General features: G+C 43.8%; 2 protein-coding genes across 10 annotated transcripts; one reads left to right on the top strand and one right to left on the bottom strand.

Moving 5' to 3' along the window:
• Positions 1 to 47,917: 47,917 nt before the first annotated feature.
• LOC118938098 (taste receptor type 2 member 1-like) lies at positions 47,918 to 48,904 on the top strand. Its single transcript, XM_036939775.1, has one exon. It carries the CDS (start codon positions 47,918 to 47,920, stop codon positions 48,902 to 48,904), a length of 987 nt encoding a protein of 328 aa, XP_036795670.1.
• Positions 48,905 to 50,195: 1,291 nt separating this feature from the next.
• Positions 50,196 to 120,249, bottom strand: LOC110512085 (E3 ubiquitin-protein ligase rnf213-alpha-like). 9 transcript variants are annotated; one of them, XM_036941799.1, is made up of 67 exons: positions 120,017 to 120,248; positions 118,725 to 118,846; positions 111,377 to 111,537; positions 110,309 to 111,082; positions 108,928 to 109,121; positions 107,075 to 107,245; positions 106,679 to 106,881; positions 106,186 to 106,475; positions 105,331 to 105,590; positions 104,833 to 105,042; positions 103,085 to 103,277; positions 101,842 to 101,897; positions 101,569 to 101,746; positions 100,728 to 100,895; positions 100,517 to 100,615; positions 100,305 to 100,427; positions 99,148 to 99,331; positions 97,158 to 97,331; positions 96,734 to 96,886; positions 95,938 to 96,557; positions 95,289 to 95,448; positions 94,840 to 95,057; positions 94,584 to 94,721; positions 94,177 to 94,341; positions 92,721 to 94,005; positions 92,414 to 92,595; positions 92,122 to 92,277; positions 88,403 to 92,020; positions 88,043 to 88,167; positions 87,827 to 87,940; positions 87,611 to 87,735; positions 87,344 to 87,466; positions 87,152 to 87,216; positions 86,401 to 86,554; positions 85,922 to 86,063; positions 85,521 to 85,712; positions 85,092 to 85,222; positions 84,356 to 84,513; positions 83,930 to 84,142; positions 83,150 to 83,337; positions 82,751 to 82,871; positions 80,197 to 80,297; positions 79,685 to 79,867; positions 78,758 to 78,927; positions 78,570 to 78,672; positions 78,345 to 78,459; positions 75,644 to 75,851; positions 74,924 to 75,120; positions 74,500 to 74,622; positions 73,656 to 73,766; positions 71,544 to 71,786; positions 70,897 to 70,972; positions 70,752 to 70,786; positions 70,533 to 70,633; positions 70,093 to 70,249; positions 68,845 to 69,019; positions 68,497 to 68,591; positions 67,889 to 68,140; positions 67,314 to 67,446; positions 66,910 to 66,993; positions 66,561 to 66,741; positions 65,712 to 65,913; positions 64,492 to 64,569; positions 64,121 to 64,318; positions 61,471 to 61,560; positions 60,992 to 61,170; positions 50,196 to 51,762 (listed from the first exon to the last, which is right to left on the bottom strand). In XM_036941799.1, the coding sequence occupies exons 2-67, from the start codon at positions 118,825 to 118,827 to the stop codon at positions 51,609 to 51,611; spliced, it is 15,831 nt and encodes a 5,276-aa protein (XP_036797694.1). In that variant the 5' UTR covers positions 118,828 to 118,846; positions 120,017 to 120,248; the 3' UTR covers positions 50,196 to 51,608. The 9 variants fall into 9 exon arrangements, with proteins under 9 accessions (XP_036797694.1, XP_036797693.1, XP_036797699.1 ...); XM_036941798.1 differs by having other exon boundaries at positions 118,725 to 118,865; XM_036941804.1 differs by having other exon boundaries at positions 119,904 to 120,023.
• Positions 120,250 to 121,896: the final 1,647 nt, after the last annotated feature.

The following is a 121,896-nucleotide window of genomic DNA, read 5'->3' on the forward strand; positions in this document are numbered from 1 at the left end:
GGTGCCTCACTACCTCTCTCGGTGCCTCACTACCTCTCTCGGTGCCTCACTACCTCTCTCGGTGCCTCACTACCTCTCTCGGTGCCTCACTACCTCTCTCGATGCCTCTCTCAGTGCCTCACTACCTCTCTCAGTGCCTCTCTCAGTGCCTCACTACCTCTCTCGGTGCCTCACTACCTCTCTTGGTGCCTCACTACCTCTCTCGGTGCCTCACTACCACTCTCGGTGCCTCACTACCTCTCTCGGTGCCTCTCTACCTCTCTCAGTGCCTCACTACCTCTCCCAGTGCCTCTCTCAGTGCCTCACTACCTCTCTCGGTGCCTCACTACCTCTCTTGGTGCCTCACTACCTCTCTCGGTGCCTCACTACCTCTCTCGGTGCCTCACTACCACTCTCGGTGCCTCACTACCTCTCTCGGTGCCTCTCTACCTCTCTCGGTGCCTCACTACCTCTCTCGGTGCCTCTCTCAGTGCCTCACTACCTCTCTCGGTGCCTCACTACCTCTCTCGGTGCCTCACTACCTCTCTCAGTGCCTCACTACCTCTCTCGGTACCTCACTACCTCTCTCAGTGCCTCTCTACCTCTCTCAGTGCCTCACAGCATCACCGCTTCTATGCTTACCTCAACGACTGCATCGCTGCGTCTCTGCCTGCCTCCTTCCGTGTCTCTCTCTCTCTACAGTACTTCCCTGTCTGCCTTACTGTCATGGAGGTGGGAGTGTTGAGGTAGAGCAGACAGAGGACTGGATCTAGATGTAATAACACGATACAGGGTCAGGGGATCAGGATGGACTCAGGAGGGGAACATATACATGTTTTGTGATAGCAGATAAGATCATTTCTGTGCAGTGAGAATATAATGCTAATAATAGAATGTAATAGAATATAACAGACAAGTGATGTCTGCTGGACAGAGATATGTTGTATCTAAACCCATTAAAACCTCACAGGGTGAATTGTTTTGTTACAGAGAGCAGATTGTTAATTTTCCCTGGTTATATTCCGTGGCTTGGGAGACCAGCAGAAACCACTTCTGTTTCAGCACCTTATAAAAATATTACTCTGAGTCGTCGGCCTTGAAACAGAGTGTTCCAAACTTTTCCCCTTCGCAAACAAAATACAATCCTGATGAATGTGCAATGGGGGGAGAATCAGAGGAAGAATGTTGGCCCCAACAATTATATCCAGTGACTGTGGGGTTCTTTCACAAAACAAGACAGAGCGAGAGAGGCGGCGGCTTCTCAAACGTTGTAAAATGTAACACCCCCTGACACAGCAACCCTGCGCTGCTCGGATGCTTCTTATTGTTATTTGGGAAATGCTAGACATATTTCTGCAGCTTCTCCTCTTACCATAACAAGGCCAATTCAATATGGTGCTATTATTGCCGTGTGGAGTGCAGGGCGGCAAGGGCCAGAGCTGTCTGCCGGTTGCAGACGGTCTGGTATTGAAATTCAGGTGTTCATAATGAAACTGGTGTGAAGTGGGGGTTAAGGTTTCATAGCCAGGGCTGGCCAGGGTTTATGCAGCAAGCCCCTCCACCTGGCCTGTTTTGTAATTACACAACCACCGTAGACAGCAGCGAGCAGAGGGCTAAATGGGAGAAAGTCCTTGATCTGAAGGATATCATTTGTTTTTGATATACTGTTTATGGTTGTGTTACCCTCCTCAGTCTTATCAGTGTTCTACCGCGCGCAGGGCAGGGCAGGCCAGGCCAGGGCAGGGCAGGCCAGGGCAGGGCAGGCCAGGGCAGGGCAGGGCAGGGCAGGGCAGGGCAGGCCAGGGCAGGGCAGGCCAGGGCAGGGCAGGCCAGGGCAGGGCAGGCCAGGGCAGGCCAGGGCAGGGCAGGGCAGGGCAGGCCAGGGCAGGGCAGGGCAGGGCAGGCCAGGCCAGGGCAGGGCAGGGCAGGGCAGGGCAGGGCAGGCCAGGCCAGGGCAGGGCAGGGCAGGCCAGGGCAGGCCAGGGCAGGGCAGGGCAGGGCAGGCCAGGGCAGGGCAGGCCAGGGCAGGGCAGGGCAGGGCAGGGCAGGCCAGGGCAGGGCAGGGCAGGCCAGGGCAGGGCAGGGCAGGCCAGGGCAGGGCAGGGCAGGCCAGGCCAGGGCAGGGCAGGGCAGGGCAGGCCAGGCCAGGGCAGGGCAGGGCAGGCCAGGCCAGGGCAGGGCAGGCCAGGCCAGGGCAGGGCAGGCCAGGCCAGGGCAGGGCAGGGCAGGCCAGGCCAGGGCAGGGCAGGGCAGGCCAGGGCAGGCCAGGGCAGGGCAGGGCAGGGCAGGCCAGGGCAGGGCAGGCCAGGGCAGGGCAGGGCAGGGCAGGGCAGGCCAGGGCAGGGCAGGCCAGGGCAGGGCAGGGCAGGGCAGGCCAGGGCAGGGCAGGGCAGGGCAGGGCAGGGCAGGGCAGGCCAGGCCAGGGCAGGGCAGGCCAGGCCAGGGCAGGGCAGGCCAGGCCAGGCCAGGGCAGGGCAGGGCAGGGCAGGCCAGGCCAGGGCAGGGCAGGGCAGCATTGTGTGTTGACAAATGGTTATGGAGTAAGAAATAATTCAACAATATGTCAAATGTAATATTTGAACATTGATTTTGATCCCTTCATGGCCTAGGAGTTAGTTCAGAGGTACATGTCCTGTTGACAATAACTTGATGAGACAACAGAGCACAATACATCAGAACGTATTTGTAATGCAGGCCTTTGTAACGACAATCATGACTTCCCAATCATTTTTACTTTTCGAGAGAACAATGGCAAAGAAAAGACAATCTACAAAGCAATATTAATTAAAGCAATCAATGCAAGGCTGGAATTGTTTTTTTTTTTCCCATGAATAATGTACTCACTCTGAAACGCTGTGCCTCCCATAATCCATTATGGTATGTTCCCACTTAACTAGTAAATGCATTTTCTCATCCTACATCTAATAGAACAACATGGCAACGCGGCTCTTCATTTCTTCATTGTGCTTAGAGGGCAGCCCAAGTGTTGAGCGCTAAGGAGAAGTGCATAACCTTAAGCTAATATAATTCACAGATGTGGTGTATTGGCTTTTGGTGTGGTTTTAGTGCTCAGAGGCTAGAACATAATGCATGCTGGGAGAACTGAGAATCTTGACACCGCAACTAAAAGCAACCTCTCCCCTTACCGTCTCCTTACCTCACCCCACCCTGACCTAGATACATTTCTGATGATGTCGTAATTAAAATTCTCATTTGATAATAATGTAATAACAGAAGCACCCTGGAGGGCGTTTTTAAAGAAAACATTTATCCAGACTGCCAGTAAAGCGTGTGTAATTCCCCATAGAGAATACAGTAGCTTATGTCGGTGTGTTTTTGGGGGGCTCCGGACCTTTTCAGGGGACGGATTTCATACGGTAATCATTCACATTTTCACTCCCCATTGGCAGGGCTGGCGTCGACCACCCAGTGGATGATATTGGATCCCTAAGGACATTGGTATTCGAAGGGTTAAGTTGGAAGCACTTCCCAGATCACTGAACTCAGTCCTGAAGTAGGCTATGGGTTGGTGTTTGTAAGGTTGAATTATATATATTTTTTTACAGGCCGTTCTTTTGAAGATTTAGAAGTGGTATTTTGTTTTCATTGTCGAGGGGTGAGCTAACGGCAGCTCCACTAGCTTCAGGTAGGAGATGGCTCTGGTTAATGGGCATATAACCCTCTAATATATATATGAAAGTGGAGCAATGTCGAAGGCAGGCTGATGACCAAGCTTGTAACCAACTTAAGTCATTTCTTATTTGCCCTGGAACACAAAAAGCAGCAGATGACATGTACATGACACTACTTAAAGGGATAGTTAACCCAAATGACAAAATGACACATTGGTTTCCTTACCATGTACACCACATATGTCAGAGTCAAGGCCCGCGGGCCACATCCGGCCCGCAAGAAGGTTTTTTACGGCCCCTGGGATGATCTTGATTTATTATTAGAACCGGCCCGCAGCAAGCCGGCAGCCCGCAGATCTTTTACACGCACCAATACTACATTTCCCACAATGCAAAGGTGACGCACCGAGCAGTAGGCTGCTTCATTTCAATATTTATTGGCACAGCAGTCGTCAGCATCACAGTAAAATTAACTTTCAGATACCCATCAAAAATGGCAAAACGGAAGGTGGATACTGAGAACCGGGGGTTTCAAACAAGGTGGGAGTCGGAGTATATGTTCACGAAGGTAGCTGGAAAACCTGTGTGTCTTCTGTGTGGAGAAAGTGTGGCGGTACTGAAAGAGTATAATCTGAGACGACATTATGAAACGAAACACGCGGACACACACGCGGACGCAACTGTCAAGGCCAGTTTTATTTTGGCAGAAGAGATCGCTAAATCAGCCCGGCCATTTACGGAGGGGGATTTCATCAAAAACTGCATGATTAAAGTTTGTGACGAAGTTTGCCCAGAAAAAAGGCAACTCTTTTTAAATGTGAGTCTGAGCAGAAACACCATTGCCGAGAGAGTAGACCAGTTGTCCATCAATCTAAAAGAGCAGCTTGTGAAAAAGGGAAAAGATTTTATTGCATATTCCTTGGCTGTGGATGAGAGCACCGACATTTCTGACATTGCCCAGTTGTCAATTTTCATCCGCGGAGTGGACTCCAACCTAAGCGTGACAGAGGAGTTTTTGGCTTTACGTCCTATGCATGGCACAACTACGGGGCATGATTTGTATGAAGAGGTGTCAAGATGTGTAAATGAGATGGAGCTGCCTTGGGAAAAACTCGTGGGTTTGACAAACGACGGAGCACCTGCGATGTGTGGACACAGGAGCGGACTGGTGGCGAAGATACGGGAAAAGATGCAAGAGGAAAACGCGACAGGTGAGCTGACAGCTTATCATTGTATCATACACCAGGAAGCGTTGTGCGGTAAAGCCTTGAAAATGGAGCATGTAATGAGCATCATCACGCGCACAGTTAACTTTATCAGAGCCAAAGGTTTGAATCACCGCCAGTTCAAGGCATTTCTGACGGAGTTAGAAACGGAGCATGGTGATTTGCCTTATCACACAGAGGTGCGATGGCTAAGCCAGGGAAAGGTGCTTCAAAGATGTTTCGAGCTTCGTGAGGAGATTTGTCTGTTCTTGGACAGCAAAGGGAAAGACACAACACAACTCCGAGACGAAATGTTTCTGTGTGAAATGGCTTTTCTGTGTGACATTACGAGTCATCTGAATGCAATAAACTTGCAGCTGCAGGGTCGGGATCGTGTCATCTCTGATATGTACAGTACAGTGAAGGCATTTAAAACCAAACTGACTCTGTGGGAGACGCAGATGCGGAAAGAAAATTTGAGCCACTTTCCCAGCTGCCAGACCATGAAAGAGAAGCTCTCTACCAGTGCGTTCCCGAGCACACAGTTGGCTGATAAAATAGGTATGCTTGCCGCTGACTTTCGACGCCGATTTGCTGACTTTGAAGCACAAAAAAGCAGGTTGGAACTGCTCGGTAACCCATTTGCTGTTGACGTGGAAAGCTCACCACCAAACCTCCAAATGGAGTTGATTGACCTCCAATGCAATGATGCACTGAGGGCAAAATATGCGGCAGTGGGTGCTGCGGAGTTCGCCCGTTTCCTCCCCGGCACAATGCCCCAGCTGCGCATCCAGGCTGCTCAAACGTTGTCTATGTTTGGCAGCACATACCTGTGTGAACAACTGTTTTCTTTGATGAACCTGAACAAAACATCACACAGAAGTCGACTTACTGCTGAACACCTCCACTCAATTCTGAGGATTTCTTCAGCTCAGAGCCTTACCCCGAACATTGATGAACTTGTGGAAAAGATGGGACACCACCAAGTATCACCCTCAACCTCAAACAAGTGAACATTACTGTGCAATCACATATTTAGAGTTTTTACTCAGTTCAAGTTTAAAAGTTAAAATTTAATATTTGTTTTCACTGCATGTTACTTCTCCTTAAACAAAGTGTTGTTTTTGATTAATAGATTTTTGCACTTTATTTTTTTGTATTTCAATCCAATTATATTTTAAAAATATTTCAGTTGAGTGGATGATAGAAAATTGCTATTATTGTTTTTTCTTTGAAGTAAATTTAGCCCACTTTTGCTAAAATAGAAAATATAGTCTACTGATGGTGCCTTGAATACCGGTTTCTTTCATTTAATGTTCATGTTATGGGGATATTTATATAAAGGAAATTTGTCTTTTGTGTCTGTTGAAAATTAAAGATTACTGACAGAGCCATAAGAAAATATTGCTTTATTTATCTGATCATATTGTAATATATTTGTTAGGTTTTCAGTAGGTTCAATTAGGTTCACTAGACTATATGCGTCATTTAAAAATTTTTCAATGAACATTCGAACAGTCCGGCCCTCGTCTTGTAGCTGATTTTTTTATTTGGCCCTCCGTCCATTTGACTTTGACACCCCTGATGTACACAGTCTATGGACAAGATATGGCAGCAATCCGTGCTCTGGTTTAGTTTCCCTGGCACTGGTTCCACACGCTAACGTTTTAGCATTTGTAGCACAAATCTCATTCAAGCCGTGGAACGGATAATAGCTTTTTCACGTATGTTCAAATCATCTACAGTATAAGAGACTTTGTTGAACTTCACAATCAATTTCAGATACTTTTGGATGATTTGGACATGATGCGCGAAAATGTAATGCCAATATCGGTCCCATGACTTGAAGGGGATTTGTGCCACTAATGCTAAAATGTTAGCATGTGGGAAAAGTAGTAGGGAAACTAAACCAAAGCATGAATTACTGTAATACGTTGTCCATAGACTGCTTACAGGGTAAGGACATTTGGGGTCACTATCACTTTAACGTCCATATGTTGACCAATCCTTATTTTTGGGTGGGGGTACTGTCAGCTGAGTGAGCTTTGCTGTTAAAGCTGTTTTTGGAGCTGTTAAATCTCTATTCACAAACAATGTAAATGGGATGGGTTGTCATTGTCCTTGGCTTCTGTCTGTTTTCTCAGAGCGTGTGATGCTTGTGATGATCGGCTGATGTGACCCCAATAAACCAAGCCAAACCCATCTCATCAGACAAAGCTGAAGGACACTACTCTGATTGTTTTGTTCAGAGAAGGCTAATAGTGCCATCTAGTGGTCCCAACTCACCCTGCAGTTAGTTCACAGGGACAACAGTCTTCCTTTTGATATAGAAAAAATCATGTCATCATGGGAGGTTTGTGAGTAATGTGATTTCATGAGATTTACAAAGTACCTATGCATGGATGTAAAAATGACTGCCACACACTCATTGAGGGTTGTTCTTTTTCCATGAAAGAAGAGCTGGTGATGGTGGGCAGCTCAATGTTCTGTCCTGGCTATAAGGCAAGATAGAGACAGAGTCCCTTCACCCACGCCAGCTGTATCTCAATGATGCCAGTCCATTTTTTTACCAAAGCATCAATCTATACTCCGTTGTCACACAGAACCGCTCCATCAATATCATTAGGTGCCCCCCGATTCCGTGTTGCATTTTCAGCCCTCATTTATTCTCATCAAGGGGACGAAGACAATGAAGCGCAGGGCATCCATTTTGTTTCCTTTGTTTGCAAATTGTTTCAGGCCTTTTGTGAGGATCCGTGCGGCCGCTCTGCTCTAAAGACCACAGAAGTGGAAGGGAGAGGGATTGAGCTTGTTCACTGAGCCTTGGTCATCAAGGCCTGAGCGCTGTAGATCACGCCTCACACACCATTGTGGGGGTGTTTGTTCCATGTGCTCCCTCAGCGGGGCTCGCTAATGAACATGGGGGTCGGGGGCGGTGGCGAGGGTGGCGGGGAAAGATGTCGACCGAACTCACTGACAGGTTTGGCACACTGACAAGAACTGAACGGGGCAAGGCTGCATGCCTTTGCATCGGGCATCATGGACATCCTGCACTGTCTCTCTGTCATTCCACAAGTCATATAGAAAACCTTACAGCTGAATATTCATAACGGCGACTTTGTGAATAGTAGGCAGACTATAGACGGCCTGGCATGGACTATAAGACTATAGACCCCCTGGCATGGACTATAAGACTATAGACCCCCTGGCATGGACTATAAGACTATAGACGGCCTGGCATGGACTGTAAGACTATAGACGGCCTGGCATGGACTATAAGACTATAGACGGCCTGGCATGGACTATAAGACTATAGACCCCCTGGCATGGACTATAAGACTATAGACACCCTGGCATGGACTATAAAGACTATAGACACCCTGGCATGGACTATAAGACTATAGACGGCCTGGCATGGACTATATGACTATAGACCCCCTGGCATGGACTATAAGACTATAGACGGCCTGGCATGGACTATAAGACTATAGACCCCCTGGCATGGACTATAAGACTATAGACCCCCTGGCATGGACTATAAGACTATAGACGGCCTGGCATGGACTATAAGACTATAGACCCGCTGGCATGGACTATAAGACTATAGACCCCCTGGCATGGACTATAAGACTATAGACGGCCTGGCATGGACTATATGACTATAGACCCCCTGGCATGGACTATAAGACTATAGACGGCCTGGCATGGACTATAAGACTATAGACCCCCTGGCATGGACTATAAGACTATAGACCCCCTGGCATGGACTATAAGACTATAGACCCCCTGGCATGGACTATAAGACTATAGACGGCCTGGCATGGACTATATGACTATAGACCCCCTGGCATGGACTATAAGACTATAGACACCCTGGCATGGACTATAAGACTATAGACACCCTGGCATGGACTATATAGACGGCCTGGCATGGACTATATGACTATAGACCCCCTGGCATGGACTATAAGACTATAGACACCCTGGCATGGACTATAAGACTATAGACGGCCTGGCATGGACTATATGACTGTAGACCCCCTGGCATGGACTATAAGACTATAGACGGCCTGGCATGGACTATAAGACTATAGACCCCCTGGCATGGACTATAAGACTATAGACCCCCTGGCATGGACTATAAGACTATAGACGGCCTGGCATGGACTATAAGACCATAGACCCCCTGGCATGGACTATAAGACTATAGACGGCCTGGCATGGACTATAAGACTATAGACCCCCTGGCATGGACTATAAGACTATAGACCCCCTGGCATGGACTATAAGACTATAGACGGCCTGGCATGGACTATAAGACTATAGACCCCCTGGCATGGACTATAAGACTATAGACCCCCTGGCATGGACTATAAGACTATAGACGGCCTGGCATGGACTATATGACTATAGACCCCCTGGCATGGACTATAAGACTATAGACGGCCTGGCATGGACTATAAGACTATAGACCCCCTGGCATGGACTATAAGACTATAGACCCCCTGGCATGGACTATAAGACTATAGACCCCCTGGCATGGACTATAAGACTATAGACGGCCTGGCATGGACTATATGACTATAGACCCCCTGGCATGGACTATAAGACTATAGACCCCCTGGCATGGACTATAAGACTATAGACGGCCTGGCATGGAGTATAAGACTATAGACCCCCTGGCATGGACTATAAGACTATAGACACCCTGGCATGGACTATAAGACTATAGACGGCCTGGCATGGACTATATGACTATAGACCCCCTGGCATGGACTATAAGACTATAGACGGCCTGGCATGGACTATATGACTATAGACCCCCTGGCATGGACTATATGACTATAGACCCCCTGGCATGGACTATAAGACTATAGACGGCCTGGCATGGACTATAAGACTATAGACCCCCTGGCATGGACTATAAGACTATAGACCCCCTGGCATGGACTATAAGACTATAGACCCCCTGGCATGGACTATAAGACTATAGACCCCCTGGCATGGACTATAAGACTATAGACGGCCTGGCATGGACTATATGACTATAGACCCCCTGGCATGGACTATAAGACTATAGACCCCCTGGCATGGACTATAAGACTATAGACGGCCTGGCATGGACTATAAGACTATAGACCCCCTGGCATGGACTATAAGACTATAGACACCCTGGCATGGACTATAAGACTATAGACGGCCTGGCATGGACTATATGACTATAGACCCCCTGGCATGGACTATAAGACTATAGACGGCCTGGCATGGACTATATGACTATAGACCCCCTGGCATGGACTATATGACTATAGACCCCCTGGCATGGACTATAAGACTATAGACGGCCTGGCATGGACTATATGACTATAGACCCCCTGGCATGGACTATAAGACTATAGACCCCCTGGCATGGACTATAAGACTATAGACGGCCTGGCATGGACTATATGACTATAGACCCACTGGCATGGACTATAAGACTATAGACCCCCTGGCATGGACTATAAGACTATAGACGGCCTGGCATGGACTATAAGACTATAGACCCCCTGGCATGGACTATATGACTATAGACCCCCTGGCATGGACTATAAGACTATAGACCCCCTGGCATGGACTATAAGACTATAGACCCCCTGGCATGGACTATAAGACTATAGACGGCCTGGCATGGACTATAAGACTATAGACCCCCTGGCATGGACTATAAGACTATAGACCCCCTGGCATGGACTATAAGACTATAGACGGCCTGGCATGGACTATAAGACTATAGACCCCCTGGCATGGACTATAAGACTATAGACGGCCTGGCATGGACTATAAGACTATAGACCCCCTGGCATGGACTATAAGACTATAGACCCCCTGGCATGGACTATAAGACTATAGACGGCCTGGCATGGACTATAAGACTATAGACCCCCTGGCATGGACTATAAGACTATAGACCCCCTGGCATGGACTATAAGACTATAGACCCCCTGGCATGGACTATAAGACTATAGACGGCCTGGCATGGACTATAAGACTATAGACCCCCTGGCATGGACTATAAGACTATAGACCCCCTGGCATGGACTATAAGACTATAGACGGCCTGGCATGGACTATAAGACTATAGAGCCCCTGGCATGGACTATAAGACTATAGACGGCCTGGCATGGACTATAAGACTATAGACGGCCTGGCATGGACTATAATTTTATTTATTTTTTATTTTACCTTTATTTTACTAGGCAAGTCAGTTAAGAACAAATTCTTATTTTCAATGACGGCCTAGGAACAGTGGGTTAACTGCCTGTTCAGGGGCAGAACGACAGATTTGTACCTTGTCAGCTCGGGGATTTGAACTTGCAACCTTTCGGTTACTAGTCCAACACTCTAACCACTAGGCTACGCTGCCGCCCCAAGACTATAGACCCCCTGGCATGGACTATAAGACTATAGACGGCCTGGCATGGACTATAAGACTATAGACCCCCTGGCATGGACTATAAGACTATAGACACCCTGGCATGGACTATAAGACTATAGACGGCCTGGCATGGACTATATGACTATAGACCCCCTGGCATGGACTATAAGACTATAGACACCCTGGCATGGACTATAAAGACTATAGACCCCCTGGCATGGACTATAAGACTATAGACCCCCTGGCATGGACTATAAGACTATAGACGGCCTGGCATGGACTATATGACTATAGACCCCCTGGCATGGACTATAAGACTATAGACCCACTGGCATGGACTATAAGACTATAGACGGCCTGGCATGGACTATAAGACTATAGACCCCCTGGCATGGACTATATGACTATAGACCCCCTGGCATGGACTATAAGACTATAGACCCCCTGGCATGGACTATAAGACTATAGACCCCCTGGCATGGACTATAAGACTATAGACCCCCTGGCATGGACTATAAGACTATAGACGACCTGGCATGGACTATAAGACTATAGACAGCCTGGCATGGACTATAAGACTATAGAACGTCTGGCATGGAAAGTCCTGACCCTATTTTTAATTGCCATGATATAGACAAACCTCTATAGTGATGTTAACCCCCACTGTTACAATGATATAAACAGCCAAACCTCTATAGTGATGTTAACCCCCACTGTTACAATGATATAAACAGCCAAAACTCTATAGTGATGTTAACCCCCACTGTTACAATGATATAAACAGCCAAACCTCTATAGTGATGTTAACCCCCACTGTTACAATGATATAAACAGCCAAACCTCTATAGTGATGTTAACCCCCACTGTTACAATGATATAAACAGCCAAACCTCTATAGTGATGTTAACCACCACTGTTACAATGATATAAACAGCCAAACCTCTATAGTGATGTTAACCACCACTGTTACAATGATATAAACAGCCAAACCTCTATAGTGATGTTAACCCCCACTGTTACAATGATATAAAAAGCCAAACCTCTATAGTGATGTTAACCCCCACTGTTACAATGATATAAACAGCCAAACATCTATAGTGATGTTAACCCCTACTGTTACAATGATATAAACAGCCAAACCTCTATAGTGATGTTAACCCCCCACTGTTACAATTATATAAACATCCAAAACTCTATAGTGATGTTAACCCCCACTGTTACAATGATATAAACAGCCAAACCTCTATAGTGATGTTAACCCCCACTGTTACAATGATATAAACAGCCAAACCTCTATAGTGATGTTAACCCCCACTGTTACAATGATATAAACAGCCAAACCTCTATAGTGATGTTAACCACCACTGTTACAATGATATAAACAGCCAAACCTCTATAGTGATGTTAACCCCCACTGTTACAATGATATAAACAGCCAAACCTCTATAGTGATGTTAACCCCCACTGTTACAATGATATAAACAGCCAAACCTCTATAGTGATGTTAACCCCCACTGTTACAATGATATAAACAGCCAAACCTCTATAGTGATGTTAACCCCCACTGTTACAATGATATAAACAGCCAAACCTCTATAGTGATGTTAACCCCCACTGTTACAATGATATAAACAGCCAAACCTCTATAGTGATGTTAACCCCCACTGTTACAATGATATAAACAGCCAAACCTCTATAGTGATGTTAACCCCCACTGTTACAATGATATAAACAGCCAAACCTCTATAGTGATGTTAACCCCCACTGTTACAATGATTTACACAGCAAAACCTCTTTAGTGACGTTTATCTCCCACTGTGTTAAATTCAACACCTTAAAGTGAAACCATCTGAAAAAGTAAAACATGTACACTTAACCCAACCAAGACTGTGGGTGTTGAAAATGTACACTTAACCCAACCAAGACCGTGGGTGTTGAAAATGTACACTTAACCCAACCAAGACTGTGGGTGTTGAAAATGTACACTTAACCCAACCAAGACTGTGGGTGTTGAAAATGTACACTTAACCCAACCAAGACTGTGGGTGTTGAAAATGTACACTTAACCCAACCAAGACCGTGGGTGTTGAAAATGTACACTTAACCCAACCAAGACTGTGGGTGTTGAAAATGTACACTTAACCCAACCAAGACCGTGGGTGTTGAAAATGTACACTTAACCCAACCAAGACTGTGGGTGTTGAAAATGTACACTTAACCCAACCAAGACCGTGGGTGTTGAAAATGTACACTTAACCCAACCAAGACTGTGGGTGTTGAAAATGTACACTTAACCCAACCAAGACTGTGGGTGTTGAAAATGCACACTTAACCCAACCAAGACTGTGGGTGTTGAAAATGTACACTTAACCCAACCAAGACCGTGGGTGTTGAAAATGTACACTTAACCCAACCAAGACTGTGGGTGTTGAAAATGTACACTTAACCCAACCAAGACCGTGGGTGTTGAAAATGTACACTTAACCCAACCAAGACTGTGGGTGTTGAAAATGTACACTTAACCCAACCAAGACCGTGGGTGTTGAAAATGTACACTTAACCCAACCAAGACTGTGGGTGTTGAAAATGTACACTTAACCCAACCAAGACCGTGGGTGTTGAAAATGTACACTTAACCCAACCAAGACTGTGGGTGTTGAAAATGTACACTTAACCCAACCAAGACTGTGGGTGTTGAAAATGTACACTTAACCCAACCAAGACTGTGGGTGTTGAAAATGTACACTTAACCCAACCAAGACTGTGGGTGTTGAAAATGTACACTTAACCCAACCAAGACCGTGGGTGTTGAAAATGTACACTTAACCCAACCAAGACTGTGGGTGTTGAAAATGTACACTTAACCCAACCAAGACTGTGGGTGTTGAAAATGTACACTTAACCCAACCAAGACCGTGGGTGTTGAAAATGTACACTTAACCCAACCAAGACTGTGGGTGTTGAAAATGTACACTTAACCCAACCAAGACCGTGGGTGTTGAAAATGTACACTTAACCCAACCAAGACTGTGGGTGTTGAAAATGTACACTTAACCCAACCAAGACCGTGGGTGTTGAAAATGTACACTTAACCCAACCAAGACTGTGGGTGTTGAAAATGTACACTTAACCCAACCAAGACTGTGGGTGTTGAAAATGTACACTTAACCCAACCAAGACTGTGGGTGTTGAAAATGTACACTTAACCCAACCAAGACTGTGGGTGTTGAAAATGTACACTTAACTCAATCAAGACTGTGGGTGTTGAAAATGTACACTTAACCCAACCAAGACTGTGGGTGTTGAAAATGTACACTTAACCCAACCAAGACCGTGGGTGTTGAAAATGTACACTTAACCCAACCAAGACTGTGGGTGTTGAAAATGTACACTTAACCCAACCAAGACCGTGGGTGTTGAAAATGTACACTTAACCCAACCAAGACTGTGGGTGTTGAAAATGTACACTTAACCCAACCAAGACCGTGGGTGTTGAAAATGTACACTTAACCCAACCAAGACTGTGGGTGTTGAAAATGTACACTTAACCCAACCAAGACTGTGGGTGTTGAAAATGTACACTTAACCCAACCAAGACTGTGGGTGTTGAAAATGTACACTTAACCCAACCAAGACCGTGGGTGTTGAAAATGTACACTTAACCCAACCAAGACTGTGGGTGTTGAAAATGTACACTTAACCCAGCCAAGACTGTGGGTGTTGAAAATGTACACTTAACCCAACCAAGACCGTGGGTGTTGAAAATGTACACTTAACCCAACCAAGACCGTGGGTGTTGAAAATGTACACTTAACCCAACCAAGACCGTGGGTGTTGAAAATGTACACTTAACCCAACCAAGACCGTGGGTGTTGAAAATGTACACTTAACCCAACCAAGACTGTGGGTGTTGAAAATGTACACTTAACCCAACCAAGACCGTGGGTGTTGAAAATGTACACTTAACCCAACCAAGACTGTGGGTGTTGAAAATGTACACTTAACCCAACCAAGACTGTGGGTGTTGAAAATGTAACACTTTTTAAAAGTGTCAATCATTTAATCAAGAACACTGTAACATATGTTTAAAGTGTAAGGCTCCCAGGGGGTGTTCGGGGGTAAAAATTATGTTTGAGTATCATTATCCAATTGATTTATGCTTGATACACACAGGAAACTGTTGAGCGTGAAAAACCCAGCAGTGTTGCAGTTCTTGACACACTCCAACTTCTGAATGGCACACATACTGTACACAATCCACGTCTTAATTGTCTCAAGACATAAAAATCGGTCTTTAACCTATCTAATACCCATCATTGACACTGATTGAAGTGGATTTAACAAGTGACATCAATAAGAGATCATAGCTTTCACCTGGATTCACCTGATCAGTCGATGCCATGGAAAGATGTTTTGTACAATCTCTTATTGATGTCACTTGATTCAAATTGCTCCTCTTAAGCATACATTTCCCATATGCCTAAAGTCAAAACACAGGCAACATACTCTCTATTTATTTATTTTGAACACCGTCACACATTTTTACAAGTAAATACATTATATCTAGTCATGTTAATTTACATCATATTTGTTGAAGTAAAATATCTGTGCTCATAGGTCGAACTGAAGAATTTTAAATATGGAAAACAGAAATGGGCATGTAGACATGGTCAAATGTACCACAACCTGTTTGCATCTCAGACAGATGGTAAACAAAGGGAACAAACAGAAACCACAAAATGGAAGAAAGAAACTCATACCCTATGACTCATCTTGAGTGCAAGAGAAGGCAGTTTATCTAAGAGTATGAGTTTGGGATTTTTCATTGGTGTTTCCTATGGTCCTGCCTTCACTGTGTAATTACTTGTTCTTGTCATGTAGGGGGCTCCCTTGAAAAATATACCTTCTTCTCAATGGGACTCCCCGCCTAAATAAAAGGTTAAATCAAATCAAATATTATTCCTTAATGGTCCAATGCAGCCGTTTTTTAAATCTCAATATCAAATCATTTCTGGCTAATAATGAAGTACCTTACCGTGATGGTTTTCAAATAAAATGATCAAAAAGAAAAAACTTCTCAATCAACAATTTTACTAAATTAAATTAATGCTAAATTAAACTGTGATAGTGGAACTGGCCCCTTCCCTCAAAATTCAGTTTAGCTCGACATGCCCTATGTTACAAAAATATAAACGCTGAAGGGATAGTTCAAAAAACTTGGTTTCCTTCCCTTGTATTAATGAACAAGATAAGACCGCAATCCACACTTTGCTTACCTGGCAACTGTCTGTAAATGCTGTTTAGCATTTTAGTCCAAAAACCAATGCCAGTCCATAGCAGAGATAGTTACGTGTTTTGAGTCCAAATCTTCCCAAGAGTCTAAAATGTAGTGTGTGTAGTTGACTAAAGTTACTTTAAGATAAGATGATTTGGACATAAACTGTGAAAAATGCTAATATCCAGGACTTGTATTGGTTGTTGGACTGAAGGCCAGGTAAAAACAAACACATACAAGGTAAATAAGTTACAGAATGGATTACTGTCTTACCTTAACCATAGACTGCTTACAGGGTGGAGAAACCATTGTGCAATTGTGTAATTTGGTTGAACTATCCCTTTAATGTATTTTAATGGCTATGTTTCATATTTTGTTAACTTAGTATAATTCCTCATGGCTTCAATGATTTTACAGCCTGATCGGCTTTGAGCCAAATATCAGCTGCCCTCTGTCGGAAAATAACCTGACCGATGCCCAGGTTTAAAGTGGTGCCGAACATGTAGAGAGAGATTACTGTGTACAAGGTTTTATCGTCAAAGTATGTTGAGGAAAGAACGTTGCTAAAGTAATGAATGAAAATCCACACTGCTGTAAAGAAGAAGAGAATTCCCTGCAGGATACCGGCGATGGTGACCCTCATCTGACTGTGCAGTCGGGGAGAGGAGAAGGGGCTGCCGATCTCTTTCATGCTCTTCATGTGTCTGTGCAGGTAGCACACCGTGGCACAGCTTGACCCCAACATCACACAGAGGCAAAAAAAGACGTAGATCATTTCCAAAAACAGACTTGCAGTCGATGTGTCAAGCAGGACATCTTTTAGAAAGGCAGCATCATCTTTTGGAGTGGCATAAGTTGATGTGAAACCTGTGCTATTAGTAGGCCCCTCTCCTGAGGAATAGAATTCTCCTGTAGCCCTCACAGCAAATTGAAACACAAATAATATCCTGTCTCCAAATAGGCCCCAGTAGATTATTCTTTTGATGTTCCTCTTCACCCAGGTGAAGAGAGCTCGCTGGGCAGGGACGATCTGGGTGTAGTAGAAGAAATTCAGCCATACAGATGTTGACATGCTGGTTGATGCCATGTACACCATTGTTAGATAAGCAGCATAGAAACACTCCGAACTGGCAGAGACCATCCACAAGCATTGTGCTGCAATGAGAGAGACCAGGTAAACAGTGGTACAGAATACCATAGATCCCAGCAGTAACTTCATGGGCTGTTTGAGTCCCTCTCTGCCATGCGGTGGACAGAGCATGCAGAAAGCAAAAAATATGTTTGCAAAGATGTTTAGTATGGTGAGTGGTCCGTTGACTATTTTCACAGACAAGTCGTCCATCGTTATACGTGTCATTTTTGAAGAGGTTTAAGTGTGCAGGGATTTCTTATCTTCTCTCAGCGTCTGGTGTTCAAATGCTGTACACCCCGTCCCAGCCAGTTGTCTGACACACCAGGAAAACAATCTCAAACATAGCACAACCTATTTACATTGCACATACCCATATGTAAATGATTACGGTGTACATCAACCCAAAAGGAAAACATTGGGTGACACTTTCAAATATGCAATAAATGCCTTATAAGTGCATTTATAATGCCTTATAATGCACATTCTGTATAGCACCTTATACAGTGCCTTGCGAAAGTATTCGGCCCCCTTGAACTTTGCGACCTTTTGCCACATTTCAGGCTTCAATCATAAAGATATAAAACTGTATTTTTTTGTGAAGAATCAACAACAAGTGGGACACAATCATGAAGTGGAACGACATTTATTGGATATTTCAAACTTTTTTAACAAATCAAAAACTGAAAAATTGGGCGTGCAAAATTATTCAGCCCCTTTACTTTCAGTGCAGCAAACTCTCTCCAGAAGTTCAGTGAGGATCTCTGAACGATCCAATGTTGACCTAAATGACTAATGATGATAAATACAATCCACCTGTGTGTAATCAAGTCTCCGTATAAATGCACCTGCACTGTGATAGTCTCAGAGGTCCGCTAAAAGCGCAGAGAGCATCATGAAGAACAAGGAACACACCAGGCAGGTCCGAGATACTGTTGTGAAGAAGTTTAAAGCCGGATTTGGATACAAAAAGATTTCCCAAGCTTTAAACATCCCAAGGAGCACTGTGCAAGCGATAATATTGAAATGGAAGGAGTATCAGACCACTGCAAATCTACCAAGACCTGGCCGTCCCTCTAAACTTTCAGCTCATACAAGGAGAAGACTGATCAGAGATGCAGCCAAGAGGCCCATGATCACTCTGGATGAACTGCAGAGATCTACAGCTGAGGTGGGAGACTCTGTCCATAGGACAACAATCAGTCGTATATTGCACAAATATGGCCTTTATGGAAGAGTGGCAAGAAGAAAGCTATTTCTTAAAAACCAGAAAAAGTGTCGTTTAAAGTTTGCCACAAGCCACCTGGGAGACACACCAAACATGTGGAAGAAGGTGCTCTGGTCAGATGAAACCAAAATTGAACTTTTTGGCAACAATGCAAAACGTTATGTTTGGCGTAAAAGCAACACATCTGAACACACCATCCCCACTGTCAAACATGGTGGTGGCAGCATCATGGTTTGGGCCTGCTTTTCTTCAGCAGGGACAGGGAAGATGGTTCAAATTGATGGGAATATGGATGGAGCCAAATACAGGACCATTCTGGAAGAAAACCTGATGGAGTCTGCAAAAGACCTGAGACTGGGACGGAGATTTGTCTTCCAACAAGACAATGATCCAAAACATAAAGCAAAATCTACAATGGAATGGTTCAAAAATAAACATATCCAGGTGTTAGAATGGCCAAGTCAAAGTCCAGACCTGAATCCAATCGAGAATCTGTGGAAAGAACTGAAAACTGCTGTTCACAAATGCTCTCCATCCAACCTCACTGAGCTCGAGCTGTTTTGCAAGGAGGAATGGGAAAAAATTTCAGTCTCTCGATGTGCAAAACTGATAGAGACATACCCCAAGTGACTTACAGCTGTAATCGCAGCAAAAGGTGGCGCTACAAAGTATTAACTTAAGAGGGCTGAATAATTTTGCACGCCCAATTTTTCAGTTTTTGATTTGTTAAAAAAGTTTGAAATATCCAATAAATGTCATTCCACTTCATGATTGTGTCCCACTTGTTGGTGATTTTTCACAAAAAAAATACAGTTTTATATCTTTATGTTTGAAGCCTGAAATGTGGCAAAAGGTCGCAAAGTTCAAGGGGGCCGAATACTTTTGCAAGGCACTGTAAATACATTGTCTAGTCACATTTATAAAAAATTGCACACAAGAAAAAGTGCAAAACAATATGATGAAGGTTTAAAAGATAGAATTTACATTACTTTTGTTGAAGTAAAATATCTGTGCTCATAGGTCTAACTGAAGAATTTTAAATATGGAAAACAGAAATTAGCATGTAGACATGGTCAAATGTACCACAACCTGTTTGCATCTCAGACAGATGGTAAAAAAAGGGAACAAACAGAAACCACAAAATGGAAGAAAGAAACTCATACCCTATGACTCATCTTGAGTGCAAGAGAAGGCAGTTTATCTAAGAGTATGAGTTTTGGATTTTTCACCAAATACTTATTTTCCACCATAATTTGCAAATAAATTCATAAAAAATCTTACAATGTGATTTTCTGGATTTTTTTCCTCATTTTTTCTGTCATAGTTGAAGTGTACCTATGATGAAAATTACAGGCCTCTCTCATCTTTTTAAGTGGGAGAACTTGCACAATTGGTGGCTGACTAAATACTTTTTTGCCCCACTGTAAATAATTGAGGTATATATCAACCCAAAAGGAAAACATTGGGTGACACTTTCTATGACGCAATGATATACAGTAGATGCCTTATAAGTGCATTTACTATTCCTTAAAATACATGTATTATTCCTTATATACACTTATACTGTGCCTTATAATAACATAAATGCTCATAAGTAGTTACATAATTCTTATAATACATTGCTCTAATGCATTATATTCCCGGAGAACATAATGCTTTATAACCTTCCTGATCAGAAAATGATCTGTCACAGGCCTCAAATATAATATTTGACATTTTAGTATTGTGCACATTCTAGGCAGAGATGGTAGAGGGACTCAAAACTCATAAATACATATTCTGTCTATGTAGAGTAAGATGATGGCAAATATCTTCAACTGGTAGGCATACACCACCTGAATATTGATATTCTTTAGGTTTTTCTTGAAGGTTGGGTGATTTTGAGAAATTAATTCTTATAACAAGAACATTTTCAAACACCCAGCACTTGGAAAACATAGATCAGGGGTGGCCAACCCCTTGCAATGTCCGTACTGTGAGACGCATAAGACAGCACTACAGGGAGACAGGACGGACAGCTGATCGTCCTCGCAGTGGCAGACCACGTGTAACAACCTGCACAGGATCGGTACATCCGAACATCACACCTGCGGGACAGGTACAGGGTGGCAACAGCAACTGCCCGAGTTACACCAGGAACGCACAATCCCTCCATCAGTGCTCAGACTGTCGGCAATAGGCTGAGAGAGGCTGGACTGAGGGCTTGTAGGCCTGTTGTAAAGCAGGTCCTCACCAGACATCACCGGCAACAATGTCGCCTACAGTCACAAAATCTTGTATAGTGAGTATTATAAGGCACTATAGCTGTATACACTTATAAGGCATTGTATGTGTACACATCAAAGTGTTACTGAACATTACATAACATTCCTGCATGTGTAAAATTAAGTAATATGCTGTGGTTGGTGGCAGAGGGACTACATCAACATTTCTGAAAGGCTCTTGAAATCTCAGGTTGATTGCTTTTACGAGGCATCTATCTTCTAAAACGGAAATAGTATGTATGCCAGTATGAAAATGGGTTCAAATGTTCCATAACCTGTTTGCATATCAAAAACAGATGGAAATACCAACCAGCTTCCAATTGCTGGCGTGCCTCTGAAGCTTAGCAGGGTTGGGCCAGGTCAATCCAGGGGGGTATTCATTATGTAGTAAAAAGGCTTCTTAAACAGAAGCAAACGTAATGAAACCAAGCGAGACCTACCTGAATTTGTCCAGTAGAAACTTTTGTTTTGCTCGGTTTGCTTCCATTTGGATCTTAAGCGATAAACTCTTTCCGTAATGAATTTACCCCAGGTAAAATACTTCTGGAAGTGGTGTTATAGGGCCAGTAGGGGGCACTATTCGAAAATTCCAATGCCCCAGGGCGGTGAATGGGAACCACTGCCCTGGGCTCGGTTTCCCAAAAGCATCTTCAGACTAAGTTCATCTTAGAACAATAGAATCCTATGGTGCTAACGATGAACTTAGCCTTGTGGGAACAACATCCTGTTCATAGAAGATGTTGTTCCCACTGTGACGATTAAAATGTATCCAAACAAAAAACTTTGGATAGAGCACAGCATTCACGTAAAACTGAAAGACATTTAACCATGGCAAGGTCACTGGGAACATGGACGTGTACAAACAGAACAGCTATGTAAGGCAATCAAACAAGCAAAACGACAGAACAGGGACAAAGTGGAGTCGCAATTCAACAGCTCAGACATGAGGCTTATGTAGCAGCGACAATCTTGGATTATAAAGGAAAAGCTGGCCATGCCACCGATGCCTTGCTCCCGGACAAGCTAAACACCTTCTTCGCTAGCTTCAAGGAAAACACAATGCCGCCAATGCAGGCCACCGCCACTCACGATGATTGTGAGCTCTCGTTCTCCGTGGCCGACGTGAGTAAGACATTCAAGCGTGTTAACCCTCGCACGGCTGACAGCTCAGAGCATGCACAGACCAGCTGGCTAGAGTGTTTAATGACATACTCAATCTCTCCCTATACCTCTTGCTTCAATATGTCCACCATTGATTCTGTACCCAAGAAAGCAAAGGTAACAGAACTAAATTACTTCTGTCATCATGAAGTGCTTTGAGAGGCTAGTTAAGGATCACCTCCACCTTACCCAACACCCTAGACCCACAACAATTTGCATACAGCCCGAAAACAGATCCACAGATGACCCAATCGCCTTCGCACTGTACACTGCCCTTTCACATCTGGACAAGAGGAAAACCTATGTAAGAACGCTGTTCATCGACTACAGCTCAGCCTTCAACCCCATAGTGCCCTCCAAGCTCATCACTAAGCTTGGGGCCCTGGGTTTGAGCCCTGCCCTATGCAACTGGATCCTGTACCTCCTTCCGGGCCGACTCCAGGTGGTGAAGGTAGGCAACAACACCGCAAGGGTGTGTGCTCAGCCCCCTCCTGTACTCCCTGTTCACCCATGACTTTGTGGCCATGCACATCTCCAACTCAATCATGAAGTTTGCAGATGACACATTAGTGGTAGACCTGATTGCCAAGAACAACGAGAGCCCACATGGAGGAGGTGAGGGCCCTAGTGGAGTGGTGCCAGGAAAATAACCTCTCCCTCAACGTCAACAAAAAAGCAGAAACAGCAGAGATAGCACACCCCCATCCACATTGACAGGGGCGCAGTGGAGAGGGTGAAAAGCTACAAGTTCCTTGGCATGTATATCACTGACAACCTGAAATGATCCATCCACACAGACAGTGTGCTGCCTCCTCAACCTCATGAAGCTGAATAAATGTGTCTTGGCCCCTAAGACTGTCACAAACCTCTACAAATGCTCCATACAAACTTCTACAAATGCACCATTGAGAGCATCCTGTCGGGCTGTATCACCGCCTGGTGTGGTAATTGCACCATCTGCAACCGCAGGGCTCTCCAGAGGGTTGTGCGATCAACCCAACACACCAGAGGCACACTGTCTGCCCTCCAGGACATCTACAGCACCCAGTGTCAAGGACCTCATCCACCCGAGCCATGGCCTGTTCACCCCACTACCATCTAGAGGGCGGAAACAGTACAGGTGCATCAAAGTTGGGACCGAGAGACTGAGAAACATCTTCTAACATCTTCCAGGCCATCAGACTGTTAAATAGTCAACACTAGCCAGCCTCCGCCCAGTACCCTGCCCTGAACTTACTCACTATTACTAGCCGACTACCACTCGGTACTCTACCCTGCACCTTAACGACTGCTTCCCTATGTAGATAGTCACTTTAATAATGTTTACATACAGTTTTACCCACTTCATATGTATACACTGTATTCTAACCAAGGCTCATCCTACATAATTACTGCTGTACACACCTTTTCTGTTCGTATACTGTCCATACTGTCTATACACACCATCATATACATATCATGTACAGTATATATAACAAATTAAGTACACCTTCATAATGTTGAGTTTAAATATTGTCCCTCAGAACAGCCTCAATTCTTTGGGGCATGGAATCTACAAGGTGTCGAAAGCGTTCCACAGGGATGCTGGCCCAAGTTGACTCCAAGGCTTCCCACAGCTGCATTGTTAGGTGTTGTTAGGCCCAAGACAAAGTCTATGTGACAACTGGAGATCAACTTTTAATATTGAAACAATGTTGCAAATGTCAGAGAGACAGACAAGGTTTATACAAATCTCCACTGTTGAAAACTAAATGTTAGTCTAAAAGAAATGTGAGATAATGTCTAGATGCTTTTCATAGTGGAGATCAAGTTGATAAACTGCTTGGCTGGGCTGATGAGAGGGTGGATTGCACAGTCATATGGAACAGAGTAAATAGGTGGCATAGATTTAGCCGGTGGTAACTTGTGGAATAGACAACAGTGGTAATGAGGTTTTAACCAATCAGCATCCAGGATTAGACCCATCCGTTGTATAATTCTTGATTCACACTGAAAACCCACCAGCATTGCAGTTCTTGACAAAAAACAGTGTGCCTGGCACCTACTACCATACCCTGTTCAAAGGCACTTAAATATTTAGTCTTGCCCATTCACCTTGAATGGCACACATACACAATCTATGTCTCAATTCTCTCAAGGCTTAAAAATCCTTCTTTAACCTGTCTCCTCCCCTTCATCTATACTGATTGAAGTGGATTTAACAAGTGACATCAATAAGGGATCCAAACTTTCACCTGGATTCTCCTGGTCAGCAGGTGTTCTTAATGTTTTGTCCACTCTGTATATATTTATATTCTCGACTGACTCGTTCTGATATTTCTTCATTTCTTTCTTTACATTTTTGGGGAATTTGTGTGTATTGTTAGTTGTTAGTTCTAGCTCCAACTGCACGGTTGGAGCTAGAAACATAATATTTTTGCTGCGCTTCCAATAACATCTACAAAATTTGTGTACGTGACAAAGCATTTATGAATTGTTGTTATAGTCCAGGTTAAGTTGAATCCATCTCTACCACTAATGGTAGGATAAATTATGCTAATGATCCAGGTGACTTATGCAATAGTCACTTTTTGTGTTGACGTTACACCTCAATCATTTGCATATATCTGCAATGTAAATAGGTTACGCTACATTTGAGTTTGTTTTCACCGTGTCTCAGACACTGTGTCTCAGTATTTGAACACCAGACACTGACAGAGAAGATAGGCTACCCCTGCAAACAAAAACCATTTCAAAAATTACACGTATCATGATGGACAACTTGTCATTCACAATAGTCAACGGACCGCTCACCTTTCTCAACATCTTTGCAAACATATTTTTCATCTTCTGCATGCTCTGTCCACCGCACGGCAGAGAGGGACTCAAACAGCCCATGAAGTTACTGCTGGGATCTATGGTATTCTGTACCACTGTCTACCTGGTCTCTCTCATTGCAGCACAATGCTTGTGGATGGTCTCTGCCAGTTCTGAGATTTACTCTGCTTCTTATCTAATAATGATGTACATGGCAGCAACCAGCATGTCAACATCTGTATGGCTGAATTTCTTCTACTACACCCAGATCGTCCCTGCCCAGCAAGCTCTCTTCACCCGGGTGAAGAGGAACATCAAAAGCATCATCTACTGGGGCCTATTTGGCGACAGGGTGTTTGTTATGTTTCAATTTGCTGTGAGGGCTGCAGGAGAATTTTATTCCTCAGGAAAAGGACCTACAAATAGCACAGGTTTCACATCAACGAATGGCACTGCTAATGTCTCTCCCAAAAAGGTGCCGATAAATAACACAACCACATTAGCCAACCCCACTGATGCTGCCTCTCTAACAGTCCTGCTTCACACACTGACAGCAAGTCAGTCGTTGAAAATTATCTATGTGCTTTTTGGCCTCTGTGTGATGGTGGGGTCAAGCTGTGCCACAGTGTGCTACCTGCACAGACACATGAAGAGCATGAAAGAGATAGGCAGCCCCTTCTCCTCTCCCCGACTGCACAGTCAGATGAGGGTCACCATCGCCGGTATCCTGCAGGGAATTCTCTTCCTCTTTACCGCACTGTGGATTTTCATTCATTACTCAAGCAAGGTTTTTTCCTCTACATCCTTTGACGATAATATCTTGTACACAGTAATCTCTCTCTACAAGTTCGGCACCACTTTAAACCTGGGCATCGGTCAGGCTGTTTTCAGACAGAGGGCAGCTGATGTTTGTCTCAAAGCCAAACAGGCACTGAAGCTGTGACCTGAGATGATGCTACAATAAGTAAATATAAGTGCTTTAGTAATACGAAATGAATGTTTGTCATTTTATTAACATTTGACATTTCATGCTAAACTCAATTGTGAGATACAGGACCAGTTTAACCATCTCAGGTTCTCTGGCAGGAATGTGAATGCTTGTTATGCCATTTTAGAACTGGATATTGATTTAATGTGGCCTTGTGAAACCAGCCCATAATGTTTCATCGAATTTGTTGGTATTCAAAGTAAAGGTCGCAACTCCTAGTGGAGTCAGGGTTGTGAGGGAAATACAGTGGGGTCCCCACCTACAAATAAAATAACAAACAAGAATTTAGATTATTGTATGGGACAATATGAAAATCATTTGAAAAATAACATCTTGCATAACCAATCCCAAAATAGCCTACTCAAAGTACTGCAAGATGTTTTGTTACAGTTAACTTTTGAAATCGGTAGCTAGCCAAATGAGAATGTTTAGTTAGCATGTCATAGCTGAATGCAGAGTTTCAACACACTCATTTCCCACAATGACTTTAATCAGAAAAGGACTTCCATTCCATTTACTATTTTTGTTGTAGTTCTCAGGACATTTAAGCAAACGATCCCAATTCTAGTACAGTAGCAGCACAGCTTCTAAACCAGAGGTCCAACATCGCCAGACCTGACAGGAATGTTTGTCACTTTATTTAGTTGATTAAATTGACAGTGTATTTTGTGTTATTTATATTGTTGTTTTTTGGGAGGGGGGGGGGGATTAATCGTAAAAGTTCTAATATTTATTGGTTCTCTTCATTTTTTATAAGAAATTAAATGGAATGAATTTAATATTGGTTGATGTAAAATTGAACATTTACAGATTTTTTAAAGTGGGGTTCCTACTTAACAAGTTTGAATGACACTGATCTAATGTACGTATAACCAGAGTAAACTGCCTTCTCCTGTTCATAATGAGGCTTATGGATTTAGTTCTAATTTCCTTTTTTGTGTTTCCCATTTCTTCCTTTTCCATTATATTCTACTTATTTTTACATTTTTGTTGTAATGTTGAGGTCAACCTGCAAGTAAGGATTTCATTGTACCTTGTACACACCATGTATCCTGTGCATATAACAAATAATCTTTGATTTTAGATTTGACTTCAACTATCATAATCTAATAAATATCATTTATATTTGTCCAAATGTGTGACTGCTTTGTGTGCTAAATAAAGAAATAGAACAGTTTGTTGCCTGCATTTAGACTTTGGGCTGATGGAGACCACCTGGTCAGTAAATCAATGATGCTTGTTTTATCTTCTTTTCACTTATGTGTTACACATCACAAACAGATACATTTGATTATGACTCTCATATGGGACAGTCACTTTAAATGTTCATTTGCTACACCCACAGTCCTGAACCGAACGCTGTTCTTTGATCAAATGACTGTCATTTTTAACAGTCTTCAGTGGCGGCAAGAAAGACCATAAATTGTCAACAAAGAAAGATTTGCTGAGAAGCAAACAATTTATTTTGTTTCAACATAATAATCACTGCATGTCACGCTCTTCAGCAATGAAATGAAACACAGAAACAACGTTTGGTCCAACTTTAAGTTCAACAAGAGGAACTTAAAGTACAAAATACAATGAGCATGGTTTATTCTGTAAGGCAGTGATTCTGTAAGGGGAAACTGTCATGCCATTTCTGACTAGATGATTGAACATGAGTCCGTTATGAAAGGACAAAACATATCACTTGAGGCAAAGCCATGTAAATAGATATCTACGGTGGCCCTAACGGACAAAGTGAATTATAAAACCTAATTTTCCATTGGGGACACCGTAGATATTCATAACAAGGTAGCTTCAGAAATGTGCAAATTCATTTCCCTCATTAGAAAACATCACCTATGATAAATCTTTATTTTCTTGAATGTTGTTTGGTTGAGATAAAAATGGCAGACCCCAGACATCACCGACAACGACGAAACAGCCTATAGGGAGGAGGTCAGAGACCTGTGTCTCCATAGCCAACGTCTCCTCTTGGGACAATGGGTACTCGTGACTCTTGGGAAGCGCAGCGTTTACCTGGAGATCTATCGCACAATCCCCTCCCGGTCGATGAGGTGGTCATTTAGTCACTTTCTTTTTACTGAAAGCAATTGCCAAATCGGCATACTCGGGGGGAATGCACACCGTGGAACCCTGGTCTGGACTCTCCACGGACGTGGCACCGATGGAAACTCCCAGACACCTTCCAGAACACTCCTCTGACCACCCCTGGAGAACCCCCTGTCTCCACGAAATCTTAGGATTGTGCCGGGCCAGCCAGAGAATCCCTAGCCCCACTGGAAACGCAGGCGAATCAATACTATAGAGACTGATATGCTCCCTATGATTCCCCCGCGTCACCATGTCCAGTGGGACCGTGGTCTCCCTGACCATCCCTGACCCTAATGGCCGGCTATCTAGGGAGTGCACGGGAAAGGGAGAATCTATCGGCATGAACGGAACACCTAACTTAAGGGCAAGTCCGCGATCCATAAAGTTCCCAGCTGCACCAGAATCGACTAGCGCCCTATGCTGGGAAGAGGGGAAAAATTTAAGGAAAAAAATCAAGACAAACATGTGACCAGCAGGGGGTTCTTGGTGAGTTTGGTGCTGAGTTTAGTGCATTTACTATTCCTTAAAATACATATAATACAATTATTCCTTATATGCACTTATACTGTGCCTTATAATAAAATAAATGCTCATAAGTATTTACATAATTCTTATAATACATTGCTCTAATGCATTATATTCCCGGAGAACATAATGCTTTATAACCTTCCTGATCAGAAAATGATCTGTCACAGGCCTCAAATATAATATTTGACATTTTAGTATTGTGCACATTCTAGGCAGAGATGGTAGAGGGACTCAAAACTCATAAATACATATTCTGTCTATGTAGAGTAAGATGATTGCAAAGATCTTCAACTGGCAGGCATACACCACCTGAATACTGATATTCTTTAGGTTTTTCTTCCAGCCCTATTTTAAAAAGAGATAGTTCACCAAAATTACAAAAACAACATGTTTGTCCTTACCTTGAAAGCAGTCTGTGGGCAAGGAGACCGCAATCTATTATTTGGTTTCCCACTCCCATTTACCATTAATATTAAACTCCCTTTTTCAGGACCCTGTCTTTCAAAGATATTTCGTAAAAATCCAAATAACTTCACAGATCTTCATTGTAAAGGGTTTAAACACTGTTTCCCATGCTTGTTCAATGAACCTTAAACAATGAATGAACATGCACCTGTGGAATGGTCGTTAAGACACTAACAGCTGACAGACGGTAGGCAATTAAGGTCACAGTTATGAAAACGTAGGACACTAAAGAGGCCTTTCTACAGACTCTGAAAAACACCAAAAGAAAGATGCCCAGTGTCCCTGCTCATCTGCGTTAACGTGCCTTAGGCATGCTGCAAGGAGGCATGAGGACTGAAGAGTGAGACACCTAGGACAGTGCTACAGGGAGACAGGACGGACAGCTGATCGTCCTCGCAGTGGCAGACCACGTGTAACAACACCTGCACAGGATCGGTACATACGAACATCACACCTGCGGGTCAGGTACAGGGTGGCAACAACAACTGCCTGAGTTACACCAGGAACGCACAATCCCTCCATCAGTGCTCAGACTGTTGGCAATAGGCTGAGCGAGGTTGGACTGAGGGCTTGTAGGCCTGTTGTAAAGCAGGTCCTCACCAGACGTCATCGGCAACAACATCGCCTACGGTCACAAACCCACCGTCGCTGGACCAGACAGGACTGGCAAAAAGTGCTCTTCACTGACGAGTCGCGGTTTTGTCTCACCAGGGATGATGGTCGGATTCGCGTTTATCGTCAAAGGAATGAGCGTTACACCGAGGCCTGTACTCTGGAGTGGGATCGATTTGGAGGTGGAGGGTCCTTCATGGTCTGGGGCGGTGTGTCACAGCATCATCGGACTGAGCTTGTTGTCATTACAGGCAATCTCAGCACTGTGCGTTACAGGGATGACATCCTCCTCCCTCATGTGGTACCCTTCCTGCAGGCTCATCCTGACATGACCCTCCAGCGTGACAATGCCACCAGCCATACTGCTCGTTCTGTGCGTGATTTCCTGCAAGACAGGACTGTCAGTGTTCTGCCATGGCCAACAAAGAGCCCGGATCTCAATCCCATTGAGCACGTCTGGGACCTGTGGCCACACCAGATTCTGACTGTTACTTTTGATTTTGATCCCCCTTTGTCCAAGGACACATTATTCAATTTCTGTGGAACTTGTTCTCATGTCTGTGGAACTTGTTCAGTTTATGTATCAGTTGTTGAATCTTGTTATGCAAATACTGACAGGACGATTTTTTGTTGTTGTTGCTGAGGTTAGTATTTCCTATGCAGAGCCTTGATGTAGTTCAAACACTCCCTGGCACATGTCGCATACAGCTTTCTACCTTAGACCAGAGTTCAAGCCCTGATTCTAACCTTTCTCCCATCTGCCTTTCTCCCCATTTCATTACTGTCTGAATAAAGTGTCAAACCACCTAAAAAAAATATGTAAACAAAAATATTTGCAATCTTCAAATTTCATCCCCCAAAAAGTAACAAAGTTATCACATTTTGAGTGTTAATTTAATATTCAAAGCATCCTGAATATGCCTGTCACGTTCTGACCTCTATTTCCTTTGTTTTTGTATTTATTTAGTATGGTCAGGGCGTGAGTTGGGTGGGCAGTCTATGTTTGTTTTTCTATGTTTTGGTCTAGTTCTATGTTCGGCCTGATATGGTTCTCAATCAGAGGCAGGTGTTCGTCATTGTCTCTGATTGGGAACCATATTTAGGTAGCCTGGGTTTCACTGTGTGTTTGTGGGTGATTGTTCCTGTTTTTGTGTTTGCACCAGACAGGGCTGTTTTGAGTTCTCACGTTTCTTGTTTTTTTCCGTTAGTTTGTTCATGTATAGTGTCGTCAATAAATACAATGAACAACCACCACGCTGCGCTTTGGTCCGCCTCTACTTCACAAGAAGAGAATCGTTACAATGCCTGACTTGTGGTTCATGTCAAAATATGTAGAACTGCAGGAAAATAGCTTTAAAACAGTGAAAGATTCATGGGGGAGGACACCCAGACCCATTGTCTAGGGAGTGTGCCAGGTGGCAATGAAATTCACATAGCAAATCTCACTCCAAGCTTTCTTCAAAAGTTGGCAGCACTGTAGTAAAATGCGATAATTTCAACAATGGATATAACAATGCACAACAACACACATGTAGCTACCCTGGTAACATTTTATTTCATAGTGTCAAGTACATGGAAAGTGCCTGTTTAGCAAGCTAGGTGGTCACATGCATCCATGACATTCCGTTCCACAAGTCTTTAGCCAATCTTCTAGCTAGCTCTGAGCTCTACCAAGTCTACAGCCAGTCTGCTAGCTACTGGAGCTCCCAACTCTATCAAGTCTGAAGCCAGTCTGCTAGCTAGCATCCAGCTCTATAAAGTCTGCAGCCAGTCTGCTAGCTAGCTCTGAGCACTATCAAGTCTGCAGCCAGTCTTCTAGCTACTGAAGCTCCCAACTCTATCAAGTCTGCAGCCAGTCTGCTAGCTAGCATCCAGCTCTATAAAGTCTGCAGCCAGTCTGCTAGCTAGGATGCTTTTGGGAAACCGAGCCCGGGGCAGTGGTTCCCAGTCACCACCCCAGGGCATTGGGACTTTCAAATAGTGCCCCCTACTGGCCCTACAACACCACTTCCATAAGCATTTTACCTGGGGTATATTCATTACGGAAACAGTTTATCACTTAAGAACCAAATGGAAGCAAACCGAGCAAAACCAAAGTTTCTATTGGTTAAATTCAGGTAGGTCCCACTCTATTTCATTATGTTTGCTTCTGTTCAAGAAACCTTTGCTTCTGTTTAAGAAACCTACTACAGAATGAATACACTGCTGGATTGACCTGGCCCAACCCTGCTTAGCTTCAGAGGCACGCCAGCAATTGGAAGCTGGTTGGTATTTCCATCTGTTTTTGATATGCAAACAGGTTATGGAACATTTGAACCCATTTTCATACTGGCATACAGACTATTTCCGTTTTAGAAGATAGATGCCTCCGTAAAAGCAATCAACCTGAAGAGCCTTTCAGAAATGTTGATGTAGTCCCAACCACAGCATATTACCTAATTTTACACATGTAGGAATGTTATGTAATGTTCAGTAACACTTTTATGCATACACATATAATGCCTTATAAGTGTATACAGCTATAGTGCCTTATAATACTCACTATACAAGATAATTGCTTGTATAGCATCCTTGACACATTGTAAAACATATAATGCATTACAGCCCTACTAATCAGAAAATGGTCTGTCACAGGTGGCATAATGCTTAAAAAGCACTATGCCATGACGACATTATAAAGTGTCTTATAGCATAGTTTCATAATTAATTATGAAGCTCTATGAAACACTTAATGTGTTTTCTTTACTTTAAATAAAGGGATTCAGTTAATTATAAAACACTATAATAGGTATTCATGGGTTGCTTGGTTGCATCGTTGACATTGTTATGAACTTTCTACAGAGGCTGCAGCCATATTTGTGTCCAACTGATGACTGATGCCCAGTCATTCTGAACGGTTGCCAGTGACTGTTTCATCTAAATTACACAGTGCTAAAGTAGGCAAATCATTTGTAGAAAACAACTTTGCCATCATTAGCCACTGTAAAGCACTTTTGGTGAAATCAAAAGTTAATTTGGAAAAACTCCTGGCAGACTATAGTGTAGTAAAGTAATGCTTCACTGAATCAGTTTGAAATGTTGCATACACACTGCTGCCATCTGGTTAACAAAATCTAAATTGCGTCTAAATTCCTATCTGATTATATGGGCTTTCTCTGCGTTTTTTGTTTGTATTATCTCCTGTGGCGGACTGCAATAGCATCGAATAGTCCCCACGATATGCAACTGTTCAGGGAAGTCAGGAACCAATACACGCAGTCAGTCAGGAAAGCAAAGGCCAGCTTCTTCAGGCAGAAATTTGCATCCTGTAGCTCTAACTCCAAAAAGTTCTGGGACACTGTAAAGTCCATGGAGAACCAGAGCACCTCGTCTCAGCTGCCCACTGCACTGAGGCTAGGTAACACAGTCACCACCGATAAATCCATGATTATCGAAAACTTCAACAAGCATTTCTCAACGGCTGGCCATGCCTTCCTCCTGGCTACTCCACCCTCGGCCAACAGCTCCGCCCCCCCAAGCTACTCGCCCAAGCCTCTCCAGGTTCTCCTTTACCCAAATCCAGATAGCAGATGTTCTGAAAGAGCTGCAAAACCTGGACCCGTACAAATCAGCTGGGCTTGACAATCTGGACACTTTATTTCTGAAACTATCCGCCGCCATTGTCGCAACCCCTATTACCAGCCTGTTCAACCTCTCTTTCATATCGTCTGAGATCCCCAAGGTTTAGAAAGCTGCCGCAGTCATCCCCATCTTCAAAGGGGGAGACACCCTGGACCCAAACTGTTACAGACCTATATCCATCCTGCCCTGCCTATCTAAGGTCTTCGAAAGCCCAGTCAACAAACAAGTCACTGACCATCTCGAATCCCACCGTACCTTCTCCGCTGTGCAATCTGGTTTCCGTGCCGGTCACGGGTGCACCTCAGCCACGCTCAAGGAACTAAACAATATCATAACCGCCATCGATAAAAGACAGTACTGTGCAGCCGTCTTCATCGACCTGGCCAAGGCTTTCGACTCTCTCAATCACCATATTCTTATCGGCAGACTCAGTAGCCTCGGTTTTTCTAATGACTGCCTTGCTACTTTGGTTAAGGATCACCTCCACCTTACCCGACACCCTAGACCCACTACAATTTGCATTCCGCCCGAACAGATCCACAGATGACCCAATCACCATCGCACTGTACACTGCCCTATCACATCTGGACAAGAGGAATACCTATGTAAGAATGCTGTTCATCGAGTACAGCTCAGCCTTCAACCCCATAGTGCCCTCCAAGCTCATGACTAAGCTCGGGGCCCTGGGTCTGAGCCCTGTAATGTGCAACTGGATCCTGTACCTCCTTCCCGGGCCGGAACAAGAACAACGAGAGCCCACATGGAGGAGGTGAGGGCCCTAGTGGAGTGGTGCCAGGAAAATAACCTCTCCCTCAACGTCAACAAAAAAGCAGAGACAGCAGAGAGAGCACACCCCCATCCACATTGACGGGGGCGCAGTGGAGAGGGTGAAAAGCTACAAGTTCCTTGGCAACCTGGCAACCTGAAATGATCCACCCACACAGTGCTGCCTCCTCAACCTCATGAAGCTGAATACATTTGGCTTAGCCCCTAAAACCGTCACAAACCTCTACAAATGCACCATACAAACTTCTACAAATGCACCATTGAGAGCATCCTGTCGGGCTGTATCACCACCTGGTACGGCAATTGCACCATCCGCAATTGCAGGGCTCTCCAGAGGGTTGTGCGATCAGCCCAACGTATCAACAGGTGCACACTGCCTGCCCTCCAGGACATCTACAGCACCCAGTCTCAAGGACCTCATCCACCCGAGCCACGGCCTGTTCACCCCACTACCATCTATAGGGCGGAAACAGTACAGGTGTATCAAAGTTGGGACCGAGAGACTGAGAAACATCTTCTATCTCCAGGTCATCAGACTGTTAAATAGTCAACACTAGACAGCCTCCGCCCAGTACACTGCCCTGAACTTACTCACTATTACTAGCCGACTACCACTCGGTACTCTACCCTGCACCTTAAAGACTGCTTCCCTATGTAGATAGTCACTTTAATAATGTTTACATACAGTTTTACCCACTTCATATGTATACACTGTATTCTAACCAAGGCTCATCCTACATAATTACTGCTGTACACACCTTTTCTGTTCGTATACTGTCCATACTGTCTATACACACCATCATATACATATTTTATCTTTATTTAACCAGGCAAGTCAGTTAAGAACAAATTCTTATTTACAATGACGGCCTAGGAACAGTGGGTTAACTGCCTGTTCAGGGGCAGAACGACAGATTTGTACCTTGTCAGCTCGGGGGTTTGAACTTGCAACCTTCCGGTTACTAGTCCAATGCTCTAACCACTAGGCTACCCTGCTATATAATGTATACACTGAGTGTGCAACACATTAAGAACACCTTCATAATATTGAGTGGAAATATTGTCCCTCAGAACAGCCTCAATTCTTTGGGGCATGGAATCTACAAGGTGTCGAAAGCGTTCCACAGGGATGCTGGCCCAAGTTGACTCCAAGGCTTCCCACAGCTGCATTGTTAGGTGTTGTTAGGCCCAAGACAAAGTCTATGTGACAACTGGAGATCAACTTTTAATATTGAAACAATGTTGCAAATGTCAGAGAGACAGACAAGGTTTATACAAATCTCCACTGTTGAAAACTAAATGTTAGTCTAAAAGAAATGTGAGATAATGTCTAGATGCTTTTCATAGTGGAGATCAAGTTGATAAACTGCTTGGCTGGGCTGATGAGAGGGTGGATTGCACAGTCATATGGAACAGAGTAAATAGGTGGCATAGATTTAGCCGGTGGTAACTTGTGGAATAGACAACAGTGGTAATGAGGTTTTAACCAATCAGCATCCAGGATTAGACCCATCCGTTGTATAATTCTTGATTCACACTGAAAACCCACCAGCATTGCAGTTCTTGACAAAAAACAGTGTGCCTGGCACCTACTACCATACCCTGTTCAAAGGCACTTAAATATTTAGTCTTGCCCATTCACCTTGAATGGCACACATACACAATCTATGTCTCAATTCTCTCAAGGCTTAAAAATCCTTCTTTAACCTGTCTCCTCCCCTTCATCTATACTGATTGAAGTGGATTTAACAAGTGACATCAATAAGGGATCCAAACTTTCACCTGGATTCTCCTGGTCAGCAGGTGTTCTTAATGTTTTGTCCACTCTGTATATATTTATATTCTCGACTGACTCGTTCTGATATTTCTTCATTTCTTTCTTTACATTTTTGGGGAATTTGTGTGTATTGTTAGTTGTTAGTTCTAGCTCCAACTGCACGGTTGGAGCTAGAAACATAATATTTTTGCTGCGCTTCCAATAACATCTACAAAATATGTGTACGTGACAAAGCATTTATGAATTGTTGTTATAGTCCAGGTTAAGTTGAATCCATCTCTACCACTAATGGTAGGATAAATTATGCTAATGATGCAGGTGACTTATGCAATAGTCACTTTTTGTGTTGACGTTACATCTCAATCATTTGCATATATCTGCAATGTAAACAGGTTACGCTACATTTGAGTTTGTTTTCCTGATGTCTCAGACACCAGACTGGGATTGGGTGTCCAGCATTTGAACACCGGACACTGAAAGAGAAGATAGGCTACCCCTGCAAAGAAAATCCTCTTCAAAAATGACACGTATCATGATGGACGACTTGTCATTCACAATAGTCAACGGACCGCTCACCTTTCTCAACATCTTTGCAAACATATTTTTCATCTTCTGCATGCTCTGTCCACCGCACGGCAGAGAGGGACTCAAACAGCCCATGAAGTTACTGCTGGGATCTATGATATTCTGTACCACTGTCTACCTGGTCTCTCTCATTGCAGCACAATGCTTGTGGATGGTCTCTGCCAGTTCTGAGTTTTACTCTGCTTCTTATCTAATAATGTTGTACATGGCATCAACCAGCATGTCAACATCTGTATGGCTGAATTTCTTCTACTACACCCAGATCGTCCCTGCCCAGCAAGCTCTCTTCACCTGGGTGAAGAGGAACATCAAAAGCATCATCTACTGGGGCCTATTTGGAGACGGGATGTTCATTATGTTTCAATTTGCTGTGAGGGCTGCAGGAGAATTTTATTCCTCAGGAAAAGGACCTTCTAATAGCACAGGTTTCACATCAACAAATGGCACTGCTAATGTCTCTCCCAAAAAGGTGCCGATAAATAACACAACCACATTAGCCAACCCCACTGATACTGCCTCTCTAACAGTCCTGCTTCACACACTGACAGCAAGTGAGTGTTTGAAAATTATCTACGTCTTTTTTTGCCTCTGTGTGATGTTGGGGTCAAGCTGTGCCACGGTGTGCTACCTGCACAGACACATGAAGAGCATGAAAGAGAGCGGCAGCCCCTTCTCCTCTCCCCGACTGCACAGTCAGATGAGGGTCACCATCGCCGGTATCCTGCAGGGAATTCTCTTCCTCTTTACCGCACTGTGGATTTTCATTCATTACTCAAGCAAGGTTCTTTCTTCTACATCCTTTGACGATAATATCTTGTACACAGTAATCTCTCTCTACAAGTTCGGCACCACTTTAAACCTGGGCATCGGTCAGGCTGTTTTCAGACAGAGGGCAGCTGATATTTGTCTCAAAGCCAAACAGGCACTGAAGCTGTGACCTGAGATGATGCTACAATAAGTAAATATAAGTGCTTTAGTAATACGAAATGAATGTTTGTCATTTTATTAACATTTGACATTTCATGCTAAACTCAATTGTGAGATACAGGACCAGTTGAACCATCTCAGGTTCTCTGGCAGGAATGTGAATGCTTGTTATGCCGTTTTAGAACTGGATATTGATTTAATGTGGCCTTGTGAAACCCGCCCATAATGTTTCATCAAATTTGTTGGTATTCAAAATAAAGGTCGCAACGCCTAGTGGAGTCAGGGTTGTGAGGGAAATACAGTGGGGTCCCCACCTACAAATAAAATAACAAACAAGAATTTAGATTATTGTATGGGACAATATGAAAATCATTTGAAAAATAACATCTTGCATAACCAATCCCAAAATAGCCTACTCAAAGTACTGCAAGATGTTTTGTTACAGTTAACTTTTGAAATCGGTAGCTAGCCAAATGAGAATGTTTAGTTAGCATGTCATAGCTGAATGCAGAGTTTCAACACACTCATTTCCCACAATGACTTTAATCAGAAAAGGACTTCCATTCCATTTACTATTTTTGTTGTAGTTCTCAGGACATTTAAGCAAACGATCCCAATTCTAGTACAGTAGCAGCACAGCTTCTAAACCAGAGGTCCAACATCGCCAGACCTGACAGGAATGTTTGTCACTTTATTTAGTTGATTATATTGACAGTGTATTTAGTGTTATTTATATTGTTGTTTTTTGGGAGGGGGGGGGGGATTAATCGTAAAAGTTCTAATATTTATTGGTTCTCTTCATTTTTTATAAGAAATTAAATGGAATGAATTTAATATTGGTTGATGTAAAATTGAACATTTACAGATTTTTTAAAGTGGGGTTCCTACTTAACAAGATTGAATGACACTGATCTAATGTACGTATAACCAGAGTAAACTGCCTTCTCCTGTTCATAATGAGGCTTATGGATTTAGTTCTAATTTCCTTTTTTGTGTTTCCCATTTCTTCCTTTTCCATTATATTCTACTTATTTTTACATTTTTGTTGTAATGTTGAGGTCAACCTGCAAGTAAGCATTTCATTGTACTGTCACGTTCTGACCTTTATTTCCTTTGTTTTGTCATTATTTAGTATGGTCAGGGCGTGAGTTGGGGTGGGCAGTCTATGTTTGTTTTTCTATGATTTGGGTATTTCTATGTTTCGGCCTAGAATGGTTCTCAATCAGAGGCAGGTGGCAATAGTTGTCTCTGATTGAGAATCATACTTAGGTAGCCTGGGTTTCACTGTGTGTTTGTGGGTGATTGTCCCTGTCTCTGTGTTTTGCACCAGACAGGGCTGTTTTTGGTTTTCCCACGTTTATTGTTTTGTAGTGTTCGTGTTTATCTTTGTTTATTAAACATGAATCAATATAACCACGCTGCTTTTTGGTCCGCCTCTACTTCACCACAGGAAAACCCTTACATGTACTGTGTACACACCATGTATCCTGTGCATATAACAAATAATCTTTGATTTTAGATTTGACTTCAACTATCATAATCTAATAAATATAATTTATATTTGTCCAAATGTGTGACTGCTCTGTGTGCTAAGTAAAGAAACAGAACAGAGTTTGTTGCCTGCATTTAGACTTTGGGCTGATGGAGACCACCTGGTCAGTAAAATAACGATGCTTGTTTTATCTTCTTTTCACTTATGTGTTACACATCACAAACAGATACATTTGATTATGACTCTCATATGGGACAGTCACTTTAAATGTTAATTTGCTACACCCACAGTCCTGAACCGAACGCTGTTCTTTGATCAAATGACTGTCATTTTTAACAGTCTTCAGTGGCGGCAAGAAAGACCATAAATTGTCAACAAAGAAAGATTTGCTGAGAAGCAAACAATTTATTTTGTTTCAACATAATAATCACTGCATGTCACGCTCTTCAGCAATGAAATGAAACACAGAAACAACGTTTGGTCCAACTTTAAGTTCAACAAGAGGAACTTAAAGTACAAAATACAATGAGCATGGTTTATTCTGTAAGGCAGTGATTCTGTAAGGGGAAACTGTCATGCCATTTCTGACTAGATGATTGAACATGAGTCCGTTATGAAAGGACAAAACATATCACTTGAGGCAAAGCCATGTAAATAGATATCTACGGTGGCCCTAACGGACAAAGTGAATTATAAAACCTAATTTTCCATTGGGGACACCGTAGATATTCATAACAAGGTAGCTTCAGAAATGTGCAAATTCATTTCCCTCATTAGAAAACATCACCTATGATAAATCTTTATTTTCTTGATTGCTGTTTGGTTGAGATAAAAATGGCAGACCCCAGACATCACCGACAACGACGAAACAGCCTATAGGGAGGAGGTCAGAGACCTGTGTCTCCATAGCCAACGTCTCCTCTTGGGACAATGGGTACACGTGACTCTTGGGAAGCGCAGCGTTTACCTGGAGATCTATCGTACAATCCCCTCCCGGTCGATGAGGTGGTAATTTAGTCGCTTTCTTTTTACTGAAAGCAATTGCCAAATCGGCATACTCGGGGGGAATGCACACTGTGGTACCCTGGTCTGGACCCTCCACCGACGTGGCACCGATGGAAACTCCCAGACACCTTCCAGAACACTCCTCTGACCACCCCTGGAGAACCCCCTGTCTCCACGAAATCTTAGGATTGTGCCGGGCCAGCCAGGGAATCCCTAGCCCCACTGGAAACGCAGGCGAATCAATAATATAGAGACTGATACGCTCCCTATGATTCCCCTGCGTCACCATGTCCAGTGGGACCGTGGTCTCCCTGACCATCCCTGACCCTAATGGCCGGCTATCTAGGGAGTGCACGGGAAAGGGAGAATCTATCGGCATGAACGGAACACCTAACTTAAGGGCAAGTCCGCGATCCATAAAGTTCCCAGCTGCACCAGAATCGACTAGCGCCCTATGCTGGGAAGAGGGGAAAAATTTAAGGAAAAAAATCAAGACAAACATGTGACCAACAGGGGGTTCTTGGTGAGTTTGGTGCTGAGTTTAGTGCATTTACTATTCCTTAAAATACATATAATACAATTATTCCTTATATGCACTTATACTGTGCCTTATAATAAAATAAATGCTCATAAGTATTTACATAATTCTTATAATACATTGCTATAATGCATTATATTCCCGGAGAACATAATGCTTTATAACCTTCCTGATCAGAAAATGATCTGTCACAGGCCTCAAATATAATATTTGACATTTTAGTATTGTGCACATTCTAGGCAGAGATGGTAGAGGGACTCAAAACTCATAAATACATATTCTGTCTATGTAGAGTAAGATGATTGCAAAGATCTTCAACTGGCAGGCATACACCACCTGAATACTGATATTCTTGAGGTTTTTCTTCCAGCCCTATTTTAAAAAGAGATAGTTCACCTAAATTACAAAAACAACATGTTTGTCCTTACCTTGAAAGCAGTCTGTCGGCAAGGAGACCGCAATCTATTATTTGGTTTCCCACTCCCATCTACCATTAATATTAAACTCCCTTTTTCAGGACCCTGTCTTTCAAAGATATTTCGTAAAAATCCAAATAACTTCACAGATCTTCATTGTAAAGGGTTTAAACACTGTTTCCCATGCTTGTTCAATGAACCTTAAACAATGAATGAACATGCACCTGTGGAATGGTCGTTAAGACACTAACAGCTGACAGACGGTAGGCAATTAAGGTCACAGTTATGAAAACGTAGGACACTAAAGAGGCCTTTCTACAGACTCTGAAAAACACCAAAAGAAAGATGCCCAGTGTCCATGCTCATCTGCGTTAACGTGCCTTAGGCATGCTGCAAGGAGGCATGAGGACTGAAGAGTGAGACACCTAGGACAGTGCTACAGGGAGACAGGACGGACAGCTGATCGTCCTCGCAGTGGCAGACCACGTGTAACAACACCTGCACAGGATCGGTACATCCGAACATCACAGTTACACCAGGAACGCACAATCCCTCCATCAGTGCTCAGACTGTTGGCAATAGGCTGAGCGAGGTTGGACTGAGGGCTTGTAGGCCTGTTGTAAAGCAAGTCCTCACCAGACGTCACCGGCAACAACATCGCCTACGGTCACAAACCCACCGTCGCTGGACCAGACAGGACTGGCAAAAAGTGCTCTTCACTGACGAGTCGCGGTTTTGTCTCACCAGGGATGATGGTCGGATTCGCGTTTATCGTCAAAGGAATGAGCGTTACACAGAGGCCTGTACTCTGGAGCGGGATCGATTTGGAGGTGGAGGGTCCTTCATGGTCTGGGGCGGTGTGTCACAGCATCATCGGACTGAGCTTGTTGTCATTGCAGGCAATCTCAGCACTGTGCGTTACAGGGATGACATCCTCCTCCCTCATGTGGTACCCTTCCTGCAGGCTCATCCTGACATGACCCTCCAGCGTGACAATGCCACCAGCCATACTGCTCGTTCTGTGCGTGATTTCCTGCAAGACAGGACTGTCAGTGTTCTGCCATGGCCAACAAAGAGCCCGGATCTCAATCCCATTGAGCACGTCTGGGACCTGTGGCCACACCAGATTCTGACTGTTACTTTTGATTTTGATCCCCCCCTTTGTCCAAGGACACATTATTCAATTTCTGTGGAACTTGTTTTCATGTCTGTGGAACTTGTTCAGTTTATGTATCAGTTGTTGAATCTTATTATGGTCATACAAATACTGACAGGACGATTTTTTGTTGTTGTTGCTGAGGTTAGTATTTCCTATGCAGAGCCTTGATGTAGTTCAAACACTCCCTGGCACATGTCGCATACAGCTTTCTACCTTAGACCAGAGTTCAAGCCCTGATTCTAACCTTTCTCCCATTTGCCTGTCTCCCCATTTCATTACTGTCTGAATAAAGTGTCAAACCACCTAAAAAAAATATGTAAACAAAAATATTTGCAATCTTCAAATTTCATCCCCCCAAAAAGTAACAAAGTTATCACATTTTGAGTGTTAATTTAATATTCAAAGCATCCTGAATATGCCTGACTTGTGGTTCATGTCAATATGTAGAACTGCAGGAAAATAGCTTTAAAACAGTGAAAGATTCATGGGGGAGGACACCCAGACCCATTGTCTAGGGAGTGTGCCAGGTGGCAATGAAATTCACATAGCAAATCTCACTCCAAGCTTTCTTCAAAAGTTGGCAGCACTGTAGTAAAATGCGATAATTTCAACAATGGATATAACAATGCACAACAACACACATGTAGCTACCCTGCTAACATTTCATAGGGTCAAGTACATGGAAAGTGCCTGTTTAGCAAGCTAGGTGGTCACATGCATCCATGACATTCCGTTCCACAAGTCTTTAGCCAATCTTCTAGCTAGCTCTGAGCTCTACCAAGTCTACAGCCAGTCTGCTAGCTACTGGAGCTCCCAACTCTATCAAGTCTGAAGCCAGTCTGCTAGCTAGCATCCAGCTCTATAAAGTCTGCAGCCAGTCTGCTAGCTAGCTCTGAGCACTATCAAGTCTGCAGCCAGTCTTCTAGCTACTGAAGCTCCCAACTCTATCAAGTCTGCAGCCAGTCTGCTAGCTAGCATCCAGCTCTATAAAGTCTGCAGCCAGTCTGCTAGCTAGGATGCTTTTGGGAAACCGAGCCCGGGGCAGTGGTTCCCAGTCACCACCCTGGGGCATTGGGACTTTCAAATAGTGCCCCCTACTGGCCCTACAACACCACTTCCATAAGCATTTTACCTGGGGTATATTCATTACGGAAACAGTTTATCACTTAAAAACCAAATGGAAGCAAACCGAGCAAAACCAAAGTTTCTATTGGTTAAATTCAGGTAGGTCCCACTCTATTTTATTATGTTTGCTTCTGTTTAAGAAACATTTGCTTCTGTTTAAGAAACCTACTACAGAATGAATACACTGCTGGATTGACCTGGCCCAACCCTGCTTAGCTTCAGAGGCACGCCAGCAATTGGAAGCTGGTTGGTATTTCCATCTGTTTTTGATATGCAAACAGGTTATGGAACATTTGAACCCATTTTCATACTGGCATACAGACTATTTCCGTTTTAGAAGATAGATGCCTCCGTAAAAGCAACCTGAAGAGACTTTCAGAAATGTTGATGTAGTCCCTCTGCCACCAACCACAGCATATTAGCTCATTTTACACATGCAGGAATGTTATGTAATGTTCAGTAACACTTTTATGCATACACATACAATGCCTTATAAGTGTATACAGCTATAGTGCCTTATAATACTCACTATACAAGATAATTGCTTGTATAGCATCCTTGAGCCATTGTAAAACATATAATGCATTACAGCCCTACTAATCAGAAAATGGTCTGTCACAGGTGGCATAATGCTTAAAAAGCACTATGCCATGACGGCATTATAAAGTGTCTTATAGCATAGTTTCAACATTTATTATGAAGCTCTATGAAACACTTAATGTGTTTTCTTTACTTTAAATAAAGGGATTCAGTTAATTATAAAACACTATAATAGGTATTCATGGGTTGCTTGGTTGCATCGTTGACATTGTTATGAACATTCTACAGAGGCTGCAGCCATATTTGTGTCCAACTGATGACTGATGCCCAGTCATTCTGAACGGTCGCTAGTGACTGTTTCATCTAAATTACATAGTGCTAAAGTAGGCAAATCATTTGTGGAAAACAACTTTGCCATCATTAGCCACTGTAAAGCACTTTTGGTGAAATCAATTTGGAAAAACGTCTCATTTGGAAAAACTCCTGGCAGACTATAGTGTAGTAAAGTAATGCTTCACTGAATCAGTTTGAAATGTTGCATACACACTGCTGCCATCTGGTTAACAAAATCTAAATTGCGTCTAAATTCCTGTCTGATTATATGGCCTTTCTCTGCGTTTTTTGGTTTGCATTATCTTTTTCCAGATCTAATGTGTTATATTCTCCTACATTAATTTCATTTTTCCACAAACGTCAAAGTGGTTCCTTTCAAATGGTATCAAGAATAATGCATATCCTTGCTTCAGGTCCTGAGCCTCAGGCAGTTAGATTTGGATATGTCATTTTAGGCCCCAATGGTAAGATCCTTAAGAGGTTTTAAGGCAAAGTTCATCTTAGAACCATAGGATCCTATGGTGCTAACGATGAACTTACCCTTGTGGGAATAACATCGCCTTCATAGAAGATGTTATTCCCACTGTGACAATTAAAACTTTGGATAGAGCGCAGCATTCATATAAAACTGAAATACATTTAACCATGGCAAGGTCACTGGGAACATGGACGTGTACAAACAGACCAGCTATGCCCTCCGTAAGGCAATCAAACAAGCAAAACGACAGAACAGGGACAAAGTGGAGTCGCAATTCAACAGCTCAGACATGAGGCATATGTGGCAGCGACAATCATGGATTCTAAAGGGAAAGCTGGCCATGCCATCGACGCCTTGCTCCCGGACAAGCTAAACACCTTCTTCGCCTGCTTCAAGGAAAACACAATGCCGCCAATGCAGGTCACCGCCACTCACGATGACTGTGAGCTCTCCTTCTCCGTGGCCGACGTGAGTAAGACATGCAAGCGTGTTAACCCTCGCACGGCTGACAGCTCAGAACACCAGCTGGCTAGAGTGTTTAATGACATACTCAATCTCTCCCTATCCCACTTGCTTCAAGATGTCCACCATTGATTCTGTACCCAAGAAAGCAAAGGTAACAGAACTAAATTACTTCTGTCATCATGAAGTGCTTTGAGAGGCTAGTTAAGGATCACCTCCACCTTACCCGACACCCTAGACCCATTACAATTTGCATTCCGCCCGAACAGATCCACAGATGACCCAATCACCATCGCACTGTACACTGCCCTATCACATCTGGACAAGAGGAAAACCTATGTAAGAATGCTGTTCATCGACTACAGCTCAGCCTTCAACCTCATAGTGCCCTCCAAGCTCATCACTAAGCTTGGGCCCTGGGTCTGAGCCCTGTCCTGTGCAACTGGATCCTGTACCACCTTCCGGGCCGACTCCAGGTGGTGAAGGTAGGCAACAACTCCGACGCTACACTGATCCTCAACACGGAGGCTCCACAAGGAGGTGTGCTCAGCCCCCTCCTGTACTCCCTGTTCACCCATGACTTTGTGGCCATGCACATCTCCAACTCAATCATGAAGTTGCAGACGACACATTAGTGGTAGGCCTCATTACCAAGAACAACGAGAGCCCACATGGAGGAGGTGAGGGCCCTAGTGGAGTGGTGCCTGGAAAATAACCTCTCCCTCAACGTCAACAAAAAAGCAGTAACAGCAGAGATAGCACACCCCCATCCACATTGACGGGGGCGCAGTGGAGAGGGTGAAAAGCTACAAGTTCCTTGGCATGTATATCACTGACAACCTGAAATGATCCATCCACACAGACAATGTGCTGCCTCCTCAACCTCATGAAGCTGAATAAATGTGGCTTAGCTCCTAAAACAGTCACAAACCTCTACAAATGCACCATACAAACTTCTACAAATGCACCATTGAGAGCATCCTGTCGGGCTGTATCACCGCCTGGTACGGCAATTGCACCATCTGCAACCGCAGGGCTCTCCAGAGGGTTGTGCGATCAGCCCAACACACCAGGGACACACTGTCTGCCCTCCAGGACATCTACAGCACCCAGTGTCAAGGACCTCATCCACCCGAGCCATGGCCTGTTCACCCCACTACCATCTAGAGGGCGGAAACAGTACAGGTGCATCAAAGTTGGGACCGAGAGACTGAGAAACATCTTCTAACATCTTCCAGGCCATCAGACTGTTAAATAGTCAACACTAGACAGCCTCCACCCAGTACCCTGCCCTGAACTTACTCACTCTTACTAGCCGACTACCACTCGGTACTCTACCCTGCACCTTAACGACTGCTTCCCTATGTAGATAGTCACTTTAATAATGTTTACATACAGTTTTACCCACTTCATATGTATACACTGTATTCTAACCAAGGCTCATCCTACATAAATACTGCTGTACACACCTTTTCTGTTCGTATACTGTCCATACTGTCTATACACACCATCATATACATATAATGTATACACTGAGTGTACAACACATTAAGAACACCTTCATAATATTGAGTTCAAATATTGTCCCTCAGAACAGCCTCAATTCTTTGGGGCATGGACTCTACAAGGTGTCTAAAGAGTTACACAGGGATGCTGGTCCAAGTTGACTCCAAGGCTTCCCACAGCTGCATTGTTAGGTGTTGTTAGGCCCAAGACAAAGTCTATGTGACAACTGGAGATCAACTTTTAATATTGAAACAATGTTGCAAATGTCAGAGAGACAGACAAGGTTTATACAAATCTCCACTGTTGAAAACTAAATGTTAGTCTACAAGAAATGTGAGATAATGTCTAGATGCTTTTCATAGTGGAGATCAAGGAGATACATTGTTTGTCTGGGCTGATGAGACAGTGGATTACGCAGTCAGATGGAACAGAGTAAATAGGTGGCATAGATTTAGTCGGTGGTAACTTGTTGAATAGACAACGGTGGTAATGAGGTTTTAACCAATCAGCATCCAGGATTAGACCCATCCGTTGTATAATTCTTGATACACACTGGAAACTGTTGCGTGAAAAACCCACCAGCGTTGCAGTTCTTGACAAAAAACAGTGTGCCTGGCACCTACTACCATACCCTGTTCAAAGGCACTTAAATATTTAGTCTTGCCCATTCACCCTCTGAATGGCACACACACATAATCTATGTCTCAATTCTCTCAAGGCTTAAAAATCCTTCTTTAACCTGTCTCCTCCCCTTCATCTATACTGATTGAAGTGGATTTAACAAGTGACATCAATAAGGGATCATATCATTCACCTTGATTCTCCTGGTCAGCAGGTGTTCTTAATGTTTTGTCCACTCTGTATATATTTATATTCCCGACTGACTCGTTCTGATATTTCTTCATTTCATTCTGTACATTTTTGGGGAATTTGTGTGTATTGTTAGGTATTACTGCAAGGTTGGAGCTAGAAACATAATATTTTTGCTGCGCTTGCAATAACATCTGCAAAATATGTGTACGTGACAAAGCATACAAATATGTGTACGTGACAAAGCATATGTGTACGTGACAAAGCATTTACGTGACAAAGCATTTATTGCTTTTACAGTCTGAGTTAAGTTGAATCCATCTCTACCACTAATGGTAGGGTACATTATGCTAATGATGCAGGTGACTTATGCAATAGTCACTTTTTTGTGTTGACGTTACACCTCAATCATTTGCATATATCTGCAATGTAAACAGGTTACGCTACATTTGAGTTTGTTTTCCTGATGTCTCAGACACAAGACTGGGATTGGGTGTCCAGCATTTGAACACCGGACACTGAAAGAGAAGATAGGCTATCCCTGCAAAGAAAATCCTCTCCAAAAATGACACGTATCATGATGGATGACTTGTCATTCACAATAGTCAACGGACCGCTCACCTTTCTCAACATCTTTGCAAACATATTTTTCATCTTCTGCATGCTCTGTCCACCGCACGGCAGAGAGGGACTCAAACAGCCCATGAAGTTACTGCTGGGATCTATGGTATTCTGTACCACTGTCTACCTGGTCTCTCTCATTGCAGCACAATGCTTGTGGATGGTCTCTGCCAGTTCTGAGATTTACTCTGCTTCTTATCTAATAATGATGTACATGGCAGCAACCAGCATGTCAACATCTATATGGTTGAATTTCTTCTACTACACTCAGATCGTCCCTGCCCAGCGAGCTCTCTTCACCTGGGTGAAGAGGAACATCAAAAGCATCATCTACTGGGGCCTATTTGGCGACAGGGTGTTCTTTATGTTTCAATTTGCTGTGAGGGCTACAGGAGAATTTTATTCCTCAGGAGAGGGGCCTTCTAATACCACAGGTTTCACATCAACAAATGGCACTGCTAATGTCTCTCCCAAAAAGGTGCCGATTAATAACACAACCACATTAGCCAACGCCACTGATGCTGCCTCTCTAACAGTCCTGCTTCACACACTGATAGTAAGTGAGTGTTTGAAAATTATCTACGTCTTTTTTTGCCTCTGTGTGATGGTGGGGTCAAGCTGTGCCACAGTGTGCTACCTGCACAGACACATGAAGAGCATGAAAGAGATAGGCAGCCCCTTCTCCTCTCCCCGACTGCACAGTCAGATGAGGGTCACCATCGCCGGTATCCTGCAGGGAATTCTCTTCCTCTTTACCGCACTGTGGATTTTCATTCATTACTCAAGCAAGGTTCTTTCTTCTACATCCTTTGACGATAATATCTTGTACACAGTAATCTCTCTCTACAAGTTCGGCACCACTTTAAACCTGGGCATCGGTCAGGCTGTTTTCAGACAGAGGGCAGCTGATGTTTGTCTCAAAGCCAAACAGGCACTGAAGCTGTGACCTGAGATGATGCTACAATAAGTAAATATAAGTGCTTTAGTAATACGAAATTAATGTTTGTCATTTTATTAACATTTGACATTTCATGCTAAACTCAATTGTGAGATAAAGGACCAGTTTAACCATCTCAGGTTCTCTGGCAGGAATGTGAATTTTTGTTATGCCGTTTTAGAACTGGATATTGATTTAATGTGGCCTTGTGAAACCAGCCCATAATGTTTCATCAAATTTGTTGGTATTCAAAGTAAAGGTCGCAACTCCTAGTGGAGTCAGGGTTGCGAGGGAAATACAGTGGGGTCCCCACCTACAAATAAAATAACAAACAAGAATATAGATTATTGTATGGGACAATATGAAAATCTCAATATCAAAATAGCCTACTCAAAGTACTGCAATATGTTTTTTTACACTTAACTTTTGAAATCGGTAGCTAGCCAAATGAGAATGTTTAGTTAGCATGCCAGGTCCAACATCGCCAGACCTGACAGGAATGTGTGTCACTTTATTTAGTTGATTAAATTGACAGTGTATTTAGTGTTATTTACATTGTTGTTTTTTGGGAGGGGGGGGGGGATTCATCGTAAAAGTTCTAATATTTATTGGTTCTCTTCATTTTTTATAAGAAATTAAATGGAATGAATTTAATATTGGTTGATGTAAAATTGAACATTTACAGATTTTTTAAAGTGGGGTTCCTACTTAACAAGTTTGAATGACACTGATCTAATGTACGTATAACCAGAGTAAACTGCCTTCTCCTGTTCATAATGAGGCTTATGGATTTAGTTCTAATTTCCTTTTTTGTGTTTCCCATTTCTTCCTTTTCCATTATATTCTACTTATTTTAAATTTGTGTTGTAATGTTGAGGTCAACCTGCAAGTAAGGATTTCATTGTACCTTGTACACACCATGTATCCTGTGCATATAACAAATCATCTTTGATATTAGATTTGACTTCAACTATCATAATCTAATAAATATCATTTATATTTGTCCAAATGTGTGACTGCTTTGTGTGCTAAATAAAGAAATAGAACAGTTTGTTGCCTGCATTTAGACTTTGGGCTGATGGAAACCACCTGGTCAGTAAAATAATGATGCTTGTTTTATCTTCTTTTCACTTATGTGTTACACATCACAAACAGATACATTTGATTATGACTCTCATATGGGACAGTCACTTTAAATGTTCATTTGCTACACCCACAGTCCTGAACCGAACGCTGTTCTTTGATCAAATGACTGTCATTTTTAACAGTCTTCAGTGGCGGCAAGAAAGACCATAAATTGTCAACAAAGAAAGATTTGCTGAGAAGCAAACAATTTATTTTGTGTTAACATAATAATCACTGCATGTCACGCTCTTCAGCAATGAAATGAAACACAGAAACAACGTTTGGTCCAACTTTAAGTTCAACAAGAGGAACTTAAAGTGCTAAATACAATGAGCATGGTTTATTCTGTAAGGCAGTGATTCTGTAAGGGGAAACTGTCATGCCATTTCTGACTAGATGATTGAAGATGAGTCCGTTATGAAAGGACAAAACATATCACTTGAGGCAAAGCCATGTAAATAGATATCTACGGTGGCCCTAACGGACAAAGTGAATTATAAAACCTAATTTTCCATTGAGGACACCGTAGATATTAATAACAAAGTAGCTTCAGAAATGTGCAAACTCATTTCCCTCATTAGAAAACATCACCTATGATAAATCTTGATTCTTTTCTTGATTGCTGTTTGGTTGAGATAAAAATGTCAGACCCCAGAGTTATAGTCCAACATCTCACCTAGTTGCATCCCTGAGTCTAAGACCAAAAGTCTAGGTATTTAGACTTCAGTCTTTCCCTCCACTACCACCACTACGTGACCGAGAAATTCACATTGGAAAAGTGCACAAAAGATCATCAGCAATCAAACATGTTGTGCATCACAGGAGGTTGGTGGCACCTGAATTGGGGAGGAAGGGCTTGTAATAATGGCTGGAGAGGAATAGGTGGAATGGTACCAAATACATCAAACACATAGTTTCCATGTGTTTGATGCCATTCCATTCGCTCCGTTCCAGACATTATGAGCCTTCCTCCCCTCAGCAGCCTCCACTGGATTTGCATATTTATCAACTAATAAAACAAATATTTGCTAACTACAACTTTCGTAACTTCCTCCCCTTCACTCATTGTACTCTTAGTACAAATCACAGTTGACTTTTTAGATACCAGAATGAAACAGTTTATAGGTATTGTACATGAGTAGAACCTGTCTGCTGGCACTTTGAAAGTGCATTTCCAAAAAGGCACTCATTTCATGTTCCCCTGTGTAAAACATATGCATCTATATCACATACGTGTATTCTATAAACCTGATTGTAAACATATCTGTGGCCCTTACATACACTATACAGGGACTATAAAGTCTGTACAAAGTCTACATCTGAAATGGCACCCCAACCTGGTTGGTCAAAAGTAGTGCACTACATTGGCGGAGTCTGGGGGTTGGAGCTTTGGCTATGCTCCCTTCCGACTTGTCATTCCTCCAACATAGTCTGTCCCCCTGACTTCATACTGTCCTGTCTAAAAAACAATAAAAGTATGAAATGATGTTCGACTCTTCAGGAAGAAAAAGCAGTGCACTATGTAGGGAATAGGGAGCAATGTGGGATGCAAACAAAGGCAGAGTAGAATTAGTTGTCGGTGGTTGAGCTATCTCTGGCTGCGCTCCTGTTTGAAGGCCACAGTGAACTTCCAGGCTTCTATGTACTGAGCCAGACTGATCTCTCCGGGGAACAACTCGTCCACGTCGTGGGGAACGTCAAGGTCTTTCCGCTCCATGTAGGACACCAGGGTGTCTTTCAGGCTGCAGGACAATGGAGGAGAGGATAATGGACACACGTTCCACTTTCCTGTGTGTGTGTGTGTGTGTGTGTGTGTAAGTTTTGCAGTGTTTGTGATTTTTCCTTTCATCAAACATGCCTCAAAAAGAGATGTTTGTGGCCCTTATGAAACACGTACAGTACCAGTCAAAAGTGTTAGTACACCTACTAATTTCAAGGGTTTTTCTTTATTTTTACTATTTCTATATTGTTTAATAATAGTGAAGACGTCAAAATTAGGAAATAACACATATGGAATCATACAGTAAACAAAAAAAGGTGTTAAACTAATCAAAATATATTTTATAGCAGCCACCCTTTGCAATGACAGCTTTGCACACTATTGGCATTCTCTCAACCAGCTTCACGAGGTAGTCAACTGGAATTAATTTCGATTAACATGTGTGCCTTGTTAACAGTTAATTTGTGGAATTTAATTCCTTCTTAATGCGTTTGAGCCAATCAGTTGTGACAAGGTAGGGGTGGTATACAGAAGATAGCCCTATTTGGACCAAGACCAAGTCCATATTATGAAACATCATTCAAAGAAAGATTTTATTACAGTGAAATGCTTACTTATGAGCCCCTGACCAACAATGCAGTTAAAAAAAATAGGGATAAGAATAAGAAATAAAGTAATTAAAGAGCAGCAGTAAAATAACAATAGCGAGACTATGTTTTTACAGGGATATACCGGTACAGAGTCAATATGTTGGGCCACAGGTTAGTTGAGGTAATATGTATATGTAGGTAGAGTTATTAAAATGATTACGTATAGATGACAACAACGAAGGGTAGCAGCGGTGTAGAAGAGGGGACGGGGGGGGGGGGAATGCAGATAGTCTGGGTAGCCACTTCATTAGATGTTTGGGAGTCTTATGGCTTGGGGGTATAAGCTGTTTAGAAGAGAGAACAGTCTATGACTAGGGTGGCTGGTGTCTTTGACAATTTTTAGGGCCTTCCTCTGACACCGGCTGGTATAGAGGTCCTGGATGGCAGGAAGCTTGGCCCCAGTGATGTACTGGGCCATTTGCACTACCCCCTGCACTGTCTTGCGGTCGGAGACCGAGCAGTTGCCATACCAGGCAGTGATGCAACCGATGGTGCTCTCGATGGTGCAGCTGTAGAACCTTTTGAGGATCTGAGGACCCATGCAAAATCTTTTCAGTCTCCTGAGGGGGAATAGGTTATGTCGTGCCCTCTTCGCAACTGTCTTGTTGTGCTTGGACCATGTTAGTTTGCTGGTGATGTGGACACCACCCAACCTGCTCCACAACAGCCCCGTCAATGAGAATGGGGGTGTGCTCGGTCCTCTTTTTACTGTAGTCCACAATCAACTCCTTTGTCTTGATCACATTGAGGGAGTTGTTAACCTGGCACCACATGTCCAGGTCTCTGACCTCCTCCCTATAGGCTGTCTCGTCAATGTCGGTGATCAGGCCTACCACGGTTCTGTCACCGGAAAACTTAAAGATGGTGTTGGAGTCACCCAGTCATGAGTGAACAGGGAGTACAGGAGGAGACTGAGCAAGTATCCCTGAGGGGCCCGTGTTGAGGATCAGCGTGGCGGATGTGTTGTTACCTACCCTTACTACCTGGGGGGGGGGGGCCCGTCTGGCAGTCCAGGATCCATTCGCAGAGGGAGTGGTTTAGTCCCAGGGTCATTAGCTTATTGATGAGCTTTGAGGGCACTATGATGTTGAACGCTGAGCTGTAGTCAATGAATAGCATTCTCACATAGGTGTTCCTTTGGTCCAGGTGGGAAAGGGCAGTGTGGAGTGCAATAGAGATTGCATCATCTGTGGATCTGTTGGGGCGGTATGCAAATTGTAGTGGGTCTAGGGTTTCTTGGGTAATGGTGTTGATGTGAGTCATGACCAGCCTTTCAAAGCACTTCATGGCTACAGACGTGAGTGCTACGGGTTGGTAGTCATTTAGGCCGGTTACCTTAGTGTTCTTGGGCACAGGGACCATGGTGGTCTGCTTAAAACATGGTGGTATTACAGAATCGGACAGGGAGAGGTTGGAAATGTCAGTGAAGACACATGCCAGTTGGTCAGCGCATGCTCGCAGTACACGTCCTGGTAATCCATCTGGCCCTGCGGCCTTGTGAATGTTGACCTGTTTAAAAGGTCTTACTCACATCGGCTGCGGAGATCGTGATCACGCAGTCTTCTGGAACAGCTGGTGCCCTCATGCATGCTTCAGTGTTATTTACATCGAAACAAGCATAGAAGTTGTTTAGCTCGTCTGGTAGGCTCGTGTCACTGGGCAACTATCAGCTGTGCTTCCCTTTGTAGTTTGTAATGGTTTGCAAGCCCTGCCACATCTGACGAGCATCATAACCAGTGTAGTACGATTAGATCTTAGTCCTGTATTTACGCTTAGCCTGTTTGATGGTTCGTTGGAGGGCATAGCAAGATTTCTTGTATGCTTCCGGGTTAGAGTCCCGCTCCTTGAAAGCGGCAGATCTCGCCTTTAGCTCAGTGTGGTTGTTGCCCGTAATCCATGGCTTCTGGTTGAGGTATGTACTGTGGGGACGAAGTCATTGATTAACTTATTGATGACGCCAATGACTGGTGTGGTGTACTCATCAATGCCATTGAAGGAATACCAGAACATATTCCAGTCTGTGCTAGCAAAACAGTCATGTAACTTAGCATCTGCTTCATCTGACCACTTTTTTATTGATCTAGTCACTGGTGCTTCCTGCTTGTAAACAGGAATTAGGAGTATAGAAGTATTACTAAGACATGAAGGCCAGTCAATCCGGACAATTTCTTCAAGGAGTCACAAAAAAACATCTAGCGCTTTTGAAACTGTCTCTCAAGGAAGACCCAGAGTTACCTCTGCTGCAGAGGATAAGTTCATTACAGTTAACTGCATCTCAGAATGGAGCCCAAATAAATGCTTCAGAGTTCAAATAACAGACACAGCTCAAAATTAACTGTTCAGAGGAGACTGTGTAAATCTGGCTTTCATGGTCGAATTCCTGCAAAGAAACCACTAAAGGATTCCAATAATAAGAAGAGACGTGCTTGGGCCAAGAAACACAAGTAATGGACATTAGACCGGTGGAAATCTGTCCTTTGGTCTGAGGAGTCCAAATTTGAGATTTTTGGTTCCAATCGCTGTGTCTTTGTGAGACGCAGAGTAGGTGAACAGATGATCTCCACATGTGTGGTTCCAACCGTGAAGCATGGAGGAGGAGATGTGATGGTGTGGGGGTGCTTTGCTGGTGACACTGTCTGTGATTTACTTAGAATTCAAGGCACACATAACCAGCATGGCTACCACAGCATTCTGCAGCGATACGCCATCCCATCTGGTTTGCGTTTAGTGGGACAATCATTTGTTTTTCAACAGAACAATGACCCAACACACCTCCAGGCTGTGTAAGGGCTATTTGACCAAGGAGGAGAGTGATGGAGTGCTGCATCAGATGACCTGGCCTCAACAATCACCCAACCTCAACCTTATTGAGATGGTTTGGGATGAGTTGGACAGCAGACTCTTTATGTATTATTTCTTACACTGGTAACCTAGGAAATCTTAAGTCTTATTACATACAGCCGAGAAGAACTATTGGATATAAGAGCAACGTCAACTTACCAACATTACGGCCAGGAATACGACTTGGATCGGATCCTAGTAGGCGACCCAACACAACGATGCCGCAGAAGTGCAGACGGAGCGGTCTTCTGGTCTACACTGGTCTACATGGTCTACACTTCTGGTCTACATTGGTCTACACGGACAAGTTCTGGCCTGGTTTAGATCTTATCTGTCGGAAAGATATCAGTTTGTCTCTGTGAATGGTTTGTCCTCTGACAAATCAACTGTAAATTTCGGTGTTCCTCAAGGTTCCGTTTTAGGACCACTATTGTTTTCACTATATATTTTACCTCTTGGGGATGTCATTCGAAAACATAATGTTAACTTTCACTGCTATGCGGATGACACACAGCTGTACATTTCAATTAAACATGGTGAAGCCCCAAAATTGCCCTTGCTAGAAGAATGTGTTTCAGACATAAGGAAGTGGATGGCTGCAAACTTTCTACTTTTAAACTCGGACAAAACAGAGATGCTTGTTCTAGGTCCCAAGAAACAAAGAGATCTTCTGTTGAATCTGACAATTAATCTTAATGGTTGTACAGTCGTCTCAAATAAAACTGTGAAGGACCTCGGCGTTACTCTGGACCCTGATCTCTCTTTTGAAGAACATATCAAGACCATTTCAAGGACAGCTTTTTTCCATCTACGTAACATTGCAAAAATCAGAAACTTTCTGTCCAAAAATGATGCAGAAAAATTAATCCATGCTTTTGTCACTTCCAGGTTAGACTACTGCAATGCTCTACTTTCCGGCTACCCGGATAAAGCACTAAATAAACTTCAGTTAGTGCTAAATACGGCTGCTAGAATCCTGACTAGAACCAAAAAATTTGATCATATTACTCCAGTGCTAGCCTCTCTACACTGGCTTCCTGTCAAAGCAAGGGCTGATTTCAAGGTTTTACTGCTAACCTACAAAGCATTACATGGGCTTGCTCCTACCTATCTCTCTGATTTGGTCCTGCCGTACATACCTACACGTACGCTACGGTCACAAGACGCAGGTCTCCTAATTGTCCCTAGAATTTTTAAGCAAACAGCTGGAGGCAGGGCTTTCTCCTATAGAGCTCCATTTTTATGGAACGGTCTGCCTACCCATGTCAGAGACGCAAACTCGGTCTCAACCTTTAAGTCTCTACTGAAGACTCATCTCTTCAGTGGGTCATATGATTGAGTGTAGTCTGGCCCAGGAGTGGGAGGGTGAACGGAAAGGCTCTGGAGCAACGAACCGCCCTTGCTGTCTCTGCCTGGCCGGTTCCCCTCTTTCCACTGGGATTCTCTGCCTCTAACCCTATTCAGGGGCTGAGTCACTGGCTTTACTGGGGCTCTCTCATGCCGTCTCTGGAGGGGGTGCGTCACCTGAGTGGGCTGAGTCACTGATGTCGTCATCCTGTCTGGGTTTCGCCCCCCCCCCCCCCCCCCCCCCCCCTTGGGTTGTGCCGTGGCGGAGGTCTTTGTGGGCTATACTCAGCCTTGTCTCAGGATGGTAAGTTGGTGGTTGAAGATATCCCTCTAGTGTTGTGGGGGCTGTGCTTGGCAAAGTGGGTGGGGTTATATCCTTCCTGTTTGGCCCTGTCCGGGGGTGTCCTCGGATGGGGCCACAGTGTCTCCTGACCCCTCCTGTCTCAGCCTCCAGTATTTATGCTGCAGTAGTTTATGTGTCGGGGGGCTAGGGTCAGTTTGTTATATCTGGAGTACTTCTCCTGTCCTATTCGGTGTCCTGTGTGAATCTAAGTGTGCGTTCTCTAATTCTCTCCTTCTCTCTTTCTCTCTCTCGGAGGACCTGAGCCCTAGGACCATGCCCCAGGACTACCTGACATGATGACTCCTTGCTGTCCCCAGTCCACCTGGCTGTGCTGCTGCTCCAGTTTCAACTGTTCTGCCTTATTATTATTCGACCATGCTGGTCATTTATGAACATTTGAACATCTTGGCCATGTTCTGTTATAATCTCCACCCGGCACAGCCAGAAGAGGACTGGCCACCCCACATAGCCTGGTTCCTCTCTAGGTTTCTTCCTAGGTTTTGGCCTTTCTAGGGAGTTTTTCCTAGCCACCGTGCTTCTACACCTGCATTGCTTGCTGTTTGGGGTTTTAGGCTGGGTTTATGTACAGCACTTTGAGATATCAGCTGATGTACGAAGGGCTATATAAATAAATTTGATTTGATTTGGTCAGGCTCCGTAGACAGGCACATCGCTCACCGCTCCCGAGTATACTACTCACCAATGTCCAGTCTCAAGGTAGACAAAATCCGAGCAATGGTTGCCTTCCAGAGGGACATCAGAGATTGAAACATTCTCTGTTTCACAGAAACATGGCTCACTCGGAATACGTTATCAGAGTCGGTACAGCCACCTGGTTTCTTCACGCATCACGCCGACAGAAACAAACATCTCTCTGGTAAGAAGAAGGGCGGAGGTGTATGCCTTATGATTAACGAATCGTGGTGTGATCATAACAACATACAGGAACTCAAGTCCTTTTGTTCACCTGACCTAGAATTACAATCAAATGCCGACCGCATTATCTACCAAGAGAATTCTCTTCGATTATAATCATACCTGTGCATATCCCCCCTAAGCAGACACCTCGACGGCCCTGAAAGAACTTCATTGGACTCTATGTAAACTGGAAACCACATATCCTGAGGCTGCATTTGTTGTAGCTGCGGATTTGAACAAGGTTAATCTGAAAACAAGGCTCCCTAAATTTTATCAGCATATCGAATGTGCGACCTGGGCTGGCAAAATTCTGGATCATTGCTACTCTAACTTGCTACTCTAACTTCCGCAACGCATGAAAAGCCCTACCTCGCCCTTCTTTCGGCAAATCTGACCACGACTTCATTTTGTTGCTCCCAGCCTATAGACAGAAACAAAAGCAGGAAACGCCCGTGCTCAGGTCTGTTCAACACTGGTCCGAACAATCTGATTCCACGATTCAAGATTGCTTTGATCCCGTGGACTGGGATATGTTCCGGATAGCCTCAGACAACAACATTGATGTATACGCTGTTTCGGTGAGCGAGTTCATTAGCAAGTGCATTGGTGATGTTGTACCCACGGTGACTATTAAAACCTTTCCCAACCAGAAACCATGGATTGATGGCAGCATTCGCGCAAAACTGAAAGCGCAAACCACGGCTTTTAATCATGACAAGGCTACCGGAAACATGACCGAATACAAACAGTGTAGCTATTCCCTCCGCAAGGCAATCAAACAAGCTAAGAGTCAGTATAGAGAAAGTAGAGTCGCAATTCATAGGCTCAGACACGAGAACTATGTGGCAGGGTCTATAGTCAATCACAGATTACAAAAAGAAAACCAGCCCCGTCGGGCACAACGACGTCTTGCACCCAGACAAATTAAACAACTTTGAGGACAATACAGTGCCACTGACACGGCCCACTACCAAAACCTTCGGGCTCTCCTTCACCGCAGCCATCGTGAGTAAACCATTTAAACGTGTTAACCCTCGCAAGGCTGCAGGCCCAGACGGCATCCCTAGCCGCTTCCTCAGAGCATGCACAGACCAGCTGGCTGATATGTTTACGGACATATTCAATCAATCCCCATCCCAGTCTGCTGTTCCCACATGCTTCAAGAAGGCCACCATTGTTCCTGTTTCAAGAACGGTAAGGTCATCTGAGCTAAATGACTAACGCCCGGTAGCATTCACTTCCGTCATCATGAAGTGCTTTGAGAGACTAGACTATATCACCTCCACCCTAACTGATACCCTAGACCCACTCCAATTTGCTTACAGCCCCAATAGGTCCACAGACGACGCAATCGCAATCACACTGCCCTAACCCATTGGAACAAGAGGAATACCTATGTAAGAATGCTGTTCATCGATTACAGCTCAGCATTTAACACCATAGTACCCTCCATACTCGTCATTAAGACCCTGGGTCTCGACCCTACCCTGTGCAACTGGGTCCTGGACTTTCTGACGGGCCGCCCCCAGGTGATGAGGGTAGGAAACATCTCCACCCCACTGATCCTCAACACCCGGGCCCCACAATGGTGCGTTCTCAGCCCTCTCTTGTACTCCCTGTTTACCCACGAGTGAGTGGCCATGCACACCACCAACTCAATCATCAAGTTTGTAGACAACACTACAGTGGTAGGCTTGATTACCAACAACGACGAGACGGCCTACAGGGAGGAGGTGAGTTCCCTCGGAGTGTGGTGTCAGGAAAATAACCTACCACTCAACGTCAACCAAACAAAGGAGATGATCGTGGACTTCAGGAAACAGCAGAGGGAGCACCCCCTATCCACATCGTCAGGATAGTAATGGAGAAGGTGGAAAGTTAAGTTCCTCGGCGTACACATCACGGACAAACTGAAATGGTCCACCCACACAGACAGCGTGTTGAAGAAGGCGCAACAGTGCCTCTTCAACCTCAGGAGGCTGAAGAAATTGGGCTTGTCACCAAAAACACACAAACTTTTACAGATGCACAATCGATAGCATCCTGTCGGGCTGTATCACAGCCTGGTACGGCAACTGCTCCGCCCACAACCGTAATGTTCTACAGAGGGTACTGAGGTCTGCACAATGCATCACCGGGGGCAAACTACCTGCCCTCCAGGACACCTACACCACCCGATGTCACAGGCAGGCCAAAAAGATCATCAAGGACAACAACCACCCGAGCCACTGCCTGTTCACCCTGCTATCATCCAGAAGGCGAGGTCAGTACAGGTACATCAAAGCTGGGACCGAGGACTGAAAAACAGCTTCTATCTCAAGGCCATCAGACTGTTAAACAGCCATCACTAACAGTGAGTGGCTGCTGCCAACATACTGACTCAAATCTCTAGCCACTTTAGTAATTAAAAATAGGATGTAAGAAATGTATCACTAGTCACTTTAAACAATGCTACTTTATATAATGTTTACATACCCTACATTACTCATCTCATATGTATACTGTACTCTATACCATCTACTGCATCTTGCCTATGCTGTTGAGGCCATCGCTCATCCATATATTTATATCTACATATTCTTATTCATTCCTTACACTTGTGTGTATAAGGTAGTTGATGTGAAATTGTTAGATTACTTGATAGATATTACTGCACGGTCGGAACTAGAAGCACAAGCATTTCGCTACACTCGCATTAACCACTGCTAACCATGTGTATGTGACCAACAAAATTTGATTTGACTGAAGGAAAAGCAGCCAACAAGTGCTCAGCATATGTGGGAACTCCTTCAAGACAGTTGGAAAAGCATTCCAGATGTAGATGGTTGAGAGAACACCAAGAGTGTGCAAACCAGTCATCAAGGCAAAGGGTGGATACTTTGAAAAATCAAAAAAATATTTTAATTAGTTTGACATTTTGTTTTGGTTACTACGTGATTCCATATGTGTTATTTCATAGTTGTGTTGTAGAATGGAGAAAAAAATAATAATAATAAAAACCCTTGAATGAATAGGTGTGTCCAAACTTTTGACTAGTACTTAAGACATGATGTTCATGTGACGTAAACAATACTACAATATCAAAAATGGAACCGCTAAGAGTGTCAAGAGAGACTACACCATGCCAGCTAGCTGTTATCCCCTTGGCTTACCCCCAGTCAGGCCTGTATGTGTCGGGGGCACGGGGGCTCTTCAGGACCAGCAGCAGAAACTCGTGCATCTCCAGCAGGAACGAGTCAGCGCTGCTCTTGGTGAAGAATGTAGTGAGTAGCCTCCGGTCTTCATCTCCCAGGGGATTCCTGTATTCCTCTGAGACCCCCACAAACGGGTCCTGAGGATGGGGAGGGTTAGAGAAGCTTTAATATACACTAGGGTGTAACATAACATTATGATCATTTTCTATTTATCACATTATGTAAGTTAGTGTAACTAAGGTTAGTTTCAATTAATGTTGTAAGTTAGTACAACTTAAGTCACAATGTTACAACTTATGTTGTAAGTAATACAAGCACATCTCACCCATACAAACAGTAATCCAGACAAAACTTCATAACCAGTATAAAAAAACATGACCCTAACAAAGTCATGTGAAGACTTGTCTGGGTGAATGTGTGGTGTCTCGTCGTCTTACCCTCTTGAGGCGCAGCATGTTCTCAGACTTGAGTGAGGTGAGGAGCTGCCACAGGGCCACACAGTGTTTCAGACTACACCTGCTCAGGGCCTGCATGAGGACAACAGGACAACACAGTGACTCAGACTACACCTGCTCAGGGCCTGCATGAGGACAACAGGACAACACAGTGATTCAGACTACACCTGCTCAGGGCCTGCATGAGGACAACAGGACAACACAGTGACTCAGACTACACCTGCTCAGGGCCTGCATGAGGACAACAGGACAACACAGTGACTCAGACTACACCTGCTCAGGGCCTGCATGAGGACAACAGGACAACACAGTGACTCAGACTACACCTGCTCAGGGCCTGCATGAGGACAACAGGACAACACAGTGACTCAGACTACACCTGCTCAGGGCCTGCATGAGGACAACAGGACAACACAGTGACTCAGACTACACCTGCTCAGGGCCTGCATGAGGACAACAGGACAACACAGTGACTCAGACTACACCTGCTCAGGGCAACATTGCACTGGATTTGTGCTAAAAAGGTTAGCATTTGAAACAGTGGCCAGGTAAACAAAACCAAATAATGCATTCCTGTCTTACCTTGTCAATAGACTGCGTTATAATAGACAGGGTCAGGAAACCAACATGTCCTTTTGTAATTTGGGTGAACTATCCCTTAGTTTAATATAACCTCTAATCACATCAGAAAACATGAAATCACTGCTAATGGATTCTCTTGAAAGAGCTCACCTTACCGAGGGATGTGTTGTATTAACTTTCGGCTACAATTAATACCAAATTAGGCAAGACTGACTGATAATATGCTAGCTACAGTTGAAGTCGGAAGGTTACATACATTAGGTTGGAGTCATTAAATCTTGTTTTTCAACCACTCCACAAATTTCTTGTTAACAAACTATAGTTTTGGCAAGTTGGTTAGGACATCTACTTTGTGCATGACACAAGTAATTTTACCAACAATTGTTTCCTGACAGATTATTTCACTTATAATTCACTGTATCACAATTCCAGTGGGTCAGAGGTTTACATACACTAAGTTGACTGTGCCTTTAAACAGCTTGGAAAATTCCAGAAAATTATGTCATGGCTTTAGAAGCTTCTGATAGCCGACTTGACATCATTTGAGTCAATTAGAGGTGTACCTATGGATGTATTTCAAGGCCTACCTTCAAACTCAATGCCTCTTTGCTTGACATCATGGGAAAATCAAAATAAATCAGCCAAGACCTGGAGAAAAAAATTGTAGACCTCCACAAGTCTGGTTCATCCTTGGGAGCAATTTCCAAATGCCTGAAGGTACCACGTTCATCTGTACAAACAATAGTATGCAAGTGTAAACACCATGGAACCACGCAGCCGTCATACCGCTCAGGAAGGAGACTCATTCTGTCTGCTAGAGATGAGCGTACTTTGGTGCGAAAAGTGCAAATCAATCCCAGAACAGCAGCAAAGGACCTTGTGAAGATGCTGGAGGAAACAGGTACAGAAGTATCTATATCCACAGTAAAACGAGTCCTATATCGACATAACCGAAGGGCTGCTCAGCAAGGAAGAAGCCACTGCTCCAAAACCGCCAAAAAAAGCCAGACTACGGTTTGAAACTGCACATGGAAACAAATATCTTACATTTTTGAGAAATGTCCTCTGGTCTGATGAAACAAAAATAGTACTGTTTGGCCATAATGACCAACTTTATGTTTGGAGGAAAAAGGGGGAGGCATGCAAGCCAAAGAACACCATCCCAACGGTGAAGCACGGTTTTGTGCACTTCACAAAATAAATGGCATGATGAGATAGGAAAATTATATGGATATATTGAAGCAACATCTCAAGACATCAGTCAACAAGTTAAAGCTTGGTCGCAAATGGGTCTTCCAAATGGACAATGACCTCAAGCATACTTCCAAAGGACAACAAAGTCAGTGTATTGGAGTGGCCATCACAAAACCCTGACCTCAATCCCATAGAAAATTTGTGGGCAGAACTGAAAAAAGTGTGTGCGAGCAAAGAGGCCTACAAACCTGACTTCGTAACACCAGCTCTGTCAGGAGGAATGGGCAAAAATGCACCCAACTTACTGTGGGAAGCTTGTGGAAGGCTACCCGAAACGTTTGACCCAAGTTAAACTATTTAAAGGCAATGCTACGAAATACCAATTGAGTGTATGTAAACTTCTGACCCACTGGCAATGTGATGAATTAAATAAAAGCTGAAATAAATAATTCTCTACTATTATTCTGACATTTCACATCCTTAAAATAAAGTGATGATCCTAACTGACCTAAAACAGGGAATTTTTACTGGGATTAAATGTCAGGAATTGTGAAAAACTGAGTTTAAATGTATTTGGCTAAGGTGTATGTAAACTTCCGACTTCAATTATACAACAAAATGCTGACGACAACAAGACATCAAATGAAGTCACTATGTTTAGGGTATCCATCTGTTTACTGGTTCCTGTAAGGAAGCCAATGAGGAGCCAGCTAGATGGAGAGAGCAGTGAAACAATCAGGCTTTAGGCTCTCAGCTAGCTGCTTAACCAGAGGAAGAAACAGACAGTAGGGCACAGAGGTATGTTACTGCTGCACCCGGACAGTCTGTGGGCTCCGGACGGAGGAAGGGGGCTGACCTTTAGGATGTGTGGGCCAGTCTGGTCTCCCATCTGCAGAACCTCCTCCAGGTAGCGCTCCAACTGCAGCTGGGGCTCGCCTCCCGTCATGGCCAGGAAGCCCAGAGCCACCTCCACGGTGGAGAGCGCCTCACACACCTCGCTGTATGACTGCAGCTCCCCGGCCAGCGCCGACAGGGTCAGGATGGGCAGGGGCTCCTGGGGACACAAAGGCAAATGACAGAGACGTGGACAAGGCATAGAACAGGGTCAACTCAACCTCATGCCAGGGTTGTGTTCCAAAATTGGATGTAGTGTATCAATACCAGATTTCCCCGTTCATATCATACTGTACCATGTGACAACATGTCACCAGAGTTGTTGTTACTTACCTGTTGAACCTTTCCTTTCACATCCTTGAGGATGTTTTCATAATTGCGGTCGTGTCTGTTCACCAGGGTTGGGATTCCCTGTATGAGGTGGTAAGCAACACATCAAAACCTGTCTAATACACGGTCATATACTAACTCCTGTCTTTACCTCAATTTGGCTGCGTTTACACAGGCAGACACATTCAGATCTTTTTTACTCTAATTGGTCTTTTGACCAATCACATTAGATCTTTTTCAGAGCTGATATGACTGGTCAAAAGAACAATTAGTGAAAAAAAGATCAGAATGTGAAAACGCAGCTTGTGACAGCTAAGTGTTTCTGTAAAAAGGGAAATCTAGACAGTTCTGGTCTAACCTCTACCCCACACTAACTTCAGTAAAACATATGTTTATACGTGAACGTAGTTGCACCATTTAAGAGAATATTTCAAAAATGTATTTCATTGCATTTGTTATTGTTAGACGATTGCTAATGAACTTGGCGTTACCCTACAAGAGAGTTTGTCACATTAACAATGTACCCTGTGTGAATTTAAGTATGCTCCTTCTAATTCTCTCTCTCGGAGGAGGACCTGAGCCCTAGGACCATGCCTCAGGACTACCTGGCCTGATGACTCCTTGCGTGTCCCTAGTCCACCTGGTCATGCTGCTGCTCCAGTTTAAACTGTTCTGCCTGCGGCTATGGAACCCTGACACTGGACGTGTTACCTTGTCCCGGACCTGCTGTTTTGGACTCTCTCTCTCTACCGCACCTGTTGTCTCTAACTGAATGATCGGCTATGAAAAGCCAACAGACATTTACTCAAAGGTGCTGACCTGTTGCACCCTCTACAACCACTGTGATTATTATTTGACCATGCTGGTCATTTATGAACGTTTGAACATTTTGGCCATGTTCTGTTATAATCTCCACCCGGCACAGCCAGAAGAGGACTGGTCACCCCTCATAGCCTGGTTCCTCTCTAGGTTTCTTCCTAGGTTCTGGCCTTTCTAGAGAGTTTTTCCTAGCCAGTGCTAGTGCTTCTACATCTGCATTGCTTGCTGTTTGGGGTTTTAGGCTGGGTTTCTGTATAGCACTTTGAGATATCAACTGATGTACGAAGGGCTTTATAAATACATTTGAATGATTGATTGACCTTGCTGCAGCATAGGCATTTAGTAACTTTGTCGATGCCGAGAACTGTACATTTGACTGATCGTGTGCTGACAGACAGACTCACGTTGAGAGTGATGAGAGGCTTTCCCTGCAGGAAGCGGGCCAGGATCTGCTGCTGGATCTTGGGCAGGTCGTACTCGTGCAGGGCCTCCTGGCCACGCTCCACACTGTACTGGCAGTTGGACAGAACCAAGGGCAGCAGATCCCTCTCCGGCTCGTAGCGGATCACGTGCAGGTCGCTCAGGTCCGCCGGGCTCACCGAGTAGCTGGGGGAGAGAAAGGGGAAGAGTGAACTAATCTGGTGATATCAACCATGTCTGCTTCTGCTTTCTATCAGTTCAGCAGGGGTTCAGGGGTTCCCAACCAGGGGTACTTGGGAAGACTCAAGAGACCATAGTCCTACTGGTAAAATGCACAAGGGGGTACTCTGGGCAGAGTAAAATTCAGTTGGTGGTATAGTAACCGAAAAAGGTTGGGAACCACTGGCCTTGCAGTTAAAAATGTTGGACCAATAACCAAAATGTCGCTGGTTTGAATCCCCGAGCCGGCAAGGTGGAAAAATCTGCCGTTTTGCCCTTGAGACAGTTAACCCCTAACAACAACTGCTCCCCGGGCGCCAATGACTTGGACGTTGATTAAGACAGCCCCCCACACCTCTCTCGGTTAAATGCAGAAGACACGTTTCAGTTGAATGCATTAAATTGTACAACTGACTAGGTATCCCCTCTCAGACCGACCATGCATACAGCATTTTTTCTAACAAGCCTAATGAGACCAGGGGCCATATGTATCAGAGTAGGAGCGCTGGTCCCGGATCAGGTCCCCCCCATCCAAGTGATCTTATTGTGATTCTAAAGGAAAAATTATCCTGAATCAGCACTCCTACTCTGAGATAGGACAACAGCACCCTCACCTGGTCTCCTCTCCAGTGTGCTTGTCCACGCAGTAGACCAGTTCGTTGTGCAGGGCGATGAGGTAGCTGACCAGCGCCGTGGAACACAGGCCGGGACCCTGTCGCCGTGGCAACAGAACCAGGAAGTCACTGGTCAGGTCCAGGTCCTCCCGGCAGAACTCGCCAGGGATTTTAATCTCACCTGGAGCAGAGCCAAAACACACAGATTATAAATCACAAAAGAGCAGATTAAGAAATCAAGCATGAGTGCCCCTCCAAAGCGCATATTTTAAAAATATTGTATATATATTTCTATTATTCCTTAATTAATAGAGCCCTAGAGTTGTGCTACGATCATCTGTACTCATACCGTTGGTTGCCAGGGAGACCCGGAGCTGATTCCATGTTGTCAGGAAGATTTTGACCCGTTTCTCGTACCAGGCTGTGAGGGAGGCTGTGACAACAAACATAATAATCCACATGGAAGCCTATATTGTAAACCAACTGGAATACCCTTTTGACACTAGTGTTCTGGCCTGAACTGTACTGAGCCGACTCTTCTATTTGATTTTCCAGCCTGTATGGTGGAAACATCACCAGGCTACTACACTACAGTACAGTACACTACAGCTTAGCTCGGCTGGCCTCAGTAGAGTGAAACTATTGATATATCTGCTCGCTGTACCATGCCAATAACACAAACAATACCACTGATTGTTTTCAGTTGGACATACAGTACTGTGACTAACCCAGAAGTATAGTTTAAACTAGTACCTGCTTTCTGGCTGTGAAGGAAGTCAGCGATGGTATGGCAGGTGAGGTCAGTCACGTTCTGGAACCTCTTCACCAAATCTCTCTGCAGTGCCAGGATGTCAGGAAGGAACTTCACCAACCGCAGCTCTGCCTCCTGTCACCAGACCAATCAGAGGGGGGGGGGGATGTTACCGCGACCAATCACAGGGTACGGTAAAACAAACAAACTGCCAATCACACCACATAGAACGAAGGTCTGACCAACATTGTGACTGTCAATGAGACTGTAAACACGTTTATTATTAACATTAGAATGAATCTTTTGGTTGTGTTTCAGATTATTATGTGCCCAATAGAAATTAAATGGTAAATAATGTATTGTGTCATTTTGGAGTCACTTTTATTGTAAATAAGAATAGAATATGTTTCTCAACATTTTTACATTAATGTGGATGCTACCATGATTACCGGAAACAAGGAGAGACTACAAAAACCTGTCCAATAAGAATCGCTCGCTTCCATCGCAAAACATTTTGCTACGCTGTGCACTAATGAATAAGACCAAGGTTTCCGTTCAGCGATGCCTCAGCTCATACCCTCTGCAGGAACCGCCAGAGCATGGGCAGGGTGTCCCTGCCGTTGTGCTGCTCCACGATGTGGGTGAGGCTGAGTAGAGACACCCGCTCCCTGCAGCTCCACACAGACGAACTGTGGATCAGAGACTCCCGGGGCAGAGAGGCAAGGAAGAGGCGCGGGTCCCCGAACACCAGCCTCATCACAGGGTTGGAGGAGACCCGCAAGTCGGCCCGGACAAAGGCGTTCACTTCCTTCAGCCGCCTGTCCAGGTGCTGGAGACGGGATGGGACGAGGGGAGAGAGAGACAGAGGGGAAGAAAGGGTATAATTTAGATCATGTTTCTGTTATTCAGGGCGGTGTTCATTAAACACTAAACAGAAGAAAACAAATTCAAAAGAGATAGGGACTACCTAGACTTGTCCAATAAGAAAACGCTAAATGTTTTTATTTTCCATTGCAAACATTTTAAAACGTTTTCCATTGGGTGCTCTAATGAACACGACAGTTATAGATGGACTACCGAACAAATACAAATGTTGTTGACTGTATTAAAAAAGGTACTAAAGTCATTTATTCATCTAGAGATGATGAACTGAGTCAAATGGTGACTGATGTAATCAGTTGGTACCTTCAGCTGAGGTGTGATGATGTCATTGCTGACGGTGGTCTCCCAGCCGTTTCGGGCCTCCTTGGTGGAGAGCAGGTTGTCATAGGGAACAGGCCCTGGAGAGAGAAGCAGACAAGAGTCAAGGAAACGTTCAGTGTCTGATATCATTCACAGACAATGATTCAATAACAATATAATGGTAAAGAATGTACATATGATTCTAAAACTTCAATAAGGAATGGCTCATTTAATAGCACCATTAGCATGCTTAGTTGGCTTGTAATCAGACAGCATTAGTGGCCTAAGGTGATGCTTGTTTTTAGTGATTGTAAACCTATTGAGGACATGGAGGTGTTTCTGGTCCCTTACACTGGCCAGGCTGGTGGGGCCCCAGAAGGCTGCTGATGACCAGGTGGACGGTGTTGACCGTGTCGTCAGACCCCTTCCCCAGCGACCTGGTCACCTGCTCCATGTCCTTCAACAGGTGGGCCCACAGGAACGCACCGGGGTCGGGCACTGGGGGCTTGATGATGGCACCGATGACCTACAGAGAGAGAAAGAGGGGGAGGGTAGAGGGAGTGAGAAAGGGAGGGAGTGGGGGTGAAAGAGAGCGAGAGTGAGCAGAGAGAGAGCCGGAAACAGAGAGAGAAAGAGGGGGAGGGTAGAGGGAGTGAGAAAGGGAGGGAGTGGGGGTGAAAGAGAGCAAGAGTGAGCAGAGAGAGAGACGGAGACAGAGAGAGAAAGAGGGGGAGGGTAGAGGGAGTGGGGGTGAAAGAGAGCGAGAGTGAGCAGAGAGAGAGACGGAGACAGAGAGAAAAAGAGGGAGATCAAGAGACTCCGTTGAGGCAAGTGTCCTTCAAGAGATGTAACGGTCACCACTGGACAACAGTCAAACCAATAACCCCATCCATCCATGTACAGCAGGTACCTCTAGTGCAGTGCTTTTCAACCTCCTCAGACATTCAACACTTTAGTTGTTGTGGCCCTGAACTAATTCTAATTCACCTTATCAAAAAAAGTAAAAGTAAGTAAAACATTTAACCTTTATTTAACTAGGCAAGTCAGAGAAGAACAAATTGTTATTTACAATGACGGCCTACCCCAGACAAACCCACGCCACTGGGCCAATTGTGCGCACGGTCAGATGTGACACAGCCTGGATTCGAACCAGGGACGGTAGTGACGCCTCTTGCACTGAGATGCAGTGCCTTAGAGAGCTGCGCCACTCGAGAGCCCTAAATGCTTGATGATTCGTTGATCAGTTGAATCAGGTGTGTTAACTCTGGAATAGTTCCAACACATGGAACAGCTGTGTGATCACGAGGAGATGTTTGAAAACCCCTGCTCTAGTGTACTTACCTGGGGGTGACTGCTGGCCCCTAGCAGCATGGCCATGTGTGTGATCACGAGGAGATGTTTGAAAACCCCTGCTCTAGTGTACTTACCTGGGGGTGACTGCTGGCCCCTAGCAGCATGGCCATGTGTGTGATCACGAGGAGATGTTTGAAAAGCCCTGCTCTAGTGTACTTACCTGGGGGTGACTGCTGGCCCCTAGCAGCATGGCCATGTGTGTGATCACGAGGAGATGTTTGAAAACCCCTTCTCTAGTGTACTTACCTGGGGGTGACTGCTGGCCCCTAGCAGCATGGCCATGTGTGTGACCAGGCGCAGCAGGTTAAAGGGCACTGGGGACATGTTCTTGGTGTCCTGCATGTCCAGGTTGTCTCTCCGTCTGGGCTCTCCCAGGATGTGGCCGGTCTGGGTGCGGTCACCCCTATGAAGAAGGGAAAAACAACATGTGTTTGTCTCCATTCTCCGGTGCCGACATGATACCAGACCTGGGTTCAAATAGTATGAGCCTGCTTGGATGGCCAGATGGCCAGCGTTTGTACTTTGGGGGCTATTCCATTGGTTCCATTGTGCCAGGTCAGCTCAATCAAGCACAGCTAAACAATTTGAAATCAAATAAAATTCTGTTTGAACCGAAGTCTGCACAGTGCAGCACCTGCTCAAGTCATTATCAACGGTCTTAGAAATTCCATAAAAATCCCACTCACTGAATCTGAACGGCTTGGAAGCCAGGGACAGCTATGTGGTTGTCCCCTCCAATCTCGAGGCCACAGTCCAGGCAGCGACTCCTCTCCATGGGCTGGCCACACTGTGGTTAGAGGGGTCAGACAGAGGGGTAGGAGAGAGAGAGATTCTGAGAAACAGTACTTAACTGAAAGTTAGGGCCAAAGATAAGATTATTCAGAATAAACTCAAACGTTACGTACCTCACCGATGGTGCACGGGTGATTGTTGGGACAAACTGTGTAAGAGCAGAAGAAAAGCTTGGATGACTTCACATTTTAGACAGTTAAATCTGCTAAATCTTTCAAATTTCACACATCCTTTTGTTGTGGCTGTTACTATACTTACAGTACCACTGCAGCTGCCCCATGGCTTTGTGAGCCACTGCTAGCATGTCCTCTGGCATGGTGGGGAGGAAGGCTCTCTAAAGACACACAGGAACAAACATCAACGTTAGCTGGACTATACATGAACAGAACGGGATACTAGGACCACCCTGGAGATAAGTCACTGGCTTTAATGTGTTGAAAGCTGTTGTTTTCCATGGACTGTACTGACTGATACTTCACTGATGTGGTGGATATGCCTTTTAAAGTATTTCAATAATTAATCAACCAACCATTTTCAGACTACAGGGCAAAGCCAAACCATACTGCGCTGGCATTGATATTTATTTTCACAGGTTACCTTTTCAGCATTCTATTAAATGTTGAATGCATACCAGGCCAGCCCAGTACAGCTTGGCTCGGCTCTGTAGTGTGAAAAGGGTTTAGCCTGGATTCCTTCCAGACCAGGGGTGTCAAACTAAATTCCTGGAGGGCCGTGTGGAAGATGGTTTTTGTTATTTCCTTTCTATTCATGTCAAATGAAGACCTAGGCAACCAGGTGAGGGGAGTTCTTAACTAGTCCTTACCCTATGGGCCATGGTCAAAACTAAAGTAGTGCACTACATAGGAAACAGTGTGCCATTGGGCACGCAGCTACAGTGTTCCCACCTGCATGTTGGCAGGCAGTAGGGCCAGCTGCTGGAGGGGCGCCAGTACACCCTGGTTCCCACAGAGCAGCACTGCAGCCAGGTGGATGCTCAGCTCCACCACCACACACTGGGCCCCAGAGGCCCCGGGACGGACTTCCAGGGGCCCCAGCCGGTTGGCCACCAGGGCCTGGGCGAAGGCCCTCACCTCTGGGCTGACCAACACCTTGGAAGCCTGGATGAACGCCAACAGGGCCTGGCATTGCTGGGGGGGATACAGTGTTAGCTTTAGGTGTAAAGACACTGTTAAAGAGACAGGTGAAGTATGGAAGCTGAGGAGACAGTTGATACACAGTGTTACCTTTAGGTGTAAAGACAGGTGAAGTATGGAAGCTGAGGAGACAGTTGATACACAGTGTTAGCTTTAGGTGTAAAGACAGGTGAAGTATGGAAGCTGAGTAGACAGTTGATACACAGTGTTAGCTTTAGGTGTAAAGACAATGTTAAAGAGACAGGTGAAGTATGGAAGCTGAGGAGACAGTTGATACAGTGTTAGCTTTAGGTGTAAAAACAGGTGAAGTATGGAAGCTGAGGAGACAGTTGATACACAGTGTTAGCTTTAGGTGTAAAGACAGGTGAAGTATGGAAGCTGAGGAGACAGTTGATACAGTGTTAGCTTTAGGTGTAAAGACAATGTTAAAGAGACAGGTGAAGTATGGAAGCTGAGGAGACAGTTGATACACAGTGTTAGCTTTAGGTGTAAAGACAATGTTAAAGAGACAGGTGAAGTATGGAAGCTGAGGAGACAGTTGATACACAGTGTTAGCTTTAGGTGTAAAAACAGGTGAAGTATGGAAGCTGAGGAGACAGTTGATACACAGTGTTAGCTTTAAGTGTAAAGACAGGTGAAGTATGGAAGCTGAGGAGACAGTTGATACACAGTGTTAGCTTTAGGTGTAAAGACAGGTGAAGTATGGAAGCTGAGGAGACAGTTGATACAGTGTTAGCTTTAGGTGTAAAGACAGGTGAAGTATGGAAGCTGAGGAGACAGTTGATACAGTGTTAGCTTTAGGTGTAAAGACAATGTTAAAGAGACAGGTGAAGTATGGAAGCTGAGGAGACAGTTGATACAGTGTTAGCTTTAGGTGTAGAGACAGGTGAAGTATGGAAGCTGAGGAGACAGTTGATACACAGTGTTAGCTTTAGGTGTAAAGACAGGTGAAGTATGGAAGCTGAGGAGACAGTTGATACACAGTGTTAGCTTTAGGTGTAAAGACAGGTGAAGTATGGAAGCTGAGGAGACAGTTGATACAGTGTTAGCTTTAGGTGTAAAGACAGGTGAAGTATGGAAGCTGAGGAGACAGTTGATACACAGTGTTAGCTTTAGGTGTAAAGACAGGTGAAGTATGGAAGCTGAGGAGACAGTTGATACAGTGTTAGCTTTAGGTGTAAAGACAGGTGAAGTATGGAAGCTGAGGAGACAGTTGATACACAGTGTTAGCTTTAGGTGTAAAGACACTGTTAAAGAGACAGGTGAAGTATGGAAGCTGAGGAGACAGTTGATACACAGTGTTAGCTTTAGGTGTAAAGACAGGTGAAGTATGGAAGCTGAGGAGACAGTTGATACACAGTGTTAGCTTTAGGTGTAAAGACAGGTGAAGTATGGAAGCTGAGGAGACAGTTGATACACAGTGTTAGCTTTAGGTGTAAAGACAGGTGAAGTATGGAAGCTGAGGAGACAGTTGATACACAGTGTTAGCTTTAGGTGTAAAGACAGGTGAAGTATGGAAGCTGAGGAGACAGTTGATACACAGTGTTAGCTTTAGGTGTAAAGACAGGTGAAGTATGGAAGCTGAGGAGACAGTTGATACACAGTGTTAGCTTTAGGTGTAAAGACAGGTGAAGTGTGGAAGCTGAAGAGACTGACAATAATATTCCTTTCTCTTGACGTGTACTCATGCACTACTTCCTGCAATCCTGCAAATCTAAAAGCATTTGATTGGTGGTGACATGGACTAGTAGGAGTTTCCACCATATGTCTTATGTCAGTCATTTTCTTTCAAATCAGTGAAGGGTAGGAAGGAGAGAATTGGGACTACATCACAGTATCTTGTCTTTGTATAAGGACTCTTACCACAGGTTTAGGATGGAAGCTGTCATTGGCTGATCTGTAGAGAGAGGTGACTTCTCTGAACAGGGCCAGGAGCAGGTAGACTGCTTTCTTCTGTGGAGGACATTTACAGCCCTGCACACACACACACACACACACACACACACACACACACACCCAATGGAGTGTTTTTCCCCCAATATCGAAATCATTTATTGGTAATAATTAAGTACCTTACTATGATTGTTTTAAACAGAAACAATAGCTTCTTAACAAAGAGCAATTTCTCAAGAAAGAGTTTTGCTAGGACTGTCTGGGAGTGGACTGTCTGGGAGTGGTCTGTCTGGGAGTGGACTGTCTGGGAGTGGACTGTCTGGGAGTGGTCTGTCTGGGAGTGGACTGTCTGGGAGTGGTCTGTCTGGGAGTGGACTGTCTGGGAGTGGTCTGTCTGGGAGTGGACTGTCTGGGAGTGGACTGTCTGGGAGTGGACTGTGTGGGGATGGGAAAACTGAAAACGTGCTGTTATTGGCAGAGATTTGGAACTCTTTCTTATTGGTCTATTAACTCATTTACTGCCTGGTGATGTCACCATGGAAGGCCAAAACTCCATCCCACCAAAACAGGCTGAAAAACAGCTCTCACACTAATAGGGCCTTATCATCACTATCACAGTATTATTCCAAAGTGTGGAAATATACATACAACACAGGAAAAATCATGTTTTGACTGCACTGGGCCTTTAACACTTTAAAAACAGAATATCTGATAGAAAGAACATACACATGAACAAGCAAAATCAAATCACAAGCTTATGTAAAATGTTCTGCAGGTGTTTCACTTATGAAGTAAAGTAGAACTACAACAATACCTCACAAGCGTTGTCCAATCCCTCGATTTTGCCTTCCATCATTGCCTTGGCAACAGCATCTCGGATTGTCTTGTAATCCTCTCCACACACAAGATATTGGTCTATCTGGCTGCCATCTTCATTCTGAAGGACAACAGAAGAGAGAAAGAGTGGTTAAAATGGTATGAAATATGGTTTATATCATCACATCAATACAGGAATACTTTGTAAAAAAAAATCGCTACATACTCCAAAAATGCTAGCCATGAGATTCTAGATATGAAATACCCATTTAACAAATACAAACTTAAAAACATTTTGGATGAAATAAGAACACCCGAAGCTAAAAGGTTGACTATCCCTGTCCCACTTCCAGCTTGGTACGGACATCGTATTGCTCCCTACATTACTCTCCCGTAAAGAAAGACAAAATGGCCACCATTACCTGCTGCAGAACTTCAGCAGGGAACAACCACCGGATGTCAGCCACCTTCAGGAGTTTCTGAACAAACTCCACGCCGCGCTGGCTGCAGATCTTACGGATGAGGTAGACCCGGTACCAGTCGTTCCCGCTGCGTCTACACAGTTCTACCACGCTGGTCAGGAAGGCCGCAACGCCGTTAGGAGACTCCTCCTGCGATCCTATTGGACCATAATGGGAGAGGGAAGCGTCACATGAACACATACGATTGATTGAGAGGAGGACTAGGATAATTAGGCAAACGTATACTATTTTTTTATTTTTAAATAGATAGGTTTTATAGTCACATACACCGGGTAGGTGAAGTTAGATATGTTGTTTTACAGAGTCAGCCATAGTAGTATGGCGCCCATTGAGCAAATGAAGGTTAAGTGCCTTGCTCAAGAGCACATCGACAGATTTTCCACCTTGTCGGCTCGGGTATTCAAACCAGCAAACTTTCAGTTACTGACCCAATAATCTAACCGCTAGGCTACCTGCCGTCCTACTGCATTAATTAAATCATTGAATAGTCTATCAAATCAATCATATATATTATACGACAGTTGACCTACACCCACAAGTATCAACAGGAACAAAACAGAAGAAAAAAACATTATTAAATGGAGTGATACTGGCAGACTACTTGAAATGACCCAATGCTAGTTGTACCCAACTGAACAGGATCCAGGATGACGTACGTACCTGTGGCAGCAGCCGACAGCATGTGGACCAGAAGGTCTGCAGCTCTGTCCAGCCCCATGCGCACCCTGGCCACCTGCTGCAGGTACTCTACGGTGGCTGCGTGGCCGGCATCCAACTGCAGGAAGTCCCCCAGGAAGACCCTCTCATCCTGCATGCAGGCCTGCTGCTCCGCCACCATGTGGCACTGCATCCGCTCAAACATGGAATCCTGGGATGGAGAGGAGGGTGTGACAATGATGTCACTGAAAAAGCATGTCACTGAAAGATACTACGTGTAGAATGTGTCACCCATGTAGAAGCTTGGTGAACTGCAACAACACTCAGGCTCAATATAAACAATTCCCTCCCCTCCCCCGCATGCCATTTCCCCGCAACACGGTGGAGAGGTTAGTGCCATCTGACTTCCCAAGGATCCTGGATAGCAAGACTATTTTACTTTCAGTTACGTCCATCAACTTCAAAACAGCAGTAAAAACAATATTTTTGGTAATTGAAAACCTATTTCACAGTGATTTAGATGGTACAATGATTCCCTACACTATTCAGTGCTTGTTTTCTCAAATATACTGAAATTGAGCATGGAATTTCAGTAACCAGGAAATGACAAAGCGATTTCTACATTGGCCGCTTGTCCCAGTCTGCCATTGTTCGTTGTGCACGATGAGGAGATGACCACGCCTTTTAGTGACGTCGATGTAAGAGGGAGGGTGCAGTTTTCCCATCTGGCTTTCATTGTCAAATAGCAAGTCTGCATTTTAGAATGCTATTTTGTATTGGCCCAAAATAAAAATAAATGTGTGAAACACTATCATTCCACTATTACTGCAGATAGATTATTATGGACATTTTCTGAAATTACAATGCAAAAACTCTACATGTAGTTGCTTGAAATAGCATTATTCACTGAAATCGCACACTTCACTGAAATAGCATTATTCACTGAAATCGCACGCGTCACTGAAATAGCACTATTCACTGAAATAGCACACTTCACTGAAATAGCACTATTCACTGAAATAGCACTATTCACTGAAATAGCACACTTCACTGAAATAGCACTATTCACTGAAATAGCACTATTCACTGAAATAGCACACTTCACTGAAACAGCATTATTCACTGAAATAGCACATGCAGCCATTGACATAACTAAATCCACAGCAGTAAAGACTGAGTTTCAAGCATGACACTATGTATTACTTTTAAGGCTAGGATTTTGCATCAACTCCAAACAGTCAAATCAATGTACTTAGCCGATATCTCTTCACACCAACAATTACTGATGCATAACTCTTTATATACACCAACCACATAAATGCTACTGTAGATTCAAATGGGTCATACATACACCTACCTCCGTTCAATGGGCCATATATACACCTACCTCCAGACAGATGATTCAATGGGCCATATGTACACCTACCTCCAGACAGATGATTCAATGGGCCATATGTACACCTACCTCCAGACAGATGATTCAATGGACCATATGTACATCTACCTCCATTCAATGGACCATATGTACACCTACCTCCAGACAGATGATTCAATGGACCATATGTACATCTACCTCCAGACAGATGATTCAATGGGCCATTTGTACACCTACCTCCAGACAGATGATTCAATGGGCCATTTGTACACCTACCTCCAGACAGATGAGTCAATGGGCCATATGCACACCTACCTCCAGACAGATGATTCAATGGACCATATGTACATCTACCTCCATTCAATGGCCCATATGTACACATACCTCCATTCAATGGGCCATATGTACATCTACCTCCATTCAATGGGCCATATGTACACCTACCTCCATTCAATGGGCCATATATACACCTACCTCCAGACAGATGATTCAATGGGCCATATGTACACCTACCTCCAGACAGATGATTCAATGGGCCATATGTACACCTACCTCCAGACAGATGATTCAATGGGCCATTTGTACACCTACCTCCAGACAGATGATTCAATGGGCCATATGTACACCTACCTCCAGACAGATGATTCAATGGGCCATTTGTACACCTACCTCCAGACAGATGATTCAATGGACCATATGTACATCTACCTCCATTCAATGGCCCATATGTACACATACCTCCATTCAATGGGCCATATGTACATCTACCTCCATTCAATGGGCCATATGTACACCTACCTCCATTCAATGGGCCATATATACACCTACCTCCAGACAGATGATTCAATGGGCCATATGTACACCTACCTCCAGACAGATGATTCAATGGGCCATATGTACACCTACCTCCAGACAGATGATTCAATGGGCCATTTGTACACCTACCTCCAGACAGATGATTCAATGGGCCATATGTACACCTACCTCCAGACAGATGATTCAATGGGCCATATGTACACCTACCTCCAGACAGATGATTCAATGGGCCATTTGTACACCTACCTCCAGACAGATGAGTCAATGGGCCATATGCACACCTACCTCCAGACAGATGATTCAATGGGCCATATGTACATCTACCTCCATTCAATGGGCCATATGTACACCTACCTCCATTCAATGGGCCATATGTACACCTACCTCCATTCAATGGGCCATATGTACACCTACCTCCGTTCAATGGGCCATATGTACACCTACCTCCATTCAATGGGCCATATGTACACCTACCTCCAGACAGATGATTCAATGGGCCATATGTACACCTACCTCCAGACAGTTGATATACAGAGAATACAGTTCATTCTTGTCTGATTCCTCCAAGATGTTGCTCTGTTCAACTGCTGTCAGGTGCTGCTGCAGGTAGTCTTTCACGTCATCAAAGCTTCAAAAACAAACATGAATTTAATCAAACATTGAGGGCATTTGAAAAATGTTGATATATTTAAAATCATGAATGAAAGAGTAGTCTAGCAGTACTAGTCACATAATCACCTGTATTTGAGCAGGAGTTTGAGAACAACCGACCGAACTACTGGGTTTTTGTCAACAGAATCGTCAAAGGGAGAGAGGGCCTTGGTCAGAATCTGACGATGAGCTGGCAAAGAGGAAGAGGATTGTGAGGACAACAACACACAACAAGACAAACACAGTGGCCCCCACCCCCATCTCCACCCACTCACCACCTCTGATGATGGGCACAGAGTGGACCTCCACCATGAGGAAGGAGAGCAGGTGGAGGATGATGGCCCTGCAGGGGGGAGAGTTGTCCTTGAAGCACACTGTTGAGACCAGGTCTATGAAGAAGGCGTTGCACTGCTTCCTGAAGCGGGCGCTCTGGTTGATGAGAACTCTGTATAATAATATGATTGACACAATCGTGACCAACAATTCAATTCCGTTACAGTATTGATGGGTTCTGACTCTAAACTTGAAATGGTGTGAATTATCAGGTATCCTATTGAAATATTGAGGGCAATAGTCTGGTTTCTACACCAGAAGTTAATGGGTATATGTAGGAGGAATGTATATGGTGGAGGCAATTCAGTTTGGAATGTATTGAGTAAATGGAAGGCAATCACATGTTTGCATGACGGTGGAGAGATGTGGTTTAGTGAGGAAGGGGGTCGAGGTCAGGTCAGGTCACATTTAGGGAGAAGGAACAGTTTATGGCCCGCATCACTTAACTTCCTGCCTAGCAATACAGAGAAAGAGGAGACTTCACCCAAACTGGGGTATATATACTACCACTGGTGGAAATATGTCTGTCTTATGCAGCTGTAAACTTGGTTTGAGCTTTAATAATCTTCCATGAGTGTTTACAAGGTTCATTTAGAACCTAACAGTATGAAAGCACTTAAAACTGGTGAGCCTAAAATGCATACACAAAAACGGTATTAGGTAATTAACGAATGGCAGTGAAACTAATGAATGGCAGGGAAATGAATGAATGAATTGAAGCTTAAATAACAATAAAACATTCAAATAAGATTAAATCACAATAAAGTCAGAGTTATTTCCATGAGGTTATCTTCTTCAGATAACAGAGCCATCAGTATGTCTAATAACCTTAGTCATGTACTAATCAATATGAGAGGGTCCGCCCTCACCTTATGTCTTCAGAGGGCCTGAGAGCGAAGTCGTCTGGCACAGCCTGCATGCAGAGGGGACAGAACATCTGACCTGGGACCAGCCACTGTCTGATGCAGGCCAGGCAGTAGATGTGGTCACACGGCAGGCTCAGGGGGTCATGGGGGTCGCTCATACACACAGGGCACGGCTGGAAGCCAAACCTGGACACGGACAAGATATTGGTATGCAAGTAAAGCATACAGCATGCAGGGCGTTAAGTTTGTTAAAATTATAGAGCTAGACACTAGTTATACACTATAATGAAGGCCCTGAGTTTTTCTTTGTTATGTGAATGTGACCAGGAAAAACTCCAGGTCCTTGTATATACCCACTATAAGTAAGGCACTGAGGTTTTAGTGGTCAGAGTCTAATCATGATCCAGCCATATGCTTCCTTTGTGGTATAATACCAGCCAATCTCTGCTTTGCTGGATCAGGATTCTAATAGAAATATACTTCCAGACAGATGCAGAAGGAAAGGGAATCCGTACCTGAAAATGCGCTCCATTGCTCCGTCTTTGCAGGCTTTCAGTATACCGATCACCGCCTCAAACGGCTTCTTCATTTTCAGGTCAGAGTCCTTCTCCAGGATCTTGATAGAACAAAGACAACAAATGCCATTTTGAAAGGAAAGGAAAAATGACACTGAGCAAAAAGATAAACTCAACATGTAAAGTGTTGGTCCTATGTTTCATGAGCTCAAATAAAAGATTGCAGACATTTCCCATATGCACAAAAAGCGTATGTCTCTCAAATTTTGGGCACAAATTTGTTTGCATCCCTGTTAGTGAGCATTTATCCTTTACCAAGATAATCCATCCACCTGACAGATGTGGCATATCAAGAAGCTGATTAAACAGCATGATCATTACACCTTGTGCTGGGGACAATAAACCTGCACATTTTAGAGCGGCCTTTTGTCATACAACACAATGGCACATATGTCTACAATTTTGAGGGAGCGTGCAATTGGCATGCTGATTGCAGGAATGTCCACCAGAGCTGTTGCCAGAAAATGTCATGTTCATTTCTCTACCACAAGCCTCCTCCAAACTTGTTTTAGAGAATTTGGCAGTACATTCAAAATTGGCCTCACAACTGCAGACCACATGTATGGTATCGTGTGGGTGAGCGGTTTACTGATGTCAACGTTGTGAATTAGTGCCCAATTCGTTTGTGAAGCATCACAGCACAGTTGGAAAATAGAAATCCAAAAAGGATGACGTTGAGAGATAGATGGGAGAGGTTGAATGTTCAGGTTGAATTTTTTATTTTATTTTATTTCACCTTTATTTAACCAGGTAGGCTAGTTGAGAACAAGTTCTCATTTACAACTGCGACCTGGCCAAGATAAAGCATAGCAGTGTGAACAGACAACAACACAAAGTTACACATGGAGTAAACAATAAACAAGTCAATAACACAGTAGAAAAAAATTTAAAAGAGTCTATATACATTGTGTGCAAAAGGCATGAGGAGGTAGGCGAATAATTACAATTTAGAAGATTAACACTGGAGTGATAAATGATAATGCGCAGGTAGAGATACTGGTGTGCAAAAGAGCCGAAAAGTAAATAAATAAAAACAGTATGGGGATGAGGTAGGTAAATTGGGTGGGCTATTTACCGATGGACTATGTACAGCTGCAGCGATCGGTTAGCTGCTCAGATAGCAGATGTTTAAAGTTGGGGAGGGAGATAAAAGTCTCCAATTTCAGCAATTTTTGCAATTCGTTCTAGTCACAGGCAGCAGAGAACTGGAAGGAAAGGCTGCCAAATGAGGTGTTGGCTTTAGGGATGGCTTTACTTAAAAATCATACAATGTGATTTTCTGGATTTTTGTTTTAGATTCCGTCTCTCACAGTTGAAGTGTACCTATGATAAAAATTACAGACCTCTACATGCTTTGTAAGTAGGAAAACCTGCAAAATCGGCAGTGTATCAAATATTTGTTCTCTCCACTGTATATATTTACCCCAAAAATATATGGGGGATTGGAAATGATGCAGACAATTACATTAATGGAACCAATATTCTTTCCTCAATATTAAGCAGATCCACCCCTTTAAAAAGGCATAAGCTACGGACAATGTACACAATTGCATTTTATCAATGGCAATTTCAATGTACAGAGATACCGTGATGAGATCCTGAGGCCCATTGTCATGCCATTCATCCGCCGCCATCACCTCATGTGTCAGCATGATAATGTATGGCCCCATGTCATAAGGATCTGCACACAATTCCTGGAAGCTGAAAATGTCCCATTTATTCCATGGCCTGCATAATCACCAGACATGTCACCCATTGAGCATGTTTGAGATGCTCTGGATCAACGGGTACGACAGCGTGTTCAAGTTCCCGCCAATATCCAGCAATTTCACACAGTCATTGAAGAGGAGTGGGACAACATTCCACAATCAACAGCCTGATCAACTCTATGCAAAGAAGATGCCTCGCTGCATGAGGCAAATGGTGGTCACACCAGATACTGACTGGTTTTCTGATCTTTTTACAGTGTCTGTGATCAAGAGATTCATATCTGTATTCCCAGTCATGTGAAATCCATAGATGAAATTAATTTATTTCAATAGACAGATTTCCTTATGTGAACTGAAACTCAATAAAATCTTTGAAATTGTTGCATATTGCATTTAGGAGTGGTGTGGTTACCTGTTACACTGACTAAAATAGACCACTGAAGGCCACCATTTTATTTAACTAGGCAAGTCAGTTAAGAACAAATTCTTATTTACAATGACGGCCTACATTGGTCAAACCTGGGCCAATTGTGCGCCGCCCTATGGGACTCCCAATCACGGCCGGTTGTGATACAGCCTGGATTCAAACCAGGGTGTGTGTAGTGAAGCCTCTAGCACGGAGATGCAGTGCCTTTGACCGCTGTGCCACTATACAGTACTATACATACACTAAAATGAGGTTTCCCAGACACAGATTAAGCCCAATCCTGGAGTTAAATTATTTTTGATGGAGATTCTCAATTGACATCATTATTCCTATAGATATGACCCCAGACCACACTGACCTGGCACAACCCTCTGGTGTGCTCCAAGACCAGAGGGTTCAGCTTCTTCTCCACCGCCTCGATGCCCAGTAACATGTGCTCCACAAACAGAGACAGGGTGACGACGCGGTTCCACCCAGTCCTACAGAAACCACAGAAAAAACAAGTCACAAAAAAAATACAACTGGCATTCTGTTGTTCTAAAGTTTTAGCAGCTACCAAATAATACAAAACTGCCCTTCAGATGACTGGACAGCTTTACACTTCTTTTAAATCAAAATTCAATAAAGGGACAATGCAACAAACAAAAAATAACAGTTGATAAATAGAGTCAGTTTATATACTGGCCATGTCAATGTCACTGTGTCAACCTTGCCATTCAAGTTCCAGGTCATTGAGATTGAATCCCTGTTAACTCACTGAACTCTGTGGACCATGGCCATGCTCCTGTCCTTATAGTGTCTCAGATTCTCCTCGGAGCAGACCAGCTCGATGGGAACCTGGAGCCTCTTGACCTGTCTGAGCCAGACCAGCCGCTGGCCGTCCGTGTCCAGAGTCTGGGGCTCCAGGTACTCTACACAGGCCACGGCCGCATACACGTCCAGCACCTGGGGAGTTAACACATGCTTTGAGGGGTAACGCAGTCTCATGTAGCTAGACATTGCATTATCACATTGGCTCTGCATCCTGGCAGAGGAGAACATAGATGCCAGGCACACAAGGCTATGGTCAATGTAAAATGACACAATGCAGAGGAATATACTTAAGATATCCTTGTTCCTGAAAATGGTTTATATGAACACAAGTATTCGTGCCAATACAACACAAGCCACACAGCATAAAGGAGTGATATTACAGCAAGCATCTCCCCTACGCTTGAGCTAAAACACAAATATTTACCTTCCATTTCATCTCTACCAGCATTCAAAAGACTGGAAGAAAACAAATGTATCATTGCTTGAAATAAAATGAAGAATCCCTTTAACACTGAACTGGCCTGCTATACTAGACTTCAGTGGAGGCTGCTGAGTGGAGGACGGCTCATAATAATGTGTGTTGCTCCTGGTTTTCATTTCAAGATGTTCACACTTAGAAGCCTCGCGCTCTGCTTGCGCTGGCCCACAGTTCGGACTCCAGTGCAGCTGGTATAGAACATAGTGTTTTTCCAACGCCCCAGTGGAGCTTCCCAGTAATACTGACCAGTTCATCCCCCTCTCTGGCATGTGTGTTCCCCCGGAGGACCTGGGCCAACTGGGGCTCCATGCTGATCATCCTGGACAGGTTCTGCAGGCGGTTCTTAAACTCATGGTAGGCAGCGTGGACCCAGGGCAGCGAGGTCACTTCCTTCCCTATGACGTCATCGTGACGCAGCCGCAGCTCGTTCACACAACAGGTCAAGGCACCGCAAAGGAGCTGGATGGTTGGTTAGGATGTATGGATGCGTACACACACACACACAAACTAATAATTAACACCTTGAAATAACAATTCAATTCATCTTTATTTAGGCAGGACTCTCCAGTCAGAAACAGACATCCATGTTTTCCAATGATTGCTGGGATCCATAAAAACAGACTAATGACATAATTTTATAAATGTTGACAGTAAAAGAATGAAACTCGTTACCTGCAGATCCTCTTGACAGGTCACATTCATGGTCATGGAGATGAAATCCTGCAAGTACCTGTGGAAGAACTCAGCCTGCATCTCCGGGTCTGCCTCTGAGATGTAGCGGCCCAGTGGGGTCTTCCTAAAGAACTCCTCAAACTGGCCCTGAGTGTGACCTGAACATCCCAGAAACACCATAACTAGGTTAAATGAAGAGAAAATAACATCCTTCCTAGATAGAGACCTAGTACTGAAGAATTATTGAACACAACACATAGACTACAACCAGGGATGTAGCAGTAAAACAATGCTGAACGTTGGTCAAAACGTAATGCCCTATTCACTAAATAAATTAACGATCCTCCAATACAACCCCTGGTTACAACATTACAGGGTTCCCAAACTGGAGGCCTTAAGGTTTTCTGATAAAACAATAGAATACTTTTTTATTTTCGTTGTTGGACATTAGACTGTAAAAACACCAGGAAATCAGCTCCAGGTGATTTAAATGTAAGAAATCTGTTCCAAAGCATTCCCACGCATAACAGAGAGAGATGTGATTGTATACCAATGTAATCAGGGTTTGAAATGATTCTGTTTTAGTTAAACATATCTGTTTGGGCTTCTTGCGGTCTACAAATGACTTGAAATTATGTTCCGGCCCCCCAACAAAAAAAGAAAATGGGCCCTCGGCTGAATCTGATGATCCCTGACATATAAGTTAGACATATGAGGTATTGTCATAACCCACTACCTTCATGCTGGAGAGCATGGACCCAGAGTTCATCCAGGTAGTCCCTGATCCTCCAGCTGAAGGGCATGATACAGCCGATGTTCTTGTCCAGCCCAATGTAGTTCTGGACCAGGATGGTCTTTGACTCTGAACTGGGACAGGAAGCGAGGGGTTAATATAGAGTGGCAAGAGAGAGGGAGTTGTTGATTCACTGACATTCTAGAATCAGAGCTGACAGAAGACAGCATCTCTAGTCTTGAACACAGAAATATAATTACTAGAAGGGACAAAGCCCCTCAGACCATGGTAATTTGACTGTAATACTCAATATGGCCGCCGGTCCACCCATTGTAGAACAACAACTTGATTAGAAATGGCTGTTCTTGTCATTTTATTTCTATGCTCTCTAGTCCAACAACATAAACATTGCTGTGACAGTACAGTACTTACTTGCGGTCCAGTTTTGTGTAGGGAACCTCGAGTAGTTTGTCGTTCCCAAAGATGTCCAACCAGAGTTTCTTAACCGCCTCTCCAGAGTTGGAGTCCAGCAGAATGTCCAGGTTGCGGTCGCGGTCGATGACAGAGACCAGCTGGGCCAAGAAGGGAATAACCACAGTCTGCACCCTTTTCCATAGGGTGTGTCTGGTACAAAAAAGTAGAAAATCAGTTTAGCAGAGCCGTTTATGGGCAATATGGTACAAGGCAAAATGTATGGTTATTTGGCCAATCAAAAATATCTTATGTCCGTTTTAAAAAGTTAGTTAAAAAAAAGTTATCTTTAAAGTCCCTTTGAATTTACAATGAGAATTTGTACTGGCATAAGAGGTTTTGAAATCATAGTGGTCACTCACCTGAATGTCCCTCCTTCCTGCAGTGCGTCAATGTTGGACGCCTCCTTGATGACCCAGTTATTTGAGGACAGTTTGAGCGTGTTGTCATCATGGGTCGACAGCAACGAGTGAAGACGTCTCTTCACGGTCCTCAGAAATTCAGCTGTTCAAGAACATTCATAGTCTGAGTATTATCATTGAGAATGGAATGCATGTCAATGATGACCCATTGTTGTGCTGTATCCATGCAAGATTGGATATGGTAATGCCAGAGAAGTATGGAGATCGCTTGTAGAGTCTCTCAATTTTCAAACTTCTCCGGCGCTAGCACGCACTACTGCTTAGATTTAGCACGCCAATGGGTAAACAGTTATTAAGAATTGGCCTAAACAGCAATAATAACATATTTATTTTATATAGCACTTATTACTACAAGAAGAATCTCCAAGTCGCTTTAAAAATCTAAAAATAAACAATTAGTACTATAGTAGTTATCCTACCTCTTATTTGTTGGTTGTCAGTCAGGAGTGTGAGCAGGATCTCCACTCTCCTGGTACTACGGACTCCGCCCTCCAGCTGGTCTCTGAGCATACCCACTGCGCTCTGCACACAGCTACGTACCAGCGCCGTGGTGTCCACAACACTCCCCCAGCTCTGCAGTAGGAACATGGTCAAGACACATGAAACACGAGGAAGGTGTTCCAAAACAACATGGTTTATGTACAGTTAAACAACATGGGTTATGTACAGTAAAACAACATGGGTTATGTACACATGATATTTAAAATGGTGCTACAAACAGGATTGTTTGGAATTTTTGCAGTATTACTGTAATTTTTACAAGAGGAAGTCCATCATACAGAATGCAAAAACAATATTGTAGAAAATAATAACAGCTAAATATTAAAATGTTAAAGTCTAACATCCAAAAGTGCATCCTCTTTTAAAGCATTAGATTGTATCTCAGTTTATAATGCTAAATAGTGTAGACCTGTCATATAGGACCTTTCAACCAAAACTATGATGATTTCTACACTGTTTGTACAATATCAGTGCCTGTTTTGTCACAAACTGAAATTGAGTGTGGAATTTTAGCAACCAGGAAATTACATTTGCACTAAATAACACAGCCACGAAGTCAGAACGGCAATCCCATTTTGACAACGGATGCCCCTCTGGCGAAGAGAAATCAATAGACAAATATCACAGCCAATCACAACACTGGCGGGTAAGTAATGGTGTAAAACTCACTGTTTGGTCTTCATGTTCCAATTCCTGTTGCTCTGTCTCAGTGTACATGTCATCTACCTCCATCGCTGTGCATAAACATACAAGGCTCTTTTAACGATGTCAACAGGTCATTTTTTCTGAAGAAGTGTATCATTTTGTATCATTCATGACATTTTGTCATGATCATCAACACGAGTCTTAAAGGTCATTCACCTTCAGGCTCATCCTTTTTCTCCTCAAACAGTTGACTGATGGTAAGGTTTCTCAAGGCTTTGATATCTGACACAATATCTTTCGATCTTCTGAGGTCATCAATATGAACCGACCTCCAGGGGTCTATATTGGATTTGGAAAAAATAATAACTTCATAAACGTTTTTTTTTTTTACAAAAGTTTTCAATCTCGGATTATCTTTTGAGCACGTATCCCATTTCAACATGTTCTAAAGTTGTCAAATGTTTGAACCAATGATAACTTCACCTCCATGAAATCCGACATAGGATGTCCCTCCTTCCATTCTTGGCAATTTAGTAATGAAGTAGACGAAGACCTTGCCTCCCATCTCCACTTGTCTTGATTTGTTGATTTCATTGATGGCAGAATATCTGAAATTAATTAGATAAATTATTAGATATAATCAGATTTCGTTTTTTTAAATGTATTTATTTAATGACATGTATTCCAGACTTCACTTACTTGGCAGAGGCAATGAGATTTGCACTGTGCGACGCTTCATCAAAATCTGACTGAATGATCAGTATTTTGTTGCCAGATGTATTCTCTCTCCCATTTCCAGATGTGAGGAAATGACTAAGAAGAGAGCAATGTTTTTAACCTGACCAAAAGGTTTCAACTCAACGGCTAATGGACAATCAGTTAAGCATGATGAGGATGAACTAAAAGGTGTCAAACCTGATCTTCTTGAGGAAGGAGTGCTCAGTGTCAAACTGCTGAAGAGAGAGAAGCTCGACATTGTTCACGACCTCTTCCAGTGGCCCAACATCTGATGCTGTTAAAAGTCTGGAAAAGGTAGTCACCTTGGAAAGTAAAAAAAAATTAAAATAGGACTATATAAACAAACGTTTAATAAGAGTTATATAATGTCATGTCCTAAAGTTGCCAGGGTTTTCAGAAATCCTGGTTGGAGAACTCCCTCCTGATTATGGGAATCCCCCAATCAAGATTTCTGAAAAAACTAAGAATTATTGGAATATTGAAAGCCTACATTTGATTGTGGTAATTTAAAAAAATATATATATAACAAATTGTTACCTCTGTGAAGGAGGAATGGCACTGCTCGTCCTGTTGAGTGTGAGAGAAGATGAAGTCGGCCAAAGAGCTGTGCTTCTGGTCCTCAAAATAGATCCTGGCCAGATGTTCACTCTCCACCCTGGGGAGAACAGTGCAGTCCAGCCGAACCACCGAGTCTGGAGTGGCACAGTTCAGAAGGATCAGTTTGGCCTCGTCCAGGACTCTTCTTTGGGGGTCGGAAATGTCTGTCTCTCCCCTTTGCTTCTCTGTCATTTGGAGGACCACTGAAGCACACGTGTCGGAATGGTAGCCAATGAAAACGTCAGGAGGTAGGTACTTGTATGTCTGGGGGGCCATGGTGTGTTGGTTATTGAGGGCCACAAACTGCCCAACCCATTTCTCCAACTCCACAACAACTGCTCTTTGTTCCTCCTTGAGAACTGTATGGATGTCCAGATAGTGCTTCTCAAGCCTGTTGATGAGAGGGATTGGAAACTGTTTGTAGACCACCTCTTTCTCCTCAATGACAATGAGCCTGAAGTCTTTGTGAACTCTGCATTTGACACGATGTGTCCCCAGTCCCAGGTCAACGTACTTCTGTCCTCCCAAGCAGACGTAATACTGGTTCAGAGCATCGTAGAGACTTTCGTAGAGGTTCTGCAAGTTCAGGAGCACGACGGTTCGACCGGTTTCCATGCAGATCTTGACTCGGTTGATGTTGCGGCAGATCTGGGTGTACTCTTGGTCCTTGGGGAAGCTAGACCCGAAGATAATCTCTGGCTGGCAGCTCTCAGAGAAGAAAGTCTGCTGCAGGATCTGTAGTGCTGCATAGTTCTTGGTCAGAACTAGCAAGTAGCGGCACTCATCCTCCTGGCCAATCGCAGAAATGTTTTGTCTGACAAGATTGATGGTGCTGATGCTCTCCAGATTCAAGTTGATCTGTATCTTCTGGAGCCTTTGGGTGAAGACTGTGACTGCATCCACGTCGTCCCTGCCACTGAAGTTCCTGAGGACCGCCTCCACAATCTTCTCTGCACTAGGCCTCTGTTCGGAAGCCTTGGTCACTGCGAAAACCATCTTGATCAAGCTGTAGTAGTCACGCAAACCAAAGAAACCTTTCCCTTGTTTACGGCAGATGTTTAGGTAGGCCCTGGCAAAGGGTTGGAAGAAATCCCTGACCTTCTCCAAAATCATTGTGTCAGACGAGCATATACCTTTAGCGCTCTCAATCAGCTCTTTCTCGTCGGGGTCGCAACGTGAGACGAAAATGCCTCTATTCATCTTCGCAGGATCCAAAGCCCAGTTGGATATGCCGATGAATCCAACCTTTTTGTGCGGTAGCGGCTCATCATCGATGCATCCCTCTTCTAGCAGAGGATGGAGGGTTTTCAGGGGCATTTTGGGAGAATCCTCAGCCAAGCCAATCTCATCCAGCACCACCACAGATATATACTCGTTCAGGTTCTTCCCCTCCTGGAAGCGACCACATTGCTTGAATGTGTTGATGATGCCCTCCGGTGTGGAGTGAGGGCTGCACTGGAAGGACACCAGGTGAATCTGCTTAAGCCTTTTGTAGAGGTCAGAGTGTGCGGCTTGGCCCTGCATGGCGTCTGCCACCAAGGTTTTAGACAGAGATTTTGAACTCCCAGGTTTCCCCACCAAGAAGAGGGGGATTCTCAGCTCTATACAGACCACCATCATGAAGACATTCTCTTTCAGAGCGTTGTTTCGTGCAATAGTTTCGCCCAAGGGCACTCCGCTCAGAAGGAGATCCTGCATGAGGGAGATCTCTTGCATCACTTTGAATGGGGTGTAGGTTTCAGTGAGGTATTTGCAGATTCTCTGTCTGTACTTGTCCTTGTTTTCCAAACAGGCATGGTAGCATATTCCCAGAGCCATCACTACAGACCACAAGACTGGGTCTCTTGCTTCTGGCTCCCTCTGGTTCCTCTCACTCCTCTCTGCGTTTTGATTTCTCTGATACTGATTTAGCTCAGCAAGCAGCATCGCATGGTTTTTGTAGAACCACACAAAGGCTTGCATGCAACGTTCTACATCCCTCAGACTTACGAAGCTACATTCGTCTTTCCTTGTCCGCATGTACCTCTGCGAAGCAGACAGGACATCCGCGATCAACCTGGTGTATACTATATCAATTGTGTTGGTCTCAACCACCCTCTGGACAATCTGCTGGATGTACATTTTTTCAGTGTGATCATTGAGCTGGCCAAAGTCCCACACCAGAGGTATCATGCTGGGGGGCAAGGCCTGGACTCTGTACACCAACTGGCGGAGAGGGATGGAGCCCAGCTTCTCATCAGTCTCTTCAGCTCGGACTCGATATCCCAGTCCAGCAGATTCCAACCTCTGAATCATCTCATCAGTGTGTTTTCTGTAAGGGTTGCATGCGGCGATGATCTGCAAGCCGCAATGGGGCACCAAACACTCTCCCTCCACTGTATTATCACAGAGGACTTCCTTGATACTGCTGATGGCTTCCGTGGTGTTGGCTTCGTCAAAGAAGAGGACAGAGTCAAAGCTGTAGTCTTGTTTGTTGGTGAACGCAATGGCTTCTGCTTCCCGGATTTTGGTGTAGATCATGTCTGAGCTGGTCCCACCATGAACTTTGACTAGCTTCATGTTCTCCGTGGCCACTCCGCTCCTCCTAAGCTCACATAGGAATTTAATGAGCCTTGTCTTCCCACAGCCTGTCTCCCCCATGATGATGACTGGGATGCCACACCTGAAACGCATGTGGATGGCCAGCATCTTCAGTATATTGTCAGTGGTGAGCTCATATGTTTCATCAGGATCAAGAGGCCACTGGATTCCCAAAACATTGCAAAGGCGTTCAATCTTCTCCCCTCTGGGCAGTTGGTCAAAGTCGATATTGAAAGGGACTCTCTGTAGCTTTAGACCCTCATACAGCTCTCTGGTCATGATGTCTCTTTTGATCACCCTTCTTGTGGATGGATCGATGGCGTCAACAGAGTTCTGTTCGTTGGGCTGAAGATGGAAGCCAATGAAGGTCATGGACACATGGTCATCGTTGAAGAAGATGTATGGATGTGGTTCTGACTCCCATCTCTTCCTGATCCGGAAGGGTGCCAAGTCTTCATCGCTGACCCCAGTCAGGTCCATTTGCTGCCTCCCGGGGCTCTGGTCAGAGATGCTGAGGGACGGTGTGGCAAAGTCCTTGGCCATCAGTATCATGAAGTCCACCACAAAGTTCTTGAATCCCTGGAGGGTGTCCCCGGTGAAAGAGGCATCACAAAAGACTGACGTCTCACAGTCTCGTAGTTGAAGGTTTAGGAACCATGCGAAATTCCTTAACTCTGCCCACGATGGGTCCATTATGCCACAGAACATAAAGAGCATCTGCAGACATTCTACATAAGTGCCTTCCACCCCATTGTACATGAAGGTGTCCAGGTCGATTTGATTATGGAAACGCGTCAGATACTGGTAGGGTCGTTGGTATGCTTCACTCCTGAACTCTTTGTCATCCATGAATGGGTCTTCAAGCTTTACAAAGGAGGGGTCCTCCCGCATCCTCATTTCCAGATCTAGAACCTCTTTTGGTGGGCGGCAGAAGACATTTGGGAACACATCCAGGAATGTGGAGTTGGCACGTGCATTCTGTATATAAATAAAGTGTGAGGAACGAAAGTGTGAGTGTTCTTTTTCTCTTATCACAATGAAAATGTATGGGATTTAACACCAAGAGACTAAATATTTACCGTTCTTGGGCCATTTCTGGGCAAGTTTACTGTTGACTGTAGGATCTCAATGACATAAAGCTGTTTGTTGCTGCATTTCCACATCCTTCCCTCAGAATCCATCAAATATCCCAAGACCAACAGTTTAAAGAGAAACTCATAGAGGCCTTTCCGCACCTGTTGATAAAACATGTTTAAAAAAGAATTTCAGCAAAATATCACTAAATGAATCTAATTGGTAAACATTCTATCAAAAAATAGTTAAACTATCACTAAACAAATTATAATGACCAATAGGCTACAGTATATTTACCGAAGATGTGACATCGAAGTGGAAGATGATGAGCTCTTTCGACTTGGGGGTATTCAGCAGAGACTGAAGAATAACATTCTCATCAACCCTTGGCTCGATCAAGCGGATGCATTTCAGCAGTGACGGCTTCTTGGTGGAGTGTTTCAGTTTTTCATACAGCCTCTTGATGTAAAGGGACTTACCTGAAAGTGTGAAGATCATTGTCATTATTTTAAGCATAAATCCAGCGGATAAGTAGGATATATCAAACCACCAATTCAATGATCAACACAGGAGTTTACATAAACTGAAGGCCAAATATACTCACCAACTCCAGCTCTACTGGACGACACAACTCCAACAAACATCCTGTCCTTGAACACAGCAGCAGCACTGCTCTGATCTGACGGGACCGTGTAGTGTTTGTTGAGGTACCTCTGGATGCTGCTCAGGGGTTCCTGGGGCACCATGTGTAACCTGTACTGGCTGAAGGCTGAGGGAAGGTAGGCATGCTCTCTGTCCGAGCTGCAGATGATCACGAGCCTGTAGTCCTTCCTGCTCTGCATTTTAATTCGCTGGAAAAAGCTCTCCACCTTGGAGCTGACTTCGTAGCTAAGCTGATCGCCGTAAAGCATGGTGTAAATCTTCTCTCCTCTGTAGCCGGCGGTGAGGCAGCGTCTGAGGAACAGCTCCACCTGCTCGTAAGGCATGGAGGAGTTGCACAGTAGGACCTCATCGTATGTGGGCAGCGGCTCGTGTTTGCTGCTCATGTAAATGGAGATGCAAGACGTCAGGATCTCGTCGTGTGGGGAAACTATGAGGTTTGGACTCCCGATAGCCAGGCCCTTGGGCATCAATCTTTCAATGCTTTTGTATTTCTTCTCATCAGTCATGTCTCCTTCATTCTCATCACCTATGTTGGCCAGAATTTCTAGCAGTTTTCCGAAGTTTCGGACGTCGAGAGTGTCTGGGAGGAAAGAATTCATGTCTCTCATGTAGGCGTTCCACATCAAGTCCAACTTTCCTGAGCCGCTAATGTGCTCCACAAGACTTGGAAGATTGTCTGAAGAGAGATTCAACTCTCCAATGAAATCCAGACCTCCCTGTACACCGCTCGGCACCTCAACAAAAGTCTGGAAGTCAATGTCCTCATTTTGCACAGGTGGGTTAGTGAGGATCTCGTATTGCAGAGTGTGCCAGGTTTGCCTAAGATCGGAAGCTGTGCAGTTGGGTTTGACAAAGGAGAGCATCATGAGAACTTGGTCCTCCAAATTCGACACATTCTGCTGAGTCAGCTTACAGCACAGGTACACAATCTGCTCGGCGGTGTAGTAGTTCAGGTAGTAATTGTTGGATCTCTGTTTGTCCATGAAGTCGTTCCAGTACTTCAGACACTTCTCCATCTTCCTGCACAGCTCAGGAAGCTGCTCCACGATGCTGCCCTCCACCATAATCACACTGACAACGCTGCCAAGGTTGAAGTCCATGATGATGCCGGCGTCTTGGCTGAGGGAACTACAGTTGATGTTGGCCTCCCAGTGTCTGAACAGGGGGTTCCCTGCCGTGAACAGGGCAATGAATGCCACAGCTAGCCTCTGGACACTGGCGAAAACCTGAGGAAAAGAACACAAAGTGAATCCTTGTTTAGAACATCCCATACCAAATGCTCCTCTCTTCTATAACTATATGACTACCAAGCTCACCCTGAAGAAGAGGCTTCAACCTTACCTGACATGCATGGTTAAATAAAAGGTTAAATTAAAGAAAGAAAAATAGTACAGTACCTCTGCAAACTGGTCCACCTCACACTGGCCCTGGTCCCCTTTCCCAGACATGAGCATGAGTTTGTTCTGCAGTTCCCTCAGGTCCTCCAGGGAGTAACGGCGCATCTCATGGCCCTCGTCGTGCTCCTCTGGGATCTGCAGTTTCAGGGCCGTGTCCAGGTTCAACTGGAAGGACAAAAATACAAAAATGATGCTGAAGCATGGCACTGTAGAACTATGACAAATATTCTACTCCACTGAAGTATCATTCTACACACTGGAGTGGTAAACGTTTTAACCAAACTTCAAAGTGTCGGTAAGCAGTTGGAACAAAGTTCTGGCTAAAATGAACACGAGTAACAGCTGATAATTCTAAAGATGGTTGAAACTAACAACTGTATATTCTATGGATTGTTGTTCAGGTCTACCTTCTTTTGGTTCTGGGCACTGATGATGTAGATTCCTTTACTGTTGATGGCTGATGCTAAGGAGAGAGAGGATAGTTCCACAGATCCATGGCTGTCCTTCACAGTCTTCAACCACTCCAGGTGGCGTGCTGTGTCACGCTGCAATAAGGACATTCACAGTCAGGTAGTTTTCCACTTTTAAAGGGATAGTTATCTTTAAGTTTTGGCTTATTTAAGGTAGGTTGAAAGTAAGTTAAATATCATAAAACGTCCTCACCAGCTTCTTTGGGAGGTTGTTGTCATTGTCCAATGCCCTCCACAGCTTCTTCAGCACCTCCTTGAAGGCCTGGAAACCGGAGTCTGGCTTCAATTCGTACAGCATCGGAGAGTAACCCAGGACAGCATCATGGAAGCAGGCCACGCGGTCCACGTCGAGGTCATTCTCTCCAGCAGAGATGGAAGCCAGGTCAACAAACACTTTAAGCTCGTTGATATCTGGAATAGAGCACAACAGACTGATTAATCCAATAGCACTACATTTATCCCACAATGGGTAATTGTGCAGACAAGCAGTTCAGATACAGTATAACAAATAACATGAGACCTCATGATAATCACATGAAATATAACTACACAAAACATGACTGTCTATTTTCAATAGATACAGTTAGTGACTGATTACTGACAGGTTACTCTCTTGAAGGTAAAGATGATCACCCCGTGTACCTTCAAGAGCCTCTTTAACCCAGATGACAAAGTTTTTCCTGAGGCCGAGCTCCTGGAGACACAGTCTGCGGGGCTCTGTGATGTCCACCAGAACCAGCTTTGTCTGCATCAGGTCATTGTCAATACGATCCAGGTGCTCCCTCTTAAAGTCCTCATGCGTCTGACAACAGAGAAATACAGAATTTGTTTGAGTATTGTTTGTTCTACCAGTACTTGGCTGAATACTTGTTTCTGATTGGCTGAAAGGTTTAATACACAGTTTAGTTCCATGCAGAAAAACGCCACGGGTGTCAGCTCAAATGTAAATTACCCTTTTAAATTCAAGTGTAGCGCGACATCCGCTCGATGCAGTTTATTAGCTAGCTCGCATTAATTTGTAAAACCAACTTTTAACGAGCACTGTCATTTTCAGCAGTGGTGGCCAGGACAGTGGTGGCTAGAAAGCTGATACAATGTTGCCTAGTGGCAAAAGCAAACTTGCTAACATTTTCTATGTTTGAGCGGTAGCTTAGGACAGTTGGTTGGCTAGAATAAGTTTATTACCAAGGTAACTAGCTAGCTAGCAACGTCAGTGAATGTGCACAAAACAAGATGACATTTGTTTTAAACCTGTGATAAATAAATGAAATGGCAATTCACACCAACTCACAACTTCTAGCAGTGTCTGCAGGACTTGGAAGTTGCCTTGAAGGTTGAGCGTCTGCTTGACCAACATGATGACCTGAGCAGACTCCACAGCCAGGTGAAGCTCGTGGTACTGCTCAATCTGGTGCACCCTTCTCTGGATCCACTGTTTGTTATCCGACTTGTCGTTTCTGCACATGATATCCAAGTCCTGCGCCAGCTCTTCGTACTTGCCCCTGTAGGCCTTGAAGAGAGTATCGACCTCTTCGAGCCGAAGGCTGCCGTTCTTCAGGCATTTGTAGATCTTATCGTACTTCGCGTAGCAAGGAAGAAAAATATCGCTGTGTATCTCGACTGGTCCTACAAAGTAGTCAACCGATTCCTCAGGGTCATAGTCTTCATCATATGCATCTCTTCTGGCAAGGTCTCGGGCCTGTTTCTCCCAGCACAACTTGAAGATGTAGCTGTCTTTAAATCTGTGCAGAACCTCTGCCATCTCTCTCACGTCGTCCTCAAGTTCGAAGAAGGTGACTACACCGGCCGTTGGAGAAGAGAGTTGGTCAAATGGATGGACCTCCATGAATTGGTCAAGGGTCATTGCTTCAATGTTGGTCTGTAGTCTTGCTTCCAAGCCTTCAAATTGAACTGCAACAGAGGGATAAAGCATGAAAACGATTAGGACCACTGATCAGACTGGCCAAACGCAACCTTCCCTGGAATGATTTTACTTTCATTCACCCATTTGACTTCTCACAAACACAGACCTGCTTAGCAGCTTTGTGTGGACCTTTGACTGAATACACACACACAAACACACCTACCTACGACATGTTCCTGTAGTTTGCGGCTCATGGTAAGCAGGACTTCCACCAGCTCCTTCTCATGGTAGACAGCTTTCACCTCCTCCTGCCTACACATTAGCAGCCTTTTCATGGGGGCGCTGTCCTTGTAGCGCTCATTCTCCGAAAGACAGTCTGCATTTAGATCCAAAACACACATTTCATAAGCAAACAGCACTAAGACTAATAAAAGAAGACAGCCTTTATCAACATTATGAAATCCTTTCATATGAACAAAGAACTTGGGTTGCAAAATTATGGAAATGTTCCAAAAGTTTATTTTTTATTTATTTTTTAATCCCGGTTGAGGAATTCTCAGAGGAAAGAATCTTCCAACCAGGATTTCTGAAAAAGATGGACATGTAATGGACATTTTCCACCCTAAAAAAACACAACCTTTCATTACCTATTTTCAGCAGCTCTGTGAAAGTATCCCTCTTCTCCAAGACGGAGTTGAGCAGTTTGATCCGGATGTTTCCGTGGACCAGCTGGTTGGAGATGGCAGTGAAGGATGAGATAGCTATGGCCATCCTGTCCCTGGCTTCTTCAGAGAGCTGCTCAATCAGCTTTTCATCTGCACCTAAAACCACATATGATTTAAATTACAATACGGGGTAAAAGCAGCTGGATACTGAAACAAGATGGGTTAAATGCTTGAGACAGTTACAGGACTCTCAATGTGAAACCAGAAAAGTCTCATTGAGATCACAAAAACGATTAAACACCACATACAATTGAACTCCATAAACATCACCAGGGTTGGGACACAGTGATGGCCAAAGACGGCCAGAAGAGAGTCTTTCGGGACCATACGGCAGCCAAAATCATCAAGAAATCAGACCATACACTAAAACAGGTAAATAGACTGATGGAAGAACAGTAAATAGACTGATTAAAGAACAGTAAATATACTGATGGAAGAACAGTAAATAGACTGATTAAAGAACAGTAAATAGACTGATTAAAGAACAGTAAATATACTGATGGAAGAACAGTAAATAGACTGATTAAAGAACAGTAAATAGACTGATTAAAGAACAGTAAATAGACTGATTAAAGAACAGTAAATAGACTGATGGAAGAACAGTAAATAGACTGATGGAAGAACAGTAAATAGACTGATTAAAGAACAGTAAATAGACTGATGGAAGAACAGTAAATAGACTGATGGAAGAACAGTAAATAGACTGATGGAAGAACAGTAAATAGACTGATTAAAGAACAGTAAATAGACTGATGGAAGAACAGTAAATAGACTGATTAAAGAACAGTAAATAGACTGATGGAAGAACAGTAAATAGACTGATTAAAGAACAGTAAATATACTGATGGAAGAACAGTAAATAGACTGATTAAAGAACAGTAAATAGACTGATTAAAGAACAGTAAATAGACTGATGGAAGAACAGTAAATAGACTGATTAAAGAACAGTAAATATACTGATGGAAGAACAGTAAATAGACTGATTAAAGAACAGTAAATAGACTGATGGAAGAACAGTAAATAGACTGATTAAAGAACAGTAAATATACTGATGGAAGAACAGTAAATAGACTGATTAAAGAACAGTAAATATACTGATGGAAGAACAGTAAATAGACTGATGGAAGAACAGTAAATAGACTGATGGAAGAACAGTAAATAGACTGATTAAAGAACAGTAAATAGACTGATGGAAGAACAGTAAATAGACTGATGGAAGAACAGTAAATAGACTGATTAAAGAACAGTAAATAGACTGATGGAAGAACAGTAAATAGACTGATTAAAGAACAGTAAATAGACTGATGGAAGAACAGTAAATAGACTGATTAAAGAACAGTAAATAGACTGATGGAAGAACAGTAAATAGACTGATGGAAGAACAGTAAATAGACTGATGGAAGAACAGTAAATAGACTGATGGAAGAACAGTAAATAGACTGATGGAAGAACAGTAAATAGATTGATCGAAGAACAGTAAATAGACTGATGGAAGAACAGTAAATAGACTGATGGAAGAACAGTAAATAGACTGATTAAAGAACAGTAAATAGACTGATGGAAGAACAGTAAATAGACTGATGGAAGTACAGTAAATAGACTGATGGAAGTACAGTAAATAGACTGATGGAAGAACAGTAAATAGACTGATGGAAGAACAGTAAATAGACTGATTAAAGAACAGTAAATAGACTGATGGAAGAACAGTAAATAGACTGATGGAAGAACAGTAAATAGACTGATGGAAGAACAGTAAATAGACTGATTAAAGAACAGTAAATAGACTGATGGAAGAACAGTAAATAGACTGATGGAAGTACAGTAAATAGACTGATGGAAGAACAGTAAATAGACTGATTAAAGAACAGTAAATAGACTGATGGAAGAACAGTAAATAGACTGATGGAAGTACCGTGTAGCTGGAAGATGTTCTTGGCGGCTGTCCAGGAGAGCAGGTGTTGAAAGACCACGTCGTCGTCTTCGTGGTAATCACCACGCTCATCTCTCGGCCAGGACTTCTGGATGATGGTTGAGATGAGTTTGCCAAACTTATAGTTGATCTTCAACCGGTCAAAGAGTTTACCCTCGGACTTGCTCTGTGTGAGAAGAAAAAAAACATTGAAGAGATTGAGATTTGTACAGGATATGAATTACTAAAATAAGAGATTAGGTTTATGTCTTAGCCAACTTCTTCATCAAGGTTTATTTTCCATTTCATTCAGAAGCGGATGAGTTTAATATGGGCTCATACCTGCTTATAAAAGATAAAAAGTTTGGACACACCTACTCATTCATTTTTCTTACATTGTAAAATAATAGTGAAGACATCAAAACTATGAAATAACATATTAGTAACCAAAAAAGTGTTAAACAAATCAAAATATATTTTAAAGTAGAGATTCTTCAATGTAGCCACCCTTTGCCTTGATGACAGCTTTGCACACTCTTGACATTCTCTCAACCAGCTTCTCCTGGAATGCTTTTCCAACAGTCTTTAAGGAGTTCCCACATATGCTGAGCACTTGTTGGCTTCTTTTCCTTCACTCTGCGGTCCAACTCATCCTAAACCATCTCAATAGGGTTGAGATCGGGTGATTGTGGAGGCCAGGTCATCTGATACAGCACTCCATCACTCTCCTTGGTCAAATAGCCCTTACACAACCTGGGGGTGTGTTTTGGGACATTGTCCCGTTGAAAAACAAATGATCGCTGCAGAATGCTGTGGTAGCCATGCTGGTTAAGTGTGCCTTGAATTCTAAATAAATCACAGACAGTGTCACCAGCAAAGCACCCCCACACCTCCGCCTCCATGCTCATGGTGGTAACCACACATGCGGAGATCATCCATTCACTTTGAAGAATCCCCAAAATATTTTGATTTGTTTGACACTTTTTTGGTTACTACATGATTCCATGTGTTATTTCATAGTTTTGATGTCTTCAGTATTATTCTACAATGTAGAAAATATTGCAAATAAAGAAAGACCCTGGAATGAGTAGTTTTGTCCAAACTTGACTGGTACTGTATATTGAATCTGTATTTAAGTCAAGTGTAACCAGTCTACTTACCTGGCACAGTGAGGTGACAGCTTCTAGGGCACATTTCTCGATAGTCTTGGCTACGTGAGGGTGAGATTCATTCAGGACCTCAATCTTGGAACAGTAGATCTCTATCTGATCCAGAGGAGACTCCTAGAAGTGCAGAAAAGGTATTTCAGTCATTTCACCAATGGATATTTCAGTCTGGTCTCAATTCTACTGTATGTGTGGAAGTTTCATACCTGTTTCAATTTGCCCTCCAAGTCCCTAGTGAACGTTTGTCTCCATTCTTTTGTGAAATCGTCATTGGCGAACTTGAGAGAGATTATGTTGTTCCACATCTGGCAAATAAAAAAAGAGCAGTCAGTAAAAAAAAAAACAATATAGAACTACACATGAAAAAATAAAAATCAAGGTCACGATTTGCACAACAAAAATGAATCATTTTCTCACCTCTATCTCTGTGGTGACATTTACACTGAGGTACAAGGTGGTCACACTCCTGGCTAGCAACCGGTCTCTGAAGGTTGTGCCGATCCAGGATCTGACGATCACCATCGCCTCGGATAGCAGATCCAGCTCCTTGGCATGCATATGCTCTCTTTCCACATCCTTAGTTGCCTTGAAAGGAATGATAAGTTATTTCCATCCTTTTTCGGAAATGTCTCAACCATAGAAATACAACTACTAGAATGGACAAAGACCCTCAAACCACAGCAATTTGTCTGGAACACTCATGGGTACACTCAATATGGCCACCGGTCCACCCATGACAGAAAATTGACTTAAATGGGAATGTCCGTTCTAGTAAATACTTTTCTATGGTCTGAACTAGTCAGCTGTACCTGCACCAAAACTCTGGTATTTCTCCTTTTAGAGCTTGTTCTCCATCTTATTTTTAAATAGTGAACCAACATGTTTTGAAACTATTATTTCCCCGACTTGATCAAAACTTGTTTTTCTCATGCTCTCTCTTATCGCTCTGCAGCAGACATATAGTGAGCAATATGTTTGTAACACAGAATCGCAATAAAGAATCATGATACATATAGAATCCCAATACATATCGTATCGGCACCTATGTATTATGATAATATAGTATTGTGACATCCCTGAAAATTCCCTGAAATACAAGATAGTGGTCAGATTCAAAGACGTCTTTCTTAATGTATTTTCTGTTTAATAAATAACCTTGTTATCTAGAGAGTCAGTACATACATACTGTTGGCCAACCGCTTATCTTGGGCAAAGTCTAAATGAGTCATCAGACATTTTCTACTTGAACTCCACATACCTGTGACTCGAAGGCCCGGGCAAACTCAGATATTGAGACAACCATGTTCATGCATGCCACAGGGATGTCTGTGAAGTTCTGCGTGTAGGTTGAAGTGGATCGGACTCCTTTGCAGATCTTCTCAAAAAGCTTCACTGCAGTTGCCAAGCACTCTCTGCCATACGCCTCACTAAAACAACTGCAACCACAAAAAACAGTGGACGTTGTACAATAACTATCATCAAAGATCAAAAGGAAACGAGTGAACCAGATGAGTTACAGTAAGTCAGTCACCTGTATTTCTCCTCGATGAGATTGCTTTGAATATGTGAGAGAGTGTCCGACACATACTGCAGGGCAGAAAAAAAACACATTGTTAAAAAAACAAGTTGATTTGAAACTTTCAATGCTCTATAATATTTTTAAAACCATTCTGGGTTTATTGGATAGAGATAGAGGAGAGAGTACGCTGAAAAAGCTGTGGGCCGGATTCAAACCCATGCTGCAGGAGTATATGATATGTACTCCTATATATATATACACTCCTCTGTTCTGGAGGCAGCGGCTAAGACCGCTAAACTACCATAGCCCACTCCTACAGGGTATTACTTCTTCAACTAGTTATAAAAACAACTGATTGGATTTAGCTATATGGCACACTTACCAGTAGCTCAATGCGCTTTACATACTGTGTCTTAAGAAAGTATTCACACCTGACTTGACTTTTCCCATGTTTTGTTGTGTTACAGCCTGAATTTAAATGATGATTACATTCAGATTGTCACTGGCCTAAACAGAATACCCCATAATATCAAAGTGGAATTATGTTTTACAAATGTTTCACTAATTAATTAAAAATACAAAGCTGAAATATCTTGAGTCAATAAGTACAACCTTTTTGTTATGGCAAGCCTAAATAAATTAGAGTAATAATTTGCTTAACAAGACACATAACCAATCAGTTGAAATAATCAGCTAAAATGGAATGGAGGTAAGCATTCTAGATTAAAAACTTGTTCAGTCTACTTTCCACCAGACACTGGTAGATGAATTCACCTTTCAGCAGGACAACAACCTAAAACACAAGGCCAAATCTACACTGGAGTTGCTTACCAAGAAGACAGTGAATGTTCCGGAGTGGCCAAGTTACAGTTTTGACTTAAATCTACTTTAAAATCAATGGCAAGACCAGAAAATGGTCGTCTAGCAATGATCAACAACACATTTGACAGAGCTTGAAGAGATTTGAAAATAATAAATGGGCAAATGTTGCACAATCCAGGTGTGAAAAACTCCCAGAAATTTTATTGATTTTATTGCTGCCAAATGTGATTCTAACATGTATTGACTCTTGGGGTTTAATACTTTAATATATTTTTTTATACAAAATGTTAGAATATTTTGTGTAGATCGTTAACAAGTAAAGTAAATCCATTTTAATCCCACTTCGCAACACAACAAAATGTGGAGTAAATCAAGGGGTGTGAATACTTTCTGTAGGCAATGTAGTTAGGGGGGAAACTAGTGTCCAGCTCACCTGCTTGTTGCTGTAGGTGACATCTTGAGGGGCCTTCAGAGTGAAGACTTGGAGCAGGTCCAGCAGTTCCACGTTGATGAGTACGCTGCATTCCACCAAGTCCTCTATGGTCAGCAGACACATCCAGGACCGAGACACTAGTCTGTCCATCTCAACCAGATGGCCATTGTTTTTCATGAGATTCAACATCGCTCTAAAAAAAAAGGAGGGAAAAAAGATGGGATATCATCAATAAAAAATCTAAATTATATACAGTGTCTTCAGAAAGTATTCAGACCCTTTCACTAGTTCCACATTCTGTTACATTACAGCTTTATTCAAAAATTAAAACTACTCAGCAATCAACACACAATAACCCATAATGACAAAGCGAAAACAGGTTTAGATTCTTTTTACAAATGTATTAAAAATAAAAAAACAGAAATACCTTATTCATATAAGTATTCAGACCCTTTGCTATGAGACCAGAAAATTGAGCTCAGGCGCATCCTGTTTCTGTTGATCATCCTTGAGATGTTTCTACAACTTGATTGGAGTCCACGTGGTAAATTAAATTGATTGGACATGATTTGGAAAGGCACACACCTGTCTATATAAGGTCCCACAGTTGACAGTGCATGTCAGAGCAAAAACCAAGCCATGAGTTTTGTTTAAATCCTCAGCAATCTACACACAATACCCCATAATGGCAAAGCGAAAACATGTTTTTAGAATTTTTGCAAATGTACAACTAAAAAACACACTACTGTTCAAAAGTTTGTGGTCACTTAGAAATGGCCTTGTTTTTGAAAGAAAAGCACAATTTTTGTCCATTAAAATAACATCAAATTGATCAGAAATACAGCGTAGATATTGTTAATGTTGTAAATGACTATCGTAGCTGGAAACCGCAGATGTTTAATAGAATATCTACATACAGACGGACATTATCAGCAACCATCACTCCTGTGTTCTAATCCAAGTTTATCATTTTAAAAGGCTAATTGATCATTAGGAAACCATTTTGCAATTATGTTAGCACAGATGAAAATTAAATAGTACCTGACAAAAAAAAGTGTTTTTCTTTCAAAAACAAGGAAATGTCTAAGTGACCCCAAACTTTTAAACAGTAGTGTTTTTTGTTGTTGTACATTTGCAAAATTCAAAAAGGCACTCGCACATCTGAGCAATCTAATTTGCAGGTGCATGGCAACAGTTGAACAACAGGAAGGAAAAGGGAAACACACTGCTCTTGGTAGTATCACTGATATTTAATAAACTTACCCATCGGCCTCACGAGCTTTTGTAAAAAAATAAAAAATGTGCACCCTTATGTAGACTTGGCCCCACCCACATCCGTTCCACACATCGAATGGGGTTGGAGGCAAAGGAAAAACAAATAAGTGCTACCAAATATACCAATATGCATTTGTACATTTGCAAAAATTCTAAAAACCTGTTTTCGCTTTGCCATTATGGGGTATTGTGTGTAGATTTCGGAGGATTTTTAAAAACATTTTATCAATTTTAGAGTAAGGCTGTAACATAACAAAATGTGGAAAAAGTGAAGGGGTCTGAATACTTACCCGACGGCAATATGTATAATATATATATATAATTTTTGGGAATTTCTACAGGGTATTTAATTTCTTTGTTTGTTTACCAAAAAAGGAACAGGACATAGTTACGAAAGGCCAAACCTTTAGCGTAATCTAGTGAGACAATAAGAATGATTTTCTAATACCACCGGGAGAATAGAAGGACTGTACCTCCTGTCCTGGCTGTTGTGTGTCATGTAGTCTGCTTTGAGGCCTTGGAGGCCCGCCCAGGACTGCTCGTACTTGGGGGTGACTGTGGTAGATATGGGTGTGAACGGTTTGGAGGATCCCTTGAGGAGGTGGAGCAGGGGGAGCACCAAAATCCACCGGGGCCCTTCAGTCTTCACACTGTTGATCAGAGCCACCAACATGTCTGGCAGGCTAGTGCAGAGAAAAATACAACAGGTTGATTTCCACACAAAAAGAAATGCATCAGCATTAACTCATCCATCAACTCATCCACTAACTCATCCATCAACTCATCCACTAAATCAGCATCAACTCATCCACTAACAAGCACTTTGTTAGAAACTGTTTTGAGAAGATGTGTGTAAAATATATTACTCAGTTTGACTAATACAAATGATTACATCTTGTATTAAAATAAACAATAATCATAATGTCTGCAATAGGCAAAAAATAAGCAGCAATCCTGACGCCAAAACCCACTTTTTGAGACCGGAGACGGCTTGGGCGAAGTCGGTCCAGTACTGCAGAAAGGAGTCTTTGGGCAGCTTGGGCAAGCACAGGGCGCTGCAGAGCCGGGTGGACTCTCCGTGGTCCAGCTTGAGGCCGAACTGCTTCCACACGTACAGCATGACCACAGCTGCCCTCATGGGGTCCTGGATGAAGCAGCTCTTCCCCTCACCCTCCTTCTGCAGCTGAGGAACAACGTTATCCAGCATGAACTGCTTCAGCAGCTTCCTGACCTTGGGGAGGCAGAACAAACAGTGAATGTTAACAGATTTGTTTTGGGGACGGTTGCACACTGCAACTCAACACTCATCCATTTGCTTTTCCCTTCCACATACAAAAGAAACGTACAATAAGACAACCAAATGAAAAATACATGTGAAAAAACAACATCAATCATTATAGAAATGATCATTCCCACACACAATATTACCTCTATACATTTACAGCATTGTGCAGCGTCCGCACGTTTATTGGGCAGAGTTAAAATCATATGAGTGGGTGTCATCTTTTCTACAAGTCAAGCAAATAGACACAGTGAAATGCTTGCTCTCATTTCACTTCTAACAGCAACAAAATAACTGGGATAAATCAGAAGAGGGGAGGCAGGGCAGGAGACAGCAAAACAAGCAAAAGCCAAACAGCTAGGGGGCGGGGGGGTAACATCAGTGCATGCATTAGCATTCAGGTAGGTGGGGGTGGGGGTACATCTAGGCCAGGGTGAAGCAGTGGGTCTTTAGGCAGCACTGGAAGATGGAGAGGGATTCGGAGTTTCGGATAGGTGGAAGGAGAGAGCTCCAGAGCCGGTGGGACATTAACAATTTCACTTACATCTTTTTCATCGTAGTCTAAGGAGTACCATTTCTTATGTGTCTCCTCATAGACAAACGGGTTCCCATAGATCTGGTAAAACTGATTCAGCTGATTGAGGAAACTCTTGAAGTTAATGTCAGTCCAGCTCCTGAGGAGGTCAAATATACTTTCCAGCATAACTTTCCCTGCTATTTCTCGGCCTTCGATGACACTTTTCCTTTGTTCCGGCCATAAAGCGTCTTTTAGCCGCTTGAGCACGTTCTTGGACGGCTCCACACAGATGATGTCATCATACTGATGCCAGTCCCCTGAAACCAAACAAAATCATTGCTTAATATATTTGAGTACATTTTAAACAATTTCCTCACATGTAAGACAGTGTGAGCATAAATAGACGAGCAATACCAAATAGATGTATGATAAAAACCAACAAGGTGAAAATGGAACATTTTAAAATCAGTGACTTACAATAAAGAACTGCTATAGAAGTTGTTATAGCAACTGCACCCACCTTCTTCATTAAGCAGATGGGATTTGACAAAAAGACATCTGTTGGTGGTGGGGTAGTTAGAATCCAGTTTGTATATGTACTCATACTCGTACTTTTGCTTTTTAAGCTTGTAGACAAGGTACTTGTATGGTATGGACACAGTTGCATTAGATTTGCTTGTGATCAAGCTCCCTTCGACTAGGAACCCATGCTCTCCAAGATCCCTGTAGGAGGTAATGCATTGGTTTATCCTCTGTTACACATCATATACATTTAACCCCCCCCACGAGTCGGTTGTTTTCTATGTGAGATAGATGGGAACAACGTTGAACATTATAAGCAGGTTCCTATTGAATAAATATTAAACATATTTGGCTAAACTGTCTTGACGGCTGATACATGTATATAAAAACCTACTTAGACACAGTGAGCTCAACGGAATTGGTTTTCCAGTTCCCAATGTTCCCCCCAGCCCTGATGAAGATGCGATCCTCGTCCGGGTTCAGCTTGAAATCCTTCGAGAGGACAGCGTGGAAATAGATTGTGAGTCTCTCCCTTGCAGAGAGCTGTTTTTTCCCTGGAGGAATCCTGAAATTGGACCAAACAAAATTAATCAGAGTATAATCATGAGTATTGTATTAGCCAAGTGGCAGTGTGATCGGTACTGATAAAAGGGATTTAAAATGTGCTGATCCATGGTGGAATGTGTAACACTCCCGGGCACAAGCACCTCCCCCACCGGAGACTGGGGTTCAATCCCCATCTCCACCCTTCCTCATACAGGGCACTCAGAAAGTATTCACTACCTTTTCCACATTGGGTTGTGTTACAGCCCAAATTTAAAATGGATTCAATTGAGATTATGTCACTGATCCACACACACACACACACACCACACACCACACACCACACACACACACACCACACACAATGTCAAAGTGGAATTTTGTTTGTAGAAAATAATAAAAAATGTAAAGCTGAAATGTCTTGAGTCAGTAAGTATTCAAACCTTTTGTTATGGAAAGCCTAATTAAATTCAGGAGTGAAAAATATGCTTAAATTGCATGTACTCATTCCATGTTCAATAATAGTGGTGATCATGATTTCTGTACCACACAATTGAGTACTGAATTTCAAACACAGATTCAACCACAAAGACTTGGGAGGTTTTTCAATGCACAGTGGTGGAAGCATCATGTTATGGGTATGCTTGTCATCGGCAAGTACTAGGGAGTTTTTTGGGATAAAAATAAACAGAAGACGTGGTCCAAGGCACTGCATCGCAGTGCTAGCTGTGACACCAGAGACTCTGCGTTCGAGCACAGGCTCTGTCGCAGCCGACCGCGACCGGGAGGTCCATGGGTCCTTGGGTTGTGTTTCGGAGGACATGGCTCTCGACCTTCGCCTCTCCCAAGTCCGTACGGGAGTTGCAGCGATGAGACAAGACTGTAACTACTACCAATTGGATACCATGAAATTGGGGTGAAAAAAGGGGAATAACATTATATATTTTTTAAAGGAACAGAATATAAGTGCAGGCAAAATCCTAGAGGAAAATCTTTCAGAGACAAATTCACCTTTCAGCAAGACAATAACCTAAAACACAAGGCCAAATATACACTGGGAGTTGCTTACCAAGACGCCATTGAATGTTCCTGAGTGACCTTGTTACAGTTCGCTTAAATCATCATCAATGTATGGCAAGCCTTGAAAATGGCTGTCTAGCAAGTAACGACCAACTCGACAGAGCTTGACGAGTGAAATGCTCTTAGAGACATACCCAAAAAGATTCACAGCTGAAATCGCCACCAACAGCGATTTCTACAAAGTATTAACTTAGGGGTGTGAATAATTATGTAAATGAAATATTTCTGTATTTACTTTTTAATCAATTTGCAAAAATTCTAAAAACATTATTACGTCATTATGGGGTATTGTTTGTAGATTGTTGAGAAAACACATGTATTTAAACCATTTTGAATTCAGGCTGGAAGACAACAACATGTAGAATAAGTCAAGGAGTATGAATACTTACTTTGCTTCTGTACCTGTAGAGTGGATTTCCTCTCTCAGAAACGTGTTTGGAAATAAACACAACATTGTGTACACAGACAACAGTGGATAGTAGCGCTGTGCGAGTCTGTGGGTGTTTTTGAAAGTGCTTTTGTGCACCTATAGATGTTGATCAATGCAAGAAAAGTGTGCCTTTTAGGTTCTTTGTGTTATAATTGTGTGATTTCTGTTTTGAACAACACAAGATTTGTAAATACCTTTTTGGCGGTGGAACATCCTGACCCTTGGTTTCAGAGTCGTCGCTTTTGTTGTCTTTCTGTTTCTCTTTCTTGACGCCTGGGCTCTGTGGTGTAGGGGAGGAGGCATCTCCCCCCCCACGGGAAGGCTGCTGCTGGACCTCCATGTTCTCCACCTTCACCTGTGGGTCCACACTGGAGCCTCTGCTCTCCACCTGGCATGAGGGGAAACAGACAGTTTGAGGATCAGTCTGCTCTCCACCTGGCCAGAGGTCAACCAAGGTGCTCTTTAAAGAGATGGTCTCTCAGTACCTTGGTTGACCTCCCTGGCACCCTACACCTAGGGCAAAAAACAGAACACCTTACTACTCTACTCATCTTTCTCGTGTGCATACTGGAACTTACATTTTCTTACTAGCACGGATTTCACTGATACCTGCTTTTATGAGGAAGGTTTCACTTGAAATGACTCTGATATGTGCTTGTTATACCAATCTTAATTGAATGTGCTGATTGTAAGTCAAATGTTAAAATGTAAATAGTGTGTTTGAGGGGATGAGTTTCAGCAGGGTGAAGCACAGAATATAATTACTCAAGACTAAAATTAAAGGTGATTTGTAGATCAGTGGTTCTGCGCAGTCTGACGACAATGTAGTTGATCTCAAACACACACCACGTCAGGGAAGGAAACAAGCTCCCCCCACACCCTTAGACAAAACAAACTACATCAGCCATAATAACCTAGTCTAAGCAGTATTTTTGACAAATCTAGTTAATTAGCACACATGGTGGCAAATGTTGCCATAATACAGGTTTATAATACGGGCTATATTAAGTTAGGGTTACCTTATGGAAATAAATACTAGCCCGTATCATAGCAACACAAATATATTTTATTGAAAAAGAAAACCTGCTTCTCCTGAGTGGCACAGCGGTCTAAGACACTGCATCGCAGACCCGGGTTCATATTCCGGGCTGCGCCACAACCAGCCGTGGCCTGGAGTCCCATAGAACGGCGCACAATTGGACCAGTGTACAAAACATTAGGAATACCTTATATTGTGCCCTTAGAACAGCCTCAATTTGTCGGGGCATGGACTCCACAAGGTGTTAAAATGTCCAGCAGCATTGCAGTTCTAGACACAGTCAAAACTGATGCTCCTGGCACCTACTACTATACCCAGTTCAAAGGCACTTCAATATTTTGTCTTGCCCATTCACCCTCTGAACGGCACACATACACACTCCATGTCTCAATTGTCTCAAGGCTTGAAGTGGATTTAACAAGTGAAGTCAATAAGGGATCATAGCTTTCACATGGATTCACCTGGTCAGTCTATGTCATGGAAAGAGCATGTTTAGTACCCTCAGTGTATTTTGTAATGTCAAGCAGCTACATTACCTCTGATTTCTTCTGAGTGCCAAACACCATCTTATTACCAGTGGTGGTTTGCTTCGAATCCTGGTTCTGCTGATCATCTGTCCCTTTCTGTTTGTCTCGTCTGGTCTGGTTCTGCTTAGCATTCTGGTTCACGTTCGCATTCTGGTTCAGGTTCGTCTGCTTTGAGTTGGCCACGTCTTTCTTGTTCTTAGTGCTCTTTACGTCAGCATCCTTTGGAGATTTCTGGTCAGCGGTCTTTGAGTCAGCATCCTTTGGAGCTTTCTGGTCAGTGGTCTTCGCCGATACCACTGAGGCTGACTGAAGAGGGGGGATGGTGATGGATTTGCCAGCCGAGTCGGTGAGAGAGGCAGGAGTGTCATTCGGAGCCGACTTGGAGGTCTGTTTTGTAGGTGACTGAGATCGGTCATTCTCTTCACTGCGCTGTTGATCTTTCCCTTCGGCAGAATGGCTCTCTGCGCTGGCCTCAGGCTGTGACGAGGTAGTGCTTGGAGGATCTTTATTGTCAGACGTGTTCTCAGATGGACTGATTGTACTGGGTGCTGCTGATGATGCACTGGCTGGTTTCTCCACTAAGGCAGAAGTGTCATGAAGTGAGTTGGGTGTCTCGTCCATGGCGCTAGCATCGCTGTCGGAGGACTCTGCAACGTCCTGTTTCCTGCTATTCCCATGGCTGTCCATAAGGGAGATGTCAGACAGGTCAGAGGTCAACTGGTCAGAGTCCAATGACGCAGGGCTGCCGTCCTTCTTCTTCTTGGTCCTCTTCCTCTTTTTTCTCTGATTGAGCCAAAGGTTGAAAAAAGAGAACAAACCTTAGTATATCCACTCTTCCGTCAATCAACATTACTTACATTTTGTGTCTTATTAGGATTCCTATTAGCTGTTGCAGGAGCAGCAGGGGGCCTACAAGATAGGTGATCAGTTTCTATACCTGGACAGTATTATTGACACAGTTTAGTGACTGATAAAACAACATCTTCAGATAAAAATATTTTCAAACACAGAATAAATTTAAAAAATCAGAAATTAGAACGAGGAAGTTCTCAAAAACATGTTGGTTTTAATATCCACCTTTTTCTTAGGGTTGCTGTTGGGCTCTTCATTGGGCCGCTTCGGAGAAGTGTTAGTTTCCCGGTTATTCAGGGTTGACACATCACTCTCCATTTCCGTCTTCTCATTCACACTCTCCAGTGATGGATCTAACGGTTTAGGTGAACTTCCAGAAGTGTTGTCTGCATTTGAAAAACAAAAAAAAATAATCAGTTGCATTAGTGCTTGTGAATTACATTGTCAACTTGATCAGAATTCCCTCAGTTGTCTGTCTGGTGTAGGCCAATGTTCACTCAAAACATTTTCGGCACTGAGCAAATTTCAGGTCTAGTGAGCACAAACTTGAACATTGGTGCGCGTTTACTGTGAATGTTATGGTGAGTGAATGAGGACCCAAAAGCGAACTAACTTAAACAGAGCTTCTTTAATAACCAAACATAGGTAGGCTCAGATAGACCGGCAGATTCCGACAGGACAGGACAAGGTTACAGCAAACATGACGATAGTCTGGCTCAGGCATGAAACACAAACAAACAAGAATCCGACAAGGACAGGAGCAGAAACAGAGAGAGATATAGGGACCTAATCAGAGGGAAAAAAGGGAACAGGTGGGGAACGGGGTGAATGGGTAGTTAGAGGAGACAAGGGACAGCTGGGGGAAAGCGGGGGAGAAGAGGTAACCTAACACGACCAGCAGAGGGAGACAGGGTGAAGGGAAAGGACAGAGACAAGACAACATGACAGTACCCCCCCACTCACCGAGCGCCTCCTGGCGCACTCGAGGAGGAAACCTGGCGGCAACGGAGGAAATCATCAATCAGCGCACGGTCCAGCACGTCCCGAGAGGGAACCCAACTCCTCTCCTCAGGACCGTACCCCTCCCAGTCAACTAGGTACTGATGACCACGGCCCCGAGGACGCATGTCCAAGATCTTACGGACCCTGTAGATAGGTGCGCCCTCGACAAGGATGGGGGGGGGGGGGGGGGGAAGACGAGCGGGGGCGCGAAGAACGGGCTTAACACAGGAGACATGGAAGACCGGGTGGACGCGACGAAGATATCGCGGAAGAAGAAGTCGCACTGCGACAGGATTAATGACCTGAGAGATACGGAATGGACCAATGAACCGCGGGGTCAACTTGCGAGAAGCCGTCTTAAGGGGAAGGTTCTGAGTGGAGAGCCAAACTCTCTGACCGCGACAATACCTAGGGCTCTTAGTTCTACGCTTATTAGCAGCTCTCACAGTCTGCGCCCTATAACGGCAAAGTGCAGACCTGACCCTCTTCCAGGTGCGCTCGCAACGTTGGACAAAAGCCTGAGCGGAGGGGACGCTGGACTCGGCGAACTGAGATGAGAACAACGGAGGCTGGTACCCGAGGCTACTCTGAAAAGGAGATAGCCCGGTCGCAGACGAAGGAAGCGAGTTGTGGGCGTATTCTGCCCAGGGGAGCTGTTCTGACCAAGACGCAGGGTTGCGAAAAGAAAGACTGCGTAAGATGCGACCAATAGTCTGATTGGCCCGTTCTGCTTGACCGTTAGACTGGGGGTGAAAGCCGGAAGAGAGACTGACGGAAGCCCCAATCAAACGGCAAAACTCCCTCCAAAATTGAGACGTGAATTGCGGACCTCTGTCCGAAACGACGTCTGACGGAAGGCCATGAATTCTGAAAACATTCTCGATGATGATTTGTGCCGTCTCTTTAGCAGAAGGAAGCTTAGCAAGGGGAATGAAATGAGCCGCCTTAGAGAACCTATCGACAACCGTAAGAATAACAGTCTTCCCCGCTGACGAAGGCAGTCCGGTGACAAAATCTAAGGCGATGTGAGACCACGGTCGAGAGGGAATAGGAAGCGGCCTGAGACGGCCGGCAGGAGGAGAGTTACCGGACTTAGTCTGCGCGCAGACCGAACAAGCAGCCACGAAACGACGCGTGTCATGCTCCCGGGTGGGCCACCAGAAACGCTGGCGAATGGAAGCAAGCGTACCCCGAACGCCAGGGTGGCCGGCTAACTTGGCAGAGTGAGCCCACTGAAGAACGGCCAGACGAGTAGGAACGGGAACGAAAAGAAGGTTCCTAGGACAAGCGCGCGGCGACGGAGTTTGAGTGAGTGCTTGCTTTACCTGCCTCTCAATTCCCCAGACAGTCAACCCGACAACACGCCCCTCAGGGAGAATCCCCTCGGGGTCAGTGGAGGCTACTGAAGAACTGAAGAGACGAGACAAAGCATCAGGCTTGGTGTTCTTAGAGCCCGGACGATAAGAAATCACAAACTCGAAACGAGCGAAAAACAGCGCCCAACGCGCCTGACGCGCATTAAGTCGTTTGGCAGAACGGATGTACTCAAGGTTCCTATGGTCAGTCCAAACGACAAAAGGAACGGTCGCCCCCTCCAACCACTGTCGCCATTCGCCTAGGGCTAACCGGATGGCGAGCAGTTCGCGGTTACCCACATCATAGTTACGTTCCGACGGCGACAGGCGATGAGAAAAATACGCGCATGGGTGGACCTTGTCGTCAGAGAGGGAGCGCTGAGAAAGGATGGCTCCCACTCCCACCTCTGACGCGTCAACCTCGACAACGAACTGTCTAGAGACGTCAGGTGTAACAAGGATAGGAGCGGATGTAAAACGATTCTTGAGGAGATCAAAAGCTCCCTGGGCGGAAACGGACCACTTAAAGCACGTCTTGACAGAAGTAAGGGCTGTGAGAGGAGCTGCCACCTGACCGAAATTACGGATGAAACGACGATAGAAGTTCGCGAAGCCGAGAAAGCGCTGCAGCTCGACGCGTGACTTAGGGACGGGCCAATCAATGACAGCTTGGACCTTAGCGGGATCCATCTTAATGCCTTCAGCGGAAATAACAGAACCGAGAAATGTGACGGAGGAGGCATGAAAAGTGCACTTCTCAGCCTTCACAAAAAGACAATTCTCTAAAAGGCGCTGGAGGACACGTCGAACGTGCTGAACATGAATCTGGAGTGACGGTGAAAAAATCAGGATATCGTCAAGGTAAACGAAAACAAAGATGTTCAGCATGTCTCTCAGGACATCATTGACTAATGCCTGAAAGACAGCTGGAGCGTTAGCGAGGCCGAAAGGAAGAACCCGGTATTCAAAGTGCCCTAACGGAGTGTTAAACGCCGTCTTCCACTCGTCCCCCTCCCTGATGCGCACGAGATGGTAAGCGTTACGAAGGTCCAACTTAGTGAAAAACCTGGCTCCCTGCAGGATCTCGAAGGCTGAAGACATAAGAGGAAGCGGATAACGATTCTTCACTGTTATGTCATTCAGCCCTCGATAATCTATGCAGGGGCGCAGAGACCCGTCCTTCTTCTTGACAAAAAAAAAACCCCGCTCCGGCGGGAGAGGAGGAGGGGACTATGGTACCGGCGTCAAGAGCTACAGACAAATAATCTTCGAGAGCCTTACGTTCGGGAGCCGACAGAGAGTATAGTCTACCCCGGGGGGGGGTGGTTCCCGGAAGGAGATCAATACTACAATCATACGACCGGTGTGGAGGAAGAGAGGTGGCCCTGGACCGACTGAACACCGTGCGCAGATCGTGATATTCCTCCGGCACCCCTGTCAAATCACCAGGCTCCTCCTGTGAAGAAGAGACAGAGGAAACAGGAGGGATAGCAGACATTAAACATTTCACATGACAAGAGACGTTCCAGGAGAGGATAGAATTACTAGACCAATTAATGGAAGGATTATGACAAACTAGCCAGGGATGGCCCAAAACAACAGGTGTAAAAGGTGAACGAAAAATTAAAAAAGAAATGGTTTCACTATGATTACCAGAAACAGTGAGGGTTAAAGGTAGCGTCTCACGCTGAATCCTGGGGAGAGGACTACCATCCAGGGCGAACAAGGCCGTGGGCTCCTTTAACTGTCTGAGAGGAATGTCATGTTCCCGAGCCCAGGTCTCGTCCATAAAACAGCCCTCCGCCCCAGAATCTATTAAGGCACTGCAGGAAGCTGACGAACCGGTCCAGCGTAGATGGACCGACAAGGTAGTGCAGGATCTTGAAGGAGAGACAGGAGTAGTAGCGCTCACCAGTAGCCCTCCGCTTACTGACGAGCTCTGGCCTTTTACTGGACATGAAGTGACAAAATGACCAGCGGAACCGCAATAGAGACAGAGGCGGTTGGTGATTCTCCGTTCCCTCTCCTCAGTCGAGATGCGGATACCTCCCAGCTGCATGGGCTCAGCACCCGAGCCGGCAGAGGAAGATGGTAGTGATGCGGAGAGGGAGGCGACGGAGAGCGCGAGCTCCTTTCCACGAGCTCGGTGACGAAGATCAACCCGTCGCTCAATGCGAATAGCGAGTTCAATCAAGGAATCCACGCTGGAAGGAACCTCCCGGGAGAGAATCTCATCCTTTACCTCTGCGCGGAAACCCTCCAGAAGACGAGCGAGCAAGGCCGGCTCATTCCAGCCACTGGAGACAGCAAGAGTGCGAAACTCAATAGAGTAGTCTGTTATGGATCGATTGCCTTGACATAGGGAAGACAGGGCCCTGGAAGCCTCCTCCCCAAAAACAGATCGATCAAAAACCCGTATCATCTCCTCCTTAAAGTCTTGATACTGGTTAGTACACTCAGCCCTTGCCTCCCAGATTGCCGTGCCCCACTCACGAGCCCGTCCAATAAGGAGAGATATGACGTAGGCGACACGAGCAGTGCTCCTGGAGTAAGTGTTGGGCTGGAGAGAAAACACAATATCACACTGGGTGAGGAACGAGCGGCATTCAGTGGGCTCCCCAGAGTAACACGGCGGGTTATTGATTCTGGGCTCCGGAGATTCGAAAGCCCTGGAAGTGGCCGGTGGATCGAGGCGGAGATGGTGAACCTGTTCTGTGAGGTTGGAGACTTGGGTGGCCAGGGTCTCAACGGCATGTCGAGCAGCAGACAATTCCTGCTTGTGTCTGCCTAGCATCGCTCCCTGGATCTCGACGGCTGAGTGGAGAGGATCCGAAGTCGCTGGGTCCATTCTTGGTCGGATTCTTCTGTTATGGTGAGTGAATGAGGACCCAAAAGCGAACTAACTTAAACAGAGCTTCTTTAATAACCAAACATAGGTAGGCTCAGATAGACCGGCAGATTCCGACAGGACAAGGTTACAGCAAACATGACGATAGTCTGGCTCAGGCATGAAACACAAACAAACAAGAATCCGACAAGGACAGGAGCAGAAACAGAGAGAGATATAGGGACCTAATCAGAGGGAAAAAAGGGAACAGGTGGGGAACGGGGTGAATGGGTAGTTAGAGGAGACAAGGGACAGCTGGGGGAAAGCGGGGGAGAAAAGGTAACCTAACACGACCAGCAGAGGGAGACAGGGTGAAGGGAAAGGACAGAGACAAGACAACATGACAGTGAACAGTTAACAATTAAGAAAAATGCATCCCATAACATTTTAACATGGAAATAGCTGTTCTATCATTCAGACTACAGAAGCAGTAAATGTGTGGTGATCAATGTAGGCCTACATTCCATGAGACTGAAAAACAACATGCAGGGCTTGATATTAACCTGTTTATCCACTTGTCGTTCAGACAAGGAGGTGCCTGAAAATGTTGTGGTGTTTGATGCAAGAAACCACTTCACAAAATAAAACTCATTATAATTCCCATGCCATTTATTACAGAGATTCAGACAAAATGTGCTACACTCTGCCTACTTGGCTTAATCAAGACCATTTCAAAATACAACACTGCCCCTTTAAGACATAAAAAAAATATCTTTACATGACTTGATTTTCAAAGATGGCTAGAAATGCACACATTTTGTGCTCTTGTAGGAAGCAACCACTCCCCATTGTTGACTAGAAATTAGCTATAACTGGGCTGATAACTCACTAACTAGAAAAGAATATGAACAAATGTGCACATTTGGCTACATGCAGCTCTTGTTTTGATTTCAAAACAAGCATATCTACTCAAGATAGCGGATGTTGTCCAGTTCTAGGTGAATTGCACAGATCCATATATGTCAATGGCTATTTGCATTTAGGCCTACTACAGCGCTGATTGGTTATGACACACTGGTCTGTGTAGAGTAAGGGCCTAAGTTCTGCATGTCAATGTAATCAAATCCTTCTCCAATGTGCACTGCCTAAAAGAAAATCTCTCGCACTAACTCTTGCACAGTTCATTTTGTTTCGGTGTGTTACATTGAAAGTGTCTAATATAGTGTTGATTTGAGCACAAGTCCCACAGCAGAGTGACATGTTGATAGTGTTAACTAAAGAGGGAAACTCTTTAGAAAGTTGAGTGAAGTTCAATCTCATGCTTCTCTGTGCGCACTGGTATTTCATCTGCATGGCAGTAAGAGGGGAGCTGCGCACAGCTTAGAAGGAACATTGGTGTAGGCTATTGGGGCTCCCGAGTGGTGCAGAGGTTTAAGGCACTGCATCTCAGTGCTAGAGGCGTCACTACAGACACCCTGGTTCGAATGCAGGCTGTATCACATCCGGCCGTGATTGGGAGTCCCATAGTGCTAGCTAGCTAGCTAAATTGCCATAAATGTTTAATGCTTTTCAACCTGTCCCCAAATTAAAATAGTTGGTTCAGAGTTTGTTTTGATATTTTAACCTGCATGTCGTGATCGCGTTTGGTGTAGGGGGACAAAATCAATTTATTCAAGATAACAATGACGGCCTACCCCGGCCAAACCCAAATGATGCTGGGTCAATTGTGCAACACCCTATGGGACTCCCAATCACAGCCGGATGTGATACGGCTTGGAGTCGAACCAGGGACTGTAGTGACACTTGCGCCGAGATGCAGTTCCGTAGACCACTGCGCCACTTGGGAGACCTTAACTGACTAGCCTAGTTAAATTTAAAATATATCCCCCTCTTTCTTCATTCACCATTACAGTTGTAAAATAAATCATATTTTGATGGAGGTGTGTATTATTTGTATACTGCATCCTGATTGGCCATATGTTAATGAGGGCCTGTGGGAATGTAGGGGTTCATGAGGAAAGCATCTCTCTCTCATGTGGCTTGCAAGTTAGCAATAAATGTGCCTTCATAAAGATACAGTTAGTAGTTATTTTACTCACGTACAGACAAGTTTGATTACATGACAGGAGGGTCAGAGTCAGATTTTTACTTATTTTTAATGACGACTGTATACAGGCAATTCCACGGTAACTGAGTGACAGTGACAGATTTTTCAGTTTAAAATGTATGTCAAACAAAAAACCAAAGTAAAACAACCCATACAACTCTATGCACAAGGATTAGTTTTAACAATTTCCACAGACATTTTTACAAAACCCCATTTACTTTCTTCAAGTAAAACAGTAAGAACATTTATTTATATAACATAACATTACAGGGCAGTACTGACCAGGCTCCTTGGTGACTGGTGGTGCAGCTAGTTGATGGCCACACTGGCTGCAGAATCTAGCAGTTTTCTCAAACGCAACATGGCCACAACCTGTGCACTTCATCTTGAAGTTTCAATGGCGTCTGTATTTCAGAGGGAACACTCACTGTATGACAGAGCTCGGGACAAAATATATCTTTCACTTAAACGTTCTTGAAGTTCAATGAGATATGAGAAACAACTAGCCAGCTAAAGGTATAGCCACTTCCTTAAACTAAAGCCAGTCAAATATATTCTACGATCTGTTTTGTGGCAGACTATAATAACTGCCCCAAAACCATACATACAGTAAGTTATCTTCAGTCCAGGCTATATCTTCTGTTAACGTTATGGCTCTACCCCCAAACACATTTTTTTCATGTAGCTAAGTGAACTAGAAATTGCTTTTCCTTCCTAAATATTTTTTCTAAGTAATTATAATATATAACATTGCAACCGAGCTAGCTCCTGTTTACCTTTTGGGAAAAGCGGAAAGTTGTCAGTACAGTGTTGGTGTTCCTGAATGCTCAACTCTGCCCACGCCCACCCAGCGATAGATACATTATCCAGTCCCAAACGAATCCTCTGCTACCCAGCCGATAGCCACTTCCTCTTTCGTTTCTAGAGAACTACACAACAGCCTAGTGCCTGGATAATTAACTAGCCAACTGTATTACAATTTGACGAATACAAAAGCTCCTCGGAAATGACGATGAAATGCACTGACATTATCAATAGCAAGCTTTCTAGCTAGCCTGGCGCGGCTCTGTTCAGCTATTGCTACAATCCACTCGACAAAAGAGTGGAATGTTAGCTGAAACGACTGGTACCCAGATAGCGGCTAACTAGCTAAAAAAGCACGGCCACAGATGGATAACATAGCTATCTCCCATATAACGTTAAACGATTGCAAATGAATGCCAAAACCCTGTCACCGACATGACAACGTACAGCAGTTTGTTCTGTATTGCTATCTGACATGTAGATCATTATTATGACATGACACCAACCCTTCACTGCCTCGATTCAAGCAGTTACCATCTAACTAGTTTGGTAAATAGCCTACACAGTTGTTAGCTACGTAGTACACCGTGACCTAGCTAGCTAGCTAGCTAGCTAGCAATATTGAGTTGCCCGGCAAAGCCGTCCACACCGTCTGACCTCAGTGCTAGTCTCTTGGCTCCGGGAATGTGGACAGGTCTCTCGGAGCGAAAAGGCTACCTCAGTGCTAACGGTTGGTAATTGAAAATAGCTCTGCTACTGTATACATTTACCTGTGTTAATCACACGAGGATCTGTTGTTTTACCATTCCACGAAATGGGTGAAGTAGAATTACACTTTCGTTTAGTGAGAAATGGGCGTCAACAAGCTAATCCGTGTCCACTGTCCAACTATTTTATTCAGTGAGTTCCCAATTTATCACATGCATGGCAAGCGAGGGCAGCTACATGGTGGGGGTTTTTCCGAATGACATGGCATGTTCTTGCCCTTAAACTGTCCAACTGTAAAGGTCATATAATGTTTTGCCATTCTTCTTTCCCCCAAGTGAATTAATAAAGGTTCATTGATTAATCAAGAACTGATAGCAGTTGCTGTATGTTTGGGCCCCGTGCCCATTAATTAAAGCAAACTTTTCTGGTTATTGTCATCAACTTGCATGCCAAGTTAAATGTGCAATGCTTTAACCTCCTTTGACATTTGCTTTTTTGTGCAATTATTTAATCATAGAATTTGAATGAGATTCAAGGTAATATGATATCTGACTTAATTGCATGAACATTATAATAACAATGTATTTTTTAGGCACAAGTCCTCCTCTACTGTAATGGTGAGGGTGAACACTGAGCAGCATCCACTTATGACAGTGGATCTCACAGATCAGGTTTCTAGCCCAGGGATTTCCCCCATACACCCTGCGTGGATGGGGGTACTCTGTGTGCAGCTCCCCCAGACGTTTTCTCTACAATCACTGTGACTCAGCTGTCTCTACACCACCCTAGTAGGCTACTACTACTGCTGTACCTCCAGCCAAGTGGCCACAGCAGGCTCTAAAGTGAGAACGTTACACAATGCTGGCATCATATCACATGGTAAGTCTAGAATACAGCTTGGCTGCTCGTCGACTGAGGGTTGGCAATGATGGGAAGTGAAGAGGAGTTTTTGCAACGAATAGACATTGATTTATTAATGTACCTATTACTAGTATGGAAATCTGAACGGTGACTGAACATTGCATCTTAATTGTGGGCAATTCCATGATAACAGAGTGACGCTGAGACTCCGATTTTTCCCCTTAAAATGTTTGTCAAGCAGAAACCAATGATTGAAAAGTTAAACAACCCGTACAACTCTATGCACAAGGACTACTTTTAACAATTTCCACTGAATATTTGACAAAAATACACTTACTTTAAGAACAGTGGAGATGCAAAGTTTGCTAACATAATTGCTGTTTGTGCTGTCATTCTTTTACTGTCATTTGAGTACCAGAATGATGAGGGTGGGGGACAAGGGGGAACTAATCTAGCTTTGTGTTCCTCTTATAACCACATGATGAGTTATCGAAAGAAGAGGTTGACCAGGTTCTTTGCCCTGACATTCAGCTGGACAGCCGGGCCGTGGAGAAGATGGCGTCCAATCTGCTCGTCTTGAATGGAGGTTTGGTGGTCCAGCTAGACGCCATCCTGCAGTGTCACGAGGACACAGTTAAGCATGTGTTATTGACTGGGGTTCGAACTATATCCTAGGCATTCATCTTCAGGGCCGGTATTTATAAAGCATGTCAGAGTGCTAGTGCTGGTCTAGGATCAGTTTTATCTTGGATCATAATGAGTAAGACTATATGGACAGGGAGGGATCTGATTTCTATATCAGCACTCCTCTGAGGCGCTTTATGAATACAGGTCCTGGTCTTAGGCAAGGTCATCACGAGTTCACCAAGCGTAGTTCACCAAACCACCTCCATTACTCATGTATGCACGGGGAAAACGGGCACAATCAACAGAGCACAACATTCAGAACGTGGTAGTGTCTTGTACCCAATTGAAAATATCCTCTCCTTGGTTCGGCATGATGTCATGATTCATAATGTTGAGTCAAGTCCATTCCAAACATTTGCATTTTATATTTTTTTTCAGAATGTGAGACTGGCAA

The sequence above is a fragment of the Oncorhynchus mykiss genome, chromosome 13 (assembly GCF_013265735.2).
Source record: "Oncorhynchus mykiss isolate Arlee chromosome 13, USDA_OmykA_1.1, whole genome shotgun sequence".
NCBI classification, from domain to species: Eukaryota; Metazoa; Chordata; class Actinopteri; order Salmoniformes; family Salmonidae; genus Oncorhynchus; species Oncorhynchus mykiss.

Excerpts from the sequence above, each read along its gene's own strand:
- LOC118938098 (XM_036939775.1), top strand. The coding sequence starts at position 47,918 with ATGGATGACTTGTCATTCACAATAGTCAACGGACCGCTCACCTTTCTC.
- LOC110512085 (XM_036941799.1), bottom strand. The coding sequence starts at position 118,827 with ATGAAGTGCACAGGTTGTGGCCATGTTGCGTTTGAGAAAACTGCTAGA. Across the intron at positions 87,467-87,610 it reads CTATGTCGGATTTCATGGAG|ACCCCTGGAGGTCGGTTCAT; the intron begins GTGAAGTTATCA and ends AATCCAATATAG. Across the intron at positions 87,217-87,343 it reads GAAAAAGGATGAGCCTGAAG|CGATGGAGGTAGATGACATG; the intron begins GTGAATGACCTT and ends GTTTATGCACAG.